Source organism: Loxodonta africana, chromosome 13 (assembly GCF_030014295.1).
Source record: "Loxodonta africana isolate mLoxAfr1 chromosome 13, mLoxAfr1.hap2, whole genome shotgun sequence".
NCBI lineage: Eukaryota > Metazoa > Chordata > Mammalia > Proboscidea > Elephantidae > Loxodonta > Loxodonta africana.
The window spans coordinates 57,677,182-57,821,360 of record NC_087354.1 but is presented as its reverse complement, the minus strand read 5'-3'; the positions used below and the strand labels follow the sequence as shown (position 1 = coordinate 57,821,360).

Here is a 144,179-nt window from a genome sequence, read left to right as displayed (position 1 = left end):
AGTGACCCTATAGGAGATAGTAGAACTGTCCCATAAGGTTTCCAAGGCTGTAATATTTATGGAAGCAGACTGCCACATCTTTCTTCCAGGGAGCAGCTGGTGGGTTCACATTGCCAACTTCACCACCTGGTTAGCAGCCAAGCACTTAACCACCAGGGCTCCTTCCCACCTCCCCTCAAACTTGGCTCCTGTTTTAATAATTTAGGGAGTTAAAAAATATATATGGATGCCTGACTCCACCTCCAAAGTTTCCAATTAGTCTAAGGTGGGCCCCAAGGGGGGTGTTATTATTAACAAGTATCCCTAGTATCCAGGAGGCACAGCCTGGTTTGAGAACCACTGGTGAACCCACAGAAGGTTCGCTCTGTGGGGTTACACGAGTCCACTCTACAACCTCTGGGTTGGAAGAGTGGATTCCAGGCCTTGGCACTTTGTAGTGCTCTTTGATTTGCTGTTTTTAATTTACTCGTTGAAAAACACATCTAGCCTCAAGTGGATTGACCTTTCTGCAAATGTATTTCACCTAAATTAACAGAGGCAATTAACTAATTCATATCGGAATTGTGCACTTTCCAGTTCACATTTATCAGCTCTTAAATGCTTGATCTGGTGTTGCAGTTTAAATTTTTTATTATTACCCTTTAAATCTGAAGAAATGTCTTACATCTAATTAGCCAAACTTACATATTCAATTAATAGATTCATTATGGGTTAATGAATATGAAGGCAGGACTAGAACAGTATCTGCTTGCCAGTTGAAAGGACTTGAACTTTCCTGCTATGAAAAAAGAGAACAGTCTGTTTTAGAGCTAAAAGAGCTAGAACTTTCCGTTTTCATGTTTCTGGTCACTATCCTACTCGTGAGGAATTTTATGGGTCTTCTAACCACAGGAAAGATGGTATGTTGTCTAAAGATAGCTGCCTTCCAAAGAAACATACATTCAAAGACATTTTTCAATATAAAAATGTAAAGTTCTAGATTGTAATTATAAATTGTTGAGTTTTTCATAATTATGCTTAAGACAAATTCAATGAGAAAATTAATCTTTAATGAACTTCAGAATCATACCGAACTCATGTGATTTCAGAGATCCAAAGACATGTCAGACATTATGTTGGGAAGTGGATGTTTGAGTACAGTTACATCCAGAATCTAGGCAGTTCAGACATCTAAAACGAATTCCACACTATTTTCTAGTTTTTAACATTCTGGCTTTTTATATTTTCCAGCTAGGAATGAACGATCATTTTTAGTAGTTATGAAAAAGTCCCCAGTTTCAGGGAAGGTGGATGAGGACTCGAATTCACTTCAAGAGCTATTTTCATGTGGGGAAATCAACCAGAAACCCCTTCCAAAGCGTGTGGTGCCTTCCACATCAAAGCACAAGCTGAACAGGTGACTTAGGGTCCGTGTCTGCAGTGTGACGGTTGAGAGTGGTTTTAGAACATGTACGTGCTGCTCTATTGGTGCCTCAGATCTTTGTAAAGATCATCTTTAAATCTTAAACCAAAAATATCCCCTGAAGTCTTCTTAAAACCAAACGATAGTTTAGCTTAACTAGTAAGGAATGTCTGCCTTGAGCTCTTTTAGGAAGTATCCATTTGGGATCAAATTGACAACAGCAACTCAAAAGATTAGATAGAAAGCTTACAGCCCAGTGAGTTTATGTTAATAAGGGAGGAACAAACTCAGAAAAGGACAGTGAGAACGCACAGCTATGAGAATGTGATCAATGTCACCGAATTGTGCATGTAGAAACTTGAATTGGTGTTTTTTTTGCTGTGTATAGTCTCAACAACAACAAAATAAAATAAATTATTTAGAAAAGTTGTTGTTTTGTTTTTCCTTTTACACTCCTTACATTCAAGTGGGCACTTGGATTATTAAAAGATCACTTACCTTGAATTATACAGGTACAAAGTCTCTGAATCCTTGCTATATTATGAAGTGCACATTTGTCAAATATACTAAAAATGAGCTACTACACATTTGTTTAATATACACAGTCTCTTACGTGCCTAACACTGGGCTAGACTCCCTGGGGGTATGAAAAAAAAAATTATAAGGCCTGGTCACGGTTCAGGAATTCATCGTTTGATTTGTACAAGGAAAGTCTTCATAACTGACTTTACAAATATGCTTGTACCCAAGAGTAATTTACCCTCTTTACTGTCAGCAAAATGGTGCCAGTGTGCGCAACTCTTGTTCAAGCTGCTCTCAGTAGAAATAGGGGGCCCAGGGGAAGAGAAGACAAGAAAACAGGGCCTGATTGCCCTGGGGGGAGCTGGAGGGAGAGCATATAAGCCGGGAGATGAGCGTGTTGAACAACTGTTGCCATCACGGTACAGGGAAGAGTCGAGCAGTGGGAGTGCAGAGGTGAGAGAAAAGACAGATGAATTATCTTACCGAGTCCTTCCTCTCTGGTAGCATGGACACAACAGATGCTTCGAAAGTGGAAATATTATTTCCCGGGTCCTGCCGAGTATCCATTTTCATGCCTCCCTTTGTGTTCCAATTTGTGGTTCTTGAGGTAGTCGCAAACTCACATGGCATTCACAACAGTTCCACATGGCCACTGAGGGATAGTGCGCACCGTGAAACAATTTATAGTTCTCTTAGATCTGTGTGTACGTAGGTTTAGACATAACCTGGATTAAGCGTGATACTGATTACTGACATTGGCAACTAGAAGGACATTAAACATCAGAATTGCTGATAGTTTTATTTTTATAAAAATACTTTATGAGAAGCAATTATATTTGTTATATTGATCAAACAAGTTATTTAAACAGTTTTACTTAAGTTTGCTACTCATTAATTTTAATTTCTATTTTACCTTTTAATTTCAATATACTTTTTAATTTAGAAAAACAGTAACTGTCAAGAAACTGAGAAATAATTTAATGTTTGTATTTTTATTTTACATTTCTGTTGAAAATGTATTCAGGTTTGTACGCTTCGAATGTAATTCCTTTTTTCGAGAACCTTTAGATAGTTACGGACAATATCATCGAATTATATAAAAGTCTTGATTATAACAGCATAATTAGTAATTTTGATGAAATAAAGGCAAAAACTACATTTCATGGAATAAATGTATAATTTGTTAATCATGTTGTTGTTAGGGGCTGTCGAGTCAGTTTGAACTCAAAGGGACCCTATATCAATAGAAGGAGACACTACCTGGTCCTGCACTGTCCTCACGATGGTTGCTATGTTTGCGCCCATTGTTGCAGCCACTGGGTCAATATGTCTTTATCTGATTACTTACCCAAACATTGCTGGCTCATCAACAGAACCCTAGGACATGCACGACGATAATTAAATTCAGTAAGCTTGAAGAGAATAGCTTCACATATTTTAAAACATTGTCATAAAGGTCTCTTTGTCAAGGTAGGAGAATAGAACAATTATATGTAACAATTTATAAGTTTAATTTAAAATTGTAAAATATTTAGATGTATGGTGTTTGAGCCTCCATTGTTCTCCTTCCCTGGGCCTCACAAATGTTAGGGCTGGACCCAGATACAAGGAGTTGCCTATCTCTACAGATTCGGGAGATTGGTGCTTCTCTGTCCTGACTCCATGTGACTTCTCAGAGACAATCAATTTTCAGTGCTTTCTTCTATTGACTGTCCTGTGATAATAGTCCTATGTATTTTTAAGGTTTTCTCTAAAAAGGTACATTAGGTAGTTCCAGAAACCTTGTTTGAATTTTAACTTAATAGGTTAATTGGCTCTTCATTTTTATGTAGTTTTCATATGTTGTTAACAGATCAGGCTGTTGTTGGGGTTTTCTCTATTGATATTTTTTGTTTGTTTACTTTATTTCAGTAGTAGAAAAGACACTGGATTAGGATTTAGGAAACTCAAATTCAATTTTTAACCATTCCCTTGCTCATTACGGAAACCCTGGTGGCATAGTGGTTAAGTGCTACGGCTGCTAACCAAAGGGTTGGCAGTTCAAATCTGCCAGGCGCTCCTTGGAAACTCTATGGGACGGTTCTACTCTGTCCTATAGGGTCGCTATGAGTTGGAATCGACTCGACGGCACTGGGTTTGGCTTTTTCAGTTTTTGCTCATTATGTTGAGCCCCTACTTCTTGCAATAGAAATACCTGTGCTATTGTGAGTGAGAAGGTGCCAAAACTGATATGAGGAGATGTCCTTTTTTTTTTTTTTAACTACAAAAGGAAAACAATTTAAGCTCTTTATCTATGTGGCTAAGCTATTTTAAAAGGCTGCAGAATAAAGAACTAGTGGACAGCTGAGCTAATTACGTTATGGTATAACCAAGATATGTTCATTTACTATAACTTCATAACCCAACAAAGACAACAACAGCACTGTTAAAACTGGGGGCTTAAAGATATGTACATCACAGTGCCTTGTCAGGGAGCTCTGGGTACAGGTCAGCAGGGGGCATAGCTACAGCATCATACCCCAACAGAGGTGTGCAGTGTTATGGGAGAGCCAGAGGAGAATGTCCACAGGGGACCAGGAGAAGGGTGGCATTGGAGCTATCCACACCTGACAGAAAGGAAGGCATACAGACAGGGCTAGCTGGGTGGCTGGAAGGCTGGGGCAGACCTGACCACTGTGTAACAGACCTGTGGAGGAATATCTAGGACAGGAGCCTGGAAAGGCAGAACTGGATCAGAGCACAGAGTGCCTTACATGATAAGCTAAGAAACTATTTAGTAGAATGGCAAGCTAGAACAAATCAGATCTCTCTCTCTCCAACTTATTTTTACACTGCAGTATTACAATACTGCATTAATGTCAACTTGTTGGTTGGTTGGTTGGTATTGCAGTACTATGTGTGTTAGATGGTAGCAAGTACTAGAAAAGTGTTATGTGTACGTCAGTGCCATTCAACACTGTAAACAGCTGGGCAAATGCAGAAAATGTTCCAAAAGATCTATGCATGGAATCAAAGGATCCCCAGGCGTGGGAGGAATTCCTAGGGTCACAGAAGGACAGGGTGATGAAAAGGAAAGGGTTGTGAGATGCCTGAAGATGCTGCTATTACAGAGCCAGGGATATGCTTACTCTGCAGGCTGTAACACCTGAGCAGTACAGAACTGGCCTGTTTAACCCTTCCCTTACCAAGTTGTGTGTCTTCTCACCCACTACCAATTCCCCTGTCCATCTCCTCCTCTCCACCTCCAATGCTACAGCTTTGGTCTTGGTCTTCTGCCCTACTTGAAGGACAAGTTTTACAAGGATGCTACAACTGAGTTTAGACTTGAAGCATAAAAGGATTTCACTAGGCAGTTAACAGGAGGAAGGACATTTCACACGTAAGAAGCAGCATATACAAGAGTACAGAGGCGGGGAAAAGTCTGTCATGTTCAAAGAAAAAACCCAGATCAATATGGCAGGGGTGTAGAATGAGTAGCAGAGAGTAGAAGGAAATGATGTGGAAAGGGTGGGTTGGAGGTGGAAAGTCAGGTAGGTAATATGGCCGATTATGTCTTCTAAAGATGGTCACACCAATATATGTTCCACCTTACACAATGTTCTTACAGAGGAGGGGTCTGTGTTCCTTCTCCTTGGGCTAACGTTCAGGGTTACATCAGAAAAGCTAGCATGGCTTCTGCCCAGGAGCTTGCTTGCCCGCTCTCTCTCTCTGGACCCTTGCCTTTGGAAGTGAGCCATTAAGTTGTGAGGAAGGCCAGGCCAAATGGAGAGGTGACATGTGAGTGTTCTGACCTCAGCCCCTCTAGGCACCCAGACCAACAGCCAGCACCAACCCTCAGACAGACATGGATGAATCTCAGGTGATTTCAGTCCCCAGCTTGTGGGTCTTCTAGCAGGCTCCAGACCTCACGGAGCTGTAGCAAACCATCCCTGCTGTATCTTGCCTGAATTTCTACCCACAAAAACCATGATGATAAGTGATTGTTTTTTAAAATCACTAAATTTGGGAGTAATTTTTTAGACGGCAATAGATAACTAATACAGTCATGCCAAGGAATTTACACTTTATCTTAAAAACACTTGGGGACTAGTGAAGGTGTTTTTAGCAGGAAAGTGGTATAAGATTTGCAAATTAGAAAGAGAGCCCTGGTGGCAATATGGAAATAGGATGGTGGGGGAAGGGTGGCTTAGAGCCTGGGAAAGCAATTAGGAGGCTTGGTGTCACAATGGTTAAGCACTCGGATGCTAACCAAAAGGTGGGAGGTCGGAACCCACCCAGAGTCTCTGTGGGAGAAAGACCTGGCAATCTGCTCCCATGAAGATTACAGCCTAGAAAACCCTATGAGCAGTTCTACTCTGTCATGTGCAGCCACTATGAGTCAGCACTGACTCAGGCACCCAACAACGACAACGCCTACCCAGGCCAGCAGCGATACCAGGGGAGGAAACTTTCCGTTTTAGATTTCTTTAGAAAAATTTTCTTCATTTTTGTTGTGTTTACACCCACTGCTGTAGAGTTCATTCTGACTCATAGAGGCCCTATAGGACAGAGTAGAACAGCCCTATAGGGTTTGCAACAAACACCTGGTGAATTTGAACTGCTGACCTTCCGTAGCTCTGAACTACTACGCCACCCGGGCTTCTTTTGTTGTGTTTAGGAATTTTACGTGTCCAAAACGTGAGAGCCAGTAAGGACAGCAAAAAGCAATTGCTTGAGCTGATTCTCGCCCTTACCCCAACCTCTCTTATCCCTCCACTCCGTTATTTCCAGGTCCCAGACATTCAGGGCATCCTCATCACTTCCTGATGGTGTCCAGGGACTAACAGCAGACTCTTCTTAGTTGGTGTCTTTCTCCTTCTCGTCTCTCCGAGTTTGAAGGTCACGGTGCCATAGCCTCAGAACCTCGAGTTTCTGCTGCTTCCAGCTTATCAGCATCCCAGATCACAGGGAACCTTAGTGCTGAGTTTGCTGGTGGCAGAGGACAGAGGGCGTGTTTAAGGGAAAGAGAACCCCAACTGTCGGGAGGTAGGCCCTGGCCTTTTTAACGTAGTTGAGCCGTCATAATGGTAACCATGGCACTTACATGATGCACATTGTTTTGACAGGGATGATGTTAGTAAGTAGGGAAGGAGTAACAATGTGTATTAGTACAAACGACTTGGCTGTGTAAAGTAAGTCAATCACTTAACAACATTCGCCACTTAGAGAAAGGCTCTGTACTAGTTGATGATTGTCTGGTATATACTGCAGAATGCAAAAATAAAAGGGAGATCTATGGAAGTAACGTAAGCCAAAAATTAAATTAATTTTCTTCCCTCTACCTCACTTATGCTTCAATCTTTCTGCCAAATATTAGACTTATCTCTAAATTTATCTAAGAATATTTGGCAATGAGATGGTACATACACTGTCTTGCATTCTTATTTCATCTTAGTAAGATTTTTGCTTCAGCTTTTTCAGAATTAACTTATTTCCAACTTCTCTCTGCCAGGATCTTTCATATGCCTTATCTTACTCAAGCCTTACATCAAATCCACAAAGCAGAGACTTTGATCTCCATTTTACAGTAAAGTTAAGAAAACATTTCTGAATCTAAGTTAAGTGACAGGCTCAAGGTTAAATGACTCAGTGAATGAGGAGGGCCTTAAGGCTAGATGTTTTGACTTCAAAGTCAGCATTCTTTTCACCATATGCCAGAAAGCATGGTGGGCTTAGGGGGGATCTTTACAACAGCAGTAATTAAAGGCAAACTGCCCTCATCTGTTATAATCATTTAATTTGTTTTTTCCACACAATGACAAATTGACAGAAGGGACTGAAATTGTTGGGTGGATGTTCCTATTTTAGCTGGTACGCCTGCAAATACAGGGATGATTTCTTTAGCCCTGCTTGAGGGTCTGCCCCCAGCAGCTCAAACATCCTGTTAGATTGTGAGAACTCGGCAGGCAGGCACAGTGGTGAAAAACACAGTTTCTATAGCCAAACTAACTGGCTGCAGGTCTAACACTGCCATTTATGAATCCTGTGACCTTGAGCCACTGTTTAGCCTCTCTTTGCCTTCTAAGTGTGGATAATAATAGTGCCTATTCTGTGGGTTTGTTGTTGGGATTAAATGAGTCAATGTCGATAAAGTGCTTAGAACAGTGCCTTGAACATAGTAAACACTGTGTAAGCAATGTTGTTGTTGTTAGCTGCTGTTGTGGATTGAATTGTATCCCCCCCAAAATGTGTGTCAACCTGGCTAGGCAATGATTCCCAGTATTGTGTGATTGTCCACCATTTTGTCATCTGATGTGGTTTTTCTATGTGTTGTAAATCCTATCTCTATGATGCTAATGAGGCAGGATTGGGGCAGTTATGTTAATGAGGCAGGACTCAGTCTACAAGATTAGGTTGTGTCTTGAATGAATCTCTCTTGAGATATAAAAGAGAGAAGTGACCAGAGAGACATGGGGACCTCATACCGCCAAGAAACAAGAGCCAGGAGAATAGCGTGTCCTTTGGACTCTCAGTCCCTGCGCTGAGAAACTCCTTGACCTCGGGAAGATTGATGACATGGACCTTCCTCCAGAGCTAACAGAGAGAAAGCCTTCTCCTGGAGCTGACACCCTGAATTTGGACTTGTAACCTACTAGACTGTGAGAGAATGAATTTCTCTTTGTTGAAGCCATTCATTTGTGGTATTGCTGTTATAGCAGCACTAGATAACTAAGACAAGGGGTAATGAAAATGTTCTGAAAATAATTACGGCGATGGATGTACAACTCTGTGAACACACTAAAATCTTTGAATTGTACACTTTCAAGGGCTGAATTGTATGACATGTGAATTATATGTCATTAAAGCTGTTAAAAAAAAAAGATGATAGTATCAGTTAGTTGTTGCAGGAAGGTCAAGGAGGATACTGAGAAGGGGCTATAGGATTTGATGATTAAGAGTTCACTGGTGACCTTTAAGATGAGAGAGAGTGTCTTCTCTCAAGTGGTGGAGACAGATGTGAGTGGGTGAGGAGGAAGTGAAGGCAGCCTTGTCTCTTAAGAAGTTTGGCCATGAAGGATGAAGTAATAGGACATGAGATCCCCCAACTTTCCGCTACACAGCCTCAACATTTCTTTTTTTATTTTCCCATTCATAGCTCTTATTTCTGAGGAAAACTATTCCTTTCTGCTTAGAGTTGCCTCTTAAGTTCACTTCCCCTCCTTTTCCCCCCAAATGTCACCCCATTTATTATGTCCTCTTTGCTGGTTCCTTCTTCTGTGCCCACAAATCAGCTCAAGCTTTTCCTCTTGTATAAAATCATTAATCCTGCTGCACCTTGAGTTACTGCCCTATTGGCTTGTACTAAATTTATATTAAATTTACTAAATACAGGTTTCAAAACCATGGAAGCCACATCCTTTATGAAAATGGCTAAAAACCAATGACTTTTTGCAAAGATATAACTAACGCAATGTTGTTTTGTTGTAGTTGCATAATAAAGAGGCTGCAGTAAAGACAACCTATCTTAACCAGCCCTTTTTGTTAGCTGCAGAATTATGTTTCAGGGTTTCCTTATCTGGACTTTAAAATAGAACTCATCTTTTTCTTCTCTGATACTGCGTTATGTCTTTATCTTCAGAGCTATCACAGCTTTCCAGGAATGTAGTCGCCTACCATATGAACTTTGGTTTGGAATTGGTGAAGTAGCTAGGTAGTTTATAATGATCACGAGTTGTTTAAAGGGAAAAGATATTAACAATAAATGAAATGGAAAGAGTATTAACAATAAATCTTCAAGCTTAGATCCTACCTAATGACTTCAAATAGCTTTTTCTCCTCTGTCTATGACTTTATGTATAATCTAACTGGAAGAGATGTGTAAGCTCATCTAGTCAACTCTTACCCTTCTGCAGTGTTAATTGTGAAGTTTTCACTACATTCTTATAGACAATCATCTAGCCTCTTTCTGAATACTTGTATCATCAGAGAGCTCACTGTTTTGTACAACCACCTGTGCCAGTATTGTTGTTGTTCTTAGGTGCCGTTGAGTCACTTCCAACTTAGCGATCCTACGTACGATAGAAAGAAACACCACCCAGTCTTGTGCCATCCTCACAATTGTTGCTGTTTGAGCACATTGTTGCAGCCACCGTGTCAATCCATCTCACTGAGGGTCTTCTTTTTTGCTCAACTTCTACTTTACCAAGCATGATGTCCTTCTCCAGGGACTGATCCCTCCTTGATAATATGTCCAAAGTAAGTGGGGCAAAGTCTCGCCATCCTTGTTTCTAAGGAGTATTCTGTCTGTACTTTCAAGACTGATTTGTTCCTTCTTCTGACAGTTCACGGTATATCCAATATGCTTCACCAACATCATAATTCAAGTACGTCAGTTTTTCTTCAGTCTTCCTTATTCATTGTCCAGCTTTTGCATACATATGAAGTTATTGAAAATACTATGGTGTGGGTGCCAGGATTGGGTAGCTTTAATATTTCTTCCTTATGAACTTTTGTAATGAGTACCACAGCAAGGGGAAGGCTTGGAGAAGGGATGATGGAGCAAGTATGGGAGGTAGTATGGACTTTAAAATAACATAGGAATGGTGTTGGATCTGGCATACAATTTTCTAGCCAAGTAGCCTTGATCAATTTGCTTTTCTAGGTTGTTGTGAAGATTAAATGGGAGAAGCTCTGTTTTGGGCAGCATTGTGACTAGATACCCTGAACAATTCTCCCAATGAAAATGATTTAAAATAAATAAATAAAATAGACATTTTACAATCATTTAAAGTGAATAAAAAGTTGGAAAATAAAGCAAAGAATATGCAGATTCCAAAATTGACTGAAAATCTGGACTCTTAGGAGGTAAAAAAGCACTAAAGATAACTTTTCTCCTGAGGGTGTCTCCTTAACCCTGGTGAGCCTGATCTTCTATTTTAAGGGCTTTGTGGAACATGAGAGACTAGAGTTAAAGTTTAGGGCCTACCATAATGGGGGCCTAACAGGAGACTTCCATTTAAATATAGGGCTCCCAAGGACCACATCCTCAGTGAAAGGGCAAAAAAGAAATCAGCCCTCTTTGAAAAGGCAAAAACGAGGAAACTTGTTTGTTAGAAAAATCTCCTGTGAACATGTGTAACTATAAGTTAGCTATTACATACATTTGTAACCCAAATTATTACTACCTGTGTAGATTCAAAAACCTTAAGCCAAGAATTTAATTTAAAGCGATGCAGAAGCTCTTGCTATTCTCTCCCCTCCCCTCCCCTTCCCTTCCCCAGCCTTCCCTCCCCTCCCCTCCCCTCCCCCCTCCCCTCGCCTTGTCTTCCCTTGCCTTGCCTTGCCTTTCCCTTCCATAAACAATATCTCTACAGTGGAGATTCCTGGCAGACACAATCTTAATTGGGCCATTTAGGTTAACAGTATCAGTAATGGAACAAATCAATATGATATTCCACATGATAGGATGCATTGAGAAGAACACAGCATTGCTTTTGTGATATTCCTGCATAACCTGATTCTAACCATGAGGAAACACCAGACAAACCCAAATTGAGGGACATTTGACAAAATAATGTTCAAAAAAGGAGACCTGGTGGTACAATGGTTAAGTGCTCAGCTGCTAACTGAGAGGTTGGTGGCTCAAACCCACACAGCAGTTCCAGCTCCATGGGAGAAAGAACTGGTGACCTACTTCTGCAAAGATAACAGCCAAGAAAACCCTATGGGACAATTCTACTCTGTCAGTTGGGTTGCTATGATTCAGAATTGACTTGATGGCACCCAACAACAACAATGTTCAAAAATATCAAGGTCATGAGAGTCAAGGAGTGAGTGTATTACTGCTCTAGACTGAAAGAGACTATAGAGATATAACAACTAAATGCAAGACATGGTTCTGGACTGGATTCTTTTGTTGTTAAAGATGTTGTTGGAAGAACCGGTGAAAATCGAAATGGTCTATGAGGATTAGATAGTAATGTATCAACATTAGCCTCCTGATTTTGGTGGTTTCATCGTATACATGTAGGAGAATGTCCTGTGTGTAGGTGGTACTAATGTAAATGGGAGTAATAGAGCATCATTATGGCAACTTACTCTTAAGTGGTTCAGGGGGAAAAAGGAATTTTGAACGGTACTTGTGACTTTTTGGTAAATTTGAGATTGTTTTAAAAAAAAATCCCTGTGAAATAAAAATAAAGTGATCCCATAAAAGTAATTCCACCCAGCGATCAGCAGACTGAAGCACAAATCCTTTCTAAAGGAACATAACTTTAGCATAGGTTGCAAAGAATTCCCACTTATGAAGTCACGTTAAAAGTCATAAAACACAAGGAAAAAAGATACCACATGTGATATTTAGATAATTTATAATACAAATAAATATTTTATATAAATAATTCATCAAGTATATATTTATAGCAATATAAAAATATAAATATTTGGTTGCTTTTTCTGCATGTTTGCTTAAAGAACTCTTTCATTACTAACTAGAAATGCCCCTATTTGATAATTATCAATAATTTTTCCTGTTATATTGTTTTCCCTTTCAATGTGAAGATTCAGTTTTTCATTTATTTCAGGGACATTTTTCTATGTTATCTCTAAAATAGATTTTTTTTTTTAAATATTTTATTTCTTGGGTTTTCCCTGACAGAGGTGCCAATTACCCTTATGTTGGATTATCTTTTTCTATTTCCTTCTCTCTGATTGCTTTAATCTTTCTGTCTTATTTTCTTTTTAGTTCACTCTGATTATCTCAAGACTTTCATGCATGCTCTCAATTAGAAATTTAGTGACACCTATTTCTTCCTTGCTGTTTCTAATTTTTCTAAATTACACCAGTGAAGAGAAGGGAGTAAGGGAGGCACTCTTGGCAGGAGAACAGTGGGAACCATACATTCTCTGGGAAATGACTCAGAATGTTCCAGCTGGGGAATGTTGGGGGTGAGACTGGAGAGGTAAATTGGGGCCCATTGGCTGATGGCCTTGAATGTACGGCACAGAGAATGGATTTCATCTGATAGCAAGAGGAGGTCACTGTAAATTTATGTAGGAAAATGGCAGAATGAAAGTGATGCTTGAGAAATAATTGTCTGGGTTATTAAAGAAGCCAGTTAAGCCAGTGGCTCTTTACGTATTTGGAGCATTGACCCCTATGGAAGGCTGAATAGTGACTCCTCAAAGATGTCTACATCTTAATCTGGGAACCTGTGACTATATTACTTTACCTGCCAAAAGGGACTTGCAGATGTGATTAAGTTAGGGATCTTTAAATGGGAGATTGTTTTGGATTATCTGGCTGAACCCAATGTAATCATGTGGATGCTTAAAAGTGGGGAAACTTTTCCAGCTGTGGGAGGGAGGTGTGAGTAATAGGAGATGCGACAACAAAAGCAAGAGGTTGGAGTGATGCAAGGAAGGAATGACAGCCAAAGAATGGAGGTGGCCTGAGGAAAGCAAGGATATGGAAGTCTCCAGAAGGAATGCAGCCCTGCCAAGCAGCCCTGCCAACACCTTGATTACAGACGTTTGACCTCCAGAACTGTAAGAGAATACATTTGTGTTGTTTTGATCCACTAAATTTTTGGTAACTTCTTAGCGCAGCAATAGGAAACTGATGCAATCCCCTTTGATAAACTAAAGAAAAAAAAATTTTACTAAGAAAAATGCACTTATGTACACACGTACTTTAAAAATATAATTTCAGGGGTTTTATGGACCCTCTAAAGCCCACTTTGGGGCCTTCCAGGATTGTTTGGGTCTCAGGTTAAAAGCCCTGTATTTGATAGATTATTTTAATACTTCACACACATACTGAAAAGGCCTAGGGCTGTGTCAGTGAGATTAGAATAGATGACAGAAGTATAAGACATATTATGGCAGGAGGCTATATATGAGGTACGAATGATAGGGTTACATCCAAGGTGACTCCAAGATTTCAAACCCGAAGATGCAGAGAATGGGGACACATAAACAAGAAATGAAGAAGGTGGGGAGATAAGAAAGTTTGCTGGAAAAGAATATGAGGAAGAACTTGTGGTACAGAGCCTATGGGTTGGGGCCAGAATCAAAAATCCCAATTCATCTCCAAGTTGGGTGCTCTTGTGTGTAGAAAACCTAGAGGCCAGAGCCCAAGCTTGAGAAAAAACATGAGAGAATGAGCAAGGAAGAAGCCAAGGACATCATTTGGGGAATGTTTTCACAGCAAGGACCTGGGCTGAGCTGAGAAGGGGCAGGAAGCTGATCATCATAGAAGGCACAAGGGAGGGTGTGAGGATGGCGCTCTAGACCTGTAGCCGTTGTCATGGATTGAATTGTGTCCCCCCCAAAATACGTGTCAACTTGGTTAGGCAATGATTCCCAGTATTGTGTGGTTGTCCTCCATTTTGTGATTGTAATTTTATTTTGAGAGGATTAGGGTGGGATTGTAACACCACCCTTACTGAGGTGATGTCCCTGATCCAAGGTAAGGGGGCGTTTCCTTCGGGTATGGCCTGCACAACCTTTTATCTCTCAAGAGTTAAAAGGAAAGGGAAGCAAGCAGAGAGTTGGGGACCTCATACTACCAAGAAAGCAGCACAGGCAGCAGAGCGCATCCTTTGAACACGGGGTCCCTGAGCCTGAGAAGTTCCTCGACTAGGGGAAGACTGAGGACAAGGACCTTCCTTCGTAGCCGACAGAGAAAGAAAGAATTCCCCTGGAGCTGATACCCTGAATTTGGACTTGTAACCTACTAGACTGTGAGAAAATAAATTTCTCTTTGTTAAAGCCATCCACTTGTGGTATTTCTGTTATGGTAGCACTAGATAACAAAGACAGCCATTGACTTCCCTAATCAATATGTTGGCTTGGCTATCACCTGGGGTTTAACCCAGGACCAATCCTGTCCCTAGGAGGAAGGGATTTTAGGAACTCAAGGTCAAGAATTCATTAAATTTAAGATTAAGTAAGTCTTCAAAAAACAAAGAAGTTTCCTGAATAAACCAAACGCTTGGAAGGCCAGAGTAGCAGGGGCGGCGGTCTGGGGACCATGGTTTCAGGGGACATCTAGGTCAATTGGCATAATAAAATCTATTAAGAAAACATTCTGCATCCTACTTTGGTGAGTGGCATCTGGGGTCTTAAACGCTAGCAAGTGGCCATCTAAGATGCATCAATTGGTCTCAACCCACCTGGACCAAAGGAGAATGAAGAATACCAAAGACACAAGGTAATTATGAGACCAAGAGACAGAAAGGGCCGCATAAATCAGAGATTACATCAGCTTGAGACCAGGAGAACTAGATGGTCCCCAGCTACAACCGATGACTACCCTGACAGGGAGCACAACAGAGAATCCCTGATGGAGCAGGAGAGCAGCGGGATGCAGACCTCAAATTCTCGTAAAAAAGACCAAACTTAATGGTCTGACTGAGACTTGAGGGACCCCGGAGATCATGGTTCCCAGACCCTTTGTTAGCCCAAGACTGGAACCAATCCCAAAGCCAACTCATCAGACGCGGATTGGACTGGACTATGGGATAGAAAATGATACTGGTGAGGAGTGAGCTTCTTGGCTCAAGTGGACACGTGAGACTATGTGGGCAGCTCCTGTCTGGAAGGGAGATGAGAAGGCAGAGGAAGACAGAAGCTGGCTGAATGGATACGGGGAATACAGGGTGGAGAGAAGGAGTGTGCTGTGTCATTGGGGGAGAGCAGCTAGGAGTACATAGCAAGGTGTATACAAATTTTTGCATGAGAGACTGACTTGATTTGTAAACTTTCACTTAAAGCACACACAAAAAAAAGGTTAAGTAGGTCTTCAGTCAGAGAGCTGCCTGGATGGAAAAATAGGTTAATTAGTTCCTGTTAGCAATAAGAAATTCTGAATTGGGGTCAAAAATAACAACAACAACAAAAATAAAAGCAAAACAAATTAACAAACACAGGATAGCCTAGTGCCAAAAGGTACAAACAGGGCTGTCCCAGGAAATCCTGGCCACCTGGCATGGATTGGTTATGGGCAATGAGGTCTATGTCATTGTTTCAGGTGTCTGTGATAAGGTGGAGCCCTGGGGGTGCAGTGGTTTAGAGTTCAGCTGCTGACCAAAAGGTGGGCAGTTTGAATCCACCAGCCACTCCTTGGAAACCCTATGGGGCATACTCTGCCCTATAGGGTCGCTATGAGTAGGAATCTATGCAATGGCAACGGGTTTGTTGTTGTTTTTTGGTATAATAAGGTGCCCCTACGATATGCAGACAATTTAAGGAACGGGTCACTCTGAACTTTAAGAAGGAGGGAATAGAGCATTCCAGAGGTATGCATGGACTTTGGAACCAGTAAGATCTTGTTCACATCAGGGCTTCTCCAGTTGTTGCCCAGGCCAGGCAAATGTCCTAGGTCCAGGAAGCCCTGGTTTCCTCATCTGCCGAACTACAATAACAATGCCTCCTTCTGCAGTAAATTGCATAGTGCAATTCTTATTGTGCCTGGCACACAAAAAGTGCCCAATAAGTGATGGCTGTTGTCGCTGTGGTAAGACAGCTTCTAAGTGGTACACCCTGAAATGAGCTGCAATGTCAATGTTCCCATGAGGCAATTAACGCAGTCACATTCTATCTACTCCTATCTAATCTTACATCAAATCAAAGGGCGTCACTCTGAAACTATAGCCTACTCAGTTGTATTGTGAAACATCTGAGATCATTGTGCTGTCATGGAAATGGTCTGCTTGGAATGTAGAAAAAGTATGGGAAAAATAAAAATAACAAGTATTGTGTGCTTACTGTGTGTCGAATGAAGTGTGTTACCTGAAATAATTCAGAACAGCCCTATGAAGTATGAATTATTATAATCTCCATTCTACAAATGAGGAAACTGAGGTACAAGGAGTTAATTAACTTTCCCAAGGTTCCACAGCTAGTAAGTGGTGGAGGAGAAATAGAAACCCATGCTGTCTATCTCCAGGGCCTGCAAGCTCAGCCCTACTGTCTACTGTCTCTCAAGAATAAAGAATGGTCTCCAGGCCTACTCTGGGTGACAGACTTATGAACACTAATGCTCTGGTTCCTTCCATCAGTAGATCTCCACAGCAGAGACAGGTGCAGCAATTAGGTTATCTGAATCACCTCCAGGACAAAGTGGTGGGGCTGGGGGTCCTGGGCCATGGGTTGGACAAGGATTGTGGTTGCTGGGGCTAGTGGTGGGGACCAGCAGAGGGTGGTGCCAAATGTTATCTGAAGGACAGCAGCTGGGGGTGCAAGTCAGGTGGAGAACCAGGAAACGTAAAGAAACGTGGTTGAAGAGAATGGACTTTGGCCTGGGATAGCAAGAAACAGCCGTCAGGTACAGGGAGACCCAGACCCTAGAGAGAGAGTTCCTGAATGTGGGATGTGAAGCAAATTTTTTTTTGAAGGGAGTCAGCCTGTGGGTGGAAGGGGCATTTCAGTCATAATTTGACAAGGAGTGGTTAAGACAGCCAATCGCCTCTGTTCTAATCCATGTTTTCCAAGCTTCCAGGAGTAGTTTGGCTTCTTGCATAGATTTTACTTTCTCGTGTAGTAACAAGGCATGTGGTGATTGGCTGACAGTAGTAACATGGGCTTTTTCACACTGTAAGTTAATAACAGGTCTACGGTATATGGTAGCAGTGACGGATGAATTTGGTAACTTCAGTCAGTTCTCCAGGGCTTAATCACCTTTTGTCAACACAATAAAATTAAAATTCTCAGATCTGCAAAAACTGACAACAACATCCTGGGTCTGAGCTGATTCCATTCGAGGCACAATCTCCTTTCAATAAGGAGAGTTAGTCAGCCTATGTTCTTAACACCTTTTAGCTGTGAGAAGGTCCAGGAACCCTGTGTACCGAGAGTGCCCTCGGGTCAATCCTATACAAATTAAATGACAATATCCTGTTTCATGAGCATTGGTGGCACCAAGGAGTGGATTGTGGGGTTTCAGCAGTCTCCTAACTTCCATCACTCCACCAAGCTTCCCCAAACTTAATTAGAATGAGCCTATTTTTGATGTGTACAACTGACATTTTCCTAGCCTTATATAAAGTATCTTCACAGAACAGTTGCCTTTATTGATCTGTGTTATACACACAAGTATAACTCCAATATACATCCCCCAACTTCGCCTTCCAACCACATCGTTGCCCCTAAGGCCCCACATAGTGATTCTGGGGCTGTCACTGTTCATGAGCAAAATCAGTGGCAGAACTGAAGAGGGACAGCACATTCTGCTGGAAAGAAGACAAGAGTAGGAATTAGGGTCCTTGCTTCTAGGTTCTAATTCTGGCCCTGCCGTTAGCTGATTCCGGGAAAGACGTTGAGCCCCTCATGCCTTACGTACAATACGGGGGTGGGTTTATGTGTGTGCTAAGGCTTTTCCAATCTAAAATTCTGTGATCTTAGGAATTTCTCTGGAAGAAAGTCGATAATGCTACTTTCATTTCTTTAAAAATAGTCTTGCCAAAGAGTTGAAGTGCTTAGTACTTATCAACCAGATAGTCTTCATCTCTGTTCCAGTTTCACCCTAGGCTGTCTGATACGATCGAGGTTTCATGCATTTACCAAATTGACCAATGATTCCTGTAGCTTCTTAATTGGATTCCGTCATCTTGAGTCCTGAGGCTGCTTTTCACCGCTCTTCATGTGCCCGAGACTTAGCCCAGTGCCAAGCACTCAAATACTCAAAAACCATTTGTTGAATGGAACTGAATCAATGTGGATAAGGACAGTATACCCTAATAGACAGCAGGTCCACACTGTCTTAAGATGAACTGAACCACTTTTAAGGTATCACTTTACCTCTATCCACCTGCCAAATATAATAAATACTTAAATTTATACGTAAAATGTTCATTTGGAAACTGTTACTGACTGCGGTTTTGATTCAAACTGATTATAACGTGTCCTTCATGCCCTTTAGTGATATAACACATTTCAACAGTCAAAACCCTTTGATATTGTGTAACAAACAGAAACAAATGTCCTTGCCTCATGTTGTCAATGAACTTTCCGTTAAGAAATTCTCTCTGAGCAAGTGTTTGGGTAAACAGATGGTCTTCATCTTTGTACCCAGATCAATGAACTCAGGCCAGAGGGGACATGGAATTCAGAGTTGAGGGTCACCTCGCAGAGCACACGCTAGCCATGACTCTGTATTCAGTTCAGATCAGCCGATCAAAATGGAGTTTACTTTCAATGTTTTTCTCTGTTGCTTATGCGATCATTAATTGATAGGTTATTTTTATCACTTCAGCTATTAAAGCACCTCAGTTTTGTGAGGATTTGACCAACTATTCAGGGATTAATCTGCAAAGGTCTATCTGAGGAGACGCTGTTACAGCCTCCAGTTCTTTGTATTTAAACCAGGGGTGTGTAGGAACGTTTTTGAGAGCTTCCTCTCTTTGGGAAACACTGCATTCAAAAATGCACATTTAACTCACCACCAAGGACAAAAGTCTCGCTGCCAGTGGCATATTCTGCAGGAGTTCCTAGATAATGATCTATCTGAAACTATATGATTTTGTTTTTAAATTTCTAGAGATCATTGTAATATTTTTTTTTTTACCAGTTAATAAGTTCAAAGTTTTAAAAATTGTAATAATGATAGAACTCATAGTGGCTTCAGGGGGTGGGGGAAGCTGACCTTCTAAGTGTGCCTCAGTGTCTCATGGGAGTCTTCTGGTCACCCTAACTGAGAAGGGGTCAGTGATCACTGCTGTTTCTCCCCATATGAATTTAGTGGAAGGGAGTTACCTCGAGAAGCTCTAAAAACTGATTTTTGTGCCCTCTGTGCCTAATCGGGAGCTCCGGGGTGGTGTAAATGGTTAAGCGCTCGGCTATCAACTGAAAGGTTGGCAGTTTGAATCCACCCAGAGGCACCTCAGAAGAAAGGCCTGGTGATCTGGTTCTGAAAGGTTACAGTCCACACAACACCCTTACTTTCTGACCTGCTGGCTCCCACTGCCCCTCTGGGTTCGAAAATTTGCTGGAAGGAGTCACAGACAGTATACCATACTTATGACCTAGCGATTTGTTATAGTCAAAAAGAGATGCCTAGAGTGAGGTGTGGAGGGTCCCCCGCGTAGGCTCCGCATTCCAAGGGACACGGTACCCTCCTGAGAGCAGACGTTCTGGTCAATCAGGAAGCTCTCTGACCTCTGTGCTCAGGGCTTTTCTCAGCCAGTCCTGCAGGCTAGGCTAAGTCATCCCTCCTGAGGCTAGTTAATATCAGCCTCCCAGGTGAGCCTTTTCAGATCTGGTCAGCCCCACGTGCCAGCACAAATTCTCAGGTGTGGCCTGGAAGTCCCAGACTAAGGCACTCCAATTATTCCAAGGGTTATTTCCTCTGGAGCCAAGGACGAAGGCCACCTTACTTAGGATAAAACTAGGTCATTTATCCTACTGCCAGAGAGATTTTTCAATGAATTCCCCAAACTTGAAAACTTACAGGGTACATTCTCTGATTCTTCTGCAATAAAGTTAGATATTAGTAATACAACAAAACTCTCTTGGATACAATGTTAAAGAGTCACATTGGCAAATAACTATTTGGTCTAAAGGGAAATCAAAACAGAAACCGCAGACTTTTTAAGAATTAACGATGAAATGCTATATTAAAATATACTGACACAGGCTTGGATGCTGAATGGAAAATGGTCTACTGGGATAACAGAGGCGTGAAGTGCAGAAACGAAGCCCTGGCTAGGAGACCAACAGAGCACTACCCAGACCCTGTCTCAGAGGACAGCATGCACTTTAAGATCCTGAAGAAAAGGTGCAGAACGTTCAAGTAATGTTTAGAAACAAATTTTGAGGGCAAGTCAGGAAACTCCTGCTGTCGTCAGGAGACAGGCCATGAGACGTTGGACATCACCCTCTCCTGACTGAAAATGACAGTCGTGACTCTTGGTTGTCCTCACCGTCCTTGGAGACTGACAAGGCAGACAGGGCGTGGCTCGTCTGCGACAGCTGTGGTACAATCTGCGCCATCGTCTGGCTTCTGGTTGTCTGTGCAGACTTTGTTGTTGCTTTTGTCGTGTTGCTGCCTTCCAAAGATCTCTGGTACTGTCCGATCAATGGAGTAATCTTTAACCGCTTAGCGTTCTCACCCTGTCATCTCATCTGAGAGCTGTGCTCACCAGCCCAGGGGCAGTACCCAAAGGATTGCTCCTAAGGAACACACGGAGAGCGTGCAACTGAAGCCTGGCAAAGGCACCTACCAGTGTCAAATGCAAAAGACGCACCTGGAAAATGGACCAGCACTGCTTGTGCATGAACAATTTTATGAGAGAAAAGGATTAGAGGTTTTTGTGCTTTTTACTGTGTATGTGGAGTCCCTAGGTAGTGCAAACAGTTAATGCACTTGACTGCTAACCTTAATGCCGGAGGTTCAAGTCCACCCAGAGGCACCTTAGAAGAAAGGCCTGGTGATCTACTTCTGAAAAATCTGCCCCTGGAAACCTTACGGAGCACAGTTTCACTCTGACACACATGGGGTTGCCAAGAGTCGGAGTCAATGTGACAGCAACTGTTTTTTGTTTGCTTGTCTGCTTTTACTCCGTGTTCAGTCCATGCTGTAGTTCTCTGGATTTCAGTTTATTTTCTGTGTCCAAGGGCGGTGGGCTGAGTATGGTGATTTTTCACCATCAGTAACTGTACCCCTATTGATTTTTTGTGCTTTGAGGGTCTTCTGTTTTTTACTTCCACTGCAGTTACATTTGACACCCAAATCCACACAACAAGCAATGAAGGAACCGAAATAGAGAGACAGAAAAGTGAAAAGCCGGCATGGGTGCAGAGGCTTCACTGGGAAGGGGGATGAAGCTTGTCCCCCTCGCCCCCAGGACGAATCTTTTCATAGGATTCCAATTTAGGTGACTGCAGACCAGAACCAGTAAAACGAGGCCTGGAGTTCTCCATCTGAGGCCTCTTAACGTGCTGGAACTTGCCGTTGTCGTTGTGGGCCGTCAAGTCAATTCCAACTCATAGCAACCCAGTATGGAACTGGCTAATTAACTTTAAATTATTTATTTGGAGCCTGAAAGAGTATCAATGGCTCGTCTGTTACCAGTAGGGCAAACTGAGCCTACACAAACCAATTGCTTGCAGCAAGCAGATTTTATCTATTTATAGTCAGATCACAGATTTTCCAAACTAATCACAACGGATGATGCCCTAACCAGTGTTTCCCTGTACTACTGACAGACAGCCAGTGGCCACAAAATGGGGCCAAACCTCACATCTTCTTGCACAGTTGGGATTTTTGTTAAGAATACTTCGCATTTTAAAGGATGCTGTTTGGGATATTACATGGGTTATTAAAATCCTGTGCCCTAAGCTGCATTTTTCAATCAAGAAGAGAAAAAAAAAATCAATCCAGTGTACAAGAATTCCTGGACTGGTCTCCTCAGGGAGTTCCTGTTTACCTTCTGATTCATCACGCTCTCTCCTTTGATCACCAAAGGGGCGTTTACTTAAAACTCATTTTCCTCGTGTCGTTCTGACATTTACTTTGCCCTGAAGTTGCAAAAGAGCTGTGTGCCCCGGGCAGTCCCGGCAGCTTTAAGGTCCACTCCAGCTGCCCCAAAAGCTGTGTTCTGCAACCCTTTCAGCACATGCTCTGTGTGTGCATGTATGTGTGTGCACGTGTACGTGTGTACGCGTGCACACGTGTTCTAAAGCGGCAGTGCTGTTGAGACGATACATCACTGAATGGCTGTGACAGCAAACCAGGTATTTTTCAGAAGCCAACGTTTCAGGGGAAGGGGAGAGCTGCCATGGCACCCCCTCCCTGACTCTGATGGTATTAGAGGTTGGCGAAGATCTCGATCCAAAGAACAGTCGCTCCTGCATGGTCCTGTGTTGCTTCCCTGCTTTAAAGTTTTGGTGCATGAGGGTCTTGGGAACTGATTTTTTTTTCCCGGTCTGTCTAGCAGTGTATAAATGGCACCCTCAGGAAGACAAGAGTGAGACCTGGTGGTACAGCTCGATGCTGTCGTTGTTGTGTAGGGGTAGGGAAGAATTACCAACAGCGAAACACCAGGAGAAACCAGGTGTTTGCCTGAGGACATCCCTGAGAAGGAGAGGGGCCGCAAGGCCACAGGTCCTGAAGCAAGGGCTACTTTGTGCCTTGGTTGTGAGGACTGTAGGAACAAAGAAGTGAAAACCCTGAGCCAGAGAAGAATGCTCAGAATGACAACAGCCTGTTCGGTTTGAGGATACCATTTATGTTCGCTTCTCTACTCCGGTCACAAGTGATGAAGTAGGAACCTTGCTCTCCTTTGATGACCAAAGGGACGTTGAAGCAATATATGACAAATTCTTTTGAGCTTGCCTCCCATGCTAATAAATATTGGTGTTTTCTTCCTTTTCTGTTTATCTATGAACAGTTTTATGATTTTTAAAAATTAACCTCTACTCCACCCTGGTGGCATAGTGGTTAAGTGCTGCAGCTGCTAACCAAGAGGTTGGCAGTTCTACTCTGTCCTATAGAGTCACTATGAGTCAGAATCGACTCGATGGCAGTGAGTTTGGTTTTTGGTTTTTCTCTACTCCACCAGGCGCTCCTTGGAAACTCTATGGGGCAGTTCTGTTCTGTCCTACAGAGTCTCTATGAGTCGGAATCGACTCGACGGCAACGGATTTAATTCTACTCAATCCTAATCAGAGCTTATACTACTGCTGATGGAAAATCACAACGGGACTTACTTGAATCCGCCATCAGTAGCCAAGTGAACAAAACTGTGTGATGACTTTGAAATGGAATAAATCACTGCAGAAAAGTGTGAGCTATTAGAAATGTTCTGTCATAGCCAGAAGAACAAAAACACCTAGTGTGGGTGATCCAGGTGCCTTTCAGAGGCTGTTTTGTGTATTCATTTGTGTATCCATTGCCTGGGTTGGACATGTGTACTGGGCTTCAGTGTGAGGCTTTTAGTATGTAAAAAAAATATGTATATACTGTTTATCAATAAAAAACCTTTTTGAAATAGTTGAATCCTGTGAGACTTGGCAAGTGTGTACAAATCAAATATACTTGACTTTTCAGCCTCTTCTTTCAATGTAACTTTTATATGAAATGAACAATTGACTGTTCTCAAAAAAAAAATATTGATACAACTAGAGCAGTTCTCAGAGGAGAATTCATACCCTTAGTTATTTATAGAAGAAAGAATAAAAATAAATAAATTATTGGTGAACCAAAAAATGAACATGAACAATAAAAGAAATAAAAATAAATCAGGAGAAATGTATTAAGAAAAAAATCAGAAATTAGTTTACTTTAAATAAAAAACTAATTGACAAAATAAAGGCAATTCTTCAAAAGTAATAACAAAAATCATACATCTCCAACAACTGTCCTCAAGGAGAAATGAGAACATCATCTCTAAGAAAGCATAAATGACGAAAATTCACTTAAGGCCTATGTATAATAGTAACTATCCACAGCTGTCCAGTGGAATTCAACTCATAGAGACCCCATAGAGTTTCCAAGGAAGTAAATCTCTATGAAAGCAAACTGCCACATCTTTCTCCTACTGAGCTGCTGTTGGTTTCAAACTGCCAACATTTTGGTTAGCAGTCAATGGCTTTAACCACCGTGCCACCAGGGCTCCTTACTAGTAACTACAGTAGACATTAAACCATTCTCAAAGATCTAACTTTCAAAGTGGAGTTAAGATTATATTTCTGTATAAATGGGGCCTATCAAGTTTTAGGAGCCCTGGCGGCATGGTGGTTAAGAGTTTGGCTGCTAGCCAAAAGGTTGGCAGTTCTAATCCAACATCTGCTCCTTGGGAACCACAGGGAGCAATTCTACTGTGTTCTATAGGGCCGCTACGAGTCAGAATCAACAGAACGTCGATGAATATCAGCTTCTAAGCAACAGATAATTCTTGGGTTATGCAAACTGATCCACATGGAAAGTTTCCATGCAGAAATCTTCCAAATTCATTTTTTTCATGGCTACCATTAGCCTGATATCAAAATATGACTAAGAAAACACAAACTGCCTTATAATTTTAGTAGTGAATAGCTAAGCCAAAAAAAAATTAAAAACAAAATATTGGAAAATTAAATACAGCAGTATATGTATATGTGTATCATGACCTAGTGGTTTTTTTTCTTCCAGGACTGGAAGGCAGGTTTAACAGTAGAACATTCCAAATGTAATGTAATTAATTAATGACATAAGGAATAACAGGAAAAAATGTAAATGTGATCTTCTCATTACATATGCCAAAAACGTTTGGTGAAAGCTAACATCCATTCCAATTTAAAAAGTGTCATTCCTTGACCTTATGTACAATAGAACAAACCACTGCTCATCCTGTATCATCCTCACAACTGCCAGCATGTTCGAGTCCATCCTTGCAGCTCTTGTGTCAATCCATTTCACTGAGGGTCTCCCATGCCCTCGGTGGCCCTCTGCTTCACCAAACCTGATGTTCTCTTCTAGTGATTGATCCCTCCTGACATGTCCAAAGCAAGTGAATTGGACAATGTTCTGTTGTGATCCATAAGGTTTTCACTGGGAAATTTTTGGAAGTAGATCACCAAACCTTTCTTTTAGTCTGTCTTAGCCTGAAAGTCCCTTTGAAACCTGTCTACCAAAGGTGACCCTGCTGGTATTTGAAATACTGGTAACATAGCTTCCAGCATCATAGCAACAGGCCAACTACCACAGTAAGACAGACTGACAGATGGGTGACGGAATATCTTTTAGTAAACACCAACAACAAAAATTATCTTAGCCTAATAAATAGAAAATAAGAAACTTAATGATTGGTGCACGAGAGGTATTGTCTTTAAATTCAGAAACTATACAAGGAAACCTGTTTTCACTACTATTAGTCAATAGTTTTGAAATGGTTTCAGCCAATTCAATAAGACAAGAAAATAAATAAGAAGTACAAGTTTTAAAAAGGAAGAGTTAAATGATGATTATTTATAATTCATTTTATATTCTACATCAAAAAAATCTAAGATAAGTAAACTAGTGTGGGCTTTTTAATGTTGGAATTAATGGAAATCCTATTCAAACTGGCTTTAAAAATATGAAATTCTGTTGGTTAACAATAAATTTTATTGGCCCAGAGGTGGAGTCGGCCTCGGGGTAGGTTGATCCAGAAGCTCAGTGATGTCATTAAGGGCTCAGGTTCATTCCATCTTTATGCTCTGCTGATCTGTGCCGGGTTAGTTAGAAGACTAGTCCCCTACAAGGTTATAGGATGGCCGACTGAAATAGCTGGGGCTGTAAGCTTCCTTGCGTATGTCCAATGGATGACAGAGAACTGGGTTCTTACAGATTTCACAGAAGTGAGGAACTCCCTTCCAAAGCCCCTGCAAGTCGCCTCTTAAATCTCATTACTATTCCTGTGGTTTCAAGGAATGGGAAATGACTCTGGTAGGGTTAGACTAATCCGTGTTTACACTTAGACCTGGGAAAGTGCAGCCTTCTTCGGAAAGCCAATAGTCACACAGGAAAAGGGTGGACACCCAAATGAAAATCTACAATGGTTAGAAAGGGGACTTAATACAGACCAAAAAGGCGACTAACAATGTTCACTACAATATCAATGAGAAACCAATTTGAAACCAAAAGAAATTTCTTCAGGGTGGACCCACCTAAGACATGCACTCAAAAATTAAGAGTTTTGCTTGTAATGATCAGCTGGAAGACAGAATAAAAAGGATCTCATTCTAAATCCCAAAATAAATATAACTAGTTATGAAATGCCTAGAAATAAACTTAAGAATTTGTAAGACCTAATAGAGGAAATAATGTAACTTTATTTAAGGACAAAAAGAAAGCAAATGGAGAGATGAACCATTTTTCTGAATGGGAAAATTCAATATTCTAACTTTTTTGATAAATTTAATGCTATTTATTAGTTATAGTTGGGGGTAGATAGAACTTAAAAAATGATTCTAAAGGTTGACTGGCTAATAAATGTTTGAAAATAATAATGATGGGGGGAGCTACTCTCCCAGAAAGATAGCAAAAAGTGTAACAAGACTAGAATAATTAAAGGCGGTTTCACTGCTGGGAATTTTTTTTTTATATAGGAGACACAGAATTTCAAATCAAATGGTGCTAGAAAGCTTATCAAACTATTTGGGAAAAACACTAATGTCCTACCTTACACGGAACATCAAAACATACTGTAGAAAAACTGAAGATTCAAATGTAAAAAATGAAAATTTGAAACTACTAGAATAAAATACAGTGGAAAGTTGAATATTTTCGTAATTTTGTGTTAAAGTAGGCCTTTCTTAGACTAAATACCAAAGCTGAAAATCAAGCCAAAAAAGGTTTATGGACTTAAACCCATTGCCATGGAGTCAATTCTGACTTATAGTGACCCTATAGGACAGGGTAGAACTGTCCCATAGTGTTCCAAGAAGCTGCTGGTGGATTCAAACTGCAGACTTTTAGTTAGCAGCCAAGCTCATAGATTTGAATATGCAACATTTTCTAAACTTCTATAAGGCAAACACCAATATCATTAGTAAAAAGATAAATAATTGGCTGGAAAGCGATTTACCACACAGGATGTATAAAAGGCTTATATCCTTATATTGTGAAGAACTGTGGCAAATTAATAAACACAGAAGTAAACATTCCAGTTATCAGTGGGTGGAAGATATAAATGTAAAATATATAAAAGAAGAAATACAAATAGCTAATATGTGAAAAGATGCTCAACCTCACTGTTAATCAAGGAAACACCCAATATTATTTTTAACAGTTAGATTGGAAAAAAGATCAAAAGGATTTCTATTTACCCAATATTGGAGAGAATAGGAGAAACGGGCACTTTAAAACACTTTAACCAATAAAACACTTGAACTAGACTGACACATGTATACATAAAGATGTTCATTGCAGTGCTGTTTTATGGAAAAAAAAGTGGAAACAACCATCTATCAAAAGAGCTTGTTTAAATTATGGCACGTTTTTACAACTGAATATTATACAGTGAATGAAAAGACGAATTATATACTGGCGTAGAAAATGTAGGAGCCCTGGTGGTGCAGTGGTTAAGGGCTGCGGTGAGCTATAGCCGCTAACCAAAACGTCGGCAGTTGGAATCTACTACTGGGTCGCCATGAGTCGGAATCCACTCCACTACAATGGGTTTGGTTTTATAGAAAATGCACGGAACATTTTAAGTGGGGAAAGAGGTAGTTTACTTTGATATATATAGTATGGAAACCCTGGTGACGTAGTGGTTAATTGCTACAGCTGCTAACCAAAGGGTCAGCAGTTCAAATCCGCCAGGGGCTCCTTGGAAACTCTATGGGTTGCTATGGAAACTCCGGGCTACAGGGTTGCTATGAGTCGGAACTGACTCGATGGCAACGGGTTTGGTTTGTTTTTTCATATATATAGTATGAACCCATTTAAAAACATATTTTATCATGTTTTAGGTGAAAGTTTATAGAGTAAATTAGTTTTCCATTTAACAAATTGTACACCAAGAGTTCCATGACACTGGTCACAGTCCCCACCCTGTGTCAGCACTCTCCCAATTTCCGACCTGGGTTCCCAGTTTCCTTTCTTCTGGTTTTCCTACCCTTCCTGCCTTCTTATCTTTACTCTCGGGTAAACGTTGCCTTTTTGGTCTCGTGGAATTGTTTGTTCTATGGAGCACATTCTTTTCCGGTGTTACTGTTTACTTTATAGGCCTGTCTACTGCTTGACTGGAAGGTGGTTTCCAGGAAGGGCTGCAGTTCCAAGTCAAAGGGGTGACATCGGGCCATAATCTTGGGGTTCCTCCAGTCTCTATCAGGCCAGTAAGTCTGTTCCGTTTTTCTGAATTTGATTTTTTGTTCTCATTTTTCTCTCGCTCTGCCTGGGACCCTCTATTGTGAGTGGTTAAGCCTACTTTTCGAAAAAAAGAAATAGTTGCCCAGATCTGAAAAAAATTCTAGAGACATATATACGAAACTGTTAACGTTGGAGATCTTTGAGGGTTGGGATTATAAGAGATTTTAAGGTTTTAATTTAAATATTTCTTAATTATTTTTTTCAACTTAATTTAATTAAATCAATTGTATTTTTTCAATATGATTTTATACTCGGGGGGTGGGGGGGAAGGGTTATTTTTTTCCCCAAATGGAAAAGAATGTGGAGGAGGAAGATGAAATGGTAATTTGCAGTAAAACAATTAAAAAAAAAATTCCTATCCTGATAGGAAAGACCCAAGCTTGTGTTAGGCCCTGCGAAGAAGCCAATGGGAGAGAAAGACTACGAGGTACAGAGGATGCTGGTCGGCCATGCTCCAGAGGGTCTGGACAGGACACCAGCACAGAGGGGCATTAGAAAAGAGAAGGGAAGGCAACACCAGTAAAATCAGGGCAGCTTCTTGAGCAGAAGGGGCACAAAAGGGTTACAGCCGCTGAGCTCCATCTTTCCCCCAGAGGAGCGGGAGAGGGGCTCACCATATGAATGGGTTAGGGGTGGGACAGGGGCCGCAAGGGTGTAATAGAGGCCTATGGCCAGTGCCAGGCAGAGCACAAAGGGCATGGCGTCTGAGTTACCAGGTGTGCTCGTAGGATTCCTGGGTCCCGTCCTGGATCTACGGAGTCTCTGAGGGTAGATGATTCTAATGTACACTAAAATCTGGAACTTTTGAAATCAAAGGTTCACTAAGAATGTGGGGGAGCCCTGGTGGCACAGTGGTTAAGTGCTATGGCTGCTAACCAGAGGGTCAGCAGTTCAAATCCACCAGCAGCCCCTTGGAAACCCGGGGGCAGTTCTACTCTGTCCTATAGGGTCACTATGAGTCAGAATCTACTCAATGGCAATGGGTTTTTTTTGGTAAGGATATGGGACCACCTTTGATGCTAGATCATACTAATATTGACATCAGGGCCACTCAGTACATTTATATGACTTTCTCCCACGTCATTTAGTAGCCTGGGAAAAAAGTATTTGAGAAACATAGATGGCTGGGTATACCCAGAGTGGGGCTTTGGCAAAGTGGGTGTCCAAGAAAGCCAAAGGGTCAGTGGGGGGCTGAGATGCTGGGAAGCACATCATTAGTGTGGGTGACCACCGGACCAGAAATGGGTGGAGAGGGAGGAGCTGAGGGCTGGGATTTATAAGGAGGATGTAAAGCAGATTTGTGAAAGTCAACGAGTGGCTGAAACTTGAGGCTAGAAGTGGTGTTAAAGATTGTGAAAGCAAAGTAGTCCTGGGTGATGACATGTCCCCAGCCACACCACCAAACCCACTACCATCAAGTCCATTCTGACTCACAGCAGCCCTATAGGACAGAGTAGAACTGTCCCATAGGCTTTCCAAGGCTGTAAATCCTTTTATATATATATATATATATATATGTATATAATTTTAATTGTGTTTTAAGTGAAAGTATACAAATCAAGTCAGTCTCTCATGCAAAAATTTATATACAACTTGCTACATACTCCCAACTGCTCTCCCCCTAATGAGACAACCCACTCCATCCCTCCACTCTATTTTCATGTCCATTCTGCCAGCTTCTAACCCCCTCTACCCTCTCATCTCCCGTCCAGACAGGAGACGCCAACATAGTCTCAAATGTCCACCTGATCCAAGAAGCTCACTCCTCACTAGCATCCCTCTCCATCCCACTGTCCAGTCCAATTCCTGTCTGAAGAGTTGGCTTCGGGAATGGTTCCTGTCCTGGGCCAACAGAAGGTCTGGGCGCCATGACCATGGGGATCCTTCTAGTCTCAATAAGACCATTAAGTCTGGTCTTTTTATGAGAATTTGGGGTCTGCACCCCACTGCTCTCCTGCTCCCTCAGGGGTTCTCTGTTGTGCTCCTTATCAGGGCAGTCATCGGTTGTAGCCAGGCACCATTTGGTTCTTCTGGTCTCAGGCTGATGTAGTCTCTGGTTTATGTGGCCTTTCCTGTCTCTTGGGCTCGTAATTACCTTGTGCCCTTGGTGTTCTTCATTGTCCTTTGGTCCAGGTGGGTTGAGACCAATTGATGCATCTTAGATGGCCTCTTGCTAGCGTTTAAGACCTCAGATGCCACTCTCCAAAGTGGGATGCAGAATGTTTTCTTAATAGATTTTATTATGCCAATTGACTTAGATGTCCCCTGAAACCATAGTCCCCAAACCCCTGACCCTGCTACGATGGCCTTCGAAGCATTCAGTTTATTCAGGAAACTTCTTTGCTTTTGGTTTAGTCCGGTTGTGCTGACCTAAAGGCTGTAAATCTCCAGTGGAGTGGCTGGTGGGTTCTAACCACCAACCTTTCGGTTAGCAGCAGAGTGTTTTAACCCCTGCACCACGAGGGCTCCCTCTGGTCCCAGCAGTGGCCATATAAAGGGGCTTCTGAACTACACTGGAGATGAAGTTGGCCAAAGCACAATTGGTGAGGGAAGCGAGGTCAAGATAAAAGGCAGTTACTCTTATGAACATGAAGATAGCCCAGGCCTGGTATATCCTGGGATCCCGGCAGTGGAGGCAGTGATGGTTACTCAAGGTAAAACTAGGCAGACAGAGAGGCCTTGCGGGTCAGAGAGGAACGGAGCCAGGGGGAGCTAGAAGAGCTACCTAGGCTGGGCCTGGAGATTCAGCATGGCACCACACCCAGGGGAGAAGAGATTTAGAACTCTTGGCACCAGGAGGAATCCTTCGCTGCCAAAGTAGAGTGGCCTCTCAGATGTCCGTGTGGGGATCGCTGGAATATTTTACTATATGCCATATTCATTTGGAGGTCTTTGATACCTAGACTATCAATTTCTTAACAGTAGGAACCTGTCTTTCTCGTTTTTGAATTCCTCCTGCTTAATGCTGTGCCTGGCACGGGGTAAATATGCAATAAATGGTTTTTCTGGATGAATAAATGAAAGAAATGAAGCAGTTGCATGCTTCCAGTTAGAACTTTGGATAGCGGGTGCTTCTGCGAAGGCCTCTTCCCAGGTGGAGGAAGGAGGGATGTTATCCATTACTTACCTTCTCTGGAAGCTTTTGAATACACGTACACACACATATATATATTTTGGTGGCTGCCTGGAAAGTGTGAGTGAGGCGTTGTAAGGCATAAGATGGAAGTGAAAGTGTAACTGTCAGCTGAAGGTAGAATAAAAGAAAAAATAAAGATTGTATCTTCCTTTGCTGGAGCCATAAATGTTCAATACCTCAAGTTCAACCTCAGCTCTCTTCAAATTCTCTAAGAAGCTACCAAACCCTGTGCTGTCGAGTTGATTCTAAGGCTCGCTCATAAACTCTCTCATGGCTTCCATTACCACCTGGAGGAGCATGCAGTCGTTTCTGCTGGACTCATATCACTTCTCACAAGTAGGGAGCACCAGAGAGTTCCTGAGGCTCGATGTGCGCAAGCAGAATTCATGGTCGTCCACTGCAGCCCTGGTCTTTCTCTCCCAGTGTTTCCTCTGGAAGTGCTCAGTGATACCTTCCCCTGCAAGCCAAGAATCCAGCAGTCGGTCTGATGGCTCCCTTCTCCTCATCTTCCTTATCCAATCCACCACCAGGTCTTTTCAACTTTAAGACACAAATAATTCCTGAATCTTTCCTCTTCTCTCCATTATCAAAGCCACTGCCCAGTCCTGGAATTCCAAAAAAATCCCCCTAACTCATCCACATATGCCCACTTTAGCCAATAAGCCAGTTGCTGCCGCTGAGTCACTCCTGGCTCATGGAGACCCCATTTGTGTCAGAAATGTGCTCTGTAAGGTTTTCAATGTCTGTTTTTCAGAACTAGATTGCCAGGCCTCTCTTTCAAGGTACCTCTGGGTGGGATCAAGCCTCGAACCTTTCAGTAGCAGCCGAGTATGTTGTGCCTCCCATGGAATCCCTTGGCTACTTTAGGCCCCTTTAGTCCCCTCTCCATCTCGAAGTCAGGATCATCTTTTCAAAAGTCAAACCTGTTTGTGTTCGTGTTCCTGCTAAAACCACCTCAAGGACTTATCATTGCTTTTAGCCCTGAATGCAGCACAAGAGTCTCAGGCTGTCTGAGCTCCACCTGCTGGCCAGTCTTGTTTTGTACCATGCCCTCACTCCCACGCCCGCTCTCTCTGGGGGCTAGCTACAGTGGGTTTCTTTCTTTCTTTTTTATTATGCTTTGGGTGAAAGTTTATAGCTCAAGTTAATTTCTCATTCAAAAATTTTTACACTTTTTTTGTGACATCAGTTGTAAACCCCACAATGTGACAGTACACTCCCCCTTTCCACTCCGGGTTCCCTGTGTCCATTCGTCCCATTCCTGTCCCTTCCTGCCTTCTTGCCCTACCTTTGGACAGGAGCTGCCCATTTGGTCTCATATATTCAATTGAACTAAGAAGCACATTCCTCACATGTATTAATTTTTTGTTTTAGAGTCCTGTCTAATCTTTGTCTGAAGAGTGGACTTTGGGAATGGTTTCAGTTCTGGGTTAACAGAGCGTCTGGGGGCCATAGTTTTGGGGGTTCCTCCAGTCTCTGTCAGACCGTTAAGACGTCTTTTCACGTGAATTTGAATTCTGTTCTACATTTTTCTCCTGCTCTGTCCAGGACTCTCTGTTGTGTTCCTGCCATAGTGGGTTTCTTTTATTCCTTGATAGGCAAGGCACCATGCTGTCCCTGCTCCTCTGTCCATCCTTCACCTCTTCACAGAGCCAACCCTACTCTTCCTTCTCATCTCAGTTCAGACATGACTTCTGGGAGAAGCCATCTGAGGTCGGTCTGACAAGATGAAGACCCGCTGTTATGGTCTGTCTTTGACACATGGCCCCATCCTTAGAGTGTGTAGCTCAGTTGTGATTCTACAGTTTTGTATGTGTAGTTCTTCCACTGATGTTTGTCTTCCTCACTGAACTCTGAGGTCTGTGGAGGGTGGGAACTCTGTGTGCCTTTGCTAAGTGCAGTTCTTGGCACGTGATACATATGCCATAAATATTTGTCAGGTGAGCGAATGGAGAGAACAAGGAACACCCTTTTTCGGTATTATTTGAAGTCACAGAAATAAAGGCCTGTTTCTCTGGTCCATCCACTGGAACTTGGGAAAGTGTGGTCATGGGTAGCTCTTCTGGATAAAGGTGTCCAGGATAACTTAAGCAGGAGTTAATGCCAACGTGTGGTCACAGGTAGCTCTCCTGGATGAAGTTGTCCATAACTTAAGTAAGAGTTAATGCCAAAGTATGGTCATAGGTAGCTATCCTGCATGGAGGTGTCCAGGATAACTTAAGCAGGAGTTAATGCCAACGTGTGGGCACAGGTAGCTCTCCTGGATAAAGGTGTCTAGGATAACTTAAGCAGGAGTTAATGCCAATGTGTAGCATGCTTATCCTGGCTTTGTGCTGCTTGTCCTTGGGCAAGCCACAACTTCTCTAAGCTTAAACCCTGAGTCTCACCTGCAGATTGGGCATCTCCTTTTGCCCATGGGCTCCCAGCAGCTGTTTTCTCCACATCCTCTCCACCTTCCCTTCCTGCCAACCTCCTCAGCTGGAAATGCAGCCTCCTGCAGTGATAGGGGAAGGCCTGAAACAGAGCCGGCTTCTCTGTATGAGGGCTGAGAGGAAGGGGGCAGGTGGGTACTAACTCCAGGGGACCGCCTTTGTATTCAGATACTACTGCTGGATTCTATTTCTTCAGACAAACCAGCTTTGAAAACATGGCTTGAATATTTGATATGACAAGAACCTAGCCCCAAGAACAGTTTGCTGCCTGTGAGGACGTTAATTCATCAAACCTGAGTGGTATAACCTAACAGCTGTGGTGAGGTGTATTTACCCCCTCTTTCTTGTCTAGTTGAGTTGACAAGTTTTAAGCTGCTGTCATTTATTTTCTATGTATTTTGTCTAAATATGGCCTGGTAAATGAAGAAGAGAGTCCCTGGGTCATGCAAACAGTTAAGCGCTTGACTACTAGCTGAAAGGTTGGTGGTCTGAACACACACAGAGGCACCTCAGAAGACAGCCCTGGCGATCTGCTTCCGAAAGATCACAGCCTTGAAAGCTCTGTGGAGTAGTTTTGCTTTGTACACGTGGGGTCTCCATGAGCCAGAACCGACTCCATGGCAACTCACAACAACAACTAATGAAGAGAAGTAACTTGGTTTTCGAAGTGTTATGCTTCTTCAGAAGACCTTTCACGCAACTCAAGGAGTTGCCTTCTCCGTCTCGCTGATTCTTGGATCCCAAACCACCTTCCGCTGACGATGTCCATCCTGTCCTACAGGCTTGGCAATGGTCTCATTATAGGTTAATTCTTCCACCTCTAGAGTCAGTTCAGTGATTCTTCTCACCCTCAGGATGCTGCCATGAAGACACTGAAATGACCCTGGAAGAAAAATCACTGAACCTGTAAAACAACAAATCTATGTTTTCTTTGTATTTTCTAGTTTCCAAGAAACTAGAAAACTCGTTTAGGAAAGGATGTTTACACCAGACACATACATACTTGATTTGATGATTCCAAACTACACCCAACCACCCACTTCAGACCAGAAAAAAAAAAAAAAAGTCAGAGGCCTGTAATTGTGTAACACGCAAATCTCTTCTGGACGAGGGCCCATCGCTGTGGTTTGGTAACACAACCAGCACAACATCTCTTTTCTCATCTCTTGAAAAAAAAAGAGAGAAAAAATATCCTGAGGATAAAGGTAATGATTAATCTATCGGGCACAAGAAGGTTCATTTTGGGGATTTCAAGGTCTCACTCACTAATTCAAGCAAGCAGCAGAACAGGGAAAAACAGTTTCACCAGAAGAGGATTAAGTCACAGCCTCTAATTGGGACAGTGATTGTACTGTCAGACGCTCACCAGACATCTCCTGGAATCTGGCAGCAGTGGTCAAGATAGCCATTTCCACGTGCGAGCAAAGGCGAGGACCAGAACCAGCAGATACTGGTGGAGAGGGTGGCCCTGCAAGAAGCCCCAAGATGCAGCCTGAGAAGGCACAGCTGGGCAAGAGCTTCAAGCAGAAACTGGTCTTGAAGAGCAGCTTGGCTAAAGAAACCCTCTCCGAGTTCTTGGGCACGTTTATAATGATTGTAAGTATTTCCTGATTTCCTAAATTCTGACAGAATAACACTTCCCTGTCTGCCTAGCTCACGGCGGAGAGTTTTGCTGTTTCGTTTTGAAGTTAGCTATTAGATTCATCTCTTTCAGGAAACAATATGTCACTCCCAGGCTGCTTGGCTATGTTGGTGGTCGCAATGTTAGGTTTTCAGGTACTCACTGCATTTATCCGCAAAGGGTAACCGGGGGTGGGAGGAGGAGGGGTGAAGTGCTTTCTTCATTTCAGACATTTACTCACATTCTAAAATTGCTTTTGTGATTCGAAAGTCAGTCATTTGAAATTTCTCTCATTGATGGATTGTTTATAACCTGCTTGTTCCCCACAAGCAACTGGTAGTCAATAAATACAGATGGCAAGAAACAGCCCATTACTACAAGTGCTTGGCAAAGATGGTGTTGTCAGATCACTTGACTTTTGGTAAATCAGAAATTGCACTGGGTAGAAATAGCACATCGGGCAATTGCCCATCTTTGGTTTTGCATTGTTTTTTTCCATCTAACTTAAGCTAATCTCTAAAGATCTCTAATTAGGCAGTTATTAGAGCTCTCTAGGTTTAAATGAAGGACTGCTTCTAAGAACCTCTTGGGCTACGAACAAGAGACTGCTCAGTTTTCTTAACTGGCACAGGCTTGCTGTATGTTCCAGCTTTCTTTGGATCCTGAATTCTTAGCTGGAGCCAGACCATTTGTGCACAGAAAATTATACGCCTTATATTGTCATATGGCAACTATTGGTTTTAACTTGCTTATTAAAAAAAAAAACTCAGAGCTTCCCTACCCCAGATATAAATAATTTCATTTTTCTTAAAGTTATAAAGAATTGGTCATAAAGTTTATACATTAAAATTTCTATGTTTTGGGTAAATGTATAATAGTTCCAAAGAATGTGCAATAAGCTTAGAATGTGGCATCTAAGGCAAGATGGAGAAACTAATGTGAACTTGTAGCATTGAGCTAGTATAAAACAGAGAGTCGAAAGTTTTCTGGTTTCTGGGAGCTTCTTTTTTCCTGATTCGCTCAAATATTTTCAAGGAGTTGTGGACAGTTTCTTCGACTCCTGTCCTATCAGTGAGCCCTTAATGCTTTGCCCATCCACACCCACACAGTGTACGTGGGGTAGGTAGGAGGAAAGAGAGAGTAAAAGCCAATGAGTCTTCTGAGACCATTCATCGCTTACCGGGAGAACCTTCGTCATGTTACTTAACAAGCCAGTCCCGAAAGGAGAATGGCTGTCCCCACAGATTGATTTCAGCCACACAATGACCTGTGATCCCAAAAAGTGAAGCAAATTCGGTTACCGTTCTCAGTGCTTTGCAGAAAACAAAAAGAAGGAAGTGAAATCAACATCCTTTTCGCAACCTGAAAAGTTAAAAACCCCTTTATTTCTTAACAAGAACCTATTGTATAACTGCATCCCTTCCGAGTTGAGAAGGAGAAGGCTATTTTCCCCATTCACTATTCTGCTCGTCCAACTAGCAGTGTCTTGCCCCTAGTGTTCAAGGCGGGAGCTAAAGAAATAACATCTTCATTATTATATGTTGAAAAATTACACTTTGTATGCCCTGACTAAAGCCAACGGTTTCCTGAAAGGCTTCATTTCTATTTATAAAAAAAAATTTATAAGGTACATTTATTTTCTAAGCAAACCAAACAAAAAAACCAAACCAAAAAAAAAACCAGTTGCCATGAGGACAATTCTGACTCAGCAAGCCCCTGGTGAAATCTGCAATCATGATTACAGTCTTAGATTTTGTTGAGGCTTGTGTGGCCATGTAAACAAGAAGTTTCTACCCAAACAGGATAAATTTTTAATCAGTAAATCTACATAGTTTGTTCAAAAGTGTAACTTTCTACTTCTTTGGAAAATATGCCTTTTTTTCTTGCATCCTAGCAAAAAGCTTTGCATAACGTTAAAATGGGGGTGGGGTGGGGGGACAGGGGAAAGGGGGGCATTAAAGACATGGCAGAGGATACGCAAGACTCATCAGTCCTTCAAATTTGTGAAGGTGGTTTCTCCCCCCACCCCCCCCGCCCCCTCCACCCCCCATCCCTGGGAGTCTGGTGCCATTTTTCTCTCTTTTTGCAAAACTGCTTTTAGGGAAAACATCTCAAACTCATTCATGCCAAGGTGTACATGACTGATAAGGCCTACTGATAACATTAAGGGAAGAGAAGGCCCTTGAAAAATTCTTTGTAAAATTATAAGTAACAACAACAATAATAAGTCATAAGCTAAAGAACTAGCTCCAACTTGGCCTTTTAGGCCTTGGAACAGGCAGAGCTTCCCAGCTTTGCTAGTGTCTGGGAGGATGCTTATGGCGCATCTTTCCTATCAGAGAGAAGAGGTTTAGAAGCATGGAGCTACAAGGGCAGAGAGCATGTATTAAGTACCTACCACCTATTAGGTTCTTTAGATACATTTGTTTAATTCTTACAGCTGCATTAGGAAAGCTTTATTATCACCCACCCACCATCTGCCTGTCAATTTGGTGGCTTGCGTGTTGCTGTGATGCTAGAAGCTATGCCACCAGTATTTCAAATACCAGCAGGGTCACCCATGCTGGACAGTTTTAACAGAGCTTCCAGACTAAAACAGACTGAGAAGAAAGGCCTGGAAATCTACTTACAAAAATTAGCCAATGAAAATGTTATTGATTACAACAGAACATTGTCCCACTCACTAGTTTTGGACATGTCATCAGGAGGGATCAATCACTAGGGAAGGACATTATGTTTGGTGAAGTAAAGGGCCAGTGAGGGTGAAGGAACTGTTTGGTGAAGTGGATTGGAACAACTTCTGCAGCAATGGACTTGGACATGCCACGGATTATGAGGGTGACTCAGGATCAGGCAACACCTTGTTCTTTGTATATAAGTTCATCATGAGTTGGAGTCAGCTTGGTGGCAGCTAACTTCCCATCTATCTAATATTAACCATAGAGAGTTGGAGGAATGAGGGCTCAAAGAGATGAAGTAATTGGCCCCAAACCCAGAAAGCTTAAAGCTGGGATTCTTTCTAATTCTAGAGCCCATACTTTCTACACAGTTTCCCACTCGTTGCCAGAATACTTTTGGCAATGTCTTTGATAGGTGATAAATCAGACCCCCTCTGCTGCAGCATCTCCCTAGCATCTAATTTGCTTGTGGACATGCCAATTTAGAACTGTTTCAAGACCTGTGGGCCATATGGTATCCCACCCATATTTTCCACCTCTCAGGTCTTTTGGGATCCTACTTTTTCCACTAAAAGTATTTGCTGCCCTCTAGTGGGAACTTGAATAACAGTGAAAGGTGAAAGAAACATTCATTGAAGCAAAATAGCTGGGCTATATCAGGCTTAAAAGATAGATAGTGCGTCCAGGAAGTGTGATTGAGTAAAAGATTTGTCTCTTGGTTTTTGTAACGCCCAGATAAGCCTTGTAAGCATATTTGTGGTTTTCTGTGTGATAGCTAGGGAGCCCTGGTGGGTGTTGTTTTGTTTTTTGTGTGTGTTTATGTGATATTTTGAAAATGAGGTTCCCCATGTAATCTAACGGAAGGCACCCCACAATAAATCGTACCTCCCATGAACAGTGGGAAAGATGGGCACCCACCAATCATGGTGCCCAAGAACTCTCTGAGTTTTGTGATGACTATGTATTCTCACATAATATTTTTCAAAATCCATATTATCAACCAAAAATTTAAACACACTCCATGACTCAGCATGCTTCCATTAATGAAAACACACGGTAAAAAAAAAAAAAAAAAAACCCAAAGCAGAAAACAATTGGGTCTTAAAAAGGTTAACTGGTGAGCATGCTGCCGAGGCCAGTCCCTTTGGTGTAAAAAAGCGAGTATCTTCACTTTCTCAGATGCAGAAAAAACTGCTCAATGCAAGTGGACAGGCGTGAGGCGAACGGGGGAGAAGAATTGGAGACTTTTCAGCCCCCTGCACCTGGGCTCACAGCCTGGGGATTCAAACTGTAGAAGCTGCTTTAACACAGAGACTCCCGAGAACTGACACTGTCTACCTCCTGTCCTGCCATGGTACTTGACTGCATTATAATCTTGGGCAACCAGTTAAACCTTCTTGAGTCTCAGTTTTCTCAAAATGAGATAACACTTCATGGCATTTTTGGTGACAATTAAGTAAAAATTAAATGTAATTTCCTGACACAGGAAATGCTCTTTAAATGCTGGATCTTTTTTGTCTTTTTAGTAACTTTTCCCTCTTCTACTTGACAGTCCTTCTGGTATCTGAAAATAGCTGCTTTGTCTCTTCCTGGTCATCTTCCAGGCACCTTTCCGCAGCATCTGCCACGGAGCTACACACATACATAAATGGGACCCCATAAATGTGTGTTCTGGAGTCCTGGGTGGTGCAAACAGTTAATAAGCTTGACTGCTAACTAAAAGGTTAAAGATTCAGAGGTTTGAGTCCACCCAGAGGCCTGGTGATCTACTTCTGAAAAATCAGCTATTGAAAATCCTGTGGAGCACAGTTCTACTCTGACACACATGCGGTTGCCATGAGTTGGAATCAACACCAACTGGTAAATGTATGTTGAATTAAGACCTCTTCCTTGGACTGAACTTCCCAGGATCTGTGGTCATTTCTCATGGGGCTGTGTTCCCCCCTCACTATTCCGTATACTCTCTTCTCTCTTCAAACTTTTCAGGATTCTTTGGTACAGAGCTCATCTCCCTGAAGGTGCTGAGGTGAACCACCCAGGGAGCAGCCATATTTCTTCCATAATGGAATGGCCTCCTTCTAGGGCTGGTCTTCTCAGTAGGTACATCCACTTGTAGAGTGGAGAAACTCTATATCCCTTTCTCATGCTGTCAGACTTCTGCATTAGAGATTCACCTTTTGTCATCACAAAGAATGAAAGATGTAAATACTTCTGCTAAGAGTAATATCCTTGATCTGTGCGCTGAAAGGGAAGTTGAATGAGCCGAGGCCTGGGACACAGAATACAGAAGGGATAGGAGCGTAGGCAGTGCAGAAGGAAGGAAGGAAGTGGGCGGTATGTAAGAAATTTCATACAGCCCAGTGTTTCTCACATCTGTTCCTGACTCCCTTCATGACCAGCTTCCTTCCTTACCAGAGTCACAGAATACATCACTCCGTTCTGGGTGGGTTCTCAGATACGTGGCTATAGGAATTCTGGGGCTTTAAAATCATCATTACAAAGTATGCTCAGATCTCGGAGTCGGTCTGTTCCTTATCAGGGAGCTTTTGAAACAAAAGAATACATGTTTAGCATTTAGAGTAGAATAGAAGGTTCTTTTTTAAAAATAAGCCAGGTTAAAGGAGACATCCACTTTGTAGGGCAGAATTCTGCACAATTCTGCTCTGGTAAGTTATTTAGAATCCCAGGTGCTGGCGGGATGCCATGAGATGGGGTGGAGCCAATGTCATTGACTCTTGTTATTGATGAGGAGCGAGGCACAGGCTGATGCAATTGTGTCCTCTGAATCAGGGAGCCCATTTCCCTGCCTCACACGCACACTAGCCCCTGGGTTTCCATTGCGCTTTTCCTTCCCCGAACTCAGAGTATTTTCTCATCTAGATTCTTGTATATTTTTGTATCTTCCCTGGGAGACAGAGAGAAGGTGATGAACTCCATACACCCAGGTGGGGAGACAGGTGTAATATAATTAAGAGGCTCACCCAAGGTCACCCAGCCTAAGAATGCAAGAGCTGGGCTCTGTATCTTAATTCCAGTCATTGCTAATATACCATCATTTGATGAGAACTGACTCTTTCATATGAAAGCCCAAAAGAATTTTTACTAATTTTATAGTCTAAAATGCATTACATAGTAACCCTACACACAGACACGCATGCACACATACACACAAAACCAGTTACCATCAAGTCAAATCTGACTCAGGGTGACCCCATGTGTGTCAGAGTAGAGCCATGCTCCATAAGGTCTTTGTTCAGCGGCTAATTTTTTGAAAGTAGATCACCAGGACTTTTTTCCAAGGTGCCTCTTGGTGGACTCGAACCACCAACCTTTGGGTTAGCAGCCAAGTGCTTAACCATTTGAACTGCCCAGGTAGTAGATAGTTGAGGTGTGAAAAAGATGATTATACAGAACAGACATGCTCATGGCCAGGAAGTTTTAAAGAAGATCTGCCGGCATCGTTTTGGACCTTTCCACTACCTACAAATGTATTCAAAGATGTTGTAACATGGGCTTTGAGGCAGTTCAGCCATGTTGTCATGGCTCCGGTGAAGACGACTGACAGGCTGGATTGTGCTGTTTTCTTGTAGCACTTCTATTTTCTGGATTTTCCTTGAGACCATCCTTCTGGTTTAGGAGCAAAAGACCCACAGGGACATGGGCCTCGAGAAACCCATAACTGCCCTCTCTTGCTTTGTGGATCACCTGCCCTTTCTCTGTTTCCTCCCTGCTTGGTGCTAGCTTATTCCATTGCAAAGCCTCCTCTCCCTCCACACCTGGGAGGCTCAGGACCAGGAGTCACAAGGAAGCCAGAGCTGTCAGTTTGCCAGCAGGTGATGGGAGGGAAGCCTCTGCTTTCAGCAGGACCTGGCTCATTCTGGCTGTGGATGGCTTGTCTGCGGGTTCACACACTGGCTTGGGAATAAAGGGGTCTCTGTTATCAAGGCCTGAGTCTTTCAGATGAGGGAGAAGAGCCATGCCCACACTCTCACGGAATTCTGTCAAATGCTCTTTCCACCACATCAGAACATCAGAGAAACTGTCATGGTTAATCCAACCTGCTTCTTGTTACTTAAGCTTATGTCCAGTACTCAGTCCTTCGTTGACTTGTACTTTTGTATTTGGGTGTCCTGTCACTTTAAGGAAGCCCAGGGTTCAGAACCTGAACATGTGGAAGAGCTAAACACTGAAGAGTCTGCATCTGTGCCTGACCTGGTACATCAGGGGCAGGTAAAGAGGCCTGAAACGGAAGGTCAAAGGCGCTCAGTTCTCCCCCTTCAAATCGGTGATGACGAGAGAGGGCGAAAAGGGTTAACATTTATTGAGCACCCTACGCGCCAAGTGCTCTTTAATCCTTAAAAAAATCTCATGAGGTAAAGGAATTATTCTCGTTTTACACAGGAGGAAATTAAGGTTTAGCACAGTTAAGCTGCTTGCCCACAAGCAGGAATGTGGTGGAGCTGGGATTAGAATCCAACCTCTCTGGAATCTGTTCACCTGCTGAGGTACCATCCTCTCGTATGCCTTTGAACTTTTACCATTGTTGAATGTAACAATATGTTGCTGTTTTGTATGATTAAAAAATGTACACACATGGCTCATAGCTTGCATATCTTCTATAATGTGAGTTTTTCCCTAAAAGACATGTTTTTGAGATTTATCAATTTGGGAACATGTTAGAGCCCTGGTAGTGCAGTGGTTAAGAGCTTTGCTGCTCAAACCCACCAGCCGCTCCTTGGAAACCCTATGGGGCAGTTCTACTCTGTCCTATAGGGTCACTCTGAGTCAGAATTGATTCGACAGCAACGGGTAGACCCAGTTCATTCACCTGAACTGGTGTATAGTGTAGTTAAACCAGTGCCGTTGAGTCGATTCCGACTCCTAGCAACGCAATAGGACAGAGTAGAACTGCCCCATAGAGTTTCCAAGGGGCACCTGGCGGATTCGAACTGCTGATCCTTTGGTTAGCAGCTGTAGCGCTTAACCACTGCGGCACCAGGGTTTCCTATAGTGTAGTACAGCTGGTTTATTTATCCATTCCCTTCATGAACTGTTTTGTTGTTTGCAGTTTGTCATACTCACCAACACTGCTGCCATGAACTTCTTTTCCCACATCTCCTTGTACACCTTTTCAAGAGTTTCTTGAGCGTGTACCTAGCAGTGAGTTTGGTGGTTAGGGTATGAGTATTGGAACATTGATCTGCAAAGTGGTTTCAAATTCGTACTCCCATCAACAACATATGTTTCCATTTTCCCACAAACTCACCAATTCTTGGTATTATCTACCTTTTATATTTTTGTCCATTTTATGGATAGAAAACAGAATTTCATTGCACTTTCAGTTTGCATTTCTTCAATTAATATTGAAGTTAATCATCTTTTCATTCAGTTACCGAATCTTTAGGTTTCCTCAACTGTAAATTGCCTATTCATATCCTCTGCACATTTTTCTTTTGGTGTTTTTTTTTTGCTATTGGCTATAGGATATCAGTATTTTATTTAAAATCTAGACATTGAAGATATTTTATGTTATGTTACTAAGGTTTAATATTTGCCTTTCTTGTTTAGGTCTTTAAATCGCTATGATTTATTTTGGTGTATGATGCGAAGCAGGGTTCTATTATCTTTGTCTGGAAGAATAGTCCTATTACCATTTTTTAACCAGATAATCCCATCTCTACCAGTTGTGGTGATTATCGGTCATATACAAGTTCTCACATACATGTGGTTCTATGTCTAGATTTTACTCTGCTTCATGGGCTATTTATCTAAATCTGAGCCAGTGCCATCTACTTAAGTTATAATTGCTCTCTAAGTATTTTCTGTTGCCTGATATTTTCTTCCTTATTATTTTTCTTCAATATTGTCTTGGCTCTTTTCAGTTCTTTATTTTTCCACATGATTTTTAGGATCAGTTCATCAAGCTCAACAGTTACCTGATAGAGATTTTGATTGGAATTGCACTGAATTTATGTATTATTCTGGATAGAACTGACATCTTTAGAACGTTGACATGGACATTAAATCTTTCCATCTATGAATATTAAAGGTGCTTATCTCTCTTATCAATCCAAGTAAATTTATAGACTATCTTGGAAATTCTGAATAGACTCCAACATTGTCTAATATGAGAGCCACCAGTCTTACGTGGCTTCTTAAATTTAAACTTAAATAAAATAAAACATTTAGTTCCTCAATCCCACGAGCCACACTTGAGTGCTCAATAGCTCTGTTGACAATTGGCTAACTTAGATATAGAACATTTTCCTCATTGCCAAATAGTCTATTGGACTGTGCTGATAGACATATTTTTTTTTTCCTGAGAGTAATGAGGAGTTTAATTTTCTTTCTTTCTAATGCTTAAATATTTACTTTCTTCTTATTGCCTTATTATTCAGGTTAAACCCTCCAGTACACTGTTAATAGAACCTTTAATTGTGAACACTCTTGTCTTATTTCTAGCCTGCCACTTTAAAGTTTGATAATTTCTACAGATTTTTGATAGAGGCTCTTGATTTGAGTAAAGAAATTACCGTCTATTCCTCATTTACTAAAACTTTTCATTGGGAACGATTGCTCAACATTTTCAAACATCTTTTCTGCATCTATAGAGATGAACATACAGGGCTTTCTTTTATCTGTCGATGGAGTAAATGACATTGATAGATTAAGTTATCCTTGCATTCCTGGGATCAATTCCCATCTAACCCTATGGGGCAGCTCTACTCTGTCCTATAGAATGGCTCTGAGTCGGAATCGACTAATGGCAACGTTTTGCGTTTTTTATAAATCATGCAGCCGTTTGTTTGCAGCGCTATTTAGGATTTGGCCTATAATTTCTGTTTCTTATGTTGTTCTTGTGTAATTTTTTTAATCAAAGTTATATTAGTCTCAGGAAATGAAATAAGTTCCTTTCTTTTTATATCTTCTGAACACTTTGTATAAAATGAGGGTTATATGTTTCTTGAAGACTACATGGCATGTGTGCATTGAGAAAGAGAGAGAGAACTATCTCTTTAAAGTTGATAGGTTTAATTCAGATGTTCTATTCTGATTCAATTTTGTCTATTTATAACTCTTTTTAGGAAATCGTATTTCATCTGGGTTTTCAAATGTAGTTTTCAAACTTATTAATACTTTCAAAATTAATGTTTCAAAAGCAATAATTCTTATTTTTCATAGTATTTCCTTATGGCTTTTGAAATCTCTGTGATACCTGTGGTTATGTCTTCTTTTAAATTCTTAACATGTTTTCTTTGTTTTCCACATCACTAATTTCTGCTCTAATCTTTCTTATGGACTTCTTTTCTCTTTGGGTTTACCCTGTTTTTTTTTTTTTTTAATCCAGTGTACTTTATCGAGTGCTTTTTAATTGACTACATGTATTTAAAGCTCTACATTTTTCTCAAAGTACTGCTTCAGATGTTTCCTACAAGTCTTGATGGGTAATGTTTTCACTGACTTTATTTTTCTTTAATCCACAAAATCTTTAGAAATGTACTTCAAAAATTCTAAATATATTAATATGGAGGAGAGTTATCTTTTTGTTATTAATATCTAATCTAAGTTCATTTCCTCATGGTCAGTGAAAATGGCCTGGATGATATCATTCCTTTGTTATTCATTGAGACGTGCTTACCACGTGGTCAATTTTTTGTAAATGTTTCTTTTGTGCTTTAAAGGAGCATGCATTCTTTAATTATTGGGTGGAGGGTAATTTATATAAACCTTAAATCAAGTTTGCTAATTCTGTTATCCACATCTTCTGTATTTTTATTAATTTGTTGCCTAGTTGTTCAATTCCTGAGGGATGTGTGTCCTTCTATGCTTGTGTGTTTGTGACTTTAAACTTGCGCTTTGTTAATTTTTGCTTCATATCTCAAGGCTACGTTGTTAGGTGTGGGCAGATGCAGTATTATCGCTTTTATGGTTTTTAATGGCCCCCTTTATCCCTAACAGTGTCTTTCTCTTAAGATGTGCCTTATTTGGTGTTAATATAACCACACCGGCTTTCTTTTGGTTAATACTTTTCCAGTGTATCATTTTCCAAACTTTCTGAGTTCTTAAGTTTTAGATGTATCTCTTATAAACAATTTACAGTTGATTTTTAAAATCCATTCTTTGTGTTAAATGATGGCCTTAATTCGTTTATATCTGTTGTGGTTACAAATAACTGGATTTATTCTAACATCTTATTTTATATCTTGTATTTACCACACTTTGTCTTTATTATTTTTTTCTCTTTTCCTAACTTCTATTGAGTCATCAGCTTTTCCTTAATTGCTTTTCTTTTTCTCTTCTCGTGTCATTTATTCCTTTTCTCTCTTTAATTCATGAAAACCTGATATATTTATAGTGTTTTTTAGAATTGTTTTACTATCTCAAGTTTTAGGGGAGTGAATCATCCTGCTTGCTGTATCTACTGACCCTCACTCCTAAGTGGTCATTTTCTTATGTATTTTGTCAATTTGTATTGTAAACCCTTCAGGGAGGATTATTTTTCCCTGTGTGAATCCTGTGTGACCTGAGCGGTAAGAATTATTCTTCTAGAACAGGTTTGTATTTGCTTCTGCTGAGTTCCCCAGGTTTACCGCCAACCAAAAGTGATTATTATAAAGAAGTTTGAGGAAAAAAAGAAGTTTGATGAAAGCAAGCACCTACCAAAGTGAGATATATGCCTTTCTCCAAAAGTGGGATGTGTCACTCTGAAAGACTAAGAGTTTCCATACTTCCTCCATATGAGGCTAGTGCTATTTGAGTTCTTAAACACTTAAGTATCCGCTAAAGTAGTATTTTCCTAAAACTTCCTTTTGTTGAAAGTGGATGTGAAAGGCCGGACTAGTCTAAGAAATTTCACAGTTCCAAAGGACCTTGGAGAAAAGTTTGTTCTGCGTCACTTAGCTAAGGGCTGGAGATTCCTGGAGGAAAACTTGATTCAGCAAATGAGAACCCAGGTTTTGATCTCTGAGTTTTAATTTTGAGCCCCCATCCAAAAAAAAAAAAAAAATTGCTGTGTTCATTGACTTTCAAAGGGGGAAGTATTCTTGTTTTCTGCTTTCCAGAAGTGGGTTTGGTTAGTTTTTCTTCAGAGTGATAAAGTCCATTGCGACATGTTCTTGTTACTTGACAAGAGAGGAAGGAGAGCATGTGAATGAGACAGAAGCTGACTCCTCTTGCTCATCAGCCCTGTGATCCAGATAAGCGCAGAGTGAAGGGCTGGGAGGGTAAGACGCCTCTAAAACCTAAATAACAACCAAGAGAAAAACCTCATTGCTGAAACACCCCAGCAGTGAAGTCTACTCCACACATCTAGGAGGTACCTAATTTCAGGTCTGGGGTGGGATTGTTAAATTCATTGAACCTGAAAAAGCAAAGCAAATGCTTTAAGGGAAAATGTGCGAGCAAATTGTGCCCCCACACCTTCATACTGTAAAATAAAACTACAAGTTTTACTTTATGAAAATGGAAAGATTTCTTTTACCCATGGCACTATCTTGTTAAACGTAAGAAATGTATGTATGTACTATATAATCATAAAAAAAAAAAACCTTTAATGTCTATTGCTATGCTTTGAAATATAATCTAACCTTTAAAAGAAGCTTGTTTGTTTTCTATGTAATTGTATCTAGGTGATCAGGCTTAGTAAAACCAAAGAGGGCTTGGCTCCACTATTCATAAACTTCCACTTAAAACCTACTCTTTCAAAAAATAATAGAAGATTAATAAACATATCCTATTTCCAAAACTCTCGAGGCCTTATAACCATGGCTCACAGATCTTGTGATGTCTTGTAATTGGTTGAGCAAGGTTTCTATTTAAACTTTGATATTGTTGAATACATAGCGCTGTCTTATAAGATTCATGTATTCTAACATAATTGTCAACCAATTAAAAACTTTGTCCAAATATCCTGATAAAACTGTGTATACAAAAACCAAACAAAACTCGTTGCCGTCGAGCTGATTTGGACTCATGGTGACCTTGTAGGACAGAGTGGAACTGCCTCATGGGTTTCCAAAGAATGGTGTGGATTTGCATTGCTGATCTTTTGGTTAGCAGTCAAGCTCTTAACCACTGCACCATGAAGGCCCCCTGAAAACCCTAACTGATCGGAGCACTGATCCACTCGGTGGTAAAGCACCACCCCATTTGTAAATCATCTAGTAAACCTGTATAGCAATTTGTCAATGGGATTCTGAGTTGTTTATTTTTAACAACCGTCTTAATAGGTGGGTTGGTCATGCTAAGACACAGGCCTGGGATGGCTAATCAAGACCACAAATGACCTGAGGCGTTAGTACCTGTCAGTCTGCAATCAACCCACATACCTTAGGCTCTGGAAGTTCACGCTCTCCTACCAGGAAACCTCAGAAAACCTAGGCGTCTCTTAACAGGTGATCGGTTAAAGAAATGCAGGTGTATTCATGCAAGGGACTCCTATGTAACTATTAAAGACAGTAAAGCCAATCTTAACATACTAATGGAATGGAAAAACTCTCTAAGCTAACAAAATGAAAAAGCAGGCATAAAAAACCTCAATTTGTATAAACACACATGTGTATTCTTAAAGAACATGCCAGAAAGTGTTGATATTAGTTACCTGTAGAAAACAGAATTTGAGGTGGGAAGAAGACGAATTTCTGATACTTTATTGTATACCCTTCCGTAATATTTAAAATTGTACTTGTTCCTGTGTATTTTCTTCACCCCCTGGCTTCCCACAAAAGAACACACCCAGGGAAATATGGCCACTCCAAGTGTTTTCGGGGGTTGCTCAAAATGTGTTCTGAAGGACACTAGTTCCATGGTGCTAAAGACAATTAAGTGAAAGAAAACATGCTGTCCTTCCCAAATATGCTTGAGAAACACTGGGAACCACGTTAAATAGTCTTCTTGGCTGCAGGAATTATCAGAGCCTATAATATTCACTAAATCTCTAAGAAAGAATAGAATATACAGCTGTCCCCACACTTACTTGGCCACAAAACCCCTTTTTTAGGAGGATCTCATGGGACCAATAATCTCTGGAACATACTTTGGGAATTGCAGGCCTGGAATGAACCTAAGAAACAAATCAATCTCCAGGACTTCTCCATCTTCAGAGATCTACAGATGTACGTGACGTTGCCGGGCTGCTCGGAATAGAGGAAAAATTGCCTTCAGCAGTCCCCTGATCGATACACAATACACGCATACCCACAGTAAGAATGAGCCAAAAAACAAAAACAAAAAACCTGTTGCTGTCCAGTCAATTCCAACATGTAGCGACCCTATAGGACAGAGTAGAACTGCCCCAGAGGGTTTCCAAGGAACAGCTGGGGGATTCAAACTGCTGACCTTTTGGTTAGTAGCTGAACTCTTAATCACTGAGCTGCCAGGGCTCCAACTGAAAGAGCACGACTCAGTAAATGAATGCTTAATGAATTTTGATTCTGGCCCTTGGTATTATGATCAAGTTTTGTCCTGGTCAGCATGATTTGAGATGAGTTGAAGGAGAGCATTGTATTTTCAGTGGAATAGGAGTAACAGAGCTCAATTACATTTTGTTCATGAGGTCTGAGTTGGTTCCTAGTACCCTCTTTAACTTGGAGAGCACTAAGGTTGGCCACTTGCCCATTCACCTGGTTCACAAATTTCAGATTCCTTGCTTTTTATGAGCCTGCCCTAGTATCATCTTTTTTCAAGTACGGCCGGTTCTTCAGGAGTGATTGATCTCATCCTGATTTTCTCTCAGGCTCCGTGCCACCAAATACCTTATTTTTAACCAGAATGTCTATGTTTCAGTCTTGGCTCTCTGTGACAATTTTTGTTATAATTGAGAAAATGTTATTTTCCAGTTGGAAAACTAACTGCTGGAAAGTTATGCATAAATATGCATTCTGTCCAATAATGAGAACAAGTAGGCCCCTGGGAGACAGGTAGAGTTGTCACAAGAGGAGCACAGGGCCAGGAATCTGAGAGCGGTCTCCAGATCGAATCCTGCCACTTAGTAGCTATATGATTTTTTTCAGGTCACCTAGTCTTTCTGAGCATCCTCTTTAAAATGGGATTTAAGTGCTGGGAGGAATAATTAAGGTAATGTATGTGAAGATACCTAGCCCACAGTGATTACACATGTTTGCTCATTTACCTGTTCAGGGGTCAAAATTATGTGAGGTCAAACCTTGGCTCCATCACTTACTAGCTGTGCGAATGTAGGAATTTTCTTACCCTCTCCGTCTTAGGCTGGATTCTCTAGAGAAGCAAAACCAAAGATATATATATATATATATGTAAACCCTGGTGGTATGGTGGTTAAGAGCTACGGCTGCAGCTTGAATTCATCAGGTGTTCCTTGGAAACCCTATGGGGCAGTTCTACTCTGTTCCATAGGGTCACTATGAGTTGGAATCAACTTGATGGCAACGGGTTTGGTTTCTTGATTACATGTATAAATATATATAGAGAGATGTATATCAAGAAACTGGCTCACACAGTTTTCAGGTGTCAGGCTGGAGGCTTCTCCTGATTCATATAGCTGCAGAGGGCTGATGAACCCAAGACTGGCAGGTCAGATGGCAGGCTGCTGGCTCAAGCCCCAAGAACTGGAGGTCAGATGATGATAAGCCAAATGGAGGATCCAGAGCAGAAAAGCCAATAAGCTTTGCCAGAAAGTCCACATATATTGGATGCAGACCATACCCCCAAGGAAACTCCCTTTCAACTGATAGACCACTCATAGCAGATCTCATCATGGAGGTGATTACATCATGACATAACGGCCAAACTATATCATAACTGCCAAACCACTGAGAATCACGACCCAGTCAAGTTGACACACAACTTTAATTATCACCCTCTTTCGGCTTTGGTTTCCTTATTTGTAATATGAAGAGAGTAAAAGGACCTGAATTATGGGCTGTTGTAGGGGCATAGGGGCTGATGGATAGAAAGTTCTTAGCTCATAGAAAGCACAGCACAGAAAGCATTTGATGCATATCAGTTGTTGTTGCTGTGGTTGTTACTATTATTATTATATGATCAGACAGGTATAGTCACATAAACTTAATAGGTATATATAGCCAGGTGGAGTTGTATGCGAGACTTCAGATAACACACAGGAACAGCACAGGCTGGAGGGCCAACGTTTGCTGACATAATGGTGTTTGTTCCGCCTCTCCAGTTACAAGAAGCAAATACTTATAGGAAGACAGGCCCCTCCACAGTGACTCACTTCTGAAGAATGGGGACTGTATTTTTTTTTATCTCTGTACTGCCACTGAAAAAAACCCAAATCCAACTCATAATGACCCCGTGGGACAGAGTAGAACTGCCTCATAGGGTTTCAAGGCTGTAACCTTTACGGTAGCAGACTGCCACATCTTTCTCCCAAGGAGTGGCTGGTGAATTTGAACCACTGACCTTTTGTTAGCAGCTGAGCAATTAACCACTGTGCCACCAGGGCTCCTTCTCTACTGCCACTACCTTAGTCAAAGTTTTGCATGTAATTGGCCCTTCATCTGAGGGAAGCCACAGATCCTTCCTCTGGGAACTGGGAGGCTATGCTGCATCTCAGCCCAGCTGTGTTACCACCATGGTATCTGCGGGGCCAGGAAATCTTTGGCACCCAAAGCTGAAAGGGTTTCTGTGCTCAGAACTTAATGCAGAAGACAAAAGCCTCAAGGTTTATTCATACGAGGCAGACAACATAAGTGAGTGAAGTGGGCAAGGTCAGGCCAGGGTGGAAGTGGACAGCATATGCCCTGTCTAGGGGGCATCTACTACTCAGAACCTCCCCTCTGTGGTTGAGCAGGAATGGATAAAGCTTTTCAGATTTTACAGTTTTTTTTTTAAGAGTAAGCAGAAATCCAGAGATTTATGTGCAGCCTTTCTTTGTGGGCGGCAGTCAGTAATGGCTGCCAATTCGTGACTGCTCTGAGGGTGTCCCTTAACCACTTTCTGCAAAGACTAGGGATCCTCGCTTGTTACTCTGTGCTGTCAAGTGGATTCCAATTCATAGTGACCCTGTAGGACAGAGTAGAACTGCCCCATAGGGTTTCTTAGGCTGTAATCTCTACGGGAGCTGATTACCAGTTTTTTTCTCTGGAAGAGTAGCTGGTGGGTTTGAGCCACTGACCTTTTGGTTTGCAGCTGAGCACTTTAACCCTTGTGCCAGTAGGGCTCCTTAGCATTCTTGCTAGGAAAGGGCAAATGGAAAGGTCCTGAGGTTCTAATCCTTTGGCTTGGTATCATCAAATTACATGAGGCCTGGCTATTGGAAATCTAATTCTTGCCTGTGCAAGATTGGGGTCCTTTTGTTTTCTATCCTACCGTCTGACAAAGCTGGTGGAGGTAATAACATGGAAGCCATTTTTATCTCAGGCAATACCAGAAGAGAAATCTTGGTGGCTTATCATCTTAACTTCCTCACTCGGCCGATTTGTTATACCTTCATGTACCTTCATCAATGTATCTCAGATTTAGTAGTATCATGTCAGGTGATGCCATGACTTGGGGAGACTTGAATGTCAAAATTGCCACCACCTGGTTAGTACGGCCAGATAACAAAACTGCCATCATCTAGTTATTAAGGCTGGATAAGAAACCATCTAGTTAGTGAGGCTGGATAACAAATCTGTATCTCCATGTGCACTTTCTCTGGGCATCAATGATAACAAGCTTGTATCACTAATGACAGACAGCACCACATTTCATCCGTATTACCTTGTGACTCTTACCACTTCAAGCATGGATTACAGTCGTGTGTCTTTCCTCTCCCACTGCTCTTCAAGCTTCCAAAGGGCCTGTGTCTGATTCACATCCCTCCTACCACCAGGCTCCATGCCTGGGACTAAGAATTGTTGAACATGTGGATGAATGATGAATGTTTGAGTGAATGCCCAATGCCAATTAGAGGTGCTTGTAGACTTAGGGGTCTTAGTTTCCCGTGTCTTGATTTTATGAAAGACAGACTTCGAAACAGAAATCTGGACAAAATATGTGTTTGGCTCAGGGAGAGCCAAGGGCACTTTAATGCAAGGAAAAGAACATGAACTTTGGACTCAAACGTTAGTTTTGACTAAAAAAAAAAAAAAAAACTTTTCACTAGACAAACTTAATTTCTTTCCCCAAACAAGTGAGTTTCCCTCCCACTCAGGTTATTATGGGTACTAACTGAGAACATATACACGTATATACCGTGCTAGGAACATCTTGGTCGATACTTTAAAGGAGGCAATAGATGCACAACAGATGTGAGAAGGGTCAGATGCTACACAGTCTGTGGGCTTACTAACCCCTCACAGCAGTGCTTCAGTTCGTGATAAGGACTCCATGTTGTCTCCAGTCAACGACATGTCATAGGGGTCGTGGCACAATTGTCCAGTAATCCTAACTGATACTTCTTAGAAATTATACCTTCTACTTTTCACGTCTTGCCCCAAAATCTACCCTTTCTCTTGAAAAGACATTTACATAAAGTTTTTTTTTTTTCTTTGTTTTGTTTTTTCTTTCCTGCTTATGTTAAGGGCTTGGCTGCTAATCAAAAGGTTGGCAGTTCGAATCCACCAGCTGTTCTTCGGAAACCCTATGGGACAGTTCTACTCTGTCCTATAGGGTCGCTATGAGTTGGAATCAGCTCTATGGTGGTGGTGGGTATACTAAAATATATTAATCTCACCAAATCTTGTTTGAGCAGGGAATACAAAGAAATATGAGCTGCTGCCCTGGAGGGCATTGTAGTCTTGATGGGAGGTGGCAGGACAAGGGGTATATAACGAAATGGCAAGTTATGGTAGAAGAAGATATTGTGGGTTTCACTTGTCAGAGAAGACCCTACTGAAAAGGTAGCATTTTAGCTCAGCATTAAGGATAGATTGGGTGGCATCTGAGCTCAGCTTTAAGGGTAGATTGGGTGGCATCTGAGCTCAGCTTTAAGGGTAGATTGTGTGGCATCTGAGCTCAGCTTTAAGGGTAGATTGGGTGGCATCTGAGCTCAGCTTTAAGGGTAGATTGGGTGGCATCTGAGCTCAGCTTTAAGGGTAGTTTCGGTGGCATCTGAGCTCATCTTTAACGTAGATTATGTTTGGTTGGCGAAGATGCAAAGGAAGATACATTCCACGAGAAAGCAGAGCTGGGCGGATGTGCAGAGGTGGGAATGACAGGACACCAGCCTGGCCATGCAGAGGGTTTATGTTGAAGAATACTGGGCAGAGAGGTGGCTGGGGATCCTGAGGCCAGTTGATGGTGAGCCCTGAGTACCAGGCTGGGGAGTTTGTGCCAGCCCTTCTTGAGCAGTAGAGAGGCATCAGGGAGGTGGTGTTTTATCTGGAGTGGTCCCTGGGTGAGGAGAGACTGGAGGTGGGAAAGTTTGTCGGAGGCTGTAGAAGAAGGCTCAGGAAGGTTTGGGTAGTTATGCAGCACTAGGTAACTGGAACCCAGTAGTCATGTAATATTCTGAATTGTCATTGATCTTCAAGGCCATTAATAGATAGATGTAAGTCAAGTAGAAGGCAGAGTTATTTTTTGTAGAAAGGGGTTTGGGTGATTTGGGGTGATGAAGGGAGAGAAAGCTTGGTGAAGCTATTGGGAGAATATTGAGAGAAGAATGAAGAGCTTTGGGGGCCAGGAAGGACACAGTGAACGTGGCTTTTTAATTGTTCTCCATATCCTCTGTGTGGTTTCCGTGATTTTTCTCACTGTTCTGGAGAAGGCAACTAGACTGAGCAGGTGCTGGATCCTGGCAAGAAGGTGGAAGGGATCTTGAGAGTCTGGAAATTACCTGCAGAGGAGGAGTGAGTGACAGACTCAGAAAACAAAACACTCAAGGGAACAGAATAAAACAGAACAGACTAGCATATTATTGGCTATTAGTTTGGAAAGGAACCTTAGAGATAGTTTTCTAGATAAGGAAATCAAGGTTCCACCCTAGGGAAACAACTAAGTACTAATAATATAGAACAGACAGTAGATGGAATTCCTGAGAAGAGGTCAAGTTCAGGAATGAGATTTGGAAAGTAGACTATGAATGGCTGATGGGCCTAGAGAAACTTTCCAGATAGAGGGGGGAGAAATGCTGACAAGCTCTTTTCTGGGCCTAAGAAGGGGAAAGGTGTAGCAGTTCTTAAAACTTAGCACAGGGACCCATGTTGGAAGCTTTGTCTGTAAAACCATCAGGGACAGTTCAATCGATTTGAAAACACAGGGTGTGCCAAAGAAGGAAACTAGAGGGGGTGACCAACTCCCCAACAACCAGACCATAATAATCAGAATATCCAAGATCTGCTTCCCTGGTGCTGTGAATCCAGGTGGGAAGAGGCAGACAAGGGAAGACCCTAGCAAGCAGTTACCTTTCTTCCTCCTTGTTTTTTCAGGCTGTAATAAATATATTTAAAAATTAAGAAGAAATGCTGTAAGTCTGGGCTGAAATCTTCTGAGTGGCAGTTTCTGATGAAGATAACGGAAGTCCCCTGCACTGTTTCTTCCTCCTATTTCTTCCCTGCAGCCTTAGTTTGATTATCTTCCTTAGAAAAGGACAAAAGGCAACTTCAGGAAGCAGGGTGGAAGAGAACAGTGTTGATCACAGTGAAATTGGACAGGGCAGAGGCTTCCCTCATCTGCTAGAGCCACTTACAGCATGTACATCTCCTCTAGACCAGATCGAGAGCGTAAGCATCTGAACCATAAAACAGGGAAGACACGAATTTGGAAAGCAGTAATAGCTCAAGACCGGCCTCTGTCTGAATATGTCTCTTCTCATCCCTGGTTGTCTAAATCAGCTCATCTCAGCTGTCAGAAATGTTTTTTCCTCCTTTCAGGAAATGCTACCAAAATACCAAAAAAAAAAAAAAAAAATCCATTGCTGTCAAGTCAATTCCAACTCATAGTGACGCTATAGGACAGGGTAGAACTGCCCCATAGAGCTTCCAAGGAGTCCCTGGTGGATTCGAACTGCCGACCTTTTGCTTAGCAGCTATAGCACTTAACCACTACAGCACCAGGGTTTCCACCAAAATACCAGTTAGCTTGAAATTTCTGTCCAGAGCATTTAATTGGCTTTCAATTTAAAAGAACAACATCAATGTGATTTTAATACTGACAGTTATTATAATAGACAGGAGCCCTGGTGGCACAGTGATTAACATGCTTGGCTGCTAACCAGAAGGTAACTGGTTCGAACGCACCAGCCAATCCATGGGAGAAAGATGTGGCAGTCTACTCCTGTAAAGATTACAGGGTTGGAAGTGCTACGGGACAGTTCTACTGTGTCGTGTGAGGTCGCTGTGAGTCAGAATCAAATCCACGGCAGTGGGTTCAGCTTTTGCATTGTAATAGATAAGGATTCTGGAAAGAATAATGTCAAAATTGGTAGACTATGAAATCGTCCCAGAGGATTTCTTGAAAAGGGGAAAGGGAACATGTTTCCGCTGCAACCTTATTCAAAATTTAGAGTAAGGCATGGGGCCAAGTTCATGATTACATTCAAAGCCGCCATGTGCATGTGATGTGTGGACCAAGTGCCTCCCTCTAGAGGTGAAACACTCATATTTCTCCCTACTGTGAGCAGCTAGAACTAAGACACATCACTGTGTCTTAGAATGGGGAACTAGACCGGACATTAGAAGGTCATCTAGGTAATTTCTCTGACTTCAGAGAGGAGAAAATCGAAATCATTCTATATGTACTAAATCTCCCTTGTTTGTAAATTATATTTCTCTGAAGAACTTCACAAATGTGTCCTGGAAAGCTATTTAGAATTCATCACTATCAGGAAGTTGTTCGTGTGCGATCTCTCATGTTTCAGTTTAAGCCTCTTTCCTGTAGTTCATCCCATTGAGAAGAGATGTAAGAGCTGGTTATTCAGAGACTCCATCAGCCTGAGACCAGAAGAACTAGATGGTGCTTGGCTACCACCAATGACCACCCTGACAGGGAACACAACAGAGAGTTCCTGACGGAGGAGAAAAGTGGGGTGCAGGGCTCCAATACTAGTAAAAAGACCAGACTTAATGGTCTGAGACTGGAGGAACCCCACAAGACATGGCCCCTGGACTCTCTGTTAACCCAGATCTAAAACCATTCCTGAAGCCAACTCTTCAGACAAAAAATAGACTGGACTATAAAACATAAAATGATACCCTTGAGGTGTGCCTCTTAGTTCAAGTAGATACATGAGACTAAATGGGCAGCTCCTGTCTGGAGGCGAGATGAGAAGGCAGAAAGGGACACGAGTTGGTTGGATGGGCATGGGAAATCCGGGGTGGAAAGGAGGAATATGCGGTCACATTATAGGGATTGCAACTAGGATCACATAATAATGTGTGTATAAATTTTTGTATGAGAAGCTAACTTGAGATGTAAACTTTCACCTAAAGCACAATTAAAAAAAAAAAAAGAGCTGGTTATTGTCTTCCTAATAAGAAGCTCTCACGTTCTTTTTCTTTTTTTCCCCTTAGGTATTCTCATTTCTGAAACCTTTCCTTATATGCTCTATTTTCCTCTCTTTAAGTATTTATTACTTGATCTCCTCCCCTCAAGTTAGTTGCTCTTCTTTTTTTATTTTTTGTTGAACTTTAGGTGAAGGTTTACTGAACAAAATAGTTTCTCATTAAATAGTACATATATCATTTTATGACATTGGTTAACAACCCCACAACATGTCAACATTCTCCCTTCTCAACCTTGGGTTCCCTATTACCAGCTTTCCTGTCCCCTACTGTCTTCTAGTCCTTGCCCCTAGGCTGGTGTGGCCCTTTAGTCTCATTTTGTTTTAGGGGCCTGTCCAATCTTTGGCTGAAGGGTGTCTGGGGATCATACTCTCAGGGTTTCTCCAGTCTCTCTCAGGCCAGCAAGCCTGGTCTTTCTTTTGAGTTAGAATTTTGTTCTACATTTTTCTCTAGCTCTGTCCACGACCCTCTATTGTGATCCCTGTCAGAGCAGTCAGGGGTGGTAGCAGGCACCATCTAGTTGTACTGGGCTCAGTCTGGTGGAGACCGTGGTAGATGTGGTTCATCAGTCCTTTGGACTAGTATTTCCTTTGTGTCTTTAGCTTCTTCATTCTTCCTTGCTCCCGAAGGGGTGAGACCAGTGGAGTATCCTAGATGGCCATTCACAGGCTTTAAGACCCCAGATGCTACTCCCCACAGTAGAATGTGGAACATTTTCTTTATAAACTCTGTTATGCCAATTGAAGTTGCTCTTCTTTAGTTATGAAACCCAAAGGGGACTTTGTACTTAGGAAAAGTTTGGCCACCTCTTAGGATTTACACGGCACAAATGGCTGCTGGTCATTTGTTATCTTGTTTTCATACGCAACTGCTCTGTCTTTGATCTAAACTTTTTTTTTTTACTTCCCAGTAACTCTTCTTCACCAAATATTTATTTAATGGACCATGATGAAATTGTTTTAAGTGGGTGCTCAGAGAATACATAGGACCCATTTTCTTAAAATTAAGAAATACACGGGGGGAAAAGGGTGTATAATGGAAAGCTTTTCTCCAACACCTAACTTGACCATCCAGTTCCCCTCCATGGGACCCATCTGCATTTCCTGCTGTTTGTGTATTCATGGAGCATGCCTATGCATGTAAAAGGAAATAACAGAATGCATTTTTAACATAATCGGCAGTATACTTTGTACACTGTCTTAGTTACCTAGTGCTGCCATAACAAAACGGCACTGGGTGTTTTGGCCATAACAAAACATACAATAAGTGAGGAGCTTTTTAAAGAATAGAAATTCATTGTCTCATAGTTTTGGAGCCTAGAAGTCCAAACTGGGCATCAACTTCAAGGGAGGGTTTGTCTTTGTCAGGGATCCCTGGTGGTGCAGTGGCTAAGAGCTTGGCTGCTAACCAAAAAAAAAACCCAAGAGGTTGGCAATTCAACTCCACCAACCGCTCCTTGGAAACCCTATGGGGCAGTTTTACTCCATCCTATAGGGTCGCTATGAGTTGGAATTGACTTGATTGCAATGGATTTTTTTGTTTGTTTATTTTTTGTTTTTGTCCTTCTTGGTAGCCCCAGGAGTTTCTTGGAGTTCCCTAGCTTTCCTTGGTGTCTGCCCCCCTGCACCCCCCTGTGTGTCTCTGTGTCTATTCTGCTCTTTTTATAGATCAGAAGTGATTAGGTTTAGGATCCACCCTGCTCTGATATGGTTGTTAACATAACAAAAAAAAACTCCTATTTCCAAACAGGCTCATATTTACAAGTACAAGCTTTAGGATTTCAACCCCTATTTTTAGGGGGCATGATTCAATCCATACCATTGTTCTACATCCTCTTTTTTCTCTTTTCTAACTTAACAATACACCTTGGGAATCATTCCATTTTGGTGCACACAGATCTTCCTCATCTTGTTTTCTGGCTGCTTCATAGTCCACTGAATCATAAAGCATAGTACATTGATTCCAAACCTTTCTAAAACATCCTCTACCAGCTGAAGATCATCAAAGACTCACTATCCCACATCACCTTCGTTGCACAGCTGTCTATGGAGTGCGTGCTGTGAGCAGAGCTCTGCTTCTGGTGCCATGGGGAATGCTAGAAGCAGCAAGTGTGGTAGCCTCTGCTGTCCAGGGAGCTACAGCCTCAGCAGGGAGAAGAGGCATATGGAAAAGGGGACCTGGTTTCCCATTCTGTCCCCCCACGATCTTCCTTCGTTTCTTGTATATCAGGCACTCTTTCTAATACATGGTACAAATGACCTTTCCACTTGTTGGGTGTGCGTACAATATGTGTGCCAATTTTGGCTTATACTAGGAGCCTCTAGAGCAGGGATCTCAAACCCAAATGCCTACAGGGGCCAGGAAAGTGACTTAATGTGTAAAGTGAAGCCACCTGGGAGAGGATGAGCTCGAAACAAAGGGGGCAGCCACCTGCTACTCTGCTCCAGGTGGTTATTTCTGGAGTTTCCAGAGCTTTTGATGCTTAAAAAAAACTGATGGATTGAAGTATATGGAATGTCTCTGTAATATTTCTACAATGGCATGTGAATCTATAATTATCTTAAAAAAAAAAAAAGCTTAATTAAAAAAAAAATCCAGAAGCCTAGATCTTTGTCTGAAATGGCCTGATTAATAAATGTAGACAAATTTTCAATATCGTGCAGGCCCAACAAACGTAGGTGTAAGCCAGACTCAACCTCAGGGCCGACCACCCTTTTCTGTGTGCATAGCTGGATCATTATTATTTGACGTGTATCAAGCCCAAGGCAGCCCATATCTGCAAGTTCACTTAAATTATCTTCTTGCTGCTGCAACTTTCAGTCACCTTTGACTCTGACCATCCCACTTACTTGTTGAGGTTTCTGTCACTCCAGGTCCTTGGATGTGGCTGTATCGCCCAAGCGATCCTCAGTCGAGGACATTTTGGAGGGATTGTCACTATCAATGTGGGATTTCCGATGGCTGTCGCCATGGCCATTTACGTGTCTGGAGGTGTCTCCGGTAAGTCATAGAAATAATGACTGCTACAGCTAATACAACCATCCCAACACACTAGCTTTACATTCAAAATGTGCATTAGTGGAGCCCTGGTGGCATAGTGGTTAAGAGATCAGCTGCTAATCAAAAGGTCGGCAGTTCGAATCCACCAGCTGCTCCTTGGAAACCCCTATGGGGCAGTTCTATTCTGTTCTATGGGGTCACTATGAGTCCGAATAGACTCAGCCTCAAAGGGTTTAGCACATTGACAAAGTGTTAAGTGCTTTACATCCCTTAATTTACTTAGATCTCAACAATCCTACAAGAATACGTATTTGATCCCTTTTTAAAGATGATAAAATTAAAGTGGCCAACAAATAGTGAGTTGTCCAACATTTAGCAAGAAGCAGAGTTGGGGATGAGCATTTAGAACTGACTGATTCCTAAGTTGGTTCACTGCATCACATTCTTTATCACTCCATGGGATCTTTTGCTTGTTCTACCCCATGTTTGGAAGCCGTTTCTCAAATATTTCATGAATAGCTCAGTGAAGATCATTCCACAGAATCAAGTCCCTGGACCTTTATCCACAGCAATCAAAGGCAACTCTTGCAAAGTGGCTGGACTTTTCATGGAAGTACAGGTCTCATCCAGAATGTCTCGGTCCAATTCTGTCCTGAGAGATGGACTGATTCGAAGCTGTTCTCTAAGTTCTGAGAAATCAAATGGAATGACAATATTTAATGAAGTCGGGGAACTTAGGGAGTGTAGAAATGATTCAATTACCAAAGAGTGAGGCCTCGAACCAGACTTCTTGGCTTAAAGCAGCCACACAGGACCCTTGCTTGCTGTCCGCAACAGGCTCCCACCACATTCACTCCAGTGTGACCTCCACAAATGTGTGTTTTCAGCTGCATTTTTAGGTGGGGATGTGGTCTGGGAGCGTTTCTCCTGCATAACACCCTGACTGAAATATTGCCAAATATTTGTTTAGGATAAACGAGTCCTGGTCCATACAAATGTAGCTCACCCCCTTCACCACCATCGCTCTCCATCCGTTTGTATCCGTCGATGTACTTGGGGATTTCTGTAATCACTGTAGGATGAAACAGGGCAGGGAGCAGCAGAAGGAGAATAGGGTATGAGAGGAAGGCATGGAGTCTCCCCCTCCGGCCCTGTACCGGGTTTCAGCCCCTATGGTTAGAGGTGCCAGGGCGAGGGCCAGAAGCTGGCTAAATTGATTATAAGTGACAGTAGGACCCCAATGGGTGGTTAAACGTGGCGTGGGTTGGAAAGGAAGCCCTTCTCTCCATCTCTGCTTGAAACACAGCACCATTCAGGTTCTCTGAGGACTACAGTCTTTGGGAACATGCAGGGACAGGGTCACTGGCCCAGCGGTGACATCCACACAAGTGACACCATCAGTATTGGCCTCAGCAGCCGCAGCAAAGCAAAGGAAGATTTGAGTGTGGGAGGGGTCTATCTCATGGTAGCTGGAGCTATCACACAGGTTCATGGACACATGTGAGGCCCTCTTTAAGGATTCCAAAAACAGCTGCTGTGTATTGCGCATAGATAGAAATGTGATCCTGTTTTGTGGTCACAGACTGGTGAGGTAAGCTGGCATTTGGTTTTTAAATATAATGCATTACCTTACTGCAAGGACATTATCATACCCTGTTCTTTGTGAGTGTGCCAATAGCCTGATCATCAAACCCGGTCATTCAGAACTCAGAACGCCTTAATTTTGCAGTGACCCACATCAAGTGTTAACAATGCCTACTTGTACCTAGACTGTGGTAGTTGTTGATGTAGCATTATATAAGTAAAATTAATTTACTGAAAAGGCAAAAAACTCTTCTTGCTTAATGATAAATAAGGTATTAAGGTTGTCTCTATCACTAACTTGTCTGTGAGTGTGGGCTGGAGAATGGACTTTTCCAGAATAAAGTCTTGAAAAAGTCTATCCTGCTCACATAAGACTTTCACCCAAGATCTCATGAGCTCCTGCTGCACCCCCAGGCTCCTCACATGGATGAAGTCCCATCATCACACCTGCCTCGGCGCAGCCGAGATTGGGGTGCAGAGCTCTAAGATGCTCACGTTTCTCCTCTGCTTGACTCTGTGCTTGCAATAAGCCAGGGGTAACGGCTCCCCTCTGCAGGGAACACTTTCTAGCAGCCACTTGGCCCCCAGTCAAAGTAAGTAGTCAGAGTGCCACTGCACTGCCTCTTTTCTGAGCCCTTCAGCCACCCCTCAGCCCCTATTTCTCATTGCTTTGCAAAGCACCTTTCCTGACACATGCTTCCTGATCCCCAAACAACCTTCTCCCTCTGTAGATCTCTGTAGTCTGGGCAATCTGAATAAAGGTCTTTGATCACTCATTTCTTCAACATTCCTATCTCAAACACCAACGTACTTGGCATCGTGTAAGGGCCGAGGTTAATAATAGTTCCTGCCTCAGGGTGCTCACTGTCATGAGGGGCAAAAAAGCTTAAGCCTAGGGTTATAGATTGAATTGTGTCCCCCCAAAATATGTGTTGGGTTCCTGGACCTTGTACCTGTGGGTGTGATCCTGTTAGGAAACAGAGTTTTCTTTTGTTATGTTAATAAGACCATACCAGTATAGTGTGGGTCCTAAACCTAATCACTTTTGAGCTATAAAAAGACCAGAATAGACACAGAGACACACACACAGGGGAAGACAGTTGCCACGGGAGGATTGTTTTCAAGCCAAGGAATGAAGGAATGCCTGGGGCTACCAATAAGGAAGTAGTTAACAAGGCCAAGACCCTGATTTGGACTTTCAACCTCCAGAACTGTGAGAAAATAAATTTCTGTTCTTTAAAGCCACCCGTTTGTGGTATTTGTATTTCAGTAGCACTGGGTAGCTAAGACACCTAAAAAAAAAAAAAAAGACACCTAGGTACAGAAAATTTTTTTGGAAGAAGTGCTTGTTAAACAAATAAATCTCCCATTGGTGGAATCATCTGAGAGGAGGTATTTTTGATCACAGGTGTCTTCTTATGCTCCTCCCACAATGGTTGCCTCTGGGCGAGAATCTACCCGTGGACCACTTGGGCATAGCAAGTTTCTTTCTGTCCCTGACTCTTGTCAGAAAACCATACTTCCCACAGTCTCTAATGATGCCATGGGGGTAGTTAGCTCTCTCTCCCTCACACCTACAAACACAAGCCTCTTTCTCCTCATATGCCCTCTCTCCCTAGAAGCTTGAGTTCTTCCTGATACCTCTAGATAAGGTTTTCTTCACAATTCTTTCACTTCCTGGGCTGCCTTCTAAAATCCCCAATCGTGCTATCTTCCTTGCAGGCGGCCACGTTAACCCAGCCGTGTCTTTTGCAATGTGTCTCTTTGGACGGATGAAATGGTTCAAATTGCCTTTTTATGTGGCAGCCCAGTTCTTGGGAGCCTTCCTGGGGGCTGCAACCCTCTTTGGCATTTACTACGGTGAGTAGGGCCCCTGAAGCTGAAGGATAGGGAGAGCTGGGCATAAACTGACAGTCAGCATTTCTTGGCAGAAAAAGGCAGATAAGGCAGGAACAGGAAGCTTTCTACAACTGACAGGACGTTCTAAGAATTCTAAGGTAATGGAGACAACATTATCATTAGGGTAAATTCATGAAGCCTTTCCATGAAAATGGCCACATCTCAAATGTGGGGTTGAACTTAAGGAAAGACTGTTGTTAGGCCCAACCGGAATGAAAATGTGAACGTGCACAAAATAAGCCATAGGTCAGTGTCCTTTCCATGGTTTTCTCTGATTTGACTGGAAGAGGCAAAGGGGATGCTGAGTACATATTTAGGGAAGGCCTCTGAGACCAAGTCTCTGAAGCAAGGGGCACAGCATAGAAATGGGTGGGGACCCTCATCCCTTTCCTTCGAGCTGCCCGGGTTCCAGCTCTGCAGCAGTCCTGAGGGAAAAGCAGCCTTCAGCCCTAGCTGTGTCAGCAATCGCTGCATGACTTAAATAAGCCATCTTGCCCATTTGCATCCGTTTTCCTCTCTGGAAAATGAAGGAACTGAATTAGATGACTTTAAGTCCTTTCACACTAAAAAACCTGGGGTTCCATGAAATCAACTGCTAAAGCAGTTCCCTCCATTTGACCCCAGCTAAGTCTCAATCCCTTTTGACCCTCAAACTGAAGCCCTCAGGAACTAGAATTTATGAACCAAGCCTTAGAGAACTGGGTTGTGGGAAGGAGCCTCCCCCCGCAGACCATCTGTCTGAGAATTAAAGTCTACGAGGGCTGAAGAGAAACCTGAGACCAAGCCAGAAATTCTAAGAGCCAGCAGCTGTGACAAGAGAGGACTGGGTGAGTGCCAGCTGTGCCGGTGATGGCCTCTCCCTTGCTCAGAGGGCATCTCCACTAGGCCATGGCACCTTCAAATTCTGGAGTGATGTTAGAGGTTGATGAGAACCCTCTGGGGATTGTGAATTCTGCCTAGAGCAGGTCTAAGCCCCACTTTGGCTTTCAGTCAATCTCAAAAATTCCAAGTATTGCCCAAAAAGATGATTGGTTCCCAGGACCCACTGGCTCTGAATTTGGTTGAAGTTTGGAGTGGTGGATCAAGAGCAGCCAGGCTGTCTACCTCTGACCTACCATCCTCGCTCCCAGGCCTGGCTCTCCTGGGCAGGTCTAAAACTCTCCTACTGAAGTGGAGAGACGCAAACAATACCCATGTACCAAGCTGCCCCCGAGAGGCCTCCCTCACCCACTAATGCAGACAGCTCTGTCTTCCACAGATGGACTTATGTCCTTTGCTGGCGGACAACTGCTCGTAGAGGGAGAAAACGCAACAGCACACATTTTTGCGACATACCCAGCTCCGTACCTGTCTCTGACGAATGCATTTGCAGACCAAGTAAGTGTACGTTTAACACAGACCTGACTTTGGTGAAAAGACACGATCTGACAATGGGATATATAGGAGAATTATAGGTCTATCAGAGAGCAAGACATGGTTTCCAAAGCCAGGAGTTGCTGGGCATAATCCACGCTCTCCTGACCAATTTTTACCTTTGCAGGAGTTGACACTGCCGAGTTTTCTGCTTCCTCGTCAGTATGTACACTGTTTTCACATCAATTAAGGTCCAGAATGAGCTGGACACTTTGCCTCTGCAGAGGCAAAAAGGGTTCACTTCACTATTAACATGCAGTCTCTTTTGTGTACCTAGTCTAAATGTGGAGGCCTCAAGAGAAGGAATTTCCATTTCAACTTAAGAACCGTGATGTGTGTAGTTGAGCCTGGGGTATCGTGCATCTCTGTCTCCCCTTGTGCAAGGGTTTATCCAAACTCTACGGTAGCTGGAAATGCCTCCACCTTATTCGACATTTAAACAATACTGGCATTCAAGTATCCGTGGTGTGGCCCTTTGACAACAGTTCTGGTCAGTTTATGGCAGGATCAGCAAGCTCATCGAGGGTTACCCATTTCTTGGCTGATATTTATCTCCACAACAGCTCCTACTTCACTGTGCTCTTATTTCAAAGTGGTTTACCAGTTTCTCTAGACCCATGCTTTTTAACCCAGTTATTATATATAGCTAAAGTCGAGAAAACAAATATTAGAAAACCTTGGTGCTGGCTCTCAGGGCTCTTTGCATTCCTTGAGCTTTGGGGGAGAGCATATAGATGCCAATTCTCAGCTAGTTGACACCTAACGGAACTCCTGGCCACCATGGCCATATTTCTCAGTCACTTCACCTTAAGATTACTAAACTGTTTACATATTGTTCAGGCGTTTTTAATCATTTCATTAATAAACATTCATTCAGCCAATAAATACTGTTTGAGCACCCATCAGGCCAAGTACAGCTCCGTGGTGTTCCTTCTTCAGGGCACAGAGGGTCTGGTGCTCCATCTGACAAGTTCAATAGACCATTCTCTCACAGGACCGTAGGGCAGTGATGGAAGAGGGTCGGAATGCAACCAAGGCGTGAAGGCGGAGATCCTGCTGTGCCTGGGAGCATAGGAAAGGCTTTCTAAGAAGAGTGTTCTTGGGAGAGAGCGTGTCTCTTTGAATACAAATTATTTTAATATTATTATTTGGGGAAGCAGGTGAAATGGTAAAGAGGTCAAGGCAAAATCAGTTGCCTGGCTTGCATCCAGATTCTTCTGTTTCCAAGCTGTGTGCCTCTGGGCACGTTTCTTACGCCTCCTACTCAAGTTTCCTCATCTGTAAACTGGGAATAATAATAGGATTTACCTCATGGGGAGTCCTGGTGGTGCAACGATTAAGTGCTCTGCAGCTAACCGAAAGGTTGGCAGTTTGAACCCACCCAGCAGCTCCCCTGGAGAAAGACCTGGCAAACTGCTCCTATAAAGATTACAGCCTAGAAAACCCTATGGGCAGTTCTACTCTGTCGAATGGGGTCACTAACAGCAATGACAACCTCACAGGGTTATTAGGAAATTATAATGAGCTAAGGCATATGAAGTACTTGGCACATAATGAGTGTTTAGTTACATAGCTATTAAGGTAAAATAATAGTTTAGAAAGTTTAGAAAATAGAGATGAGAATACCTGTTATAGTTTTTTATATATTGTCTTATGGTTCTTCTTTTATGCCTTTTTTACATATAAAACACAACACACATATAATTTTATATATTTTCCCACTTAATATCAAAGCATTTTAATGTTACAATATAGCTTTTATATTTATAGTCTATAATAGACAATAAATGGACATTCCATGATACAGTTAGCCCTCCCCCTATTGAAGAACGTTTAATGGCTTCCAGTTTTTCAGGACTATAGATAAATGCTTAAGTGAACATATTTGTTTTGTGATTTCTCCATTCGTAGATTATTTCCATGAGATAGTTCTTAAGTATACAACCTGGTCCAAGTGTTGAATACTTTCATTATGTTTTTTTCTTTTAAAATGCATATTGCTCATTTCCTTTCAAAAGTATTGTGTCTGTTTAATTCCACCAGAAAGGCCTGAGAAAACTGGTATCATTTCTTAACATTTGCTATTGTTCGCATTTCTTTCATCACTAGTGAGTTTTCCCCGCTTACTTGTTTCCTAATTCTATTTTTCTTTTATGAGACTTTCTATTCGTTTCATTTTCCTATTTATCGATGGATGCCTTACATTGTTTTCCTTGCCAATTTGAAGGAGTCCTTCCTTCATTTTTCCAGCCTGCAGCTTGCCTTTCTGTTTAGCTGGGTAGTACCTTAGCAGCATGGCGTGGCAGTCAAGATCACAATGTTTGGGGCCAAATTCTCTTGGTCCAAGCCTGACTGCCACTTTCTAAGTGTGTGGCTGGAGAGGTGACTTACCTGTAGATGGAAAGGCCGTCAGCACTATTCCCGACTGCCATGGTGAGGCCAGGTGGCTTACCTGTAGATGGGAAGGTTGTCAGCACTATTCCTCGACTGCCATGATGATGCCAGGTGACTTATCTGTAGACGGGAAGGTTGTCAGGACTATTCCCTAACTGCTGTGGTGAGGCTAGGTGACTTACCTGTAGACGGGAAGGTAGGTTGTCAGCACTATTCCCCAACTGCCATGGTGAGGCCAGTGTCTGCACGGCATTCTCCTCAGCTGTCGGCCAATTATTGCTAGGTTTGTTTTTCACATGAGGAGGTGCTTTCTGAGGTGGCCAGCTGGGCAGAGCACAAGCTAAACCCCTGGCACATTTTCTTCCTTTCCAGGTGGTGGCTACCACATTCCTCCTCGTGGTTGTCTTTGCCATTTTTGACTCCAGAAACATGGCGGTCCCCAGAGGCCTAGTGCCTCTTGTCATCGGCCTCCTGATTGTTGTCATTGCTTCCTCTTTGGGACTGAACAGTGGCTGTGCCATGAACCCGGCTCGAGACCTGAGTCCCAGACTGTTCACAGCTTTGGCTGGATGGGGGACTGACGTCTTCACGTAAGTAACAAAGCGGGGAGGATGCCTACTGTGCCTTACTGAGGATACTTTTGGATGCCAAAACTGGGAGTCGCTACTGAAATCTAGTGGGTAGAGGCCAGGGATGATGCTAAACACCCTACAATGCACAGGATAGACCTTCACAACAAAAAATTATCCAGCCCAAAGCGCCAATAGTGCCAAGACTGAGAAATTCCAGACTGGCACGATCACCACTACAACATGGAGAGGCGGAACAAAATGTCCCCGATCTGGGAGGATCTCTAGTCCTCTTCCGGTGGAGTGTCAAAATGTCTGCCCCAAAGATCTCCTTATTTCTAGAACCCAGAACTAGCCCAGGGTGTCCTTTAATCCCGCCTGCCAGAGTCTTGCCTTAGGGGGCCACTTCCCCAATCACCTTCATACAGAGCCCAGACCAGGATGTCCCGGATGTCCTGGTCTCCCTCTGAGCCCACCTTGGTGTCTCATCCAGAGCCCTAAGAGTGATGATGGCTCCAGAACAGGTAGAGGTGCTGCTTGTTCTTTCTTTGCTTTCTTAAGGTATGTGGTGGAAGACCCTGTCTGTGGGAGAAGAGTGGGGGTCACCTAATGCCAAACCCTGGCCCCATGTCCCTCGTTATCATCAGGGTCTTTTCCCTTCATGCATTCACTTATTCATTCATGCAGCTACCTTATCTTTTGTTCAAGTCCCCCTGCTAAAGGTGATAAAGACCCAGTTGCTGCCCCTCACTGGTTTATTCACGTTCTACTGAAGAGGAAATAACAGGCTCTTACTCGAGGTTAAAAAAAAAAAAAATTATTTTATACTCAAGGTTGAAACTATCAAGTGCTATTTAACTCCAGGAGTCAAGAGAAGGTAGAACCAGCTCCACTCTAGAAATTACGGAGGCAGCACTTGGATATGCTTAACTGTGGAACCGAGGACGTATCTCAGGCAGAGAGGTACAAAGACAGAATTTTAAAAGAACAAGTAATCTAGTCACGTGAAGAAGTTTGGAAAGGACAGTTGTTACAAATCATAGAGGAGCTGGACTCCCAGGATGAAAAGTTTGGATTTGCTGCTCCCTCTTCTGTAGGTTGTTGGCAGAAGCAAAGGATTCGGGGCAGAAGTTACATGCTAAACACACTTCACTTCAGCAAAAATAACCCAGCATCACTCTATGAGATGGATGGAGGCAAGAGAGGAGCAGAAAGCAGTTAGAGAAGAGCTCGGCTCCCTCGTAAGCCTTAGTCAAAACATTCCCTAAAAACCTTCGAGGCACCCAAAGTGCGCCTAGAATGCCCCATGTTTTCGGGGCTTTTCATCAAGCACCTCCGCAGATATCCTAGCTTGGATCCACACCTGAGGTCTCAGATAAAGCCAAGACTGCCTTATTCTCAGGTTCTCAGTGTCCCTGTGCAGCAAGCAGTAAAGGGTTACCGGGGGAGGGGATTCTAAGGGGTCTGACAGGGATTCAACAGAGCCTGGCTAACTCTTTCTTTTCTCTTAAATATTAAGATGTTTCCCATTAAAGTTCTTTCCACTAATTCACACTAAAGTGTCAATGGCTTTGTGGGTGAAGGATCTCAGGGGTATTATTAACTTTTAAAAACTCTTTTCCCAAGGCATTATGCTGAGTGAAATTAGTCAGCTGCAAAAGGACAAATATTGTACAAGACCACTATTATAAGAACTGAAGAAATAGTTTAAACAGAGAAGAGAATATTCTTTGGTGGTTAAGAGAAGCGGGGAGGGAGGGAGGAAGGAGGGAGAGGGGTTTTCACTAATCAGATAGTAGATAAGAACTATTTTAGGTGAAGGGAAAGACAATACATGATACATGGGAGGTCACCACAACTGGACTAAACCAAAAGCAAAGAAGTTTCCTGAATAAACTGAATGCTTCGAAGGCTAGCATAGCAGGGGTGGGGGTTTGGGGACCATGGTTTCAGGGGACATCTAAGTCAACTGGCATAATAAAATCTATTAAGAAAACATTCTGCATCCCACTTTGGAGAGTGGCGTCTGGGGTCTTAAACGCTAGCAAGTGGCCGTCTAATATGCATCAATTCATCTCAACCGACCTGGAGCTAAAGAGAATGAAGAACATCAAAGACATAAGGCAATTATGAGTCCAAGAGGCAGAAAGGGCCACATAAAGCAGAGACTACATTAGCCTGAGACCAGAAGAACTAGGTGGTGCCCAGCTACAACTGATGACCGTCCTGACAGGGAACACAACAGGGAACCCTTGATGCAGCAGGAGAGCAGTGGGATGCAGACCCCAAATTCTCATAAAAGACCAGACTTAATGGTCTGACTGAGACTAGTAGCCCTGGAGGTCATGGTCCCCAGGCCTTCTGTTAGCCCAAGACGGGAACCATTCCCAAAGCCAACTCTCCAGACCAGGATTAGACTGGACAACGGGATAGAAGATGATACTGGTGAGGAGTGAGCTTCTTGGATCAAGTAGACACATGAGACTATGTGGGCAGCTCCTGTCTGAAGGGGAGATGAGAGGGTAGAGTGGGTCAGAAGCTGGCCGAATGGACACCAAAAGAGAGAGTGGAGGGAAGGAGTGTGCTGTCTCATTGAGGGGAGAGTAATTAGGAGTACATAGCAAGGTGTTTATAAATTTTTGTATGAGAGTTCGACTTGATTTGTAAACTTTCACTTAAAGCACAATAAAAATTAAAAAAAAAAAAAAAAGCTTTCCCCGGAGGAATGAATCTCTAATGACAGAAACTTCAGACATTCACACAGATTTTCCTGGCATCCCCCAATCATGGCATGCAAATGACTGCTCACCTGTGTGCCTGTAAGACTGGCCCCAGGCAAGTAACAACACCTGAGCTCCTCCTTTTATGACTTGTGGCCCTGGCACAAAGCGTTCAGCCCTGTAAAAGGAAGTGGGTTCAGCCAGTGAAAGGAGGACAAGAGTCCTGGCAAGTACTTGGGTCTTAATCTGTTAAATGACAGTGAGAGGTTCTCATAACATAGTGATGGAAGAAAGAAAATGGTGGACCAAACAAGGTAGATTATACTCACTTGGAGTGATTGTCTCCAGACAAAGCTCTTAGCTCTAGTTCTCTTAAGGCCAGATGAAGTGCCAGCCACTCCCATGGAAAAGTCCGTCTAGATTTGGGGGCTTGGGGAAGGGGACTGCGAGCAGCAAGCTGCAACTTCCCCTCTACCATGTAGTAAGAGTGACATCTGGTGGCTGCTCTGCACAATTGCAATGCTATTCCATCCGAAATTTATGAGAGGACTAAGGTTATCTCGACCGCACTGGGATTTAGGGTTATCTTTTAAAGTGGTGCGAACTGTTAATGCGTTCAGCTGATACATGAAAGGCTAGAGGTTCCAGGCCATCCAGAGGCACCTCGGAAGAAAGCCCTGGCTAGCTACTTCCAAGGAATCAGCCACTGAAAACCCTATGGAGCACAATTCTACTCTAACACACATGGGGTCAGGGGCAGCTGGTTGGGATCATCCAGGTGGGAGGGACCCTGCAGATGGAGGAGTTGAAGCTCAGAGAGGGCGGTCACTTGCCCAAAGCCCTTCTAGGCAGTCCTGCAATTAGAATTAGGTCTCAGAAATTCTAGGACAGGGCTCTTGTTTTTTTTTTTTATTTTTATTATCCTTTCTAATCAAAATTTCATTTAATAAAAAGGCAACATGGAGCACATATGTAATTATAAAGCATAATGATAAAAAGAACAGCCAGAGGTCCTTCCCCGATCTGGAAGGCTATCAGTTCCTCACATCTATCTGTGTGCTTCTCCAATCCCCTGCTCCCCACATTAACCTGATATTTGAGTGTGTTTCCCTGCTTTTTAAAAATAGTTTTATCGCAACTGTATATATCCTGAAACAATATACCACCTAGTTCTGCTTGACTCTGAGCATCCAGGGTCCTTTATGCTGAATTATTTAGATGTATTTCCTGTCTCCAAAAAAAAAAAAAAAAAAAAACCATGGTGACAATTCACTAAGACTTAATGTTTACCCTGGAACCACACTTTAATTTCTGGAGGAGAGAGAACCAGGGCATAAAAGCCTCAGCAGAGAATAACTCTGAGCTGTGACCTCAAAATGTATGCACAGTTTTAAACTGCTTTTTAGGTAATTCATACATTCACTTTTAACTTTTTTTTAATTCCTTCATTCTTTCCACAAACATTCACAAACATTTCCTTTTTCTTTATTTTGTGATTTTTCTCATAAACCAACAATGCCCAGGAATCTTCCCGCATCCAGAGCCACTCCTTTGCATTCATAACATAACTCCCAGGCATCGTTATTTCAGGATAAGGGAGAGGCAATCCCTCGTTAGCCAACTGGCACTTACCCTAAGTGCTCTCAGTCTTCACTATGACTTCAGGGGCCATATTTCTTGAAAGGAAAAGAAGCGAGGTGTGTTATCTCACAAGTAGTAACAGGACAAAAAGATAAAAACCAAACCCACTGCTGTCGAGTTGAATTCCAACTCATAGCGACCCCCGGGACAGAGTAGAACTGCCCCGTGAGATTTCAAGGCTGTAATGTTTATAGAAGCTGACTGCCACATCTTTCTCCCAAGGAGCCACTAGGGAATTCAAACCGCCGACCCTTCGGTTAGCAGCTGAGCACTTAACCACTGTGCCACCAGGGCTCCTGACAATGGGGTGGATCATTTGAAATTAAGACTACATTGGAAAATCTGGGATGGTGGTTGCCAATTACAGTGAAGGCCCTAATACGTAACTCTCGCTAAGTTAAAGGAGCATGAGAAAGACTAGCCAGTTAGTGAATAACTAGATGGTAATACTAGGATGCAGGCGAGTAATAGATCACTAATTTCTTGTTTAATTTCAGAGCTGGAAATAACTTCTGGTGGATTCCAGTAGTGGGCCCTATGGTTGGCTCCATCTTTGGAGGACTCATCTATGTCCTTGTCATTGAAATCCACCACCCAGACCCTGACTCGGGCCTCAAGGCGGAGCCATCAGAGGACAAGGCAGAGCCATTGGAGGACAAAGCAGAGAAATACGAACTCAGCGCAGTGATGTAGCTGGTGCTCACTTCTTGACTTGTAACTGGCAGCGCTGGTCATCTCTTCAGGAAAGATGGCATCCATAGGTCTGTGCTTTCATAAGACGGGGGTGGAATCTGCACAATTTTCTCTGCTAGTCATGTGGGTCAACTGATTGGAAAAGCATCAGAGTAAAGGTTTGAAATCACTGATCTCTTCTCTGCCAGACTTCCCCCCAAATAACACAGATTGTCCACCGAGTCAGCCCACCTCCCTGCCCTTTTTACTCCTCTGGTAGGAATTCTTATTCCTGGGTGAGGAGTAATACCTTGGAACCTTCACCACGGAGTTACCTGGAACCTTGACCATGGATTTGGATGGTCTCTGCTGCTACCTTTATGAAAAATTGCCACCAAAATCTTATTCCAATATCCACAAAGATTACACTCTGAGTGCCAACCAAAACCTAAATTAAAAGATAAAACCATGGTTTCAATTAACATATCCATGAGTTGGGAGCTAATGGATTAATGCCCTTGCTCTGTTGTGCCACTGTATTTATATAAATATGAATATTCTCCAAATCTAGGGATATAGGAAGCGGTAGAACACAGCTGGAAAACCAGGAGGAGGACATTGTGGCACTCAGAAACCAGGAGACAAGATAAATTTGGGAAACCAAAAAGAATGTTTTTAATGGACACCATTTATCAGATTCATCTCTTGGTCTGCTGCATTTTAGAGGGCGCTGATTAATTTCCTGGTCTTTAGCATATAATAGCCTAAAGTACAATTATAACCTCAGACATGAAAACTACATCACTCTGATTTTTACCTCAAATGTCTTTCCTAGTTGCCCACTTGGCGGCAGACATTGGCAAGTGGAGTCAATGGCTGTATTCCTCTGTTATTCTCCATACGTTCCAGAAGTAAAAACAGATGCTGTCCCATCCTGGTCTAAGCTAGTCCTCAGGATGGAGTCCCTGGAGATGTAATGTTACTCTAATGAGCTTTACAATTCACAGAGCACTTTCATTCATATCACCTAATTAAATCCTTCCATGACTTCCTGAGGTAAATACCATGCTGCCCATTTTTCAAATGAGGAAACAGAATCTCAGGGAAGCTATGTGAACTGCCTGAGGTCACAAGGAAGGTTGAACGGTGGTTAGTGCATCCCGTTCAGGAGATCCATACTTGGCTAAGAATCTTTATCAACCCTCCTTGGCTGACAACAAAAAGTGGGACTGACAGCTGCTAGAGTGTTTCTACCTTCTGGAAACAATGCTCCTGAACCCCAATATACAAAGACCCCCATACCCTCATAGTCTGGTTTCATTCTTGCTGTTACTATAGCAGTAACAAGGGAAAGAGGTAGCAATCTGATCATACTTTTCATCTGCTGGGAAAATGATCAGAAATCCTCCCTTCCTAGGTGACCCCTGTTCTTGCTAAGTCTTAATCTTCCTTCCCTGCCAAACCGAAATATTCCATTCCAGAATTTCCTCTTGGGCAGGATCTTCTCTGTGAAGTTCTCTAACTGACTAAATTCTCTAATTACTCTGCTTTGGTCAAGAAAGTCTCTGTGAGTTACGAATACCAGAACTTGGGACAAAACCGCCTGAGAGCTGTGGGAAATTGCTTTACAAGTGGCATACCTCAGCCAACCTGAGCCCAGTGTTCCTGGAGCCATCCACATCCCCAACTGCTTTGTGATAACAGACCAATGAAAAGCAAATGTGAAATGTCTCCAACAGACCTATATTTCCTTTTTGAAATAAAATTATTGCTTTTTTTTGAGTATTTTTAAGTATTAAGACTGTTCAGAGAGTGTCTACCCTGTCTACAAATTAGAATCTCCTGGGTAGGTTTTAAAATATACTAATGCCCAGGGGGTCCTTTGTAAACATCTCATATGACTCTAATGTGCAGATTTGGTTGAATCACGTGGGTCAAAGCATCTTTTGAGAACCATTTTGGGTGGCAACCAGGTAATTCCCAGTGGGATTCTCAGAGCCTTGGGCTCCTCATGAATTAGAGCAGGAATTCTCAAGAGGGGCAATCCCTCCCTCCTCCCAGGGGACACATGGCAGTATCTGGAAACAGTTTTGATTGTCACAACTGGGGTGGGGGGGCAGGTGATGCTACTGACGTTTAGTGGGTAAATGTTGCTGAACATTGTATAATACACAGGACAGCCGCTGACAACAAAGACTTCGCTGGCCTAAAATGTCAACAGTGCCAAGGTTGAGAGACTATGGATTTGAGGAAAGCTGAGGAGAGGACCAAGAGAAGACACTAAAACCCTATGCTTAGATTCAAGCCCTGCCAGGAGCTGAGATGCCAAACCAGTCCAGAGCAGACCCTGTGGGTGGGTTGCAATCCTTAGAGAAGAGGCAATCCAATCTTTGGTCCACACAGGTGCTCATTAAACACTACTTGATGATTTATGACTGGGATTAGGAAGAGGAAATGTGCACTTATGGAAATGAGTCCTAGGAAGAGACCTTTAAAATGAAAAAAAGGTCCTTCTGCTCCAGGTGCCCACATACTACTTCCTGCCTCCCCCTCAACATGCTGTCAGATTCTCACCCAGGAGAATGTTTATGAGGCTGAATTACCCACTTCAGAGGCTGATTAGATAGAGCCAACAAACCTATTTTTTAAATAGATCTTCCAAGATTTCATATTTTAAGTTCTCCCTCCCTCCCCCTTGTCAATTGAAAAACTTGATAGGAGTATTTCTCATAATGCAAAAAAATAGAATTTTTGTATGGTTCCCCTAACTATTTAAGATACCAGAGCATGCAGGAGGCTGTAGAACTTTTCTAAACAGTGACACCAGAGTCCATATTCAGCTGTTGAACAGGGTAAGCAGAGTAAAATTGTCACATTTAAAATCTGATCCTTAAAATATAAATGGGCATTTCCTTTACACACACACAGTTGTCTTACTTTAAAGTGTGTCAGTGCTCAAAAATACTGTGGTGAAAAGAGAATTACAACATCCAGTTATAGAGAATGGCTTGTAAATTTCATCTAGCTGCTAAGCCTACCGTTTAAATAAAATCATGTGTGGTGCCCACAAGAAAATCGGAGCTGCTAGGAAAGAGTGGGTGAGGTGGGGGCCAGAGTCTCCTGCTTATGACATGATCTTGCCCCCACCCCATGCAGCCCCTGAGCTGTCTCTGAAGAGAAACTGGGTGGGGAGGGGATCTTCAGGACAGAGTTGCACAATTTGAAACCCTGATAAAGGACTTGGGGCATGTTGTTGATGAACATTTTTGTAAAAATTTCACAGATAGACCCTACCAAAGACCGTATTAGTTCAAACTCAGGCAATCTTCTGAAGTCTTAACAAATTAATTAGGCAAGTTAAACAGAATTAGTCAACCCGCCGAGCATCATTAAAGGATGTTTTATATCCATTCTTCACCTGAGAATACGTGTTCTCTGAGATGGCAGGTGTGGAGAGAAGCAATGTCAGACTCGCTGCATTGACTCCCTAAGTCTCTGCAAAAATAATACATAGGTAGGTGGATAGGTAGATAGACAGACAGATAAATAGACAGACAGATAGATCAAGCTCCAATATCTCTCTAAAAGACTTGCTAGAAAGGGGGTAGCTGTTATCCAAGAGAAGCTGTCCATGGACTAATGAGAGAAGGAGGGCCCCCATATATACAGGTCATGAATCCAAAAAACTCAGTTGCTATCCAGTTGATTCCGACTCATAATGATCCACCGTCTGTCAGAGTAGAAATGTGCTCCACAGGATTTTCTGTAGCTGACTTTTTGGATGTAGATCTCCAGACCTTTCTTCCAAGGTGCCTCTGGGTGGACTTGAACCTACAACTTTTCACTTGGCAGCTGAGCACATTAATCATTTGACTTCCGGTGCTAAACCCGGGACGAGCTTGTCACCTGCATCTGAGACAAGTCCTCCCAGGATGATGCTCTCCCTCAGGCTACGATCCACCAGCAGATCAAATGTTCTCTGTTTAACTTCCAGAAAGGAAGAACTTCTTCATTTTTAGTTTCAAACTACTACAAATGTTAATAAATGTTTTAAGAGTGGCACAGCCGTTAAGAGCATGTTGCTGTTACTTGCTATTGAGTCGACACCGACTCATGGTGGTCCCACGTATAACAGAACAAAATGTTATCCAGTCCTCACCTAGGCTACTCGTTAAAATCCTGTCAAAGTATATTCTCAGTCCACCCTCCTCTCACCAACCAAATCCTGGTCTAAGCCATTATCATCTCTCACCTGAGTGTTAGAAAAGTCTCCGGACGGGCCTCTCTGCCTTACCTGCTTGCAACACTGTACAGCCTGTTAGCAACACAGCAGCCTCCATGATCCTTAGGTAAGGTCTTGCTGCAGCTCAAGACCCTCTAGTGACTCCTGCCCCACTCAGAGTAAATGCCCAAAAGGCCCCTATGATGGTTAATGATATACGTCAACTTGGCTAGGCTATGATTCTCAGTGGTTTGGCCAGACACTGGACTGGTTGCTATTCCTTAATGTAAGGTAAGGTAACGTAACATAATGTAATCACTTTCCATGGTGTGATCTGATGTGATCAACCAGTCAGTTGAAAGGAAAGTTTCCTTGGGAGTGTTGTCTGCCCCCGGTATACAAATGGATATTCTGGAATAGCTCAATCTCTCTCTCTCTTTTGACCCTGTGCACTTCTCATTGCCTGACCTGCAGAACTTGGGACTTAAACCTGCAGAAGTCTCTGGCCTGCCACTTGACCTATGGATTTTGGCTCTGCCAGCTCCACAATTGCCTGAGCCAATCCCTTGAAGTACACCTACCGCCTACCTCTGTCTGTCTATGTCTCACTGGTTTTGCTCCTCTACGGAACCCACAGCACCATCTGCCCTGACCCCCCTGGACTCATCCCTACGGCTCTCCCCCTTGTCCTCCCAGCTCCAGCCACACGGGCCTCCTTCAGATCTTTGGACCCACCAAGCAAGCTCCTACCACAGAGCTTTTGCACTTGATGTTTCTCTTGCCTGAAATCCTTTACCCCACCTCCTCCTCCAGGTCTCTGCTCAGACGCTTCCATTATTACTTGCACTTTTCTGACCACCCTGTCACTCCTTGTCCAATTCCTTGCTTTATTTTCTCCACATCACTTAACACCATCACTAAAATACACAAATCATATGTTACGTTTGCTGGGTTTTGTCTATTTCCTCCCAGTGGAATAAGAACCCCTGGAAGGTGGCAGCTGCTCAACAATAAGTATGTGTTGAGTGAATGAATGAACGGATTCTAGAGTCAGACTCTGTTCAGATCCTGTTTCCTCTGCTTGCTAGCACAGTAGCAAAGTCACTTAGCCTCAGTTTACTCATCTATTAAATGGGGATAATAAAAGTGAGTTAGTCAATGTAAAGCTTTTAGAACAATTCCAAGCTCATAGTGTATACTCTATAAATATGAACTTTTATTGCTGCTGTTGTTGTTATTACTAATGCCATTATAATATGTTATAGCTTAAAAACATGCAACAGGTTCATCAGAATTTGGTTATAAATAGCTCTCCCCTTACTCTCCATAGTTTAATAGCTCCGGCTTTCACGTACCTTTCAGGAACTGTATTTTAAATACCTAAGGATTCAGTAATATTTTTGAATCTTTAATGATGTCAGTGGGATTGCCTTAATTTTTTCTTATTATGGAGGATTTCTTAAATATACAATTATAGAGAGAATTGAGCCCTGGTGGCACGGTGGTCAAGAGCTTGGCTGCTAACCAAAAGGTTGGCAATTCAAATCCACCAGCTGCTCCTTAGAAACCCTGTGGGGCAGTTCTACTTTGTCTCATAGGGTCGCTATGAGTAGGAATCAGCTGAACTACTAACTGAAAGGTTGTCAGTTCAAGCCTTCCCAGAGGCGCATTGAAAGTAAGGCCCTCAATTCCCTGAAAAAGAAGTCCTGGAGGAAGTCATAGCCTTGAAGACCCTATGGGGCGTTCTACTCTGCATCTACGGGGTCGCCATGAATTGGAATCGAATTAACAGAAACAATTCATTTATTCTTACTTAAGTCCTTTGAAAATATAAAGTATTTTGAAATCAGGATAATACAAGCTAATGCAGAAGTGGTGCAATACATCCAGGTCCCAAACTTTGCATGAAGGACAAAGCCACCTGCTGAACCACCTCTGTCCATAGGGGATCTTGATGGCCTTCAGCTGGCTGCTGTCACATGGTAGTGTTCTGAAAATTAGACACCGATCTCATAGATGATATAGTTATAACCAAAAGACACCTCTGTGTATCACAGAGAAGAGAGGCTGTGCACTGCCCATCCCGGAGCCTGGAACCAGAGACAAGGGATTGATGTTTGTTGCTGAACCAAGGACTTTTAGGAGAACCTGGGTGAGACTGTGAAGGAAGCCTGTGTGCACACGTGTTGGAGACTGTGTGGCTAGTGCTTGAGAGCTTAAGGCCTAGAGACTGCCAGATTGACTTTCCCCCACCTCTGAATAGCTGTGTGACCCTCTAAACCTCAGTGTCCTCATCCATAATGTGGGAATGATACCAGCACATGCTTTCTTGTGTTGTTGGAAATATTGAGAAAATGCCTGTGAAATACTTCACACAGTGCTTGGAATTTAATTCCATCTCAATAAGTGTCAGCTATTCACATGCTCGCCTGCTCACTGTAAAGTTGGCTGTTTGAGTTCACCCAGAGGCACCTGGTGATCTACTTGTGAAAAACCAACTATTGAAAACCCTGTGGAGCACAGTTCTACTCTGACACACATGGGGTCTCCATGAGTCGGAGCTGAATCCACGACCACTGGTGGTGGTGGAATCCTATTATTTTTTCACATTTACAGATTCAGCTGTCTATTCTGCTTTGCTTACATATAAGAATTTGAAGCCGAAGAAAAATGTCCTGGCATATAAATTTGCTGGCACTTGACTAATCCTATTCCTACGACTGGCTTAGATTTGACTGTTCTCTTAATATACTTGAGGCCCAACAAATCTGCACAGGGCCATGTTTAGTTCATAAATTTCAGAGTTCAGCATTGATAAAAATAAAAAATTAATGAAATTATTTAGTTGCCTAATGGAGCTACCAAAGTAATCCAAAAAATCTAACAAAAATTAAATAAAAGACGATTTGCAGAGTTTATGCAATTCCAGGCAAAATTTCCGCAGGACCCCCCCCTTCCCTTGGGAGAAAGTGACAAACTGATTCTAAAATTTATACGGAAATGCTAAGGAACTAGAGGGACCAAAACAAACTTGAAAGAGAAGAACAAAATTGGAGGGCGAAGTCTATCTAATTTCAAGACGTTCCACAAAGACGTGATAATCAGTACAATGTACTATTGGCACAAGGAAGGACAAAGAGATCAATGGAAAGGAAGAGAGAATAAAGAATTTGACTCATACTTATTCAGTAAGTTTATTGTCAATAAGAGACAATGCAATATCATAGGGAAAGGAAAGTGTTTTCGACAAATGATACTGAGCAACTAGACTCCTACTTCACACCAACACAATACACAAAAACTAATCCTGTGTGAAATACAGACTTCAGCATAAAGTCAACTATGAAGTCTCTAGAAAAGAAACATGGAAGAATATATTTTCGACTTTGGGTTGGTAAAGATTTCTTAGAATAAGAACACAAATCATTAAAAAATTGATTAATTGGACTTCCACAAAATTTAAAATGTCCACCCATTACAGATATTCTTAAGAAAATGAATGGGCAAGCCACAGAATGGGGAAAACAAAATTTGCAATATCTACATCTAACAAAGGACTGGCATCCAGCGTATATAAAATACTCCTCCTGCTCAATTAAAAAAAATCAAAACAAAAAGACATACATATCAATGGAACAGAATTGAGAGTTCAGAAATAAGCCTTCACATTTACCACCAGTTGATTTTCGACAAGAGTGCCAAGATAATTCTATGAGGGAAGAACAGACTTGTCAACAAACAGTGCTGGGACAAATGTATACCCACATGCGAAAAAATGAACTTGACCCACACCTGACACCAAACAATGAAATCAAATCATGATGGATCAAAGACCTAAATGTCAGAGCTAAAATTATAACATCCTTAGAAAAACACGTAGGCGTAAATCTTCCTGGCCTTGGATTTGGCAATAGTTTCTTAGATGTGACAACAAAGCACAAACAACAAAAGAAAATAATAGATAAATTGGACTTCATCAAATTAAAAACTTTAATGATTCAAAAGATACCGTGAAGAAAGTAAAAAGCCAATGCACAGAATGGGAGAAAACATTTGCAAATCATATATCTGATAAAGGACTTGCATTCAGAATGTATATAAAAAAAAGCTTACAGCAAAACAACAAAAAGACAACCCAAGTTAAGAAGGGGCAAAGTACTTGAATAGACATTCATCCAAAGAATATTTACAAATGGCCAATAGACACATGGAAAGATGTTCAACATCATTAGTCATTAAAACCAAAAAAACAAACCCATTGCCGTTGAGTCCATTCTAACTCACAAAGACCTTATAGGGTGGGGTAGAACTGCTCCATAGCATTTCCAAAGCTGTAAATCTTTACAGAATCAAACTGCCACATCTTTCTCCCGTGGAGCAGCTGTTGGGTTTGAACCGCTGAACTTCTAGTCAGCAGCCAATCACCTAACCACTGCATCACCAGAACTCCTTTCTTCAGTCATTAAAACAAAAAAAAGCTTGCTGCCATCAAGCCGATTCCGACTTATAGTGACCCTACAGGACAGAATAGAACTGTCCCACAGGTTTTCCAAGGAGCAGCTGCTGGATTCCAGCTGCTGACCTTTTAGTTAGCAGCTGATCTCTTAGCCACTGCACCACTGAGGCTCCTCTTTAGTCATTACGGAGATGCAAATCAAAACCAGAATGAGATATGACTTCACACCTACTCAGATGGTTATAATAAAAAACGCTGACAAAAACAAGAGTTGGTGAGGATGTGGAGAAATTGGATCCCTCGTGCATTACTGGTGGGAATATAAAATGGTGCAGCAGCTTTGGAAAACAGTTCCTCAATAATTAAGCATAGAGTTAGCATATGATCCAGCAATTCCACTCCTAGGTCTATACCCAGGATAATTGAAAACCTATGACCACACAAAAAACGTGTCCATGCAAGTTCATAGCAGCGTTGCTTGTAACTGGCAAAAGGTGAAGACTACCCAAGTGTGCATCAACTGATGAATAGGTAAACAAAATGTGGCTTATCTCCATGCAGTGAAATATTATTCAGTCGTAAAAAGAAATGAAGGGCTGATACATGCTACAACTGAGATGAGCCTTAGGGACATTATGCTAAGTGAAAGAAGCCAGACACAAAAGTCCACATATTATATGATTCCTTATATATGAAATGTCCAGAATAGGCAAATCCACTGAGACACAAAGTAGATTAGTGGTTGCCAAGGGCTGAGGGAGGGTGGCTAACAGGTACGGGTTTCTTTCGATGGTGATGAAAATGTTCTGGAATTAGATAGTGATGATGGTTACACAAGTCAGGATATACTAAAGCCCCTCAATTGTACACTCTAAAAGGGCGAATTTTATGATATGTGAATTATTCCTCAATTTAAAAAAAGAATATTATGGCCATTTGGAGGACAATCTGGAAGCACTTAGTGTAATTTAGTATGTGTAGTGTTTTTTATCCCTGTAACTCAGCAATCTTGCTCCTATCTATACAGTTCCGATAACCAGATCCATATGGGCATATGCATGGTGATGTTTATTGTGTTGTTTTTGGAAGCAGGATCTTAGAGGCAGCCCAGGTCCATCACTAGAGGAATAGATAAATGAAACATGGAGGACGCATACTATGGAACACCATGCAGCAGTTAGCGGCACCAAGGCAGATGGCCATGCAACGCCATAAATAGATCATAGAAACAGTGATGAATAAAAAAAGAAAAAAAATTTAAGTAAGAAGCAGAACAAGACCTAAAGCAGTTATAGAAATTAGAAATATATAAATAGAATATATTCTTTACCAAGAACACAGTGTCTTAGAACAACTACCGGTAATGGTGGGTGAGGCCTGGGAATGAAGACTTAGGATGGAGGGAGAAAATAATAAAATAAAATAGCACCAAAGCTGAGCACGTGCAAATGGTGATAATGTACCATGACTCTGCCCTAGAGGCCAAGGAAAGAAAGAGATGGAGGAGAAAAAAGGAACTAGAGAGGGGGGGAGGGAAGGAAGAAAGGAGAAAGAAGCTAGATCAGAAAGACACACTCCAAAATTTCAATATGGATTGCCTCCAGGAGGTGGGATTGTGGTGGGGTTTATTTCTCCCATCTGTTTTTAATTTCTAAAAATTTGTCTCATTTTTCTAGTTTTAAAAGTTTAAGAAATGACAAGAGACTTGGGCAGCCTTTGAGTGATGTCTAGGGGCATCTTGATGCCAATGACAGCTGAAGAATTATAAATACCCAGTAGTATTCCCTTAGGTCATTTAAGTGGATTAAAAATGGCTATCCTACAGAGGGTAGCCCATCACTGCCTTGCTCCATTCTTATCATATCTCTTCTACCCTTAAATTACTGAGTACTCAGAGAGTCACTGATGACCTGGATCCCACATAGCTATAGTTGAAACTGTCATCTTGAGGAAGGAAGAGTATCTGATGAGCTTCTGACAAGCCTTACAATAAGGCCATCTCTCAAAAGATAGAAACTAGCAGGAAAAGGCCCCCTTGGGATTTAATTTAAGACCAGCAGGAAGAACTGGATGGGATGAACAAGTGTCAGAAATCTTGGAAATTCTCTGCAGGACATCTTAGTACCTCGCTTGGCTTTCTGCCAGGGCAGCCTAGTACCTTACATGCCTGGCACCACCTAACACTACTCAGACTCAACTCAGTCTCAGGATCTGGAACCATGGATTTTAGAGGTGGATGGTAGGAATTCTGGTTTCGGCAGCTTCTGGTGGCTCTATGACTTGGTACCCAGGTCCTTGCAGCCATGATTCTACTTTTTCCCCTTCCTGGTATCTTGTTTCTCCTGAGACTCAGGTGCTCCAAGTCCTGCTCCCTAACCCTGGGTCCTGTGACTTCCTATGTTGGCTAGTTTTCTACACCATTCTCGCAGAGCTGAATGACTTCTAGGCTGGGTCTAACCCAATCCTGATGATGACAGACCTATGCAAAATATGGCACGTGAGACTTAAAAGCCAAGAGAAGCATCACAAGTGGCCCCAGTGTGGCTATCTGATGCTAGTGGGAGCCCCAAAGGAGCTGAGCCATGCCAAACATGTGAGGACCACGATAGGTGCGTGTCAGGTGTGGGTGTGGGGACACATTTTAAACACTGTTTCCATCCAGAAGAACCAAAAAAGGGATAAGCCCACAGGTTTGGGCAGATGGTCTACTTTGACAGATGGCAGGCAGAAAGCAGCACTATTTTTATTTTTGCTATATTCCTCGACACAGTGCCAGAAGATTAGGGCTAGGCATATGTTATTCAAATTTCCAAAAGGAAAAGAAGTCAGTTTTAGAAAGTACAGATTGAGTAACAACTTATCATAACAACAATTAAATGAACAACAAATAAAAACCAGCATGTATTGAGTGTTTACTATATGCCAGGAACAGTGTTTAGTGCTCTTCATACATTATCTCATTTTAATCATCACATCAAAACCCATGAAGAAAGTATTGTCCTCATTTTGCAGATGAGGAAAGTGAGGCTCTGAGAAATTGAGTAGCTTGCCTTAGTTCACAATGAAAATAGCCAGGTTTTTAACCCACATATGCCTGACTACCAAACTGTGCTTCTCAAATTCTAAAAGAAATTAATCATGATCACGTATGAATAACGAAGGCCAAAGAGTTGATGCCTTTGAATTGGCGTTGGTGAAGAATATTGAATATACCATGGACTGCCATAAGAACCAACAAATCTGTCTTGAAAGAAGTACAGCCAGAATGCTCCTTAGAAGCAAGGATGGCAAGACTTCATCTCACATACTTTGGACATGTTATCAGGAAGGACCAGTCCCTGGAGAAGGACATCATACTTGGTAAAGTAGGGGGCAGAGAAAGAGATGGAGACCCTCAACAAGATGGACTGACCCAGTGGCTTTAATAATGGGCTCACAAGGATGGTGCAGGACCAGGCAGTATTTTGTTGTTGTGCATGGGGTCATTATGAGTCAGAACCAACTTTACAGCACCTAACAACAACAATGTGTATTCAATTCAATTCAAGAAAGTGTATTCCATGAGTTTACCAACAGCCAGCCCTGCCAAATTAAATTGCAACCACCTTATTGGAGAGGGTTACTCTGAAAGTTGAGAAAAAGGCTATAGACCAAACATTGTTGTGATCGTTAGTTGCCATCAACTCGCTTCTGACTTAGGCACCTTTATGTATAACAGAATGAAACATTGCCCAGTCCTGTGCCATCTTCAGTGATTGTTCTAATGTTTGAGTCCGTTGTTGTGGCTCTTGTGTTAATCCACCTCATTGAGGGTTTCCCTCGTTTTCGATGACCTTCTATTTTACTAAACAAGATGTTCTTTTCTAGTAACTGGTCTTTTCTGATGATGTGTCCAAAATAAGTGAGCCAAAGTCTCACCATTCTCACTTCCAAGGAGCATTCTGGGTTTCATAAACTAAATGTGCCTTGACTTTAATAAGGCAATGTCTCCATAATGCCACTATGGGCCAAATGAGGAAAGCAGCATGGTAGACATCAGAGTTGGACGGATGTGAAGCTAGAATGATCATCCCCCACAAGTGTTGCTCTGTCAATGAGACAAAGCCACCCTCAGAGGGGTGTCTAAGAGCCCTCCCAAAGCACTCTGCCCTCATCAACAATACCATGAAAAATGCATGGCATGTTTATCAATTTGCACAGAACACATGGGTAATTGTTATGCTGGATGAAAGGTTTAGAGAGATTTTTAGCTGAAGTGACCATTTCCTGGAAACCCTGGTGCTACATCTGCTAACCAAAGGGTTGGCAGTTCAAATCCACCAAGGGCTCCTTGGACACCCCATGGGGCAGTTCTACTCTGGCCTGTAGGGTCACTATGAGTCGGAATCGGCTAGATGGCAATGGGTTTTGGACATTTCCTGAAAATGTTGCTCAATTAATACATATCAAAACTGCTCAAAGGGAGGGCTTTAGTGCCCTGCCAAAGGTTTCTGAACTTGCCTGGTCCTATTCAACAATTTTGTCAGTTATTTGAATAAAATATATATGGTGTGTTTGTCAAATTGCAGAGGACACAGGAATAATTATAACACTGGATGACAGAACTAAAAAATTTTAAAAATCTCATCAAGATGGAATGATGAGTCACAACAGACAAGATGAAAATTATCAAGAAAAATAAAATACAATCCTTTATTTAGGTTCATAACTTCATTTAAAAATAAATTGGGAGAAGCAGCCGAACAGCAGTCTTATGAAAGATGCCAGTGGTTGATGCTGGCTGCACATTTAATCTGATGACATGATTGCTAAATACTAATGAAATCCAGGGCTGTGTTGTTACAACTTTGTCAGGATAAACAATGGCATCATTCCTTCAACCCTTAACGTTGTTGTTGTTATGTGCCTTGAGTCACCTTTGAGTCACTGAGACCCTATGCGACAGAGTAGAGCTACCCCATAGAGTTTTCTCGGCTGTAATCTTTACAGAAGCAGATCTCCAGGTCTTTCTCCCATGGAGATGCTGGATGGGTTCAAACTTGCAAATTTTCATTTAGCAGCCAAGTGCTTAACCACTGTGCCACCAAGGCTCCTTTCCTTAGCATTAGACAGACCAATTTTGGTTCTGGGGATACTACTCAGTTATTTATTGATACATAACAACCACTTCAAACTTGAGGAAAAATGTAATCAGTTGCTGTTGGGTCAACTCCAACTCATGATGACCCCATGTGTGTCAGAGTAGAACAGTGCTCCATAGAATTTTCAATGGCTGGTTTTTTGGAGGTATCATCAGACCTTTCTTACGAGGCACCCTTGGGTGGACTCGAACCTCCAATCTTTTGGTTAGCAGCTAAGCATGTTAACGGTTTGCATGTTAACCATTAAAAAACAATGTATTATTGATTCTGAGTTTTGACTGGGCTCAGCTGGGTTGTTCTTCTCTTGGTCTTGCATGGAGTCTCTTGGAATTGCAGTCGGTTGGCAGCTGAGGCTGAAGGACTCTGGAGGCCCATGGGCTGGAACATCCAAGATGACTTCCTCACTCACATGTATGACAACTCAGTTCTCCATGTGACCTCTTTTTCCATGTGGCCTCTCCTCTCCTGGGACCTTTCCATGAGATCTCTCTCTCCAGCAAGGCAGCCAGACATTTTACATGGTGGCTAGTGTCCAAGAGCACAAAGATCGAAGTTGTCAGGCTTTCTTAAGGCTTAGGACCAGAACTGGCACAGGGTCACTTCTGCCGTATTCTATGTAAGTCAGAGGTTTGGTTTCAGGGGCCATCAGGGTTATAATGAGTTTTGTTCTAAAATCCTGTCTAACAAGAAAGACTTAAATAAATTGAAGATCTTTAGCCCAAACTGATGTTTTATGGCTTCACAAGAGCCATTTTCAAGTTCCTGGAGGGCTTTATGTGTAGAATAGTGCTTATATAGATCCTGAATAGGTCCAGGGAACAAAGTTAGGACTAAAGGAGAGTTTCCACTCAATAGCTAAGTATCTGATTGTCAGGGGTATGGTAAGACGTTTCTGTTTGGGTAGGAAGTCACGCTAGATAGCTTCTAAGTCCCCTTTCAACTTTCAAAATCTAAGCATCTAATTGTGTGCTTCTTCCTTCTGTTAATTATTTCATGATATATCAGCCATATCTCCTCAGCTAGATTTTAAACTGTAGAAGCTAAATAAAGGAATAGAAAGACCCCTGGACTAATTTCTACATATAGCGCTGCCAGAGCGCTGGGTAAATCACTTAATGGTCCTGGGCCTCAGTTTCTTCATATGGAAAATCAGGGTATTGGATTCTAACCTCCCTCCCTGTGCAAAGTAAGGATAATGAACAGTAACTTCCACAGGGTTACTTTAAGGAGAAAATGGAAATAAAAGTAAAGTGCTTAAGACAGTGCCTGGCCCATTGTCAGTCCTAAATAAATATTAACTCTCATTATTTTCAAGATTATTATTATTATAACATTTTATGATTCTCTGATTATGGTGTGTACAATAGAATCTTGAGTTACTTTAGACCTTCACTTCTTTTGCTCTGCTTAGTGGTAGTCAAAAATTCATCGCTAGTCTTAGCTCTCCTCACCAGGTGACCAGGAGCCCACCGTGACTTGGTACAGGACGAGCCCTTGATAAGTAGTTGAATTACATCGGAAGTGGCCTGGACAGCCAACCTCTTGCTTATGCCCAGCAGAGGGAGCACAAGAAAAGGCACAAATCCTTTCTCAGAGTAGGTACCCAACGCAGAGGAAACCAGAAGGACAGGGGTGTTTAGAGGTCTCCTCACTCACCATCCTCATTGTGCAGATGATGAAACTGAAGCCAGAAGAGGAATGGGGATTTCCCAAGGTCACCAAGTAATAAGCGGTAACGCCCTTGGGCAGACAAGCCTGTATTCTCAATCCTAGCTCTTGGAACTTTTGCCTCATGGTACTTTTTATACTACCATGTTGCTTTCTTGCTTTTCAAGGGAATTCACTGTAGATACCTACAACCTTACATTCTCTTTTGCCTCAGTTATCTGGCAGCGTGAGCTTTGGTTTGAATCCTGGCTCTGCTCTTTTTTAACTGTGTGACCTTGGGTGAGTTGCATGGCCTCTCTGAGCTTCAGAATCATATCTCTAAAGTGGTTATGATAACTACACTTATCTCAAAGAGTTGTTGGGAGGAGTAAATGAAATAATGTTATGAAAAATGCCTTGTAAGGCACTCTGGGTGCCCTGGGTACTTTACAAATACCTATCCTAGTCAACAGAAATTGTTTCACCTAAATGAATTGAAACTGTATAATATAGGTCTCAAACTCAAATGCTTTCAGGAGCCAGCAGTTTGAATAAAGCTGCATGTAAGACAACAGAGACTGGTAGGGACTGTGACAAACCACAGAGTTAATGGCCATGGGAGACATTGTCAAGCTTTACCATGAGGAAATCCAAGACCAGTGTTGCCAGGTCTTCCAATTGTCAAGGGAAATCGGTAATTCAGGTTTCAGGGGCAAATTTCTGATTCTTTAAAACACTGCACAGACCAGTTAAAATCTAGGCCAACAGTTTGTTCCATTTCCTTTTGGAGCTAATCCTAGAGTTCCACACATACAGGCATACAACAGACTAGGACTGAGAAATGCAGCCCCGTAGGTGCAGAAGACAAGATCATGTCTCTCGTTTGGAAGGAATGAGCCAACTATATAAACTCTCAGGCTGGCTTTTCTGAGGACGTCGCTCAGCAAATACATTGAACCTCTGGGTTATTTTGCAATGTCTAGAATATCCTCCAACTTTCTTTGATGATTTTGGGTTTTCTGCCCACTCCATGCCTTAGTCTTCCAGCTTGGCTATAAATTATACATTCCCCACTGATACATTTTTTCTTTACAAGGTGGAAAATAACATTTCACAATTTTATATGTAACATTCATTTTTATTTAAGAGCTACCTTTATTAGATATTCATTGAAAAGAGGTTCATTGTAAGCAAGAAATGGGTGGAGGGAAATGGAACTGAGTGTCTAGAATTTCTTATACCAAACTCCCTACACATATTTAGGATAAAAATTGCTTTGTTCCAGCCTAGGAAAGGAAATAAACTGTAGGCATGTCAGAATAGGAAAGAGAAAATGCGACGTTAAATGAAAATTAAAAATGGACAGGAAGTGGAATACTTTAATCTACACTTCTTAATAGATTTTTGAGTTGTTTCACTTCTGGGCCAAGGGAAGCTTAAGCCCTTTGCTTTATTTCTATAGGGCACATTCACTGCTATCTCTTTCCTTTCTGAGAAAAAGAGTTGATTCAGAAACATGTTTATTTTTCATTGTTTCTTTACCTTGCAAAATGGTCATCCACAAACTCAATGTGATGGTTTAATTCATAAATTGGTGTGTCTAAAGGCTACCCTTTTAGAGAAGGGGTCCACCTCTTTGGAAGCTGGGGGCATTTACTGCCCTGGGTATGTTGTTGTTGTTAGTTGCTGTTGTACGATGCTGACTCGTGTCAATCCCAGGTGTGCAGAGTAGAACTGCTTCATAGGGTTTTTAAGACTGTGATCTTTCAGAAGCAGATCTCCAGGCCTGTTTCCCAAGGAGCCTCTGGATGGGTTCAAACCACCAACCTTTCAGCTACTAGTTGAGCATTTAACCATTTGCACCACCCAGGGACTCTGCCGTTGTAGCCCTGTGTTTGTTTAAAACTGTGAGGTTCCCATTAGCATGGCCAAGGCATGATTCTGTTGACTTAGTTATGTTATGATTTTTTTTTTTTAAGTAATGCAAAGAAGCTTTAAAAAAAAAAAAAAAGTCCAAGAATATTCAGGAACATGACTGCTAGAGTGATGTGGTAGGTCAGTGAGGGTGGCAGGATGTTAATTAAATTGAATGAAAAGCCCTGGTAGTTGAGGTGGGCACTGAGTAGGGGGGTATGGGAGTGCTCAGGTCTAAGGAGCAGAGGGACAGGGGCCACTGCCCAATGCCAGAGTATCCTGTGCCCTGCCTCCCCACTCCTTTTGATATGAAAACATCCGTGATACTAGAAGAGATTAAAAAGAAATTTACATGCCAAAAAAGTGAGGTTAATTTTCCTGAAAGGCAGCAAAGAGTAGTGTCAATAGCACCCAGGGCCCAGCTCTCCTGCTGGCTAGCTCTGTGGCCTTGGGCAAGCCATTCAACCTCTTTGGGTTTTAATTCTACGCTTTATAAAATGAGAGATTTAGAAAATAAAATAAAGGTTTCTTCCAGATCTTATATTATATAGCCAGGCATTTCCCGTCACTTCTCATTTTAAAAAATTCCAAGTCTATAGAAAGACAGAAGAATTGGACAACAAACATGCATATACTCTTCACCTAAGATTCACTAATTATTAACATTTTGCCACATCTACTTTATCCTTCTGTCTTTACCTATCATCGACAGAAGAAATACTGGAGGAAATATGTACGCGTATACACATGCCCTGGTGGCGTAGGGCTAAGAGCTCAGCTGCTTACCTTGAAACCCTATGGGACAGTTCTACTTTGTCCTACAGGGTTGCTATGAGTTAGAATCAACTCCAGGGCAGTAGGTTTATATATACAGGTAGTTCCCAACTTATGATGTATTCGAGTTATGATGAACCACACTTATGACCATGGGTTTTTTTTTTTTTTTTGTACATCTTATCATTAGTCGGAAACCCTGGTGCCATAGTGGTTAAGTGCTACGGCTGTTAACCAAAGGGTCGGCAGTTCAAATCCACCAGGCGCTCCTTGGAAACTCTATGGGGCAGTTCTACTCTGTCCTATAGGGTCGTTATGAGTCAGAATCGACTCGATGGCACTGGGTTTGGGTTTTTTTTTTATCATTAGTAATATGTATTACATACAATGTTGCAGTGTGTAATTTGCTGATGTTGTCCTCAGAAGTTCACTGGAAAATTTCAGCTTTATGATTTACTGTTCGAACCACTGCCAGATAGATTTAGTTTTCTAAACTACATCAGGGGCTTCAGTTGCTTAAAAACATGGACTCAAACACTAATCGCTTTACTAAAGTTGATATGCAGATTTGGAAGAAGTGAGATGTTATCGCAAAATATATGAACAAAAAAAGAAAAGGACCGTTCAGACAACTGTCACTAATTTTCTGAAGAGAAGCGCCATCCCCATTCCCAGGGATAATCCAGATGATCCAGAACCTTCCACAAATAGAGTCATTACTGCGACTGACAAAACACCAACGTTGTCCAACTCTTCTTCACCATTGGAGTAAATTTTTATGATTAGTTTAATTTTTTTAGTTATGTATTAAAATACATCTGTAAGTTTATCTGTAACATTTCCAACCCCCGAAGACAAAGATTGGATTTACAAAGATACTGATAATAAAAGGCAATAATAATGAAAACTAAAAAAAAAAAGTGAAATATTCGACCAACTTATGACCGAGTGGTAGGAATAGAACCCCAGCGTAAATCAGGGACTATATACATATACATACACATACACATACACACACACACACACATACACATACACACACACACACACACACACACACACACACATACACACACACATACACACACACATACACACACACATACACACACACATACACACACACATACACATACACATACACACACACACACACACACACACATACACACACACATACACACACACACACACACACACATACACATACACATACACATACACATACACATACACATACACACACACACACACACACACACATACACACACACATACACACACACACACATACACATACACATACACATACACATACACATACACATACACATACACACACACACACACACACACACACACACACACACACACATACACATACACACACACACACACACACACACACACACACACACATACACATACACATACACATACACATACACATACACATACACATACACATACACATACACATACACATACACATACATATACATATACATATTTTTTTCTTTGCTAATATGCTTTAAAAAAGTTGCAGGACTTGTGGCATTTCATCACTAAATATTTCAACATGAATCCTCCTAAGAGTAAGGATGTTCTTTCGCATCATTACAATATCGTCATCACATCTAAGAAATAACAATAATTCCATGTCATCAAATATCCAATGCATATTCAAATTGCCCCAATTGTGCCAAATTCTTGCACTTGGTTTTTATGTTTTTAGCCTTTTAAAGTCTTTCAGCCTCTAGCCTTATTAAAATATAGAACATTGGCCTTCTTCTTTTCTTTTCTTTTTAATTTAATGACATTGACTTTTTGAGGAGTCCAGACCAGTTATTTTGTGGAACATTCCATGTGTTCTGATTGTGGCTGATTGTTTCCTTGTGGTGTCAGGCGTAATTTAACTTGCTCCTCTATGTCTGTATTTTCTGTACTTTGCAAATTAAGCCTGGTAGCTGGATCAAATTCACCTTAAACATCTCTGGTGAGAACCATTCTAAGGCAATGCTGAGTACTTCACGTTACAACACACTAGGAGACATGCAGAGTCAGGTTGTCCCAGTGTTAGTGATGCTAATTCGATTCCTTGGTTAAGGTGGTGACACCCAGATCTCCGCACAGTAAAGGTACATGTCCCCTTCTTGTCTCTGGTAATCTGAGAGTAATACTTTGACACCAGGTGAATAAACTGGTCCCCCAAATCCATCACCCATGTGTTTTAGCACCCACTGAAGTTCCTTACCTGAATCCATCATCATGTCGGGGTTGCAGGGGTTGAGTAGTCCAGTTATCCTTTCTCTATTTACTAGCTAGCATTCTTCTGTAATGCAAATGGTTTGCACTCAACTACTAACCTAAAAGTTGATGGTTCATACCCACCCAGTGGCTCTCTGGAAGAAAGCCCGGACAGTCTGCTTCCATAAAGATTACCAAAAACCAAACCAAGCCCGTTGCTGCAGAGTCTGTTCTGACTCATGGTGACCCTAGAGGACAGAACAGAACTGCCCCGTGGGGTTTCCAAGAAGCAGCTGGTGGATTTGAACTGCTGATCTTTTGATTAGCAGCCGAGCTCTCAGTCACTGCACTACCAGGGCTCCAAACTCTGTGGAGCGGTTCTACTCTGTAACGCATGGGGTCACCACAAGTCAGAATCGACTCGACAGTGGTGGGTTGGGGTTTTTTGGCTTATTTTCCCATAAAGATGAGCTTCCCTTTCACGCCTTCTTCTCTGTCTCCCTCTCACATTACTATGGTCTCATCAATTTCTTGTTTATTCAAGTGTTAAAATCAGTTGCTATCTTTATTCTTTTTGATGCTCAAATGGTCTCAACTTTGGCTAGAGGAGGTCCATTAAGACGAATCTTGTGCCCTTTTTATAAGGACTGTTCGTTTTTTACTTCCTCGCTTTTTGACACTACAAAGTATTTCCAATTCAAGGGCACACCCTATTAAACCTCCTGCGGGTTGATCTCCATCTCAGAGTCCACCTCCTGAGAAATCCAGCTGAGATACTCAGCCATCTAGTTTATCTAACCACCAAAACTAGACACCAAACCTCCCGACAATAAATTTGCTCTGGTTTACTACAGCATATGGCCTTCCAGTCCCTTATAAACTTACTTAACTGTTAAGAACATGGATGTCAGTAGACAAACCCCCTCCTGCCCCGAGGGCAGAAAGCCTCATCAGAGTTACTTGCCATCAAAGGTACTATTTTTATTGTTGTTTTGTTTAAGATACATCGTACCTAGATATTGGCTAAGATCTTTTGGCCCTTTGAGATCTGGGTAAGATTGGTTTGAAGACCCGTTTCAGATCTGGGAATCCAAAGCTCTCTGCAAGGTTTCTGAAGATGCTCCAAGGGTTTATGTTCTTAGAACAATTCCAGCTCTGGCTCCTGCTTCTAAATGTGACTGCTTCTAAGTGCTCAATAAATATTTATGTTTATTAGCCAAGCACCTCTCCCTTCTGGGAACAGTGCCCCTTTCTTTTGGGGAACACTTCCTTTCCTCTGTCTCTCTCCACACTATAACATATAGTCCAAAGAGCAGTGGCTATCTTCTCACATCTGGGTATTTTAGCCACAATGATTAGTCAGGGGATGGACACATGACCTGATCCAAGCCAATCAGAGTCCTTTCCAGGGACTATAAAAATAGAACTAAGGGAAGAGGCCTTTTCCTCTCTGATTGCAAAAAGCTCTGGGGGGCATAAAAGCCTGAAAGCTACTGGCAGCCACACCCCCTGTGCCGTCAGGAAGGTTGATCCGTGTGAGGAAAAAAATAAAGCTGCATATGAAGGTCTTTGAGTTCCTACGTATCAGCGTCTCTGAGGCCAGCTTCCCCTTCACTCTTTCCACATGACGTCATGACATTATGATCAGAGGAGTAAGCTGAATTACCTCACCCAAAGACGGAGATGACGAGGAGTGGCAACGACCGTAATGTGGAAGGAATTAGGGTTAGAAAATAGCACGTTACGAGCTGAAAACTGCACAATAGTTAAACATGGAGGGTCGGGTTAAGAAGGTGAGTCATCTCTACTGCGCTGGCTCCACACTTCATTTGTGGGGTGCTGAAATGCAGCCTGTAGCTGAAGGACACCTCTTCTTCCTCACCGCACCCCTCCTGTGACCCGCCACAACACATGGTTTCATGGCATCACCTCCAGAAGGGCTGCCCACAGCCTCTATGTAACAAGAAGGGGTGTTACTGGCTCTCCGTGTCTAATCTCCCAGCCTACAAACCAAAAAGCCAAACCATTTGCTGTCAAGTCGATGCTGACCCGTGACATGTGTTTTGAAGTAAAACTGTGCTCCACAGGGTTTTCAATGGCTGTGATCTTCTGGAAGGAGGTCACCAGGCCTTTCTTCCAAGGTGCCTTTGAGTGGCCTTTCAGTTAATAGCTGAGCTCTTAACCATTTGCATCACCCTTGGACTTTTCCCAACCCTACAGATCTCTGTAAGTGCAACGAGGGGCACACAGGGCTCCATTTGCTAAATACTTATCAAGAAGTCTTCTAAAAGCTAGAAGGGTTCTGTGATGCTTAAGCTTGTGTGTCAACATGGTTGTGCGGTGAGTCTCAGTGGTTTGGCCATTGTGATGTAGTTTGGCAGTCGTGTGATGATTTGATCTCTACCATGATGAGATTTGATATAATGTGATCACCTTCATGATGGGATTTGCTGTGAGTAGTCAACCAGCTGAAAGGGAGTTTCCTTGGGGATGTGGCCTGCATCCAATATAGGTGGACTTTCTGGCAGGGCTCGGGGGCTTTTGCCTGCTCCTGATCCTGCAGCTGGGTCCTGTTCTTCTGACCTCCCATTCTTGGGGCTTGAGCTAGCAGCTTACGTGCTGTCTTGCTTGGCAGTCTTGGGATTTGTCAGTCTCTGTAGCCTGTGGGCCAGAGGCCTGCTGTCTGACTGCTGGATCTTGGGTTTCCCAGACCCTGCAGCTATGTGAGTCAGGAGAAGCCTCCGCCCTGACCCACCAACTTGAAACTTTCCAGCCTCTATCACCGTGTGAGCCATTTCCTTGGTAGAAATCTCTTTCTATACATATTTATACACTTTACTGCTTTTGCTTCTCCAGAGAACCCGGCCTTAGCCAGGTTCCTACGATTTGTGTCAGGCAGAAAAATGACTTTTGCCCTGGCAGGATGGCCTTAAGGTGGCAGTCTACATTAGTCAGTTTCATCAAACAATCACTGAATGGCCATAATCTGCCCCAGGGCTTTGGGAAGTGGAGGTTTTATCTTTTACAAACTACTGGTACTACTTTCTCAGTCCTTTTCTAGAACCGAGTAAAAGTTTTCAGTCTAGTCTTAAGTACATTTGTTTCAACAGGATCAATTTGCAAAAACATTCCTCTTTTGGATTCTGAGTAGAGTCATTTGCTCAAGTAAGGGACAGTAGGTTTGATTTATGATGTCCAACTTTCTATCTTAGTCCCTTCTCCCTTAGTCTCCCAGGATGTTGTTCAAATAAAATTCCACCAAAAGCCTCCTCATACTGGTGCAGGTACAGCTCTTACAGACAAAGGGTCTTTGGCCATCATTCCCAGGTTCTTCCTGGACAAAAACTCCAACTGGATCTCCAGCTAGGTATGTCACTGATGAGTTCCTGAGCATGGACATTCTCTAGTAACGAGATTGCAAAATCCTCAAGGAAGATGAAATGTTGACTCACTGTCACTTGCATGAGGATCGTAAAGAAACAAACAAACAAACAAAAACTCATTGCCATCGAGTCAATTCTGACTCATAGTGACCCTATAGGACAGAGTAGAACTGCCGCATAGGGTTTCCAGGGAGTGGCTGGTAGATTCGAACTGCTGACTTTTTGGTTAACAGCTGAGCTCTTAACCACTGTGACACCCAAAGAAACAACAAGCACCTTGAATACCAAACACTAGGTTGCAATATTAATTTTCAAAACTTAAATTCCCTGAGTTTCAATTCCTGCATCCACAAAATGAAAAAAATCATACCTACTTCACAGGGTGGTTTGCTCAGAGAATGGCAGTTGAGTCACTGAACTAATTAGTTTGCTGAATAGATGGGCCAGAGTTCTTGGTTGCAAGCAATAGGAACTCAATAGGACTAACTTAAGCAGAAACCGAATGTTTAAGCAAGATACAAGGAAGCTCACAGAACTGGCCAGAAAGCAAAGAGCAACCCCAGGAGCATGGACTGGAACCTCAGCAGCAGGAAGCATGGCCAAGGTCTTGTCACCAAAAGTCAGCTAGAAGTAGCCACCAGCATTCCCACCACTGCCACTCAGTCCGTTCTGCCTGGCATGCCCACTGCTGCAGGCGTTCACCTGTCCTTGCAACCTGTGTTACTTCACGACTCAAAGCTCCAGGGAGGGGATGCAGAGAGGGAGCTTCTCCTACCCCAGAGTAGGAGATGGAGCTGTAGAAGTCTCTCCACAATGGAGAATTCCTTCCAAGCAGGAAGCAGGGCTGGATGCTGGGGAGCGAAATCTCTGAGGCTCCACTCACCTGGTGCAGCTCTCCTGCTAAAGAAAAAGGAAATTGGTCACATTCTGCACTTCCAGGTCTCCTTGCTTCACCACCCCATGTTTGAAAAATGTATGAATGTAGCACTGTGAAGAAATTACTGCACTTTTGAAATAGTCATTTCTTCCACAACCTGAGGAATGAGTTTCAAATTTAGTATATACCTGTTCCTGTCAAGAACATAGGCCCTTTACAGATTAAAACTCATCCCCCATCTATATCTATATCTACATCTACATCTACATCTAATCTACATCTATATCTACATCTGTATCTAATCTACATCTACATCTATCTCTATCTATCTCTATCTCTATCATCTATATCTATATCTATCTCTATGTCTAATCTATATCAATATCTATCTATGGAAGGGAAACCCTGGTGGCGTAGTGGTTAAGTGCTACAGCTGTTAACCAAAAGGTCAGCAGTTCGAATCCACCAGGTGCTCCTTGGAAACTCTATAGGGCAGTTCTACTCTGTCCTATAGGGTTAATATGAGTCGGAATCAACTCAACATCAATGGTTTATATATATATATATATATATATATGGAAGGATGAGTGAATGGATAGATTGTTGGGTGGGTGGGCTGGGGGATGGAAAGATGGGTAAATGGACAGATAGATAGATAGTTGTTAGTTACCATGGAGTCTTCCAACTAAGAGGGCTCATCTTCCAGCACTGTTTCCGACATTATTCTGTCGTTATCCATAGGGTTTTCCTTGCCTGATTTTCAGAAGCAGGTTCCCAGGCCTTTCTTCCCAGTCTGTCTTAGTCTGGAAGGTCCACTGAAATCTGTCCACCATGGGTAACCCTGTCAGTTTTTGAAACACTGGTGGCATAGCTTCCAGCTTATAGCACCTCAAAAGCCACCAGAGCACAACAAATTGACAGATGGGTGATAGAGATAGGTAGGTAGATAGGTAAATAGAGGGACAGATGGACAGACAGACAGACAGATAGATAGACGGAAAGGAGTCCAGTTTAGAAAAACAAAACAGCTACAGGAAAACACGTCTCAGTCACCTGACTTGAGCAGACGAGGCGTGCAGGCAATGACTTTAAGCTATTCCAAGACCTAGAGGAAAATGTGATGGATTATCTGACTTCCATTGTCTCATCAGAATTTTATCTGTCGAGACAAAATGTTTTCTGGCAATTATCTCATGTGAAAATTTTTCATTTGGGTTTTATATGAAAGGCATTGAATGAGATAATAGCACCACCAGTTATGGTTTTAAAAACACAGAAATGCCTTTAATGTGATTAAACCTTGTGTGAAAAATTTTCTGACTTCAGAACAGCATCTCAGAAATGTGTCTGGCAGCAACACTGCCGACGGGCCAGGTGCTTGGGCTCCTCACCAAGCACAGTTCCGACCCAGGCGTGACCAGGAGAATCTGGACTCACACTAGGTGGAGGCCTCCAGGGGGCTCCTCTCTCCAATACCCAGCATGGGAATGGAGGTTTGGCAGGGCTGTGCCCCGTGAATGTGTAAACAAATCTCCTACCCAGCCCCGCGGTGCTGCAGGCCCTTGCAGCCAGGTGCAGCAGCAGCTTAAGCCTTAGCGTTCAGACAGGAGGGGGCTGAGGGGCATTTTGTTCTGGGAGGTTTAAAACCTGTCGTGTGCACTTGCCCGGACTGCAGCAGGGGTCTCAGCAGCAGGAGGCATGTCTGCAGATGGAGGTGCTATGGTTTTTCATTTTCTGGAAGGAGCTCAGAGCCTGCTCAAACTCTCATGCAGTAATTGAGCTCCCATTGCCTGGGAGACAGCCTTCCCACTCCAGGGATCCTTGTCAGGAACCACATTTCCAAGGGCAGGAATGGCATTGGAAGCCAAGAGGTAGATTCTAAGTTGTTCCATGGCACAGAGGAGGGGCAAGGAGGCAATGAGTACAAAAACAGCACTGAATCTGAACTCTTATGAAAATGGTCAGTATGTAGGAAAGTCAGCCTTGTTCCAAAAGAAGATGTGAAACAATTTTTCTCCCATTCTAGGAAGAAATCAAGATGAAGACAACAATAAATTAGGTTAGTAAGACGAAGTGGATGTTCCAGAAATGCATGCCACATGATCCAACGAAGCTGGATTGTCGTTACCAGGCCACTGAGTCAATTCCGACTCATAGCAACCCCGTGTGACAGAGTAGAACAGCCCCATAGGGTTTACTTGGCTGTCATCTTTACAGGCGGAGATCACCAAGTCTTCCTCCCAAGGGGCTGCTGGGTGAGTTCAAACTGTCAGCCTTTCGGTTAGCAGGCAAGCACTTAACCATTGCCCCATCAAAGAGCAAGCCAACTGTCTGTGCCTCTGTGGGGTTAAGGATGAGGGGCAGAGAAGGGGCCTGACCCTGCCTGGGGGAAGGAAGGTAGGAGACCTGGGTGGGTTTTGCCTTTTGTCGGAAGGATCATATTTTCTCACTGTCCGTTTTCCAGTGACGAAACTGGGCATCCTCAGGACTCAGCTGGCCACTTCTGGGATGCTTTCCCTGATGTAGCCCTCTCCCCCATCCCAGTAGCCCCTCCACAGTCTCCCTCTTGGTTCCAGAACACTTCTGACTTCTCAGACCTTTAATTCAGTGGGGTGAGAGCTTTGCTTCTGTTACAGGAACATCAGGCATTGGCCAGGCAGGTGGAAGGCATGAAAATACGTATATGTTCCCCTTTTCTTGGGTCGGGGAATGGAGGGGTGGGGAGAATAAGGAGAAAGGGAACCCTCTTGCCCTGGAATCAGTTATGCCTAACACTGGGTCTCAAAATGCAATTATTTTACTCATTTCAGAGGACCTGAGGTGGGGAGTGGGAAGAGGAGAGGGCCACCCTTTTCCTTGCCCACCCCATTTCCCTTAACTCTGCCTGCTCTTTCTGAGGCCACAGGCTCTGGATCCCAGCCATGCACACTGCAGCCCCCCCCCCCCCCCGCAACAGAACACCACAGGCCAATGCCTTCACCTGGTGTTGGGGAGGGAGGTCCTTCGGGGGTGAGGACTGATAGGTTGAAAACCCGTTGCTGTCAAGTTGATTCCTTCTCATAGCAACCAGATGGGACAAGTAGAACTGCCCCAAAGGGATTTCAAGGATTGGCTGGTGGATCTGAACTGCTGACCACCAGGGGTCCTGATAGTTTGGAAGGGAGTTAGAATTCCTAGATGTACCCCAGGAAAACTCCACCTTGGGATCTGAATAGAGGGCAAGAGGCAGTCAGGGCAAGAAAGGAAGACCCAGAAACCTGGCTCCAATCTGCATGCGATAATAACAGCACTCACACACGTAGTGTTTCATGGGACTTGGACACCACCCCAGTGACACATACAGTTACAATAGAACCTGCAAAAGCTGGAAACTTCGAAAGGCAGAAACCTGTCAGAGAAGGAAAACACAAATATTTTCCACTAATAGAGAGCGATGGAAAAGTGATAAGACTGAGCCTTGTCAAAGGCAGAAAACTTGCAGAAAAACAAGGCAGTCCCATCAAGTTCCAGCTCTCACAAGTTTCACTGTATTATCTCAATTTTACGGATGCAGAAACCTTGCCCTAGGGAAGGGAGAAGTAGGAAAATGCAGAAGTGGGTTTGAATCTTCTGCTCCCATAAAGTATGTTGAACTTTAGCAATCATTTCAGATGCTGGAGAATTAACACAATAAGAAGAGAACATATTAAAAAAAACAGAGTTTACCTCCATAAAAGCAATCTCAATTATGTTCCTAGGCGAGAACTTCTAACTCTTGTGCCTAATAACTGCGGAATTAAATGTGATCATGGATATGATGAACTGTGCCTGATTAATAAATTTCTTGCAAGGTTTATATGATTATTATAATCTAATAAGATCTATACCTTGTGATATTTTCACAAATCATACTCTTCACGGTGTTCGCTTACAATATTCTTATATTTCTGTAAGAAATTAAGGTAATCAATTATTTTATTAGGTTTCATAGCCTCCATAGTACTTCATAAGATGAGGTATAAAGCAAATATAAAGATACAATCTTTGTCCCAAGTTGACCCTGTGTCCCCAATAAGGGCAGTATTATCTATGAGGCAAATTTGTTCCTTTATAATTTGTTTTTTAAGATTTAATTCCCCAAAATGAACTCTCAGCAAACACACAAAAATAGATGGGAAGGTGGCAGGTCTTAATTTAGGTACACTGCCACCAGGTGGAGGTAGAGTGCCATGGTCTGAGAAGTCTGAACCGAGAGGTGGAGGATTTGCTAAAATTCCAGATTGTGGCTCTGGGTTCAAACCCCAGGGGTTTATAATCACACATATTCTATTTCTTACTTATTAGAAACATTTACTGAGATAGAAAAATGTAAGCAAGCTGTAAACAAACATTTTAATTAACTCTTTGGAGGCGTTTTACTAATGAAAAGTATAGTTAGATCTTCCCCTTCAATTTCTTAAAGCTCCTTGTCTTACAAACACCTTCAAAGAAAAATTTCTGACTCCTTCTTATGTTGCTTTAGTGTGAAACTCGCAGGACCTCTGGATTGCATTTGACAAAAACTTCCAAAGCTCAGTTCCAGGCTCTGATCTCTTTTCCAGCTGGGAGGGGAATTTGAACGGTGTAGCGAGGAGGGTGGTGGAGTGTGGCCAATTATTCGAACTGACCCAAGAGTGTCCTGGTTTTAGCACTGGAAGTCCCACATCCTGAGAGACCTCTTTGTCCTGAGCATTAAGACAGCTATCCCAATTCAGACTCTCTGCTCTAAGGTCTCCATTTCTTCCCATCAGGAACGAAAGGCAAGATACTTGTCCATCTGACGAGCCTCACACTACCCCACAAATCCCGTGCCTAGAACCGCCTTTAGGGTGAGGGTTTGCTGCTAGATTAGGGTTGTGCTCCTTACCTTTTACCTGGAGGCGGGTTGTATACCAAACCCAAACCTATTGCTCTTGAGTCGATTCAGATTCATGACAACCCCGTATGTGACAGATTAGAACTGCTCCAGAGGGTTTTCTTGGCTGTTATCTTCACAGAAGCAGATCATCAGGGCCTTCTTCTGAGGTGCTGGCTGGGTGGGTTCAACCTGCCAACCCTTAGGTTAAGTGCAAGCCCTTCGCACTCCCCAGGGACCCACAGGATATACGTTGTTGTGGTTGTGTAATGTTGAGTCAATTCTGACTCATAGCAACCCTATATGACAGAGGAGAACTGCCCCATAGGGTTTCTTAGGCTGTAGTCTTTACAGGAGCAGATCGCCAGGTCTTTCCTCCCACAGAACGGAACAGCTGGTGAGTTTGAACCTCTGGCCTTTCACTTACTGGCAGAGCACTTAACCATTGGACCACCAGAGCTCCTTATAGGATATATACCAAACCGTTTGCCACTGAGTCAATTCCAACTCATAGCAGCTTTATAGGACAGAGTAGAATGGCCCTCAGAACTGCCCCATAGGGTTTCCAGGGAGCAGCTGGTGGACTTGAACTGCGGACCTTTTGGTTAGCAGCCAAGCTCTTAAGCACTGCGCCACCAGCTCTCCTAAAGATGCGTGTGTGTGTGTGTGTGTAGGATATGTGTGTGTGTGCGCGCACATGCGTGCACGCGCTGAGTGAGTGATGATGGGAAGCAGGTGGGCAAACTGCTGGATGAATAAACAGGACCTTCCTTTAAGGTTCTTGCCGTTCATCATGCCAACCTCTTTGGAGGCTGAAGCTGACCCTTAAGGCCTCTAACCGAGGCTGTCCGGTGGAATGGAAGCAGGAGGAAAACCAGCCACAGGTGATGAGACTGTAGGCTCTGGAGCAAAGGCTGGTTCCTGCAAGCGGTAGAGTTAGCCCAGCCCTGTCAATAGCTGACATCCCTGGATTGGCCCAGGAATGTAGCCAGAGAGCTGCTGACAGCGAGTCGGGAGTGAAACGACATATGCACAGGCTTATAACTGGAAAAACATCTTCAGGGAAATAACCTAAAAAAGGAGGACTCCGCAGTGACTAGAAAAAAACGTTGATGTTATTTTGTGAATTGGTTTCCTGAGCGTTTTCTCATTTTACGCATTTCCTGTATTATTTTGTATAATTGGTTCCATCACCATTTAGCTTTTCTTCAGAACAGACAAGTCTTCTTTCTCGCGTTCTTGTTTTTGGGTACATTGCACTAGCATTTTCTGCTCCGTGCACCTGTCACCTGCAGGGCCTGCTGATGAAGAAACTGACGGAGTGGGATAAAAACTAAGATCTGGTGGAACAAAATCCTCTCCAAACCCTCCAAAGAATAAAAGATGATGACCTTGGAGCCAAGGAGGGTTACCTTGAGTGGTGCAGACCAGGGGTGTTTCTGAGAGCTGAGGCCCTGGGTGGTGCAGACAATGGACAAACGCCGTCGTATAGCAACCGAAACACCATTAGAACAACACACTCATTTACTGAACCTGAGGCTGAGGAACTGAAGACAGCTGAAAAATATAGTTGAGTTCCTAACTTGACAATGAATAAGCAGACTCTAATTTATAATTGTGTGAATGTTAGACTGCCATATGTTATGTAAATAGCTAGAAGTCCCTTTAAGAAATAGGGTGACTACAAGGCCCATTTGTGCTACCCGCTGACTTCCCTGACTGAGACTTAACCTCCATCTGCTGAGAAAGAAAGAGAAGCCACCTGGCAGAATTCCCAAGTAAAATACAGAATGCCCAGTCAGGTTTTTTTTTGAACGTCAATTCTTTGAATTTCAAATCAACCATTAAAAATTTTCAATGTAAGTATATCCCAAATATTGCATGGGACATACTTATACTAAAAAAAAAAAAATCCATTGTTTATATGAAATTCAGATTTAACTGGGCGTCCCGTATTTTATTTGCGAAATCTTGGAACCCTACACTTGGGAAGGAAAAGGAAAGGCCTGTAAGCTCTGTGCCACTGAGGCAAAGGGCAGGAACTTGGACTTGAAGCAGCTACGTGTACGTGAGGCAGAAAGAAGCTTGAACAGCAGCGTGGAGACAAAATGCTGGATTCAGCAGCAAAGTGCTCAAGTATCCCTCCAAAAAGCTTCCAAGTTTCTCAGCTCCCCTTGTTTCCATTGGAGCAAACTACCAGGCACTGAGAGCTACTTAACTGGTTGTGTTGAGGCAAGGAAGTTCCCTTTTAAATGGTGGAAGTCTGGCCTTTCAAAAGAGCAAGACAAAATTCTTCTGGTTGAAGAACCACTTGGATGAAAGTGAACTAGGAGAGAGTGGTGATAAACCCAGAAGGATAAGAAGAACAGGTGGGGACACAGGGATCAGGCAGTGCAGCCCATTTCTGGAAGGTGGAGAGCAGGTGGGTGGAGGAGAAGTTTTAGCTCTGAAGGAAGGAAGGAACTGCCTTATAAAGAGCTCCCAGAGCTTGCAGGGGCTAGAGCTGAGAGGCCAGGCATGCTGAGGGGTGGGGGGCTTATCTGGGAGTCTACTTGGAACAGTGGAACCCACCCCTTCTCACAGAACAACAGTGGCCAGCAAGTCCCCTCAAAGAGGAGACCAGAGGGCTAGTCTCTGCAGAAGCTGAAAGGCAGAGGCACCAGTCTTAGAAACTCCAGGCACAGCAGGGAACAGGAGCAAGTCATCTGGTCTGAAAACAGTGAGATTAACCAAAAACCTACAAAGGAGTGACTGGAGCCTCCCGAACCTTCTGCCCTAGACGCAGACTGAAGGTCCCAGCCAAGCAGGGAGATGACATTTCCTCCCCAGGGAAAGGGAACAGCCTCCTATGGGGCCTTCTCTCTCCCCCAATGCACAAACATAAAAAAACTCCTAGTCAATTTATGCCATGATGGTGAATACAAGCAGACAACCAAGGATCATAGTCACTGGAGGAAATTTCCTAACTTCCCCTCCCGTGAGAGACCAAAATAAACAAAGAAAAAAAGAAAAGAAACTAGAATAGATAATAATGTCAGATACTGGAGGAAAAAAAAAAACAAAGCAAAACTTTAGAACTTCTAATTAGCATCCTCAAATACGTGAAAAGATATTTCATACTCTTCCTTCCCCCAAAAGAACAGAACATGACAAAAATAAAAAGGAAACAATTAGACAGTAAGAAAATAATCTTGGAAATTTTAAGCATGGTAACCAAAATAAAAATTCAATAGAAGGCTTAGGGTGCCCTGCTGGTGTAGTGGTTAAACATTCGGCTGCTAACCAAAAGGTCGGCAGTTTGAATCCATCAGCTGCTCCTTAGAAACCTTATAGGGCAGTTCTACTCTGTTAACACATGGGATCACCATGAGCTGGAATCTACTGGAGGACAACTAATAACAACAACAGCATAGATTCCAAAAATTGACCTCCTTTTCATAGAAAGGATCCCCGGTAATGTGGTGGTTAAGAGTTCGGCTGTTGTCATGGATTGAATTGTGCCCCCTCAAAAATGTGTGTATAGACTTAGTTAGGCCATGATTCCCAGTATTGTGTGGTTGTCCTCCATTTTATGATTGTAATTTTATGTTGAGAGAATTACCGCGGGATTGTAACACCACCCTTACTCAGGTCACCTCCCTCATCCAAGGTAAAGGGAGTTTCCCTGGGGTGTGGCCTGCACCACCTTTTATCTCTCAAGAGATAAAAGGAAAGGGAAGCAAGCAGAGACTTGAGGACCTCGTACTACCAAGAAAGCAGCACGAGGAGCAGAGCACGTCCTTTGGACACAGGGTCCCTGTGCCTGAGAAGCTCCTCGACCAGGGGAAGATTGAGGACAAGGACCTTCTTCCAGAGCCGACAGAGAGAGAAAGCCTTCCCCTAGAGCCAACATCCTGAATTTGGACTTGTAACCCTCTAGACTATAAGGGAATACATTTCTCTTTGTTGAAGCCATCCACCTGTGGTTTTTCTATTATAGCAGCACTAGATGACTAAGACCGCCGCTAACCAAAAGGTCGGCAGTCTGAATCTACCAGCCACTCCTTGGAAACCCTATAGATCCTATAGGGGCGCCATGAGTAAAAATCTACTTGACTGCAATGAATTTTGGTTTGGTTTCATAGAAAGTGACTGGAGGACACGCATCAGCAAGGCAAAAGAGTAAACCAAGAAAAGGAAGAGAAGGCATCCCAGAGACAGTGGATCCAATCTAGAAGAGCTGTTAAGAGAAGGTCCCAGGATAAGAACTGTGGCAGGACGAAGGAGTGTCCAGGAGAAAGGTATAACCAGCAAAGACGGTGGTATGATAGATGATAAGATGGAGCACCTGGAAAAAAAGATGTCATTAGGCAATTATTAATTCAAGAAATAACAAAAGGCTGTAGAAAAGGGTAATTTAATTACAGCATACTAGCAGGTTCTACAGGGAACAACATTTACATTGTCAAAATGATGGAAACACTAATTACTGATGTAATTAAAAGTGAGATAAAATTTTGGGGAGAGGATGAGGGAGGAGAGGTAGAGATACTAAAATGTTCATCTCTCATGACATTTATAAATTAAAAAATTGCAATATATATTATTTAAAAATGTGATGGTAACTGCCAGAAAAACAGTTAAAACTCAAAATAGGTCCCCTTGGCATAGGACTAGCAGCTAATATAGGATTATGCAGGGAGCTACTGTTTTTTTATTATTAGAGTTTTAGCACTATTTGATTTCTTAATAATGTATATAACTATAGATTTTTTTAAAACATAAAACTTATTTAAAAAAAAAAAGGCAAGCCCGTAAGAGGAGTTCATGTGATTAAGAACTCAGCCTCACGGATCCCCCAAGTTCTTCAGAATTCCTGACCTTTGGCTTCTGACTTATGTCTTCTGTTTGCACTCCACCTTTGACTTTGATTACTGGGAACCTCTGACTCCACCTCCAACGTGGTGTCCCAATTCACTTTCTGTCGCTGACCTGAGTATCTCAAACTTTCTCTTTTTCCCTGCTCTTTCCCCCAAGTTACAACAAAAGTGGCTCAGAAATACGGCTTAACCACACAACGATAGGAAACGTAATTTGTCGTACCCATTAATTCACCATAACTTAGGCCAAGTCATCCCACTTCTCATGGTTTCCTCGTCTCTAAAGTGAGGGGCTGAGTCCAGATGATCAATGGTCTCCCTTCTTCTCTAACGTTCTGCAATTTAGATCCTGTTCTTGAGGCTGAGTTGGCAGAGCCGTATAGAAATAATTATAAAGAAAGTGATGCCATCTATTCTATGGTTAAGGGAAGTAAGATTGATATTGGGTTCCCTTTACTTTAAAAAGAAATGTAAAACTCTGCACCTGAAATCGAAAGCTTCAATGATCCAAGTCGGAATCAAGCTAATAGGAAAGCTTAAGTAGAGAGCAGCGTGTTCAAAGTCATTGAATTTGTCTTGATCAAACTTCTTTTATGAACCCTTTTATGAGTGAGATATTCAAATCCAGATTATAATAATGGCTCAGGTGACCCCTTAACACAAAGTAGGGAATTTGATCTTAAATCTCTTAAACTCTTAGAAGAGACAAAAAGTAGCTGTGTTCAGGCCAAGGCAGAGGTTCCTGTTGAGAACGAAGGGCCCAAACGACAAAGGATAAGAGCCCCAGATGCACAGCCTTTCTTTGTTAGGGGAAGGAGGATTTCTCTATACAAGCAAAGGCCTTTTTTCTTTCTCCCAAAGTAGATGGTTTGAGTTTTTCCCAATCTGTGTGAACTAATTCACTTGCCAAGGCAATCTTAGAGCCAAAAGAGAAATCACAGTATGCATTTGTAGTTACCAAGAAGGAAGATATAAATGGCAAATTTACCATACCTCTTAGATTAGAGAGAAAATCTTGTTAGATGACATCCCTGAGTCCTCATGTCACTGAGAAGGTTAGACTTGATGGGACCTTCCAACTGTGTCCCAAGTAGATACATTGGATCCAGGGAGGCCAGTCTTTGAAGTATTAATAATAACCTGTAAGCCTTTCACAAATACAAGAAATTAAGCAAATATGATATATCTTGAAGTAATAAACACACACATATTCAGAGAAGCAGAAGGTAAACAGAATACCAAAAGGAAAGGAACAGAAATGAACCTTGGTAATCCTAAAGGAAGGAGCCCTGGTGGTACAGTGGTTAAGCGCTCAGTTACTAATTGAAAACCTGGTGGTTTGAGCCCACTCAGCCACCCCGAGGGAAAGACCTGGCCATCTGCTCCTGTAAAGATTACAGCTGAGAGCACATCATGAGGCAGTTTTACTCTGTCACGTGAGTTATCGCTGTGAGTTGAAAACTGACTCGACAGCACCTAACAACAGCAACAATCCAAAAGGAGGCATCCCTGGTGGCGAAAAATGGTTAAGTGCTTGAATACTAACCAAAAAAGTTGGCAGTTCTCCCTTTCGAAAGGTCACAGCTCCCTGTGGAGCACAGTTCTGCTCTGTAACACGTGAGGTCGCCATGAGTCAGAATGGACTGGATGGCAACCGGTTAATCCTAAAGCAGAAGGTGAAATCACCAAGGATCCTCAGGCCTTTGCCCGAATTATTGTTATTTTTTAAGATAGATAACTCCATTTCTACAAAAGGACTTATTCTTCTGTCATAGCATTGGTTCCTAAATTGGAGCTCATGGAGACAAAATAACAAATACATGCCTTGGTGATAAAAAGTTTGGAAACCGTGTATGTATCAATACACATTTATTAAACTAATAGGTAATACTTACCGAAACCTCTCGGTGGGCCAGGTGTGCTTTCCAGTGCTCATCTATTCCACTTAACAGCCCTGTGAAGTCTGAACTACTAGCGGCTGCATTTTACAGATGAACAAGACAGCATACAGAGGCCAGGGCACATGCCCAGATTAACCCAGTTAGTGAGTCCGTGTGCTGCTTGTCAAGCCCCCAGCTAGTGAGTTCATGTTTGCAGTGATGGTGCTGCTGGTTGGCCCCCAGCTAGTGACTCCATGTTCAGAGCCATGGTGCTGCTGGTTGGCCCCCAGCTTGTGAGTCCATGTTCAGAGCCATGGTGCTGCTGGTTGGCCCCCAGCTAGGGAGTCCATGCTCACGGCCATGGTGCTGCTGGTCAGGCCCCTGGCTAGTGAGAGGTGGGCCCCATCCCTATCTGGAATTCAACATTGATAGCCCCACCCCATTGCCATCAAGTTGATCCCGGCTCATAGCGATCTTACAGGACAGAATAGAACTGCCCCCCCATAGACTTTCCAAGGCTGTAATCTTCGTGGAAGCAGACTGCCACATCTTTCTCCCATGGAGTGGCTGGCATGGATTCAAATCATTGACCTTTCATTTAAGAGCCGAGCACTTAACTACTGTCCCACCAGGCTCCTTGACAACCTAAGGGGGCCCTGAAAACATTCATGAAAACTAGGCAGGCAATGAAGCTCAGGCAGTAGGGTCAGTTATTAAGAATAAAGACTACCTGGTGTTAATGGTGATTTACAAAAATATTTAAACTCCAGTTGAGTATGGGCACCAACCCATCAGTCAAAGGGTGCCAGCCACAGCACTAGGAGGCCATCCCAGGGGTACTAGCTGCATGCCTGCTCATCCTGAAATCAGCAGCTCCTTTTAAACGCTCTGGAGCACAGTTCTACTCCGACACACATGGGGTGGCTGAGTCAGAATCACCTCGATGGCAGCTGGTACTGGTTCCCCTCCCCCACCAGGAAGGAGACTCCAGGACTGTGTAACAAACAGCAATTGTGTTTCAGGCCCACTGAAGGGGGCTCATCTCTTCATGTTTAGGGGTTCAGTGGGTGACTGTTGCCAGATGCCTATCAGGGAGACCCAGTGAAAAAATCCTGCTCAGGATACCTTACTGTAGACTTGCCTACTGAGTCTCCAAGCTGAGTGATAAGAGATGCAGAGTCAAGAGAGTTTTTCACTTCCCTGGACCTTGAGGCCCTCATGTCTGTTGAAGAGGTTGTGAACGTCTGCCTGGAGGTGGGCTAACTGCAGGTGTGACGTGTGTCTGGAGAATGGGGGGTGGAGTCAAAGAAAGTTCCTGGGAATGCCTTTGAAGTCTCATATTTTAATCTTTATGAATCATACTGACTTGTCATTCTTGCCCATGATTAATCAGCCTTTGTTTTAATATGAAAATCTTCTCTAGAAACGTTTAATAAATCCAACCCTCCAGAGAAATGCCCCATGATTTTCTGAAAGCTCAGCAAACCCCAGCTCAGACCCACATCTGGCACCCCAAATGTACTTGGTATCCAGATGAGCAGCGAGGCTCATGGAAAGAGCATCGCCTGAGGAGTGAGGCTGTGTCCCCTGGATCCACAGAGCCCGGTAAGCTGAGAATACTCAGTGCAAGCCAGGCAAAAACAAAGTGAGTGAATGAATGAATGAACAAACCAACGAATGGACAGAGGCCATCGCTCCTGGTGGAATACCGGTTTCTAGTCACCTATCCACGTCCATTATGACCCGCTGGTCTGCAGCGTGAGCAGTTGTCACTGACACTCAAGGGACAAGGGAAGTATGTGCACTCAAGACGGGCTTTCAGAACAGACCCTGAAGATACAAAAGGATGACCCTAGCAGGAATCATTAATCACCTGGGAAAACAGAACCTGAACCCAAGAGACAAAGCAGCTGACGAGAGAGGAATTCTATATGGAAAACTATTAGACATGGGTGTTAAACATCCCCACCGTCTGTGCCAGGAGAATAAATCATGTTGCCGACCGTAGTTTGTAGGGAGGGAAAGGTTAAGGAGAGTAGAACCAGGGAGCTTGGAAGCACGGAAGGGTGTCTTAGGATGGGGACTTCCTCACTACCTGGGCCAAGACCCCCTTGACCCAGAGAAAGACACACTCCTGGTTCCCTGAAGGCAGTTATGACGACCTGGCTGACACAGAGAGATGAGAAGGTTACCTGGGAAAGTGGTTTGAGACAGTGAGAAGGGAGGCCATGTGAATTCAGTATACGCAGCAAAGTAATCGCGTGCCATTTTGTACCCTGATATGGAATACTGTTTGCATTTTTTGTGCCCCTCAAACATAAAGAATGTAGCATTTATGCATTCCATGTGTTTTCAGAGCAGCATAAGAAAAAGTCTATAAAATTATGAAAAGGATTTGCAATCTGCCCTGACTCATGGACAAGAGATTAACGTAGGTGGGTTTTAGAGCCGAAAAGCCTGGGTCAGTTTATGTGAAACGCCCAGAATAAGCAAGTCCACCCAGAAGGACAGAAATAGATGAATAGTTGCCTCGGGCTGAGGGGTCAGAGGTGAAGAAGCAGCGGCTGCTAACGGGGGTGAGGCTTCTTCTGGGTGTGATGAGAATGTTCTAAAACTGGCTGTGGCGATGGCTGCACGAGTCTGCAAATACACTAAAAGTTATTAAATTATCCGTATTAAGTGGACGAATTACATGATGTGTGACTCCCATCTCAATAAAGCCATTAAAATAAAAATTAAAAAAAGTTCTGACTGCCACATACTGGGTATTTGCCCTAGAGAAAGCTATCTATCCTCTCTGAGACTCGGTGTCCATATCTGTGAAATGAGAATGGCAGCACTGCCTACCTGGAAAGGCGATGTGAGTTCTCAAAGAGATAGCATAGGTGAGAGGGCCTAGCACATTGCAGATATGCAATAAATGCCTGCTGCCTGTCCATTTTATCCCAGCACAACTACTAAATGAATACTTCTGAAAAGCGAGGTTTGGGGTTAAATTGTTGTTCTCAACAGAGAGTCCTCAGACCGCCAGAGAGTCTACAAAATAATCATCAGGGTTCCACTGGCTATTTTCTGCATTTCAGAAACCATACCCAAAATCGCACAGTTACCAGAGATCAGACTGCCCAGGGCTACTAAACACATCTAGCCTCTCTGCTTTGGGCTGGAGTTAGATTAACTCAGCATGGGTGTGCCATGCTCATTGGAAGTTGAATTTAGTGGTTATATAAGTCTTTGGTTAATTAACTCATTAGTACTAGGCACCTACTGTTTATTTGGGAGACAAAAATCTATCAGAAAAAAAATCTATTTGCTCATGGAGTAACTAATAAAAGGGTTTTGGGCTGTGAAGAGGGTCGAAAACCACTGGACCAGGTGTCTCTAAGCTCCTTCCAGCTCTGTTGTTTTGGTCGAGTTTTGAAGGATGAGTGTTTGCCACAGACAGAGAAGAAAGGCGGCACAGAGGTGGCACGGAAGTAAAAGGCCTGGGTGTTGAGAAGAGAAAAGATTCTACGGCTTCTCTCTGGCTCCTTCTCAACTGCTAAGTCCTAATTCCTGGCTGCAGGATCCAGGACGTTTTGAGAGCTACTCAGAGATGACACAGTTCCTATTCCTGTCACTAAGGTTGCCTTTTATTTGGTGACACAGTTGGAGTCAAAGCTAGGGACTCAATCATTTTTATTCCAGGACAGAGGCTTGATGTGGCTTGTTTTGCTTCCTAAATCAATTCTTACAAAGGGCAGTGAGGCTCCTGCGGCATCTGCCAGGCTCAGCAGCCAGAGCTAATGGCTGGGCAGAAGGAAGGACACGTGGGGACTTTGGTTCCAGGTGGGTCTGGTCCTATTCAGGGCACTCAATGGCCCTGCTGGGAATGCACACAGCCCGTTGGCCTTGGCGCCTCCCCTGGACTCAGGAGCTACCCCGTGTCTATGTGTCAGCTGGCAGAGAGACTTCTGCCTATTGAAGTTCAGTAAGAACAGGGCCTGCTTGGGACTGTCGGCTTGGAAAAGGGCTAACAGCTGCCTTCCGAGGCTTCCCAGGGTGGGCATTATTCATTTAGTGACTTTACCAGGGTCCATGGCCTACCCTTTGGCCTTAGGGTAGACACAAAGAGAGCCGCCTGACCTTGCCATTCTCCTGCTAAAAGCAGATCTGGGAGGGGAGAGGGGAGCTCCCCTGGAAGGTTGTTTTGTGGCCCTGGATCAGAAGGAAGGAGTTAGGTAGGTGAAAGGTGGTGGTTGTTAAGGCTGCCTAGGGCTGCCACTTCCAGAAGAGGTGGGCCCGTAAGGTTGGAGCCAGGGCCAGGTTAACCAGTAAGCAAGATACGCAGGGGCTTATTTGTGCTCACTTACTTAGTAATCCGTCACACACAATTTTGCTTTGATGTGTTGTAAAACAGGTAAACTTGTGCACTACACATTAGTAAGTAAGCACAATAAGCCTGTGTGTACCTTGCTTATTGGGTCATCTGTCCCTGGTTGGACCCCTTAAAAGCAAATGTCTAATGTCCCCAGCACTACCACTAACCAAGACAGAGCTCAGACGGGCATTGCTCACCCAAGCCTCAGGTGCCTCTTCTGTTTCCACGGTGACCGTATCCTTGTGACTGACACTGCCTTACTTTAAATACATGAAAATGATCGTATTGGCTGAATCTCAGAGGCTTGGGAGCCAAGCTGTCGCTCTCAGATTTTTTCTGTACCTTCTGTAATCTAGTTGAGCCCACAAAGGATAATCTTATCTCCCTGTCCATGGAGGTTGCTCACTGTGACCTCTGAGTATTAATAATACTGAGTGATGTTTACTGTGTCAGGCACTATGTGACGTATTTGGCACGTATGAGCTCATTTAATGGAGTCACTGGGTGGTGCAAATGGTTAAGCGCTCTACTGCTAGCCAAAAGGTGGGCTGTTCAAACCCATCCAGAGGCACCTCAGAAGACATTCCTGGCAACCTTCTTCCAAAAGGCCACAGCCTTGAAAACCCTGTGGAGCACAATTCTACTCTGCACGCATGGGGTCGCCATGAGTCAGAATCAACTCGACAACAACTAAAACAACGCATTAAATCCTCATAAAAACCAGCAGAGCGGAGTTCTGATATTGCCCTCGTCTACACAGGAGGCATCTGAGGCACGGAGGGGTTAAGTAGCCTGCCAGACAGCATGAAGCTGGTGAGTGGAGGACTCAGTATGTGAACCCAGGCAGTCCAGCTCCAGGAACTCATGACAGGCAGCACTAGAAAGAGCGTCCACCCCCAGGAAAAGAAAACTGACCGGATTCCAGAGAAAACAGGAGTTTGTTGGAGATGCAAGAAGACCCTTGTCGAACCAAGGGAAAATGTTGGATATAGTTTCTATGAATTGCGTATGCAACTGCTGACCCGGGAAGGGAAGGGGGTGTAGCTGGTCCCCTTGTCATGGTAATGCCTTTCCCTCCTGTCTGGTTTGAATTCCACCATTACAGTCATTCCTTTAACAGGCTATTTTATTCATTCAATAGGTCTGTATTGAGCCCTTTCTATAAAAAGGATACAAAGGACATCAAAGAAAAACACAGCTGCTGCCCCTGAGGGCCTCCCAAACACAGTAAGAGATTACCATTTGATTTCATCTATATTATCTGGTTACTCTTCAGAACCACCCCATGAAGGAAGCAAGGTGGGAACTCATAATTGGTTTACCCATTTTACCACCGGGAATAATGAGACACTGAGTAAATAATTGCTCTGTCCTCATGTCTTTGGTGATCACGCTCACCATAATTCCAAATGAAGCATATTTCAAGTGATCTGTCTTTTGCCTCCTATATATATGTAAAATATATAAATAAATAATATGTACACAAATTATGTAATATAATATAGATAAATTATATTTGTTAGCTGCCGTCGAGTTGGCCCCCAGTCAAGGCACTCCCATGCACAATGGAACAAAACTCGACCCGGTCCTGTGCCACTGCCATGATCAGTTGCAGATCAGACCATTGTGACCCACAGGGCTCTCATTGACTGATTTTCAGAAGTAGATCCCCAGGCCTTTCTTCCTAGTTCGTTGTGGTCTGGAAGATCTGATGAAATCTGTCAGCATCACAGCAACCTGCAAGCCTCCACTGACAGACGGGTGGTGGCTGTGCATGAGGTGCATCGTCTGGGAATCAAACCCGGGTCTCCTGCGTGGGAGGCAAGAAGTCTACTGCTGCGCCACTGCTGCCCCCACGGAAAATACACCATCGTTTCTGTATCCTTCTGTTGTGTGTGCCATCAAGTCAATTCTGACTTATAGCAGCTCTACGTGATGAGTAAAACCACCCCATAGCGCTTCCTGGGCTGTGATCTCTACACAAGCAGATCACCAGGTTTTTTCTTCCACGGAACAGCTGGTGCGTTTGAACTACCGACCTTTCGGTTAGCAGCTAAGCCCTTAACCATTGTGCCACCAGGGCACCTTGCTATATCTTACCACTAGGCAAAAAAAGTATACCTACACGGCCAACCAGTTGAGAAGTTTTCATTAGTGAAGTGAGAAAAAAGGGTGATGGGCATTTTTTACGAAACTAAATTTCTCCTATTTAAAGAACTATCCTCTACTCCAAAATTATGCCTTTCCTACTTTCTGGTATTAAAATGCCCTTTTATAAAATTATGGCCTTTTTCTTTTCTTTTTAATTCACTTACATGGCAAAACAAAATGGTGGCGATACTGTTGCTTCCCCAACCTGTTTGCTGGTTTTTGAACCACTGCCTTAAAATGTGGGTGATCCCTGAGAGAGACAGAGGACAAAGAGTTGGGGTCTTCCCATCAGTGGGGCATAGGAGAGCCTCTGTCACCATTTACAGTATCTTATGTGCCTGAGATCACGGCATTGACTGGTAGGGCAGGGACGCTTGAGGAGCCTTGAGATGGAGAAAAGCAAGCAGCAGTGGTAGAATGCGACCCCTTTACTGTGATCTGTATTAGACATGGCTCTCCACAGCCATGGCAACTAGCCAAAGCTGACAAGGCTCATTAATTCCATAAGTGCACTATTCACATGTCACCAAATATTGACTCTTGTCACCCTCCCTCCCCCCACTCCAGCCATCTGCCCTGGTGTATCAAATCAAAATTAGTCAACAAACAAAAAGAGGCAGGCAGATGCCACCCAGGGACATTCCAGCCGCTTGCATAGTCCTCAGGGCTAGACTGAACTCTGAGTGGCTGCCCCATTTCTTCGTCTCCTTTCTACCCCAAGTGACCTGGTGTACACAGATGCACACACACACACACACACACACACACACACACACACACGCAGGTGCCATGCACACGCAGGTTTTAGATGGCAATGATATAGGCATTCAGAGAGGGAGGGCTGGGGGCAGCTGGGGTGACAAAGACTTCAAAGAGCCTGCCTGTACCAGTTGTCATCCAGTCGATTCCAACTCTGGTGACCCCGTGTATTTCAGAATAGAACTGTGCTCCATAGAGTTTTCAATGGCTGTGACCTTTCAGGAGCCCTGGTGGCAAAGTGGTTAAGAGCTCGACTACTAATCGGAAGGTCAACAGTTCAAATCCACCAGCCATCCCTTAGAAACTCTATGGGGCAGTTCTGCTCTGTCCTATGGGGTCACTACAAGTTGGAATTGACTCAACAGTCACAGGTTTGGTTTTTGGTGACCTTTCAGAAGTAGATAGCCAGGCCTTTCTTCTGAGGCACCTCTGGGTGGACCTGGACCACCAACCTTTCTGCTAGTAGTCTTGCGCTTAGCCGTTTGCATCACCCAGGGAGTCCTAACAGATCCCAGGAAGTAATGATAATAGCAGATCAGTAACTGAGATCTAATTATGTACCAGGCATACAAAAACCCAAACCGAAGCCACTGCCATCAAGCCAATTTCCGCCACAGCATCCCCCAATCATTACAGAGTAGAACTGAGCTCCATAGGATTTTATTGGCTGTAATCTTTATGGAAACAGATTGCCAAGCCTTTCTTCCACAGTGCTGCTGGGTGAGTTTGAACCGTCAACATTTCGGTTAGTAGTTGAGGACAAACCATTTGCACCAGCCAGGGACCTCCAGACATATAAGCGACACACTAATTTTTAATCCTCGCCATGGCTCTGAGGTATAGGAAATATTGTTATTCCCACTTGGTAGATGAAAAAGCTAAAACTCAGTTACCTTGTTTCTCTTGTTTAAGGTCAAAGAGCTAGGCATTCATGCTCCAGATTCAAAGGTGATACTTTGAATCCCTGCACAAGTCAACTGGCCTCCCTGAGCCTCCACCTCTGCGTCAGTGGATGGGGTAATGACGGTGCCCTGCCCATAGGACTGCTGTGAGAGCTACATGGCAGATCCGTGCAAAGCGCTTAGAACAGTCTCCAGCACGTAACAGGTGCTCAGTGTGTGTCGTGTATTAGCCTTGATATTGCTCTTACGTTTTCACTACACAATCTTGACTTGCTTAGCTAACTGAGGAGAGTGTGGAGGACAAAACACAGGTTTTATAAACAAATAGAATACATTTGGGTGGATCTAGTGCCAAGAAGGAGCCCTGGTGGCACAGTGGGTAGGAGCTCAGCTGCTACCCAAAAGGTCAGCAGTTCGAATCCACCAGCTGCTCCTTGGAAACACTTTGAGGCAGTACTACCCTGTCCTACAGGGTTGCTATGAGTCAGAATCCACTTGACAGCAATGGATTTGGTTTTCAGGTTTTTTTGGTGCCAGAAGAACTATATTTCTCTTATCAAGTAGAGGAGCGGCCATTTTCTCTACACTGGTCCAGGCTGTAGACTTCTCTGCTCTGTAGATTCCCGAGCTCCTCACTTCCCAGCTCGCTTCCTTCTCTCTCCTCTCCCCTGACAGCTCTTCAGAGAAACCACTCACCATCTCCCAGGACACAGCTCTCTCTCCGCTAACTCAAAAGCTGTTAGACCTCTCCCCAATGAACCTCCCCATGGTCACAGTGAACTACCCTCAGCTGCCTAGTGGTGGCGTAGGCCATGCCCGCAGAAAGTACCCGAAGATGCATGGAGGGAGATAGATGGCTTCTCAGCTCATTTTTAAGAGCAATTTGCAGCAGTCCCGTCCCCCTACACTGCTTCCCACCAAACTACAGGAAAATGCAATTCACCGATTGTCACAGCCCCAACAGCTGCTGCCCACCTCGGTGTGGGGCTGACAGAGCACGCTAACAGCTCTAAGTCGAGGCTGACATTTTGTAGCTCAGGTAACAGAACCCACAGCCAGTGTGAACGTGAGTTACTTCAGCGCATGTCTCTTCCAGCATCTGACACTAATGCCTACGTCCAGTCACCAGCATGGGCGTGTCACAAACACGCTGCTTCCCACATGACCTTGCTCCCCAACCAAATGCAATTCAGAAGTAGCCCAAGGCCGGAGAACAGCTGTTGGTTGGTTTCCTCAAGAACAACATGCACATGGTGCATCTTTGGCTTACACTCTTTGCTTCTTGGAAGGGCACGTTTAAACATGCCAAATGGAAGGAAAGAATCATAGAACGTGTAATAGGAGGTTAAAATTGAACTTTTTACTAGTCGTTAATCTGAAAAGTTGGACTATATGAAGAGTGGGGCATCGGGATTGGAGGAAGACTCATTAACAACCTGTGTTATACAGATAACACAACCTTGCTTGCTGAAAGTGAAGAGGACTTGAAGCACTACTGATGAAGATCAAAGACCACAGCCTTCAGTATGGATTACACTTCAGCAAAAGGAAAACAAAAATCCTCACAACTGGACCAATAACCCACATTATGATAAACAGAGAAGACTGAGGTTGTCAAGAATTTCATTTTACTTGGATCCACAATCAACACCCATGGAAGCAGCAGTCAGGAAATCAAAAGACACATGGATTGGGCAAATCTGCTGCAAAAGACCTCTTTAAAGTGTTGAAAAGCAAAGGTGTCACCTTGAGGACTAAAGGTGTCACCTTGAGGACTAAGGTACGCCTGACCCAAGCCGTGGTATTTTCAGTTGCCTCATGTGCATGTGAAAGCTGGATAATGAATAAGGGAGACCAAAGAAGAATTTACATCTTTGAATTGTGGTGTTGGCGAAGAATATTGAATATACTACAGACTGCCAAAAGAACGAACAATCTGTTTTGGAAGAAGTGCAAGAATGATCCTTAGAGGCAAGGATGGTGAGACTACGTCTTACAACATTTGGACATATTATCAGGAGGGATCCACCCATGGAGAAGGACATCATACTTGGTAAAGTAGAGGGTCAGTGAAAAAGAAGAAGACCCTCAAAGAGATGGACTGATACAGTGGCTGCAACAATGGGCTCAAGCATAGCAACAATTGTGAGGATGGTGCAGGTGTTGGAACTAACTCAAAGGCACCTAGCAACAATAACAACTAGTCACTAGGATATAACTGATGTGAAAATCCAAAGTAAAGTGTATATTAAAAAAAAAAAGGGTACTCAGCTCCATAAGTCCTTGGGCTGGATTGTCCTGTTGTCCAATTTCTATGGTCTATTGTCTATTGTTTACATTGGGTACTATATTTCCCAGAATTACCTTTACAGAATGTTCCAGATTTGAGTTTACCAAAAGTGAATGGGAGGGGGGTCTGGGAGGCAGAGTGGAGCAGCCGCCTTTACTCAGTGACTCTGGTGCTGGTTAAGAGTGGTGAGAGACGGGTGCAGAGGTGCCAGAAGGTTCGTTTGTCCTGGCTTTTCCCTGTGTCACATTTGGCTCTCCTACCCAACCTCTGACCCTGCTGGCCAACAGCAACCCCAAGCCTACCACGGACACTGCTGTCAACTCAGAGATGATGGCCATGAAGAGCCAACAGCCTTCCACAGACTTCCACATCTTCCCAGCTGCTGACTCTTCTGGCCAACAGTGACCCCAAGTCTACCACAGACACTGCTGTGAACCCAGAGATGGTGGCCAGGAAGAACCAACAACCTTCTGTAGACTTCTACACATTCCCAACTGATCTTGCTGACCAACAGTGACCCGAAGCTCACCACAGACACTGCTGTAAACTCGGAGATGGCGGCCATGAGGAACCAACAGCCTTCCACAGACTTCTACCCCTGCTCCCTTTTCAGTCCTTCTCCAGCCACAGGAGGACCTGGCTTCCAGTTTTCCTTGAAATCTCTGGCTCCTTCACTGAGCCAGGGCTGGCCTGTGACCTTTCTTTAACCATTCAACCAACACCACCCACAATTGTGGGTGGTCTAATTCCTAGAATACACCCCTTTTCCCTATGCTCATAAGGGTCCTGCCTCCCTGGTGGAACCCTGGCTGATGAAATCCTAGACCCCTCAGCCAGATCAAGGATGTAAATAGGGGTCAGACTGTGAAGCAGAGACAGAATTGTCTGGAAGTTTCCTTGAAGACTGCTGCAGCTGTGCCATGTGTCTCACCTCCTCCTTGACTTCAAGGACTGTGAGGAGCCACCACAGGACCCTCAGAGAGGTTTGATAAAGTTTCCCGCAGCTGAGACAGGGAGGGCTGACACCTCAGAGAGCCACAGCGAAGACCCAAGGTGGCTGCACTGGGTGCTGGGCACTCCCAGCATTAGGGGGGTAGTGGGCAAGGGATGCTGAGAGAGCCAGCAAGAATTGTCCTGTGCGAGTCTCAGGTTATAAGATAAACATACAAAAATCACTTGGATTCCTCTACATCAACAAAAAGAACATCGAAGAGGAAATAACCAAATCAATACCATTCACAGTAGCCCCCAAGAAGATAAAATACTTAGGAAGAAATCTTACCAAGGATGTAAAAGACCTATACAAAGAAAACTACAAAGCTCTAAAAAGGACATACTTAAGTGGAAAAACATACCTTGCTCATGGATAGAAAGACTTAACATAGTAAAAATGTCTATTCTACCAAAAGCCATCTATACATACAATGCACTTCCGATCCAAATTCCAATGTCATTTTTTAAGGTGATAGAGAAACAAATCACCAACTTCATATGGAAGGGAAAGAAGCCTCGGATAAGCAAAGCACTACTGAAAAAGAAGAAGAAAGTGGGAGGCCTCACTCTACCTGATTTCAGAACCTATTATACAGCCACAGTAGTCAAAACAGCCTGGTATTGGTACAACAACAGGCACATAGACCAGTGGAACAGAATTGAGAACCCAGATATAAATCCATCCACATATGAGCAGCTGATATTTGACAAAGGACCAGTGTCAGTTAATTGGGGAAAAGATAGTCTTTTTAACAAATGGTGCTGGCATAACTGGATATCCATTTGCAAAAGAATGAAACAGGACCCATACCTCACACCATGCACAAAAACTAACTCCAAGCGGATCAAAGACCTAAACATAAAGACTAAAACGATAAAGATCATGGAAGAAAAAATAGGGACAACCCTAGGAGCCCTAATACAAGGCATAAACAGAATACAAAACATTACCAAATAATGACGAAGAGAAAACAGATAACTGGGAGCTCCTAAAAATCAAACACCTATGCTCATCGAAAGACTTCACCAAAAGAGTAAAAAGACCACCTACAGACTGGGAAAGAATTTTCAGCTATGACATCTCAGACCAGCGCCTGATCTCTAAAATCTGCATGATTCTGTCAAAACTCAACCACAAAAAGACAAACAACCCAATCAAGAAGTGGGCAAAGGATATGAACACACACTTCACTAAAGAAGATATTCAGGCAGCCAACAGATCCATGATAAAATGCTCTCGATCATTAGCCATTAGAGAAATGCAAATTAAAACTACAATGAGATTCCATCTCACTCCAACAAGGCTGGCATTAATCCAAAAAACACAAAATAATAAATGTTGGAGAGGCTGCGGAGAGATTGGAACTCTTATACACTGCTGGTGGGAATGTAAAATGGTACAACCACTTTGGAAATCTATCTGGTGTTATCTTAAACAGTTAGAACTACCATACAACCCAGAAATCCCACTCCTCGGAATATACCCTAGAGAACCAAGAGCCTTCACACAAACAGATATATGCGCACCCATGTTTATTGCAGCTCTGTTTACAATAGCAAAAAGCTGGAAGCAACCAAGGTGTCCATCAACGGATGAATGGGTAAATAAATTGTGGTATATTCACACAATGGAATACTACTCATCGATAAAGAACAGTGACGAATCTGTGAAACATTTCATAACATGGAGGAACCTGGAAGGCATTATGCCGAGTGAAATCAGTCAGAGGCAAAAGGACAAATATTATATAAGACCACTATTATAAGATCTTGAGAAATAGTATAAACTGAGAAGAACACATACTTCTGTGGTTACGAGGGTGGGAGGGAGGGAGGGAGGGAGAGGGTTTTTTACTGATTAATTAGTAGATAAGAACTGCTTTAGGTGAAGGGAAGGACAACACTCAATACATGGAAGGTCAGCTCAATTGGACTGGACCAAAAGCAAAGAAGTTTCCGGGATAAAATGAATGCTTCAAAGGTCAGCGGAGGAAGGGCGGGGGTTTGGGAACCATGGTTTAAGGGGACTTCTAAGTCAATTGGCAAAATAATTCTATTATGAAAACATTCTGCATCCCACTTTGAAATGTGGCGTCTGGGGTCTTAAATGCTAACAAGCGGCCATCTAAGATGCATCAATTGGTCTCAACCCACCTGGAGCAAAGGAGAATGAAGAACACCAAGGTCACACGATAACTAAGAACCCAAGAGACAGAAAGGGCCACATGAACCAGAGACCTACATCGTCCTGAGACCAGAAGAACTAGTTGGTGCCCGGCCACAATCGATGACTGCCCTGACAGGGAGCACAACAGAGAACCCCTGAGGGAGCAGGAGATTAGTGGGATGCAGACCCCAAATTCTCATAAAGAGACCATACTTAATGGTCTGACTGTGACTGGAGGAACCCTGGTGGTCATGGTCCCCAAACCTTCTGTTGGCACAGGACAGGAACCATCCCGAAGACAACTCATCAGACATGAAAGGGACTGGACAGTGGGTAGGAGAGAGACGCTGATGAAGAGTGAGCTAATTATATCAGGTGGGCACTTGAGATTGTGTTGGCATCTCCTGTCTGGAGGGGGGATGGGAGGATAGAGAGAGTTGGAAGCTGGCAAAATTTTCACGAAAGGAGAGACTGGAAGGGCTGACTCATTAGGGGGAGAGCAAGTGGGAGTATGGAGTAAGCTGTATATAAACTTATATGTGACAGACTGACTTGATGTGTAAACGTTCACTTGAAGCTCAATAAAAGTTAAAAAAAAAAAAAAATCTAAAAAAAAAAAGAATTTTCCTGCGCCCTGACCAATATGGCTACCTGGAGTGGTGGAGCAGGCTCAGCAGTGAGAAGCTGGGGATGAACTCGGGATTCCTAACAGTGGAGGAGCAGTCACCAGCAACCACCTGAAAATGAGATGTCATCACCAGGTCAAGGAGTCTTCGGGAGTGCTCCCCAACAACAAAAACCTTGGAGAAGCCCAGGGAAGCACCTCATGAGAAAAAGCAGTACCAGGTGTGATCAAATCGATTCTAACTCATGACAACCCCATGTGTGTCGGAGTGGAACTGTGCTCCCTAAGATCTTCAATGGTTGACTTTTTGGAAGGAGACTACCAGGCCTTTCTTCCAGGAAAAGGACAGTAGCATTAAATATCTGCTGACCCAAAGGACATGAGGTTGGCTTCTGACACTGGTCAGCACCTCTTCTAGTGCTCCTTTATCCCACCTCTCTGACCCTGGAGGGCTCAGAAATCTCCTAGTAAGCTGGAATGGAGGGTAGGGTGGGGTGGGGAAGGGGCAAAGAGTTGACGTACAAATAAGTTTAGAGCTTTGGTTAATCGTTTGGAGTGTACATAATTGAATTAAGTCTGTGTTTTGTGACTTTACAAGATGGAGAGGAGAAGGGTTGAAGCTAGAATCCTTGCTCCGTCTAAGCAGGGCTTTGCCGGATCTCTCTCCACCCTGAAAACAAATCTATTTGTTATTTTGAGCAGTGACTGAGATGACACCTATGACATATAGCAAAGCGGGAATTATCTTTAGGAGCAGAAAGACAGAGACACACTGTGGGTCTGATAAGATAAAAGTGGCAGCAGATAAAAACATTTATAAAGGGAGATGATGGCTAGCTACTGAACGGGAGCAAGGCACCTCACCCACTAAATAAAAAGAAGAAATGAAACGACGCCAAGCCTAGTTGTGTGACGACGGTCTGCATACTAGCATCCTTTCCTGCAAGGAGACTGAGCAGCATGAGGGAAGACGGGAAGGGATGTGGGGTCCTGGGGTTTCTGAGCAGGGTCTTGGAGCTCTGTGTGACCATGGATCGCACACCGAAGCCTCCATGGCAGTTCTCACCTGTGGAAAGGACGCGAGGCCTGACCCGTTTCCCTCGCAGAATTGTGGTACAGTTTGATGAGTTGGTGCCTTTAAAGTGCTGTGTGTGCTGGCAAGCACCACATACTCAAGGCACGGGTTCTCAGCCCACAGCACACAAAAGTATCACTTGGGGCAGTTGTTAAAAAAATACAGATTCTGAGCCCCAACTGCAGGCATGTCAGTTCTGCGGGGGAGGTTCAAGCTGGAGCCCAGGAATCTGAATTTTGGGCAAGTACTTCAGGGAGCCCTGGTGTTGTATTGGTTAAGTGCTTGGCTGCTAACCGGCAGGTCGGTGGTTAGAACCCACCAGCCACTCTGTGGGGGAAAGTTGTGGCAGTCTGCTTCTGTGAAGATTCCAGCCTTGGAAACCCAGTGGGGCAGTTCTATTCTGTCCTGCAGGGTCGCTATGAATCAGCATCAATTCAATGACAATAGATTTGGGTTTGTTTGTTTGTTTGTTTCAGGGGTTTTTAAATTCTGAAGCAAGAAATCTCAAGCAACCCTATGAGGTACTACTGTTATGGTCCCCATTTTACACATGAAGAAACTGAGGTGCAGTAAGATCAGGTCACCTTACTAGTAGTTGGTATGGCTGCCTCCCAAGAGATCTCAGACTCAAGAAATGAGAAACGAGGTTGTGGGGATCTGGGCAGGGTCCCCTGGCGTTGTCCGCTCCTTTGAAGCAGTGAGCAGAATTGGAGCCTGTTCCCAGAAGAACCCAGCAACCACAGACCTGGTGTGGCCCCGCATCCCTTGGGCTTCAAGCAAACAAGTATGCTGGAGACAGGTATAAACAGATACACACACGAATGCCAGAGACAGAGAAGAAGGAGTAAGGAAACAGCAGCATTAAAAATCATAATTTATATCAAATTTATGCTTCTCTCCATCATCGTAAAGATTTGCTGGGATAAAAAGTGCTCTAAAATACGTCAATGTCAAGATGATTAAAATGCTGTTCTGTACCGTCAACGTACAGAGAGACGGAGCTGCCACTGGAATATCAGACTTTCAGAAATAATGGAAAATAAATAGGTTTACAAAACTCAGCAATGTTGATTGCTATAGCTAGATGTGCCCCTGGAAATTATCTTGATTAAACCCCTCATTTTACAGGTGAGAAAACCATGGGGAAGTGCCAAGGTCAGCGAGCCTGACCCCAGATCTGGATGTCTGACCCCCAGCCTGGTGCTCATTCCACACCTCTCCCGGCCCTCCTCTGAAACTTGAAAGGAAATCCTTAATGTAGCCTTCCTTCCCGACTCCTTCTTTAGCTCGTACACAGCCTTGGTTGAAACCGCAGCTGGAGGAAGACTGGAAGAGAGGTGGGGAGATCTAGTCAGCAGCTGACTTTGTAAACGGGAACAGAGTCTCGAATATTAATTCAGGTATCGATAAGCCCAAACCAAACCCATTGCTGTCGAGTTGATTCCGATTCATAGCAACCCTATAGGACAGAGTAGAACTACCCCATAGGGTTTCCAGGGAGCAGCTGCTGGATCCAAATGGCCAAACTTTTTGGTTAGCAGCTGAGCTCTTAACTGCTGTGCCACCAGGGCTTCAACGTGTTGATAGATACCCTGTTCTCCAGCTCACTCACAGAATTTGAAATAGAGTGAGCAACTGAGGGGAAGAGATCCTGAGGTAGGAAGACCTACTGGATGAGTCAGGATGTGTGAGAATGTCAGCTCACCTCTCACTACCTTTGCACATGGGTCACCCAGGGACAGCCTATTAGAAAACCAAGACCTATGAGACATAGGCTTCAGTGGCCAGAGGTGGAGGAGGGAGAGGGATTCAGGGCAGATAATTTACTTCCAGCTCAAACACCTTGAAGGAGCCCTTTGCCAAGATTTCCAGGTTGGATGCCATCTGGCTGTGCCCTGACCATCCAATTGTATTTATTACCACTGTCCACTACATACCAACCCCAACTCTGATGACCACACAGGCCCCACCCCGATGATTAGTCTGCCCCACTGATCCCCTGCAAAGAGTACTGGAAGCCATTGAAAGTGTAAGAGGAAGGATTCCCAGGGGAGGAGGGAGTTGTGGGTGAGCCTGGAGTGGGTGGTCCTGAGAATGAAGGGGTAGGGCTACAAGCCCTGGACACAGACCTAGGCAAGGGGTACCCCCAGACTCCTGTGCCTTTCCTACCCCTCCCCCATCATCAGCCTCCCCCACCCACATACACCTGTGATGACAGTGACATCAGCAATAGAGTGAGCAGTAGCCCAGCCCCAGCTTCTGAGCTCTCGGTTCTCCGGCCACTAGATAAGTCAAGGCCAGCTCTAGAGCAGCCCATTGCTTGGATTTTGACAAGAGCAGCATGTGGCAGCAGAGGACAAGGAGAAGGGACCTGAATTCTTGGTGTTGTCTACACAAATGGACTCTGCCAGTTGTCGTGGAGCCGACTCCAACTCATGGTGACCCCATGTAAGTCAGAGTAGAACTGTGCTCCACAGGGTTTTCAACAGCTGGTTTTTTGGAAGTAGATCACCAGGCCTTTCTTCCAAGGTGCCTATGGATGGACTCAAAACTCCGACCTTTCAATTAGCATCCCAGAGGGTTAACACTTTGTACCACTCAGGAACCCCAAAGAGATTATAACCAGCATAAATACCATGGATTGATTAAGCTCTGAGACTTATCACCGGAATGGGAAATTCTGGGGGTAAAGGAAGACTTTTTTTTATCTCAGTAGTGAGAAAGGAGAACTTGCTTAATCTGAATGATAAAGATGTGAGTTTATTTTATACCCAAAGTAGTAACACGTTAGTGACATTGGGCTTGAGGTTATAGCCACCCACTGGTGCTGGCTTTATTTACATTGGCCTGCAAGAAAAAATGACAGGGAAGGTGCCCATAAAAGGAATCCATGGAATAACCTGTTAAGCACCAGGCTGATCCAGTTGTGTTCATTTTCTGCATGGAAGGGTGATGTGTGGAGACACCATGAAGTGTGGAGACACCACGAAGAGTAGTTGCTGCCAACCCTAGTAAGTTCCAACGAGCCTCTCAAAGTTCACTTTTCTCCTCTTTATCTTGGTAATGAATTCCCTGAGCCTTTGGCCTGCCAGCTCAGTTATCCTTCTCCATCTCTGACAAAAGCATAGCTGTGGGGGAAAGATAATATTTTCTTAATCAAACGTGTATCAGTGAGATGCATGCAGCAGCTTCTAACGTATTTTTTAATGAGTTGGTGCCATAGCAGCTTGTCCTAGGAGAAAGCCTTTGGGTAAAATATACATTTGAAGGGGATCTTCTGGATCTATTTTAATTACAGCAACCCTTGAACTTTCTAGGTTTTTCCACATAGACAAGGGAAAGGAAAAATCTGAACAATTATTTGGAAGAGTTGGTCAGTTTCAACTTCCAATCTGGGTCTTTAGTCATAAATACTTGTTTTAGCTGCCACCGAGTCAGCTCCAACTCATGGCGACCCCACGTACAACATAACAAAAACCTAGTCCTGCACCATCTTCATGACCGTTGCTGTGTTTGAGTCCATTGTTGTAGCCCAACGTTGTGTAATGCCTTACCACCTAGGGGCTCATCTTCCAGCTCTATATCAGATCATATACTGTTGGGATCCATGCAGTTTTCATTGGCTTAATTTCAGAAGTAGATCGCCAGGCCTTTCCTCCTACTCTGTCTTAGTCTGGAAGCTCCTCTGAAAACTGTCTACAATCAGTGACAGTTTTTGAAATATCAGTGGCATAGCTTCCAGTGTGATAGCAGCAGGCAAGCCACCACAGCACAACAAGCTGACAGATGGGTGATGGCATAAATGCTTAGGGTTTTGAAAAACCTACATTAGAATCTTTTGTCTGTTGCTTAAACACTCAATGCTATGATTGCCAAGCCTCTAAAGTGAAGGTTATCTTAGTGCCGCCTTCATAGAGACTTAATGAAGATTAAATAAAATAATGACTGAAAAACATTTAGCAAAGAGCCTGGCTCATTTAACGCTAAGTTTTCTTTCCTACATAAAACAAGATTATTTTAAATTTCCATTTTATTTTGCCTTTATACACATAGCCTCTAAGCATTCCAAATATCCCAGGGGCAGCTGTAACAGTGAACGAATAGCCTGTCTGAGTAAAATGAAGTATCTATGACCTGTGCATTTACTAGTTGGGAGAAAAATTTGGCCAAAAGATTACCTTGAGTTCTTCAAGCAAAATCTTTTTCACTACTTTGTTTCAGTGATGAAATTACTTTAGAACAGGTATTGTTCATTTTCCAGACATCTTTGAAAGCTTTACTTGTCCAATACAAAATTTAAGAAATGTGGATTGCTCTTGGAAGAAATAGCCACAATGCTCTGTAGGAGCAAGAATGGCAAGACTGCATCTCAATACTTTGGACATGTTATCAGGAGGGATATCTGGAGAAGGACATCATGCTTTGTACAGTAAAGGGTCAGTGAAAAAGAGGAAGGCCCTCAACAAGATAGATTGACACAGTGGCTGCAACAATGGGCTCAAGCATAACAACCATTGTGAGGATGGCACAGGACTGGGCAGTGTTTTGTTCTGTTGTGCATAGGGTCGCTATGAATCGGAACCAACTCGACAGCACTTAAAAACGTTTTTTAAACGATGCAATTCTGTGATGGTTAGTGTTATGTGTCAACTTGACTAGGCTATGATTCCCAATGGTTTGGCAGGCAGTGGACTAATTCTCTTTCATAATGTAATATAGAATGAGCAAATCTGTCTTGGAAGTAGTATAGCCAGAATGCTTCTTAGGAGCAAGGATAGTGAGACTTCGTCTCATGTATTTTGGACATGTTACCAGGAAGGACCAGTCCCTGGAGAAGGATGTCATGCCTGGTAAAGTAGAGGGTCAGTGAGAAAGAGGAAGACCCTCAAAGAGGTGAATTGACACTGACTGCAACAATGGGCTCAAGCATAACAATGATTGTGAGGATGGTGCAGGACCGGGCAGTGTTTCATTCTGTTGTATATAGGGTAGACATGAGTTAGAGCCGACTGAACAGCACCTATCAACAACAGTGTAACATAATGTAATCACCTCCATGATGAGATCTGATACAGTGTAATCACCTCCATAATGAGATCTGATATAGTAAAATTACCCCCATGATGAGCTCTGATATAGTGTAGTTACCTCCATGATGAGGTCTGAATCAGTGTAATCACCTCCATGATTAGCTATCATATAATGCAATCACCTCCATGATGGGATTGGATGTAATATAATCACCTCCATGAGGAAATCTGCTATGAGTGGCCTATCTCACGTAGGGGGAGTTTCCTTGAGGGTATGGCCTGCCTCTAGTATATAAACGGATGTTCCAGCAAGGCTCGCTTTCACTCTAGATTCTGCGTCTGACTCCTCATCATCTGACCTTCAGTTCTTGGAATGTCAGCCAACAGCCTGCTGTCTGACCTGCCGATTTTGGATTCGTCAGCCCCTGAAACCACAGGAATCAGAAAAACCCTCCAGCCTGATGCCTGACCCGTGGATTTGGAACTTCCTAACCTCCACAGCCGCAAGTGCCTTGGAACTGTGGCTCCTTCATGACCTAGAGGAGTCCAGGTCCAGCCTTTGATTTGGGAGGACCAGTGGGTACAGGAGAAGGTAATAAGAAAATCAGTGATTTTCTGGAGGGCTGTGACTCTTCTTGGAAGCTTCCTGTGGAATTGGAGGAAAGAGACAGAAACACTCCAAACTCACTTCTAAGTGGAGTGTGGACTGAGGTCGTCAGCTCACTTTTCCTAACTTTTTGGTAACCAGGCTTTTCTGAAGAGTTTCCTCAGACTGAAACCCTCACTGCACAATGGACTTTGCAGCCTCCCTGGCAGATCTCCAAGCAGAGACCAGCTGCCCCATCTGCCTAGAGTGCCTGAGAGACCCTGTGACCATTGACTGTGGCCACAACTTCTGTCGTTGCTGCATCCACCAGAGCTGGGAAGGTCTAGAGGACATCTTCCCCTGTCCTGTCTGCCTCCATCACTGCTGCAATGGGAGCCTAAAGAAGAACACCCAGTTATGTCATATAACTGATATTGTCAAGCAACTTCACATCAACAGCAGCGAGAGGAGATGGCAGGAGGAGAGGCCCCTGTGTGAGAAGCACAACCAGGTGCTGGTCCTGTTTTGTGAGCAGGACCTGGAGCTGCTGTGTCCGCAATGCAAGGTCTTCTCCGACGACCAGGATCACTACCTGACGCCCATCGAGCAAGCTGAAACTAGTCACAGGAAGAAGCTCAAAGGGTACATTAAGACCCTTGGGGAGCAGAAGGAGGATGCTGAAAACGGGCTAGAAATGCAAGGCTCAGAATCATTTGAATTCAGGCAGAAGGTGAAACATTTGAGACGAGAATTAAACCTTGAATTTAGTCAACTTAAGGATTTACTAGACCAGGTACAGGATGCCATGATTTTGGAATTAATGACAGAAGAGAAGAATGTTGAAGACAAACTCATTGAGAACAAGAGCCAAATTTCTGACCACTTTTGCATGCCAAAAAATCTGCTGAGTGTAGTTGCAGAAAAATGTGTGCAGGCAGACCTGGCTTTGCTTGAAGGTATCAAAGTATCTACAACAGGTGTGACAACCTAGGAACTCCTGGAGTCTTTTCCTACAAATTAAAGGAGAGTAGCTATCTCTCTTCACAGTATTTTGGCCTGCAAAAAATGATCGGCACATTTAAGGAAGATTTGACTCTAGATCCTGAAACTGCTCACCCTCAGCTTATTATTTCAGAAGATGGAAAAAGTGTGTAATGTGGACAGATGAAACCAGACTTGCCTGACAATCCCAAGAGGTTTACTTTTATCCCAGCCGTCCTGAGTTCTGAAGGCTTCCATTTGGGTAGGCATTACTGGCAGGTCGAAGTAAGAGACATAGGTGAATGGTGCTTAGGTGTATGTGAGGAACCATTTCCTAGAGATGCTATTACATCACCGTCCGGAAAAGACCGATGCTGGCAAATTCAGCAGGCAACTCTTATTTCTGAGGCTTGGGATACAGAACAGGTCACACGGATTGGTGTTTTTCTGGATTATGATTTGGGAGAGGTTTCATTTTATAATTGGAGTAACAGGTCTTATCTTCATACCTTCACTGATACTTTTACAGGAGAACTTAGGCCTTATTTCTCTCTTGGATCTACTTCAAACTCTCTTACAATCTATGTAAACACAGATGAATGGTGAGCTCCTTAGAAACCTGACTTGTACCTTGTTAGCTTTTCTCTCTGTAATTATGTCATGCCTTTAAGATATTGTATAATATAATCCCTTTGTAACTTTTACACAGTATAATTTTATGAGTTATGGTTTTGTTTTTTCAACAATTTTGTCTTTCACTTCCATCACTAATGATAATATAGAGTTTGTTTGTGTCACGGGATGAGTCAACTAGGAATTGTAACTTGCAATTCTAAAAGAGATGGCTTTTTATTACCATGTTTTGCTTACCATTCCTGTTGTATCATCACTAATAAATGTATTTTATCACATTAAAAAAAAAAAAAAAGGAAAGAAATATGGATTGTGTCAAGGATTTAATGACCTGGCGTCATTTGAAGTATTGACAGAAACCAACCACACCAAACCGGTTGCCTTTGAGTCGGTTCTGACTCATTACAACACTATAGGACAGAATAAAGCTTCCCCACAAGGTTCCCAAGGCTGTAAATCTTTACAGAAGCAGACTTCCACATCTTTCTCCCATGGAATGGCTGGTGGGTTCAAGTTGCTGACCTTTCAGTAAGCAACCAAGGGCTTAACCATTGTGACACCAGGACTCCATTGAGAGATGATGGCAAATAAGCTCATTCTGATAATTTGGAAAACTTCCTAATTTCCAGTTAATGGTGCTGGGTGGGCAGAATAATGCCCACCCCCCTCCCAGGATGTCTATGTTCTAATCCTTGGAATCTGTGAATATGTTATCTTACATGGCATGCAGGAATGAAGACTGCAGATCTTAGTCCAGTGAGACTACGTTGGACTTCCAACCAACAGGATTGTAAAGTAATAAACTTGTATTCTTTTAAGCCACTAAATTTGTGATACCTTGTTACGGCAGCAATAGGAAACATACAGCTGAACTCTCAGTGAACACAGGGACCGTCTCCACTTACAGCTCACTAAAAAGATGGTGAAGCATGGGTAGAAAGAAGCATGAACTCACAAGGGCAAAGAGGAGAAGAGTGGATGCAGCCACAAGCCAAGAAACGTTGGTAGCCACCAACAACTGGAAGAGGCAAGGAACGGATTCTCCCCTAAGCCTCCAAAGGGAGCACAGCCTTGCTGACACCTTGACTTCAGTCCAATGTTATTGTTTTCAGGCTTCTGGCCTCCAGAACTGTGAGAGAATACATTTCTGTTGTTTCAAGCCACCTGGTTTGTGGTAATTTGTCACAGCAGCCACAGGACACTAATACGAGCCCCACTCCAGTTTCCCTCTCTACACTAGAGATCCACTGTCATGTGCTTGATAGATGGCCTGGATACAAGTATGCACACTTGCAAAATACATAGTATTTTTGGGGGGTACATGTGTTTTTGATTAATACAATTCAGCTTTATGAATTCAAGGTCTTTCCCTGTTGCCATATGTTATGGATTGAATTGTGTCCCCAAAAATATGTGTCAACTTGGTTAAGCCATGATTCCCAGTATCGTGGAGTTGTTCTCCATTTTGTGATCTGATGTAATTGTCCTACGTGTTATAAATCCTAATCTCTGTCTGTGGTTAATGAGGCCAGATTGGGTTATGTTAAAGAGAATTAGGGTGGGATGTAACACCCTTACTCAGATCATAGCCCTGATCCAATGTAAGGGGAGTTTCTCTGGGGTGTGGCCTCCATCACCTTTTTTCTTAAAAGAGATAAAAGGAGACAGGAACGAGAAGAGAATGGGGACCTCATACCACCGAGAAAGCGGCACTGACAGCAGACTGCACCCTTTGGACCTACAGTTCCTTCGTGGAGAAGCTCCTAGACCAAGGGAATGTTGATGACAAGGACCTTCCCCCAGAGCTGACACGGACAGAAAGCTTTTCCTTGGAGCTGATGCCCTAAATTTGGACTTCTAGCCTACTACACTGTGAGAGAATAAATTTCTCTTTGTCAAAACCACCCACTTGAGCTATTTCTGTTATAGCTGCATTAGATAACTAAGACACCATATGTGTGCACACCTGGTTTGATGCATTTGTCTGCTGCAGGACATTCTGTAGCATGCTTACACCAGATTTTACTCTTCCAATCCCCTGGAGAGGAACGGAGCCCTGGTGGCACAATGGTTAAGAGCCTGGCTGCTAACAAAAAGGTCAGCAGTTCAAATACTCCAGCTCCTTCTTGGAAATTCTATGGGACAGTTCTACTCTGTTCTATAGGGTCGCTATGAGTCAGAATCAACTCAATGGCAATGGGTTTGGTTTTTGGTTTGAGCAAGAGACGCCTAGGTTACCTCCAACTCCCTGTAGCCAAAATAACACCACTTGAATAGAACTTAAATTTTTGCTTTAGCAAGGGAAAAATCATTGCTGGAGTGGGCTATTCAGGATCAGATGGAAAGAAGAGATATTACAATTGGGCCAAAAGTACAATGAGGGGGTTAGCCATCATCTCTTTACATGTGCAGATTAGTGAAAATATGCTTCCTGGGTTTTCCTGGCCCATCCTTCCTCACCAGCCCCTCTGCCCTGGTCCTTCTGCTCCCCAAGTGAGCCCGGGGAATTACAGAGCCTAAGATTCCAGCTGTCTTGCTTGACAAATTGGAATGGAAGTCAGCAGCTGTTTTCCCTGCAGCGTCCTCTGGGAAATCCATGCAACTACATGTTCCCAGCCTGCCTTTGTTTTCAAAACAGTAATGTTCAGATACCAAATTGCACGTGCCAAGTATAGGACGTGTATCTAGCAAGTTCCCAGGTGACGCTAATGCTGCTGTTTAGGGACCAATTAGGAACCACTAGTAGAGCAAAGGAAACCCTGGTGGCATAGCGGTTAGGCACTACAGCTGCTAACCAAGAGGTCGGCAGTTCAAATCTGCCAGGTGCTCCTTGGAAACTCTATGGGGCAGTTCTACTCTGTCCTATAGGGTTCCTATGAGTCAGAATTGACTTGACGGCAGTGGGTTTGGGTTAGCAGGGCAAAACTCGTTGCCTTCCGGTCAATTCCAACTCTTAGCAACCCTATAGGACTGTGGAACTGCCCCGTAAGGTTTCCAAGGAGCAGCTGGTAGATGAACAGCCGACTTTCGGTTAGCAGCTGAGCTCTTACCTACAAGCAGAGCAGTGCTTCTCAAAATTTATTATATGCAAGAATCACCTGGGATCTTGTTAAAATGTAGATTCTGACTCAGTATATCTGGGGTAGAAATGCAAATTCTCAGCAGGGGTTTGAACCAGAATGAACCAGTTCAAAGTCCTGGAAGAAATACAGACAGAATGATGGTAAAAAAAACTGTGCTTTCTCTGAGTCAAGAAACAGAGAAGGTGGACCTGAGCTGATAAGAAAGACCTGGCTCAGACATCAGAAAGGACTATGACAGGTGAGGTTAGGGACAATGAGCATCCAGACTTAAAGCTGGAGGGGACCCTGACGAGAATCTCCTTCAGCTCTACCACTCATTTGCTTGGTGCCGGAGCTAAGCTCCTTAACTTAGGTTTCCATTTCTGTCAAGGGGACGGTTCAAAAGATGTGGCCACACAAAATTAACTCAAAATGGATCATAGAAATAAATGTAAGAGCTAAGATGATAAAACTTCAAGAAGAAAACACTGGAAAAAAAGTTTTGTGGCCTTGGATTAGGCAAAGAATTTTTAGGTATGACACCAAAACTATGCTCCGTAAAAGAAAAAATTAATATATTGGACTGCATCAAAAAGAAAAAAAAAAACTTATTCTCTTCAAAAGACACATTAAGAAAATGAAAAGATAAGCTGAGAGAAAATATTCATAATTTTTATATCTGATGAAGAATTGGTATCTAAAAAACTACAAAGAACTTTTATATTTTAGAAAATACATAAAGAATAAATTTTTTAAAAAATATAAAGAATAAATATTTCACCAAAGAAGATATACTAATGGTTAAATACTTGAAAAGATGTCTAACACCGTTAGACCTTAGGGAAATGCAAATTAAAACCAGATATCACTCCTAGCCACGAAAATGGCTATAATCAAGAAATGTGACAAGGATGTGGGAGGCTGGAACCTTCAAGCACTGCTGGTGGGACTGTAAAATGGTTACAGCCGCCTTGGAAAACAGCTTGGCAATTTCTTTAAAAGTTAGCATACACCTACCACACAGCCATGCAATTCCAGCCCGAGGCATATGCAAGAGAGAAATAAAAACACACGTCCACACAAAGGCTGACACGTGGATATTCACAGCAGCATCACTCACAACAGCCCGCCACTGGAAACAACCCAAGTGTCCATCAACTGGTGCACGGATAAGCGAAATTTATTTTTGTTGAATATACACCCTGTTGTTCAACAATCCAGGTAGACCATGTACAAGGACAGTGGCCCAGGAGGTGGTGGAGCTGGGAAATTTTATTCAAAATCAGGAGTCATCTGGGGGAAGATGCTCTTGCAGGGCAGGCAGCTTACTGCAGTCTGTCCTCCTTGCAGCCACTACGTTTGACCCGTTTTATTCTCCCGTGTCCTCAGGTGGATGAGAGCTGGGCAGACTTGCGTTCAAATGGGCCAGTTTCCTAGACTCTGACAGATAGTTTCTTCCTCTGTAAAGTGGGGATAATAGAAACAAACTCATAATGCTGATGGGAGGGAGGATAAACGAGATTAAATGCTTGTAAGGCACACAACCCAGAGCCTACCTCTCAGAAGCTGCGCTGCAGACATTAGCTGTTAGCGTCCTCTCTCCTATTCTTGCCCAAATCCACTTCCAGGAAAGAGGGCACTATTAGTCCTTGACACTTCAGTAAGAATGAATTTCATTAAATTCCTTCTTTGCAATTGAAACTGTCTTTCTCAGGAGAGAAGAAAGACTTCCTCCTCTTAAGTGAAAGGTGGACATCAGGCTGCCTCCAGCCCTTCTGGAAACCCCTAAATCTCACTCCCTAGTCTCCTTGTTTGCTTACCCACCAAGGACTTTGGGGAAAAAGTCAGTTTTTGGCAGCCCCAAAACCGCACTTTCCCATCTAGAAATGCTGTGCCCTCTGTCACATGGTCCTGATAAGTGTAGTGTTACTTTCAGATCGGCCAGCAGGCATGTCCGGAATGCCAAGGACACAGACATAGTAATACAAATGCCGTGTGTTTGCACATGATTGTTACTGAGGACAATGGTGTAGAGCAGGACAGGGGCAGTGGTGAGGCAAGCAAGGTGCTTTGGGTACAAAATTGAACGAGGAGGCACTCACTCTCAGGTGTCCAGTCTGCACCTCATGATGGTCCTGTGAGTGTTGCCTCCTTAAGGGTGAGGAGTGCAGGGCACAGCATTTAAGGAGGCTCTCACCCTCAGGATCATACTGGTGCAGGGTCATTCCAGACAATGAATGCCTCTTAAATGCTGTGTCTCGCTTGCCTCATCCTAGTCCCAGCCCTGGTGTAGAGAGCCTGGACCCAGGTCCAGATGCTGAAGTTATAGACCACCTCTGCCACCAATTATCTGTGTGACCTTGGGCAAACCGAGGCCTCCACAGTTCTGCCTGTTCTGGCTCTATGATTCTCTGATTCTCTTGGACAATAGAACAAAACAGCTATGGAAATCCCCCACCAAGATTCATTGATCCCAACTTAAATTTCATAACTTCACAGAAGCATCCCCTGCCCACGTAGGCTACCCTCCGTCATGTTCCACTAGCAACTTGCTCATTTTAATCATAGCAATTACCATACTTCATGATATATTTTTTTTATATCAGTCGGGACATTCTAGGTTACGCTACAGTAATAAACAACCCCAAATCTCAGGAGTTTAAAACGACAAAGACTTACTGCTTTTTCCTACCACGTGTCCACTGTGGGTCTGCTGCTCAGGGGCCAGGCTGATGGAGCAATGCCCTGGTCACTGTCCCAGAGGGAAAAGAGACATCCAGAGAGCCTCACGTGGACACTTAACTGCCCAGCCCAGAGGGGACACACATCACTTTCAGTTGTGATCCATTAGCCAAGGAGCCATGGAATACACCCCCGACCTGTGCCCAAGAGGCAGAAATCCAGAAATATTGAGCAGCACTGATGACTACTGCGTGATTGATGTGGTTTTATCTGTCTCTCTGACCAGAATGGTCCATTAGGGATCAGGGCAGGATGGTCTGTCTTGCTCACCATTTTATCCCCGTGCCGACGCCTCATTGGTGCTAAATGACCAACTGTTGACTGACTAAAAGGTTCTGCTACTTTAGGATTAGCAACCAAGACTATTGGTTGGATGGACGTCAACTCTGGGCAAAGTGCTCAGATCTTGGGGGACTCAAGGGCCCAGCTCTCCATGATAACTGGACTCCTCTGAAAGGCAAAATAAATTAACTACTGCTTTTTATAATTTTCTATTTGAGTGCTTAATTGTGGAGGCAAGTGAGGAAGAACCTTTGGGAGTCTGGCAGCATAGTCCAAACTGGCAGTCTACAATCAGAAATGTCTTTGTAATTTCATTCTTCATCTCAAGAGATCATGTGAATTTTGTTCCATATTATACCCATGACTGTAAAAAAACTGTTTTAAAATATTTAACATTGAGTAAAATTATTGCTTCAGGAACATGTGTCATGCTTATCAAGGTCGCCCTAACATCTCCCCTACCCTCCTCATACCTCCAGGGCCCAGAGGGACAGATGTTCTCCAAGCCAGGAAACACAGCTCTAAGCCTCCTTAGATATCTGTTGGGACCTTAAGTCTTAAGCTTAAGGCATCAAGAAGGCCCTCTGTATCTCTTTCCCACTCTTAATTCATTTCCTTCTAAGAATTGTGGTGAATCTTTCTCCCTTATGGGGATAAAACTCCAACTGTATATGGGAATTTGCTTTTATCTAATAAAACACTGTGACAAAGCCCTCATTTTTTTTTCACACAGGTTGGTGGACTAAATCCTCCTAGACCAGTGTTGCTCAAACATCTTTACTCTGGCCTACAATAAGAAGCATATTTTACACCACTTTGTGCAGTGGACTCTGCTGACAATGTCATTTGGATCCCTTCTACCAGGCTGGTGCACCTGTTCCCCAGTTGCCATGAGTATTGGCTGCTAAAGCTCACGGCTGCCTCCTTCCCTAGAGAATTGTCCTTGGGTGAACGGGAGCTGCCTTTCCAGGAGGTTAGGCACTCCCCCTCCTCAGAGCAGCCCACAGTCCCTAGCTGACAGCTGACGTGGGGTTCAGCAGCCTAGTCCCCTTGCCTCAGGCAGAGCCAACTCTGTGGTAAAATTCAAGCTTCGGAGTTCCCTATGGGATCCGGCTTGAGACCATCCTCTTGCTTAGCTTTTTCCTGCCTTATCCGGCTTCCCTCAGCCCATTCTTCTGGGAGCACTCCCTTAGATAGATCACATACACCTAAATCTGTTCCTGGGCTCCACTTGTAGAGAAATGAGACACTGCTCCAAACACACACGTAAATAAGATAAAATTTCCAGAAACAACACTTATGGTTGGTTCATGTGATGCGCCCTGATATTTTCTATACTATCCTTCTATGCTGTTTTATTTTTTTAATTGCTGGTTTGTGACCCTCTAATTTGATTTCAGTTACTGATGAAGATCAAAGACCACAGCCTTCAGTATGAATTGCACCTCAACACAAAGAAAGCAAAAATCCTCACAACTGGACCAACCAGCAACATCATGATAAATGGAGAAAAGATAGAAGTTGTCTAGTATTTCACTATACTTAGATCCATAATCAATGCCCATGGAAGCAAAAAAAAAAAAAAAACTCATTGCCATCGAGTCGATTCTGACTCATAGTGACCCTACAGGTCAGAGTAGACCTGCTTCATAGAGTTTCCAAAAAGCACCTGGTGGATTTGAACTGCCGACCTTTTGGTTAGCAGCCATAGCACTTAACCACTACATCACCAGGGTTTCCCAAGGAAGCAGCAGTGGAAAAATCAAATGATGCATTGCATTGGGCCAATCTGCTGCAAAAGACCTCTTTGGAGTGTTAGAAAAGCAAAGATGTCACTTTGAGGACTAAGGTACATTTCTGCCAATGCCTTAAAAAATATATGTGGTGTGTGTATAGCAAAAATGTGGAAAAATATCCTCAAAATTGTTTACCGTGATCATCTGCAAAGGGGTGAGGGACTTTCTGAGTTGTTCACTTCCATGGTATCTGAGCTTTTTACCACAATCAGGAATCTATTTTTAAAAAGTAAAATGCGAAAAGAAGCCACTGACAAGAATGCAGCCTGTATTCCTTTGAAGCCACAGTAGCAATCTTTCGGTGAGTGAAGTGTGCTTTCAAGAGTCTGAGACGGAAAACATTTCTATATGTTCATGCTGGGAGGCAAAGTCTGTGCTTCAACATGCAGAAATGTTAGCTGAAGTACAAGGGAGGAAACACAGGGAGCACAGACAGGCTCAGGAACTAGATAGACATCTGTGTGCACCAGAAAAAAAAAAAACGCCTATAAAGGAGCAGGACTGAGGTCCAGGCCTGCTGGCTCAGGGCTTGGCAGCAGCACAGGGGGCTGAGTTTGGGCTCCAGCAAGGCCATGGGGACCTAAGGGTAGGGGCCCAGGGAGAGGAGGGACAGAGAAGGTCACGCTGGAAACACAAAGCTGGAGGCAGAGATACCATTTGGTGACAGGAGTTGAATAAAGCTGTCAGGGGCATTTTTTATTAGGGATTGTTACCCTGACTACGTCTTAAAATCACTTGGGAGCTTAAAAAAAAAAAATACCGTGGTCCCAGAGATTCTGATTTAATTTTTTTCTTTGCTTCTTTTCTTACTTCTTTCCTTCCTTCTTTTCTTTTCAATTTTTTAAATTTCCCTTGGAGACTCTAATACTCATTGCTGTCAAGCCTATTCAGACTCATAACGACCTAATAGTGACACTCTAGGACAGAGTAGAACTGCCACATAGGGTTTTCAAGGCTATAGTCCTTACAGAAGCAGACTGCCACATCCTTCTCCTGAGGAGTGGCTGGTGGATTCAAGTCACCAACGTTTTGGTTAACAGCCAAGCACTTAACCACTGTGCCACCAGGGCTCCGGAGATTCTAATAGACACCCAGAATTGAGACCACAATGAAAACTTCAGGCCTAGAGGGGCTGAGGATGCAGACACAGACTCTGATCAGGTAGGTCCTCAGCTAAGGAAGCAGCTGGGTCAGAGACCAGATCTAGAATTTCTCCCATTATGACCCCAGCGCAGGCAGTTCAAACCATCAGCAAGTCCTGGAGGCCCTAAGAGGCCTAAAACTGCTAGTCGGAATGGAGTAAAGAGACAGGGAAAAGAGGCCATCCGTGGGTACATGGATGAGTACACTTATGTATTCATACAGTAGAATATTACATAGCAGTGAAAGTGAATAGCCCAGAGTTAGAATGGCACCAACATGGATAACCGTCAAAAACCCAAGAAGTTGTAAAAGCAAGTTGCAGCAAGATATATATATTATGATATCATTTATGTGAATTTTCAACTACAGAAAACAAAAATCATTTATATTGTTTTATGGCTAAATGTATATGCATTAAAGACCATGAAAATATTCATGATAATCAAACACACTGACTTCAGGACAGCAGTTACCATCGGAGAGGGAAGAAGGGGAATAGGGCTGGAGAGGGAAGAAGGGGAGTGGGGTTAGAGAGGGATACCAGGGATCGGTATGAAGCAACAGACTATCGACACGAGCAACAATTTGGGTGAATCTTAAAGGTGTCACGCTGAGTGAAAGAAGCCAGTCTCAGAGGTTACATACGTTGAGTCCATTTATGTGGCATTCTCAAAAGCACAAAGCTACAGTGTTAGAGAGCAGAATAGCGGTTGCCAGGGGAGAGGTGAGAGAGAGTGTGACTGTAAAGGGATAGTGTGAGGACAGCTTTCTGGTAACGGGACTCTTCTGTATCCTGACTAGGGTGGTGGAAACATGAAACTGTACATGTAGTGAAAGTCGTAGAACTGTACACCAAAAGAAGAAGAAAAAGAGTCAAGTTTATTACACGGTAGTTTAACAAAAGAAACCAAAAGAAAAAGTCTGAAGCAAAACTACAAAAAATGTCAAGACATGTTAAAGCTAGACAATAAATCCGTTCGGTTCTGTGACTCAGTTTTCTAAACCTTCTGCATATTTAAAATGTCATAATAATAGTCTAATAGCTTAAAGTATGAACAACATTTTAGGGCTGCAGGGGGATTTTGAGATAATTCACTTAAAATTCTCTACTTAAACAGGCTGAAACTGAATTTTCACAACTAAAACTCCTGACTCCCAATCCAGTGTTTTATCCACTCTGGTTATCGGGAACTGAAGTCTTGAACTGATAATGAAATTAGTCTTCTTCAGCTCAGGGAAGCTCATGAGATGCTAGAATCACCCAAGGTTAGCCAGCTAATGGGAGCAGAGTGCAATCTTCGTGAATTTTTCGGAATCATAAGCTCTTCGGTTGTAAGAATACGTCTCATTTTGTGTTGTTATATGTTACATTATGGTTTAGCTGAAACGATTACTATTCCAATGATACCTACTTAAAGATTGTTTTTGTTAGACTACTTGAAAATTCATATATGAGAAGTATTTTAACTGAAAGCTTTATAGTATAGTAAACCAAAAAACCCGTTGCCATCAGGTCAATTCCTACTCACAGCAACCCTATAAGACAAGTGTAGCACTGCCCCATAGGGTGCTCAAGAAGCAGCTGGTGGATTTGAACTTTTAGCCCTTTGATTAGCAGCCAATCTCTTAACCACTATACCACCAGGGCTCTTATAGTACAGTAGTCCCCCCCTTATCCATGGGTGATATGTTCCAAGACCCTTGTGGATGCCCGAAACAGTGGATAGCACTGAACCCTATATATACTATGTTTTGACCTGTACATACTTACCTATGGTTAAGTTTAAATTATAAATTAGGCACAGTTAGAGATTAACAACAATAACTACTAATAAAATAGAATGATTATAATAATATACTGTAATAAAAGTTACATGAATATGGTCCCCCAGGCAGGACAGAGTGAGAAGGTACGAGATTTCATCATGCTGCTCATTTAACGTTTTGGGGCCGAAGTTGACTTTGGGCAACTGAAACTTCAGAAAGCGAAACTGCGGATGTGGGGGTGGGGTGGTGAGGGCTGCTGTAATCGTTATTCTAATTATACTCTTATTCCCAGGATGGGGACCAATCCTGGCTCCCTCCAGTAGGACAATTGGAAGGGTCTTGGATAGCTCTCTTGTACTGACAGAAAAACTCAAGATACAAACTCAGAAAAGGGGCAGAACGTCAGAGAGGTAAGGCAGCATGGAACGCAGCCTGAAGGCCAACCCGTGCCTGCTATGGTCATTTTAGAGGTTGTTGATGGGGTAGCAAAGATGATTCCCTCAGAGAGTTGGAGTTGAGCTCTTCGTGGTGAGCACTGTGATCTTGTCATGTCTCTGTTGCATACAAGCCCATGAGCGTGGGATTCCAGGTCCACCACCGCCTGGGGGGGCCCTGCCTTTCTACTCTCATCTCCCATGGTTCT

The 144,179-nt window shown here is 43.1% G+C and overlaps 1 protein-coding gene and 1 pseudogene across 4 annotated transcripts; both read left to right on the top strand.

Moving 5' to 3' along the window:
- The first annotated feature begins 35,390 nt into the window (after positions 1 to 35,390).
- AQP9 (aquaporin 9) lies at positions 35,391 to 92,079 on the top strand. Of its 4 annotated transcripts, none has more exons than XM_003418393.3 (6): positions 35,392 to 35,900; positions 60,901 to 61,027; positions 64,334 to 64,471; positions 65,769 to 65,887; positions 68,690 to 68,907; positions 73,745 to 92,077. In XM_003418393.3, exons 1-6 carry the CDS (start codon positions 35,790 to 35,792, stop codon positions 73,938 to 73,940), a joined length of 909 nt encoding a protein of 302 aa, XP_003418441.1. In that variant the 5' UTR covers positions 35,392 to 35,789; the 3' UTR covers positions 73,941 to 92,077. The 4 variants fall into 4 exon arrangements, with proteins under 4 accessions (XP_023414050.1, XP_003418441.1, XP_023414052.1 ...); XM_023558284.2 differs by lacking the exon at positions 35,392 to 35,900 and adding an exon at positions 46,784 to 47,827 and having other exon boundaries at positions 73,745 to 92,078; XM_023558285.2 differs by lacking the exon at positions 35,392 to 35,900 and adding an exon at positions 47,902 to 47,919 and having other exon boundaries at positions 73,745 to 92,079.
- Positions 92,080 to 130,096: 38,017 nt separating this feature from the next.
- LOC111752869 (tripartite motif-containing protein 75-like) lies at positions 130,097 to 132,972 on the top strand (annotated as a pseudogene).
- The last annotated feature ends 11,207 nt before the right edge of the window (positions 132,973 to 144,179 follow it).

Bases quoted from the DNA above. Each gene is read 5' to 3' on its own strand.
- AQP9 (XM_003418393.3), top strand. From the start codon at position 35,790: ATGCAGCCTGAGAAGGCACAGCTGGGCAAGAGCTTCAAGCAGAAACTG. The intron at 61,028-64,333 runs GTAAGTCATAGA...TCTTCCTTGCAG, and splicing joins CGTGTCTGGAGGTGTCTCCG to GCGGCCACGTTAACCCAGCC. The intron at 64,472-65,768 runs GTGAGTAGGGCC...TGTCTTCCACAG, and splicing joins CCTCTTTGGCATTTACTACG to ATGGACTTATGTCCTTTGCT.